The sequence below is a fragment of the Bos indicus genome, chromosome 15 (assembly GCF_029378745.1).
Source record: "Bos indicus isolate NIAB-ARS_2022 breed Sahiwal x Tharparkar chromosome 15, NIAB-ARS_B.indTharparkar_mat_pri_1.0, whole genome shotgun sequence".
Lineage (NCBI taxonomy): Eukaryota > Metazoa > Chordata > Mammalia > Artiodactyla > Bovidae > Bos > Bos indicus.
Window position 1 is genome coordinate 80,066,794 of NC_091774.1, and position 143,994 is coordinate 80,210,787.

Genomic DNA, 143,994 nt, shown 5'->3' on the forward strand with positions numbered 1-143,994 from the left:
GCTACTTCATTGTGATTTCTAAAATCCCACAAAAATGCAATTATCTTCTTTTTTCTTTAATGGAAGGTCTTTGCAGAAGCATCATGAGTTAATGGATTATTACAATGCTTAATATTCCCTTTCAGTGTGATAGCTATTGAAGCTTTTTTTCCTTCATTTCTCCCTTCTGTCTTTCTTTTTGTCCTTTTTCTGTGAACAGATATCATGGTACTCTAGAATCTGTCAGGAGGACCAGGTTCTTGACAGAGTTGTGCTTTACCTATGTGACTTTGAGCACATCAGGTTTCCACTATAGTTGCTAGTTCCTTCATCTGACAAGGAACAGAGCCCATTCACCTCTAAGGTGGTTTTTATATATAACATCTCTGTAAGTAAAAAAAATATGTGCATACGTGTGTCTTGACCCTCAGCAATCGGTAGCTAACTGTTCAGACAAACCATGACAGAAAAACATCCACTTAAGCCATTCTTTCTAGGGTGAGAGTGACAGCTATGCACTGCAACCTGGCATACTCTAGTGTTTTGGAGTCCAATCCCACAGCAGCTTCTCTTGCCATCACCCATAGCATACTGATGGTAGCTCCTGCCGAGCTTTACAAGGGTGCTAATGACTCCCTAAACAATGTGTTTCTTCAGTTCAGTTCAGTTCAGTCGTTCAGACGTGTCTGACTCTGAGACCCCATGGACTGCAGCACGCCAGGCCTCCCTGTCATCCCCAACTCCCGGAGTTTACTCAAATGCATGTCCACTGAGTCGGTGATGCCATCCAACCATCTCATCCTCTGTCATCCCCTTCTCCTCCTGCCTTCAATCTTTCCCAGCATCGGGGTCTTTTCAAATGAGTCAACTCTTTGCATGAGGTGGCCAAAGTATTGGAGTTTCAGCTTCAGCATCAGACCTTCCAATGAATACCTTGGAAAAGTAAATGTTCTCGAAGCCCTTGGAGAAGCCAGGTGAGAGGTGAGGAGGGTGGCCTTTAGGCAGCAGTGGAGTAGATCACATCTAATAGGTTATTTACAATATTTCTGTCATCCATCTTCAATACCATGCCAGGTTGGTCTGACATTCTGATTTCAAATCCAAACCCTTGCTTAGTGTTCCTGTGTCAATACAGTTAGCCATACTAAAGTTGGAGTTCCATTGTCCTTGGCCTCATGTTCTCAGAATCCATTCCTATATATATTCTCTAGATTCTTGTCAACCTTGATAGGTGATGTCCTGAAATTATTAGCAGATCAGATTTGGCATTTCACCATCTGGGCTATGCGGGTTTTGAAGTTTCACACCAAACACAGAGAAAAGGGAGGATGATGGGGCTGAGTGTAAGGGAGACTTGTTTCTGCATGTGTTCAACCCTCCAGGTACAGTCAATAATGAGACAGTACTGTGAAAGTTCTTATTCCCTAGATAAAGGGGGAAATTATTGGTTTTTGAAATGAGACTCAAGGACTTGAGGTGAAAAATTCTCAGATTTTTACTTTTCTGCCCAAATGCCCCTATCCTATGCCTCAGAACGTCACTCCTTTCTGGTCATATTCTTATCTTTCCTTAAATACCAAACAAGTTTATTTAGGGAGGTAACTCTGCACTACTACAATATGGTCATGGCATCAGTCCTCAAATATAGTTTCCCAAGGAGCAGAGGAAGTGAGAGACTTCTTCAAAATATAGTTTAAGCTTGCTGCCACCTGTTTGTTTTTATCAATTGGTTAGTCTAGGGTTTAAACTGCGGCAGAAGCCAACTCCCCTCATGATGTTCATAATCTCCATCCGCATGCTTCTCTGCTACAGGAATCGATCCCTCGGTACTTTGTTTCCACTTATCTTTCACTCCATGATGCCACTGGTGATCACTTAAGTAACTCTGATACTACTGCAGGGGCTTCTCAGGTGGCGCTAGTGGTAAAGAACCCACCTGGGAGTGCAGGAGACATAAGAGACATGGGTTTGATCCCTGGGTCAGGAAGAACCACTGGAGAACGGCATGGTAAACTACTCCAAGATGCTATATGTTACCACTGTGCCATTTCCCACCAGGATAAGTTTAAATGTCTAATCTTCTAATATGTGAACAATTCAATTATATTTGAATGTTTGTCTCCTGAGACTGCTCTAACACCAATATCAGTTATGAACCTGGCAGGTAGCAGAAGGCCACACAAACTGGTTAATTTGGTGAGGGTTAAATAAAGGTATTAATGCAAAGGGATATCTAAGGCTTGCAGAATTTCCAGACTAGTGTGATAAATCTAGAACTAATAACTTCTGAGAGCTGTTAACCTCCTCTGTTCCTGGAGGAATCAATATAAGAAAAGAAAGAGGCTATGAGCACTGAAGGGGAAGCTTTGAAATGGGCCATCCATCAGGATCTATGGTTTAGGTCCAGGGATGAAGGCAGCTATGATAATTTTGCTAGAAAGGAGGCTGGGAAAAAATACTCTGACCCTACTCTCTTCCCTTCTAGTCACAACCACTGGTTAAACACAACTAAGTATGCAGAGAACAAATGAGCCCACTGATGCAGTTAGTACAGCTGAGCATCCTGGAGCAGAGATGAGATTAAAAGGATGGAGCATGGATTTGGGAGAACAGAGGAAAAGTATTCAACATGTAACAAAGGCAGCAATGGAGACAAAGACATGGAGATCAGACTTTTGGATAGAAGGCGTGGAAGGAGACCATGGGACAAATGGAAACAGTAGCACGGGAACATGTACATTATCATATGTAAAACAGATAGCCAGTGGGAATGTGCTGTAAGACTTGGGGAGCCCAAACTGGGGCTCTGTGACAAACCTAGAGATGTGGGACCGGGTGGGAAGTGGAAGGGAGGTTCAGGAGAGAGAGACACATATATATACCTGTGGCTGATTCATGTTGCTGTATGGCAGAAACCAACACAATGCTGGAAAGAAACTCTCCCTCAACTAAAAATAGATAATTTGAAATGTTTAAAAAAATATTAATGAACATATAATTTTAATATGCACATGATTTTAATAACATATGCACATATATATGTATGTTCTGAACATATATATATATATATAATATGCATATGTATACACATAAGTTTAATTTGGCTTCTACATAACTAAAGAAAAATGAGAATGAAAATTCTCACTAGGAAAATTTAGTCTCAGAAAAAATTTTCTCCATCTTCAGTTCGGTCATTCAGTCATGTCCAACTCTTATGACCCCATGGACTGCAGCACACCAGGCTTCTATAGCCATCACCAACTCCTAGACCTTGCTCAAACTCTATGTAAAACTCATCAAGTCAGTGATGCCATCCAACCATCTCATCCTCTGTCATCCCCTTCCCCATCTTACTAATTCCCAATTTCTCAAAACACAGTTTTATTTAATTGCCATTAAATCCTAAGGGTTTGCATGAATCTACAATCCTGGGGGTGAAGAAACTGATTTAAATGATTCTGAGACAGGCATTCCAGTCTTTCTTATTCTATTATTTTCCTCTATTTCTCTGCATTTATCACTGATGAAGGCTTTTTTATCTCTCCTTGCTATTCTTTGGAACGCTGCATTCAAATAGGCATATCTTTCCTTTTCTCCTTTGCCTTTAGCTTCTATTCTTTTCTCAGCTATTTGTGAGGCCTCGTCAGACAACCATTTTGCTTTTTTGCAATTCTTTACAATGGGGATGGTCTTGATCCCTGCCTCCTGTACAATTTCACAAATCTCCATCCATAGTCCTTCAGGCACTATGGCCATCAGATCTAATCCCTTAAAACTATTTTGCACATTCACTGTATAATCATAAGAGGTTTGATTTAGGTCAGACCTGAATGGTCTATTTGTTTTTCTTACTTTCTTCAATTTAAGTCTGAATATGGCAATAAGGAGTTCATGGTCTGAGCCACAGTCAACTGCTGGTCTTGTTTTTTGACTGTATAGAGCTTCTACATATTACCAAATTCAGACTTAAATTGAAAAAAGTACCGAAAACCACTAGACCATTCAGGTATGACCTAAATAAAATCCCTTATGATTATACAGTGGAAGTGAGAAATAGATTTAAGGGCCTAGATCTGATCAATAGAGTGCCTGATGAACTATGGAATGAGGTTCGTAACATTGTACAGGAGACAGGGATCAAGACCATCCCCATGGAAAACAAATGCAAAAAAGCAAAATGGCTGTCTGGGGAGGGCTTACAAACAGCTGTGAAAAGAAGAGAAGTGAAAAGCAAAGGAGAAATGAAAAGATATAAGCATCTGAATGCAGAGTTCCAAAGAATAGCAAGGAGAGATAAGAAAGCCTTCCTCAGCGATCAATGCAAAGAAATAGAGGAAAACAACAGAATGGGAAAGACTAGAGATCTCTTCAAGAAAATCAGAGATACCAATGGAGTATTTCATGCAAAGATGGGCTTGATAAAGGACAGAAATGGTATGGACCTAACAGAAGCAGAAGATATTAAGAAGAGGTGGCAAGAATACACAGAAGAATTGTACAAAAAGATATTCATGTCCCAGATAATCATGATGGTGTGATCACTGACCTAGAGCCAGACATCCTGGAATGTGAAGTCAAGTGGGCCTTAGAAAGCATCACTATGAACAAAGCTAGTGGAAGTGATGGAATTCCAGTTGAGCTATTTCAAATCCTGAAAGATGATGCTGTGAAAGTGCTGCACTCAATATGCCAGCAAATTTGGAAAACTCAGCAGTGGCCACAGGACTGGAAAAGTTTAGTTTTCATTTCAATCCCAAAGAAAGGCAATGCAAAAGAATAATTAAACTAGCAAACAATTGCACTCATCTCACACGCTAGTAAAGTAATGCTCAAAATTCTCCAAGCCAGGCTTCAGCAATACATGAACCATGAACTTCCTGATGTTCAAGCTGGTTTTAGAAAAGGCAGAGGAACCAGAGATCAAATTGCCAAAATCCGCTGGATCATGGAAAAAGCAAGAGTTCCAGAAAAACATCTATTTCTGCTTTATTGACTAGGCCAAAGCCTTTGACTGTGTGGATCACAATAAACTGTGGAAAATTCTGAAACAGATGGGAATACCAGACCACCTGACCTGCCTCTTTAGAAATCTGTATGCAGGTCAGGAATTAACAGTTAGAACTGGACATGGAACAACAGACTGGTTCCAAATAGGAAAAGGAGTATGTCAAGTCTGCATATTTTCACTCTGCTTATTTAACTTATATGCAGAGTACATCATGAGAAATGCTGGGCTGTAAGAAACACAAGCTGGAATCAAGATTGCTGGGAGAAATATCAGTAACCTCAGATATGCAGATGACACCACCCTTATGGCAGAAAGTGAAGAGGAACTCAAAAGCCTCTTGATGAAAGTGAAAGTGGAGAGTGAAAAAGTTGGCTTAAAGCTCAACATTCAGAAAACGAAGATCATAGCATCTGGTACCATCACTTCATGGGAAATAGATGGGGAAACAGTGGAAACAGTGGCAGACTTTATTTTTGGGGGCTCCAAAATCACTGCAGATGGTGACTGCAGCCATGAAATTAAAAGACACTCCTTGGAAGGAAAGTTATGACGAACCTAGATAGCATTTTCAAAAGCAGAGAGATTACTTTGCCAACAAAGGTCTGGCTAGTCAAGGCTATGTTTTTTCCTGTGGTCATGTATGGATGTGAGAGTTGGACTGTGAAGAAGGCTGAGCGCCGAAGAATTGATGCTTTTGAACTGTGGTGTTGGAGAAGACTCTTGAAAGTCCCTTGGACTGCAAGGAGATCCAACCAGTCCATCCTGGAGGAGATCAGTCCTGGGTATTCATTAGAAGGAATGATGCTAAAGCTGAAACTCCAGTACTTTGGCCACCTCATGTGAAGAGTTAACTCATTGGAAAAGACTCTGATGCTGGGAGGGATTGGGGGCAGGAGGAAAGGTTGACGACAGAGGATGAGATGACTGGATGTTATCAGTGACTCGATGGACATGAGTCTGAGTGAACTCTGGGAGTTGGTGATGGACAGGGAGGCCTGTCTTGCTGTGATTCATGGGGTTGCAAAGAGTTGGACACGATTGAGCGACTGAACTGGACTGAACTGATAGAGCTTCTCCCTCTTTGGCTGCAAAGAGTATAATCAATCTGATTTTGGTATTGATCATATGGTGATGTCCATGTGTAGAGTCTTCTCTTGTGTTGTTGAAAGAGGGTGTTTGCTATGATCAGTGCGTTCTCTTGGCAAAACTCTATTAGCTTTTGCCCTGCTTCATTCTGTACTCCAAGGTGAAATTTGCTTGTTACTCTAGGTATTTCTTGACTTCCTACTTTTGCATTCCATTCCCCGACAATGAAAAGGACATCTTTTTGGGGTGTTAGTTCTAGAACATATTCTAGGTCTTCATAGAACCATTCAACTTCAGCTTCTTGAGCATTACTGGTCAGGGCATAGACTTGGATTACTGTGATACTGAATGGTTTGCCCTGGAAACAAACAGAGATCATTCTGTCACTTTTGAAATTGAATCCAAGTACTGCATTTCAGGCTCTTTTGTTGACTATGATGGTTACTCCATTTCTTCTGAGGGATTCTTGCCCACAGTAGTAGATAATGGTCATCTGAGTTAAGTTCACCCATTCCAGTCCATTTTAGTTCGCTGATTCTTAAAATGTCAATGTTCACTTTTGTCATCTCCTGTTTAACCACTTCCAATTTGCCTTGATTCATGGACCTAGCATTTCGTCTACATCAATTTAATACTTTGCCAAATATTTGACCCTATATTAAATTAATGTAGAATACATCAATTTTACAAAGACAAAAATTTACAATGATATTTTCTATGTACCCATTTAGAGCTCTTGAATAAATATGGTGGAGTTACTTCCTAAAAATAAACATGTATAAAATCTTGAGTCAATTTCCAAAAATTCAGCCACTCCAAATATTTTCCCCACAGAATGAAGCTTGTGCACTAAAATTCAAAATCAAACTTTATACAAAAATCCATCAAATTCCTTTATGTCTCTAAGACCTTCCAAAGATAGTCAGGCAGATAAATGTTATGGAAAATATAGTATTGCTAAGAAGCATAGTAAGTTCCCATCGTGGCTCAGTGGTAAAGAATCCACTTGCAGTTTAGGAGATGCGGGTCTGATGCCTGGGTCAGGAAGATCCCCTGCAGAAAGAAATGGCAAACCACTCTAACATTCTTGTCTGGAGAAACCCAAGGACAGAGGGGCCTGGCAGGCTACAGTTCATGGAGTTGCAACACTCCAGCATGACTAAGCAACTAAACAACAACTACAGAATCAAGCATACTACAGTATCTTAAAACATCAAACAAACTAATATCGTATGTTTAAAATAGTTAACAATAAAAGAAGTAATAAAAAACAACATGGTTTAATCAGTGTTTCTTCTTTTAAGTACAACATGCTGCATTTACTTGAAATATGGTAATGTTTACAAACATGTTAATAAGCCAATAGCCTAGAAAATGCAATGAGAACATTCTGCAAAAACAGGTCACCATCATCTCTGAGGTCTTATGGTCTTTGCTGCTTTCCAGAAGGCCTCTTTGACATCTTTGTTTCTCAGGCTATAGATGAGAGGGTTGAGCAGTGGATTGACCACAGTGTAGAACAGGGCAGCCACTTTGTCTCTCTTCAGGGAGTAGGTGGAGCTCGGCCTTGAGTACATGAAAAGCAAGGATCCATAGAAGAGCATGACCGAGACCAGGTGTGAGGCACAGGTGGAGAAAGCTTTGTGCCTTCCTGAAGCCGTACGGATCCGCAGAATAGCGAGAAGGATGTGGAAATAGGAAATGATGATGACAAGAATGCTCGAGAGGACCGTGAAACCCACAAGACCCAGGAGGACCTGCTCATAGACCTTGGTGTCTGTACATGACATCTTCACCAGTGGTGGTGCATCACAGAAAAAGTGATCAATGATATTTTTGCCACAGAAACTCAGGCGAAAAGTGTTGGCAGTATGGGCTATGGCATTCGAGAAGCCTCCTATATAGGAGCCAGCAACAAGTCTGGAACAGACAGAATGAGACATAGAACTTGAATAAAGTAGCGGGTTACAGATTGCCATGTGGCGGTCATATGCCATGGCTGCTAGGAGATAGCACTCAGTGTAGGCTACAACACAAGAAAAGAATAGCTGGGCTCCACATTCAGCCAAGGAAAAGCGCTTGTCTTCTGAGATACAAGTAGCCAGGATTCTGGGAGTGTACACCGAGGTGTACCAGAAATCCAAGAAAGACAGATTGCCAATGAAAAAATACATAGGTGTGTGCAGGTGGGAATCAATATGAATTAAGATAACCAGGGTCATGTTCCCTGACAAGGTTACCAAATAGACAGTCAGAAATACTCCAAATAGTATTAGTTGCCATTGGGGGTCTGTTGAGAGACCCAGTAAGATGAATTCAGTCAGGATGGTGCGATTTCCAACATCCATGTCCACTAGGAGAAAGATTGATAAGATAATGAGAAAAAAATTGCTGATTTTTCTTTTGGAATAAAGAAGTAAAGGTATCAATAAACTCAACAACTGCTAGGAGGCATATTAATCCCTTACAATGTCGGTAAAATACCTCATCTTCAGTCTGTCACTTGGGAAGACCACTAGAATTGGGGAAAATAGCTGATTTTAGAATTAAGGCTTTCACTTGCTATTTGCTTGATGCAGGGTGAGTATCTGAGTCTCATCAAATGAATGAACAAAATGAGGACACTGACAGGTTGGCTGATTGAGTTAAGCAGATACAAAGGAAAATGTCAGCCAAACATCTGGTACATGATGAGTGGTCAAAATTTTGAGTATTCTGCATGTATTATTAAGAATCTATGTGTCTAGCATGATGCTGATAGTTCAACAAATATCAATACACTGTACTGCTCCTGTCACTATTAGCACACATATAAATACACACACACACACACACACACACACACACACATACACACACACATTTCACTTTGTTTGGACAGAGCCCTAAATCCTATACTTAACCCACTTAATACTTTCCACAGTTTTTAAAGATATTATTATAATCTTGATGTAGTTTAAGAGATGTTTCCAAGGACCTAGAACTGATCAACAGCAGAGATAGTAGTTGAACCTAGAATTTTCTGTACCAAAACCTCATGTTCTCAACTGTTAAGCCGTTGACCTCTCTTATAAGTAAATATATTTTTCTCTTCCTCTTCCAGCTAAGGCAATCCTATAATTCTCTGACAACTTGAATTTCTTTGCCTTCAAAGTGAGAAAAGTATTCTGCACTTTTCTCTAGTTCATGGGAGATTTATATACATAGTTGAAGCATATTTGGATTCAGTAATGTTGAATATTACAAAAAGAACCAAATTTTTGGTGTCAAAGCTCCATTGAAAAATTATGACTCCTTCCAGGTTTATATCTTGAACTTCCAGAGCTCTTGGAGATTGAACTTTCATCTCTTATATCTCCTGCATTGACGTTGAATATTACAAAAAGAACCAACTTTTTGGTGTCAAAGCTCCATTGAAAAATTATGACTCCTTCCAGGTTTATATCTTGAACTTCCAGAGCTCTCGGAGATTGAACTTGCATCTCTTACATCTCCTGCATTGACAGGCAGATTCTTCACCACTAGCTCCACCTGCGCAGCCCCCATTAGGCAGTGAGAGAAAGTGAAACAGAGAGAACCGGGGTTTACTTTCATGTGAAAATACTCATCTCTGAGGCAAACCAGAGGCAGTTCTATACCTAGAATGCAAACCCAAATGTTCTCCCTCAAGGTATATTGGTTCCACTTGTTACTTAGTGAAGTAGCTTAACCTTTTAATGACTTGTTTTCCTAACCTTTCCAATGTAGCTGAGGGTTCAGAGAGGATGTGACTTGACTGATGACATGATGGTAAAAGCAACTTTGGAGTCCCGAAGGCCATTCCATTTCTTTTCAGCATATAATGGATTTCTTCTCATTAATACCCAAAGCACAGATGCTTTAGTCATATATCCTAGGTTCTGTAAACTTGTTTTAACTTAAATTTTTATAATCCTCCCTCTTACCACTTCTCTTCATCTATTAGAACTTCAACCAAAGTGTATTAGTTACATGACTGATTCTCATGCATCCTAGGAGCTTCACAGTTATAGTGCCATTGTTATTCAGTTGTACAATACAACTTTCTAAATATACTCAAACTTAATAGAATTATCTTGGGTGGAGTTTTTGGTTATTATATTCAGTTCAGTTGCTCAGTCGTGTCCAACTCTTTGTGACCCCATGGACTGCAGCATGTCAGGCCTCCCTGTCCATCACCAACTCCCAGAGTTTACTGAAACTCATGTCCATAGAGTCAGTGATGCCATCCAACCATCTCATCTTCTGTCATCCCCTTCTCCTCCTGCCTTCAATCTTTTCCAGCATCACAGTCTTTTCAAATGAGTCAGTCCTTCCACATCAGGTGGTCAAAGTACTGGAGTTTCAGCTTCAGCATCAGTCCTTCCAATGGATATTCAGGACTGATTTCCTCTAGGATAGACTACTTGGATTTCCTTGCAGTCCAAGGGACTGTCAAGAGTCTTCTCCAACACAGTTCAAAAGCATCAATTCTTCAGTGCTCAGCTTTCTTTACATTGATAATGTATAAAAGGGTGCATTATAGGTTCTTCCTTTTAGGTCCAGTGGCTAAGACTCCACTCTCCCAATGCAAGAGGCCCAGGTTCAATCCCTGTTCAGGAAACTAGATCCCGTGTGCTGCCACTAAGAGTTGGCATGCTGCAACTAATAGATCCTGCATGCTACAATGAACATCAAAGATGTCTCACAATGAAACTAAGACTTGATGCAGCCAAAAAAATTAATAAGCATAAATGTTAAAAGAAGAAAAAGAAACACAATGCAAAAAACAAATGAATAAGAAGCCTATAGACACCATCTCAATAGTTAATATAAATTTCTCTACTACATTATCACTTAAAGAATAAAAAATATCTGAGACTTATTAAGCCTCATTTTAAAAAAGTTTATATCAGAGTACAGTTCATTTACAATGTTGTGTTAGTTTCAGATATACAGTAAAGAAAATTCATTACATATATCTCCACTTTTTCTTAGATTCCTTTCCCATAGGCCATTGTAGAGTATTGAATAGGGTTTCCTGTGCTATACAACATGTTCTCATTATTTATAGATTTTATAATGTTCATGCATGCTTGCTCAGTCCTGTCCAGTTCTTTGTGATCCTATGATCTATAGCCCACCAGACTCCTCTGTCCATGGGATTTTCCAGCAAGAATATTGGAGTGGTTTGCCATTTCCTCCTTCAGGGGATCTTCCCTACCCAGGGATCAAACCCAAGTCTGTTACATCTTCTGCATTGGCAGGAGGATTCTTTACCCCTAGCACCACCTGGGAAGTGCCTAGATCCATCCATGTGGTTGCAAATGCTATTATTTTTTATTTTTATGATTGAATAATATTCTACATGTACCACCATAAACATAATATTCATTTTTAATAGAATATAATCTGAGGAACAAAACTAAAATTTCTGCACAGACCAATTACTACCCTTCTATGACTGCCCTCTAAAGAGGAATATAACTGGGAAAAAAAAAAAACAAAAAACAAAACAAAACAAAAAATGTTCTGCTATGCCAAAAGTGTTCCCAGAAGAAGAAATATTTATATGACCCTGTAAAATGAATCCAGTTCTGGCCCCTTGTCAAGGGTAATGTGAGAGAGGAGAGGATTTTCACAACCAAAAGAAATATATATATATATATATATATATATATGTGTGTGTGTGTGTGTGTGTGTGTGTGTGTGTGTGATCCTTAACATGAGAGTCTGGTGAACTAAGAAACTAAGAATGGTTAACTTAAGAAAGGGGTGGAGAGAGGAATCAGGAATGAGTCATAAGAGTTATCCATTCACTAAGCTTACTGGAAGCCATATTGGGAATTGGAGTCTTGAAACCAACACAAATGGGAACACTGCCATCATGAGGAAGTAACATGGTCAGAAGTATATTTTCAAGGTTCATTTTGACTGCAAATCAGAGAATGGACTGAAAGAGAGGAAAAGTTCCCTCTAACAGAAATTTCTCTGAAATCCTTTGTTCTTTATTACCTGCTAAGGCTACCCTCTGGAGAAGGCAATGGCACCCCACTCCAGTACTCTTGCCTGGAGAATCCAATGGATGGAGGAACCTGTAGGCTGCAGTCCATGGGTCGCGAAGAGTCGGGCACGACTGAGCAACTTCACTTTCACTTTTCACTTTCATATATTGGAGAAGGCAATGGCAACCCACTCCAGTGTTCTTGCCTGGAGAATCCCAGGGACAGGGGAGCCTGGTGGGCTGCAGTCTATGGAGTCACACATAGTTGGACACGACTGAAGTGACTTAGCAGGAGCAGCAACAAGGCTACCTCTGATAAAGGTAGGAAAGAGGCACTCAGAAGTCTTAGGAAAATTCCTATGGCTTGCAAAAACTGGGAACTTGTGGTAACAAACAAACTCAGCAACTCTCAGTTTCAATTCCTCTTCTAACCAGGAATGTGTATTAATATAGCAATTTAACCTTCAAAGACTAGGAAAGTCTTAAAGACAAGATCTTTTCAAGTTATTAGTTAACAGTGGAAGCATCTTTTCTGTATTTTTACACAAGAAGCTCCAAAATCTTGAAAAGAGTGAATAAATAAATTTGGTGGAACTTTTAGAACATTCTATTAAAAGACCAAATCATGTAGTCATCATTATGAGATCACAGATTAATCATATTATCCGTTGTGCATGTGTGCAGTGTGCTAAGTCACTTCAGTCTGACTCTTTGCAATGCTATGGACTGTAGCCCACGAAATGAACTCTCTAATGGGCTTCCCTGGTGGTTCAGATGGTAAAGAACTCACCGTCAATGCAGGAGACCCAGGGTCAGTCTCTAAATTAGAGAGGTAAATTAACCACAAACCAATGATCTATGTGACTAATATTTTAATGACTTTTTAAAATTGATTTCATGAAATCAAGAGTAGATTCTCTTATTCTACCCTTTGATCTGGGATGACCTTGTGGTTTGCACTGACAAATAGTTTGCCACATTGGCAGCACCATGTAGATGTTAAGCACCGATCTCAAGAAACACTGGGCTTCCCTAGTGGCTCAGACAGTAAAGCATCCATCTGCTACGCAGGAGACCCAGGTTCGATCCCTGGGTCAGGAAGATCCCCTGGAGAAGGGAAGGCTACCCACTCCATCATTCTTGCCTGAAGAGTTCCATGGACAGAGGAGCCTGGCAAGCCACAGTCCATGGGGTCACAAAGAGTCAGGCATGACTGAGTGACACACATACAAGAAACATTACCTGCTTCTGTTCTCACTTTTAAAATTCTGACACCACCATAAAAATAAGCCTCAGCTAGATTGCTGAAAGATGAGACATCTGATTACATTCTCTTTTGGACCTCCTTTCTCACAGCAAGCTAGACCCCAGTCATATGAGCGAGTCCATTCTTCCTCACCTAGCCCTCGCTAACATAACAGCTGAGCAGAGACCATCAGCAAGCCTAGCTGGGAACGGACAGGGCTGGCATAGTCAGCCTTGCATAGCTGCACAGTTGGAATGGCACCTGAGTTCAAATCCTGATTGGGTCACTTGATGGGTCTGTAATCGTGAGCAAGTCTTTTAATAACCTCCAACCCACACTTTTTCATGTTTAAGAAATGAGAAAAATATCAATGATATGTACATAAAAGTGTCACCAGAAAATATCATAAAGTAACAGCTATTTTCATTCCGAGAAAAATGAGTAATGCTTGACCTATCTTTTAAATCTGACCTCAAGAAAAAACAATGTGGCTAAGTTCCCACAAGGAAACCATTTAAGCCAGAATAATGGTGTCCCCCATAATCTTTCTAAAACCCAGAAAAGTAATATATATACATATATTTGCCTACTCACATGCACTCAGTAAATGATTGGCAGGCTTTGAAATGCACATTTTAGTGCCTTGACTTGATAGGGGCAGAGCCTGATGCTAATCACCTATGTGTGTGTGTCTGTGTATATGTTTTGCATTTTTGTTTCTTTTTTATGGAGGTAGATCTGGTTTGCAGTAATGTGTTAGTTTCAGGTGTATAGCACAGTGATTCAGTTCTCTTTCTACCTATATTTCAAAGTTATTACAAGATATAATTTCCTGTTCTGTACAGTGAATCCTTTTGCTTACCTATTAGGACTGTGGGATCAACAGATACAAACATGTGTGCTTTTAAGAATGCCAGTGTCCTCCCTGGAGCACAATTTCACCCCAGTAAAAATTAGTTGATCCTTTTCCAGCATTTAGTTCCTAAGATTCCATTTATTAATATCCCTTATAGAATCTAAAGTTATAAAATAAAATAAATTAATTAAAATAAATTTAAAAAAAAATAAAAAAAAAAAGAATCTATCATAAAGATCAGAGTAGAAAGGTTGTCTACAACATCATGTATAAGAACAGATTAGAGTTAGTCCTCAGTCATGTCCGACTCTTTTGTGACCCCATGGACAGTAGCCCACCAGGTTCCTCTGTTCATGGAATTCTCTAGGCAAGAACACTGGAATGGGTTGCCATTCCCTTCTCCAGAAGAACAGATTAGTAATCCTTAAATATGCATGTAGTTTGGATACATGGGCCATTCTCATCATCTTGATTGAAGAGAGAGACGCGATGCACCACAGAAAAACAGCACTCCTCTTTTCGCTTTAAAATTTTCACATTCTTATTTCCCTAAAAATCAATCGTTGAGGTTGTTTATTCTAATTGCCACTCTCTGGTTCTTTACCTGACTTGGATTAAATTTGTAGACTTGTGGATCTCTTTGAGAACACATTAAAAGGAGTATTATCTTCTTCCCAGCATCCAAAATTTCCTGTGTTTAAATAAACAACAACTGGGAGCTGACTGTGGCTCAGACCATGAAGCCCTTATTGCCAAATTCAGACTTAAACTGAAGAAAGTAGGGAAAACCACTAGACCATTCAGGTATGACCTAAATCAAGTCTCTTACACTTATACAGTGGAAGTGAGAAATAGATTCAGGGGATTAGATCTGATTGACAGAGTACCTGAAGAACTATGGACAAAGGTTTGTGACATTGTACAGGAGGCAGTGATGAAGACCATCCCCAAGAAAAGGAAACACAAAAAGATAAAATGGTTGTCTGAGGAGGTCTTACAAATATATGTGAAAAGAAGAGAAGCAAAAGGCAATGGGGAAAAGAGAAAAAAAAAAATTCCCATTTGAGTGCAAAGTTCCAAAGAATAGCAAAGAGAGATAAGAAAGCCTTCCTCAGTAATCAATTCAAAGAAATAGAGGAAAACAATAGAATGGGAAAGACTAGAGATCTCATCAAGAAAATTAGAGATACAAAGGGAATATTTCATGCAAAGATGGCCACATAAAGGACAGAAATGGCCTGGACCTAACAGAATCAGAAGATATTAAGAAGAGCTGGCAAGAATACACAGAACTGTACAAAAAAGATCTTCATGACCCAGATAATCATGATGGTGTGGTCACTCACCTAGAGCCAGACATCCTGGAATGTGAAGTCAAGTGGGCCTTAGGAAACATCAGTACGAACAAAGCTATTGGAGGTGATGGAATTCCAGTTGAGCTATTTCAAATCCTAAAAGATAATGTGTGAAAGTGCTGCACTCAATATGCCAGGAAATTTGGAAAACTCAGCAGTGGTCACAGGATTGGAAAAGGTCAGTTTTCATTCCAATCCCTAAGAAAGGCAATGTCAAAGAAAGTTCACACTATCGCACAACTGCACTCATCTCACAATGCTATCAAAGTAATGCTCACAATTCTCCAAACCAGACTTCAACAGTACATGGACTGTTAACTTCCAGATGTTCAAGCTGGATTTAGAAAAGGCAGAGGAACCAGAGATCAAAATGCCAACACCCACTGGATCATCAAAAAAGCAAGAGAGTTCCAGAAAAACATCTACTTCTGCTTTATTGACTATGCCAAAGCCTTTGACTGTGTGGATCACAAAAAACTGTGAAAAATTCTTAAAGAGATGGGAATACCAGACCAACTCACTTGCCTCCTAAGAAATCTGTATGCTGGTCAAGAAAGTAACAGTTAGAACTAAAAATGAAGAAAACAGACTGGTTCCAAACTAGGAAAGGAGTATGTCAAGGATGTATATTGTTACTCTGCTTATTCAACTAATATGCAGATTAAATCATGTGAAATGCTGGGATGGATGAAGTGTACGCTGGAATCAAGATCTCTAGGAAAAATATCAGTAGCCTCAGATATGCAGATGACATCACCCTTATGGCAGAAAGAGAAGAACTAAAGAGCCTCTTGATGAAAAGTGAAAGAGGAGAGTAAAAAGTTGGCTTAGAATTCAACCTTCAGAAAACTGAAATAATAGCATCTAATCCCATCCCTTCATGGCAAATAGATGGGGAAACAATGGAATCAATAAGAGATTTTTTTTTTTTTTTTTTTTTTTTTGCGGTGGGGCATGGGGCTCCAAATTCACTGCAGATAGTGACTGCAGCCATGAAATTAAAAGACACTTTCTTCTTTGAAGAAAAGCTATGACCAACTTGGATAGCAAACTAAAAAGCAGGGATATTACTTTGCCAACAAAGGTCCATAGAGTCAAAGCTATGGTTTTTCCAGTAGTCATGTATGGATGTGAGAGTTGGACTATAAAGAAAGCTGAGCACTGAAGAATTGATGCCTTTGTACTGTGGTGTTGGAGAAGACCCTTGAGAGTCCCATGGACAGCAAGGAGACCCAACCAGTCCCTCTTCAAGGAAATCAGTCTTGAATATTCATTGGAAGGACTGATGTTAAAGCTAAAACTCTAATACTTTGGCTACTTAATGTGAAAAACTGACTCATTGGAAAAGACCCTGGTGCTGGGAAAGATTGAATGCAGGAGGAGAAGGGGAAGACAGAGGATGAGATGGTTGGATGGCATCACTGATTTTATGGACACAACTTTGAGCAAGCTTTAGGAGTTGGTGATGGACGGGGAAGCCTAGTGTGCTGCAGTCCATGAGGTCTCAAAGAGTCAGACACAACTGAGAGACTGAATTGAACTGAAACAATCAAATGTTTTGAGAGATGACAAATCCCTAGATATCTATTTGTCAATTCAGTAGTTATGATTCTTAGGTTAAAAACTCAATTCCTAAAAGATTCCTAAGTTCTTTGCAGTGCTAATATTCTGTAATTATGAGATGAGTGATAACTACTTTGAACTTCACATGTTTTCAGCTGAATTCCTAGCCCTTACTCCCCCAAACAGATTGAACTGCTCATTTCTCTTATTATTAGTAAATTCTACTGAAGCCACACATTTGGAATCAACCTACTCTCCTTCTCTCCTGCCTCCTCTTCACAATTCCAAGGAATCCTCATGTCCCTGCCTTCAAAACATTCCCTGAATCTGAGCCCTTCTCACCACCTCCACTGGCAACATCTTGGTCCAACTACTCCCATTTTTGCCAAAAATATTTCAATATCCTTCAAACTGGTCTACACATTTGTTCCTCTATAGTTTATTTTCAATGTATCAGTCAGTATTGTTGTTTACAAAAATAAGGGAATTCATGTAACTCTTGTTCTTAAAAAAAAAAAAAAAAAACTATGAATGTACTAATTTATTTAAAGTTAAAGTCAAAGTCTGTGCAGTGGTCTCAATGTCCTTCACAAGCAGGCCCTTCATTACCTACAGATCCTTACCTTCTACGACACCCTCCTCCTTTATTTCTGTTTCAACCTCATAGACTTTCTCAATGTTTCTTAAGAATAGCAGCCCCGGCCCAGCATCAGATACATTGGATCTATCTGCTCCCCAGTGTGAACACTATTCCCCAGATGTTTACAAGATTCACACTCTCTTATCTTCTATAAGTTTCTATCAAATGGCACTTTCTGGCATTTCTGCCCATCCTCATCAATCTATTTTAAATTTTACATTCCCTTCCCATCAACAATCCCCATCCTTCTTATTCTGCTCAGATCCTGCCCTTTTTCCCCAGACATAAGAGTCTGCGGGAAAGACTGAAAGCAAAAGGAGAAGGGGATGGCAGAGGTTGAAATGGCTAGATAGCATCATTGGCTCAATGGACATGGATTTGAGCAAACTCCGGGAGACAGGAGAGGACCTGGGAGTCTGGAGTGCTGCAGTCCATGGGGTCACTTACAGAGTCAGTCAGTGACTGGACAACTGCAATCCTCTCCTTTTGCTTAAGTTTATTGTCCCTCTTTCTTCACCAGAATGTAACAACACAGGTCAGAAAGACTTTTCTGTTTTGTTTACTGCTGTATTCCAAAGTATAGAACAGTTCTTAGCATGTAATTGGCACTTGATTAATATTTCTGAAATTAATTAATGAGTAAGTACCTTTATAATTTAAATGTGTCTCCTTTCTAACCTTGCTCAAACTCCCCAGGACACATCTTCCCTCAAGTGGTCAGTGTATTATATCACATGAAAAGGAAGAATAAATAAAGAGAAGATTCATAACCACCAAGATGGACTAAAATAATTTCTGAATTTGAGATAATTTGCAATTTAAAAAATGAATAAAATAAGCAACAAAGAAAATGTCATAGCCAGTCCTGTACAGCCTCCCATATAAAAGGACTTCATATGTAGTGTGATCCTTGAAGCATCTCTGTCCCTTTCTCCCTTCACTGGAGCACTTAAAATTCGAGGAAAGAATGCATCCTTCTAGCACCAGAAAATGAGGACCAAGAAGGAAAATATCACACACTAGCTGTTTGAGCAGCACAGCATTCTCAGAACCACTAGAGTCAAAAAGCATGTCTTTTTTTGCCTCTTATTTTCTCTACTGTGTACATGAATATATGATGACCCAGCATAGCTACCAGACTGAATTAGAACTCTAAATGAGGGTTACATATAACACGAATGAAATTCAAGTTAGAAGACTCGTGTGTGTGTGTGTGTGTGTGTGTGTGTGTGTGTTTGCATAAGAATGACCCTTTGAGAGCCAGGCCAGACTCTGTCTGAGGTCACAGAAAGCCAGAGCACTTAGCTGCCCCTGACCCTGGTTGCTTACCCTTGATCAGGAAGGACACTCCTGGAAGTGAGACCCTCTTCCCTCTCCTCTGATGCTTTGGGGAGCTGTGTTAGATCTAATATAAGTGTTTCCTAAATGGTCCATTGGGACCTCTTCCGCAGAGCATCCCAGAAATATGTGCCTCCCTCTCCAAAGACACAATCGGAGCTCATTTGGAGCATGGGGATAGTGTATTAATTAGGATATGGTAAAATGAGGAGCTGCCGGGAGCAGGAGCTCCACCCATGACAAAGGTCATGAGGAAGGAGGCTCAGCATATGCAAAGGCGGGATCGAGCCTCAGGAGTCCCCCTGGAAATTCTCGAGCATCTACCCCCAAAACCAGAGTCTGCCTACTTTCTGCTTTGTGCTCTCACCTACACCTCTGAGTTTATGGGGGGCTGTTCCCCACTACCTCTCTCTGAAAAAAGAGTTAACTTACAGCTCCAGTTAATAAAGTTCCTGGATGTGATAGTGTTTCAACCTACAAACTCCTTTGGAAGTCCTCTAGCCTGCCTGAATAGGTTTTTCCGGCCACATGTGATTGCTCAGAGCCTCCCAACTGTGAGAGGCATGAGATGTTCTAAACTGTCTAAATACAGATTCCTTTGAGCAGTTAAAAGATTGATTAGAAATTGTATTGGTGAAGGGTTTTTCATTTGTTGTGCCAATGTTTGCTGCTAAGTCTCCATATCCCTTACCTGCTGTGTCCCTGGCAGTGTATTGATTAATATAATTGGTCTAAGTAGTAGCTTTAATGTTTGTAACCTTGGACCCTTGAGTTAATTCTTTCTTGTTGTATCCCACCACACCTTTGCCCTGTAGGAATGCAACTTTAATGCTTTTGGAGGGTGGTGCCTGACTAGTCACCTTTAGAGAAAAATAAGTTTTCTGAAGAAAGGGTCTTAAAATGTTAACAGGCCTCCGGGCCAGAAGATGATGCAAATCACCTAAACTTTTGCATATGATAAGTTTGCAGGGAGAAAGCCTGGCTTACTGCATGACTCTACCCCTTCCCTCATTATCCTCTATGCATAACTTAAGGTATAAAAACTACTTTGGGAAATAAAGCGCGAGCCTTGTCCACTGAAACTTGGTCTCCCCATGTCGTTCTTTCTCTCACCTTCTGGCTGAATTATTCCGCCTCTTTTCTCCACTGAATTTCCTCACTGAGCTATCCTCATTCTATTACTCTTTATATCTTTGATGAATATTTAAATAAATAGGTCACCGATGCCATCTCTCCTTCGAATACCCTGGATCAGCCGGGGCTGGACCCTGGTAAGGAGCATTTCATTAAAAGTCCCCTCTCAAAATGAATATGTCAAATGTAATCATACCTGTGTGTGACTGTGTGTGTGGGCTTCCCAGGTGGTGCTAGGGTAAAGAACCTGCCTGCAAATGCAGGAGACCTAGGAGGCGCAGTTTCAGTCCCTGGGTTGGGAAGATTACCTGGAGAGGGGCATGGCAACCCACAGTATTCTTGCCTGGAGCATCACATGGACAGAGGAGCCTGGCAAGCTATGGTCCATAGGGTTGCAGCGTTGGACAGGACTGAATTGACCAGGCACACACAGCATTTGCGTGATTAAAAAAAAAAACTCTCCAAATTGTACTAATTGTATTTTCTAGATATTATCATGTGATTCATAGTGTTTTCCCCTCTCCTATGTTTCACTATCTGTCCAGGCTACACTTCCTTGTCTCATTCATCAGGAAACACTACCTATTCTTGGGGCCATGGTTTGAATCGCAACCCTCTAAAATTCATGTATTGAAGATGTAACCTCCAGTAAATTCAAATGTGACTGAATTTGGAGATAGAGCCTTTATAAAGGAAATTCAGTTAAAATGAGATGGTTAGAATGAACCTTAATGCAATCTGACTGGTACCTTTATAAAAACAAACAAAAATGGAAACAGGAAAAGAGATACCAGGGATGCTTTTGCACTCATGCACACACACACACACACACACACATGCACACAGATCCAAGCCAGGACAAAGTAAGAAAGTGACAAAGTGCCAGCAAATGAAAAAGACGTCAGAACAAACCAACCATGCTGACTCATTGATCTTGGCCTTTCAGCCTCCAGAGTTGTGAGAAATATATTTCAATTGTTTATGACAGTCAGTCTCTGGTATTTTGATATGGCAGCCCTGACAAACTCTAAATCCTCTCTTGGATGTAAAGCTTTTGAAATCTTTTTACCTCTCTAATTATCTATCTTTATCTTCTTCTCCATTTCTGTTTCATGGAGCAGCTCTTCTTTTGCCATTCATTCTTTTATTTCTTTGGGAAAATAGTATTTTATTGGAAGCTTGCCATGACTCTAAATATAGTGTTTCTTTCCTATATATGCTGTCAAGGAAACAAAGATGTGAACATCTTTATTTCACAGTAAGCAAAAATATGAAAATCAGAAAAGAAAAATAAATTTATTTTGAATGGCATTTTACAGTAGATATTGTACTTATGAACTTTCAACTAGCACTAACTCATAACAAATGAATAAGTACCTCTGGAATCAAAAAATCTGTGTTTGTGTTATTTTATCTTACCTATGATTTATCTGATTGGAACCAAGAGATTTCATCTGTCTAGTCATGACAGTGATTGCATAACCAATACTATTATACTTACAATTAATTAATAAGCTGTCAATTGTATAAAAAAAAAAAAAAAAAACTCTCAGAATTCCAGTACTATAGACTCTGTTCTGAGCTAGCATGCCTAGTAGTTTTTCCAATTGCCACAGACTGATTTATTTTAAAAAATATTCAAGAACATCAGTGCTGACTTAAAAAGACAAATACAGGCTAGTATTTCTACATTATTCAGTGATTTTATTTTTGCTTAATTTATTTATTTCTGAGATTTACAGATTGTTATCAATAAAATAGAAACTAATCTGCAAAACACAAGACAAGCAAAAAAAAAAAAAAACACTCTGTTTACCAAGTTCAGTTCAGTTCAGTTGCTCAGTTGTGTCCGACTCTTTGTGACCCCACGAACTGCAGCACTCCAGGCCTCCCTGTCCATCACCAACTCCCAGAGTTCACTCAAACTCATGTCCATTGAGTTGGTGACGCCATCCAGCCATCTCATCCTCTGTTGTCCCCTTCTCCTCCTGCCCCCAATCCCTCCCAGCATCAGAGTCTTTTCCAATGAGTCAACTCTTCCCATCAGGTGGCCAAAGTATTGAGGTTTCAGCTTCAGCATCAGTCCTTCCAATGAACACCCAGGACTGATCTTCTTTAGGATGGACTGGTTGGATCTCCTTGCAGTCCAAGGGACTCTCAAGTATCTTCTCCCATGGCAAACCACTTCAGTATTCTTGCCTTGAGAACCCCATGAACGGTATGAAAAGGCAAAATGATAGGATATTGAAAGAGGAACTCCCCAGGTTGGTAGGTTTCCAATATGCTACTGGAGATCAGTGGAGAAAGAACTCCAGAAAGAATGAAGGGATGGAGCCAAAGCAAAAACAATACCCAGTTGTGGATGTGACTGGTGATAGAAGCAAGGTCTGATGCTATAAAGAGCAATATTGCATAGGAACCTGGAATGTTAGGTCCATGAATCAGGGCAAATTGGAAGTGGTCAAACAGGAGATGGCAAGAGTGAACGTCGACATTCTGGGAATCAGTGAGCTAAAATGGACTGGAATTGGTGAATTTAACTCAGATGACCATTATACCTACTGTTTACCAAAGCCTTTGCTAAAGAAACTTTGCTCTATCTAACATTTTCCTCAAGGCATCTTTAACATCTTTATTTCTTAAGCTATAGATCAAGGGATTCAACAAGGGAATCACCACTGTGTAGAACACAGACACCACTTTTTCCCTCTCCAGGGCATAGCTGGTACTTGGCCAGGAGTAAATGAAGAGAATTGATACATAGTACAAGGTGAGCTGTCAAGTGAAAGCCACAGGTGGAGAAGGCCTTCAAGCAGCCTTGGGTGGAGCGGATCTTCAAGAGGGCAGCAATGATGAAGAAATAGGAGGCAAGGATAAGCACGGCAGGAGTGATGACGTTGGAAGCAAGTATGAAATACAGCACAGCTTGGTAGCTTTCCTTCACATCACAGGCCAACTTGACAAGGGGGGGCAGGTCACAGAAGAAATCATCAATGACGTTGTTCTTGCAGAAGCTCAAGGTAAATGTTTCACTGGTGATGACAGTTGAGTTCACAAAGCCACTAAAGTAGGCAGCCGCAACAAGACTGGTACATAAATTTGGGGACATGGCCTGGGAGTAAAGTAACGGGTTAGAGATGGCCACACAGCGGTCATAAGCCATGGCAGCCAACAGGTAACACTCGCTGTCGGCCAGTCCAGCAGATAAAAAGAACTGAGCTAGGCAGCCAGCAAAAGAGATGCACTTGTCGTCAGAGATGCAGGTCATCAGGATTTGGGGGGCATAGACGGAAGCATACCAGAGATCCAGGAATGAAAGATTCCCATTGAAGAAATACATGGGTGTGTGGAGCCGAGAATCAGCACAGATCAGAGAAATCAGGGTGATGTTCCCTAAAAGACTGCTGATATATATGATGAGGAAGATATAAAAAAGAACTCTCTGTAACCATGGGTCTGTCATAAATCCTAAAAGTATGAACTCCTTCACCACGGTATATTTTTTTTTCATCCATTGAATCTGAGTTTTTTTCATTCCTTTCTGTAAAAAAATGATCAATATGTCATGATTTAAGGTATTGATGTTATCAGCTTCCCCATTATATGTCATTTTAGATTGTTTAAATACTCAAATAATGCATATACCATGTTCACTAAAAAAAAATTGTTTATGCTGAACTAGAAATTATTCCTGTTAGAAAACTGTTAAATTTTTCTATGCTGCCTTGAAAGACCAGATTATGAACATAATATAGTTTGTCACCATACATTTTTTTCTAATCATTCTCCTTTTGAGAGATGGTGATTTGTTTATCTTCTTTTCTGTTTGCAGCTAGAGTGATTGGGGAGCACGTGGAAGACATAAAAAAGGGAGTTTGCATTTGAGCTCTTAATCTTTGTTTTTGCTAATGAATTACCAGAAGAAGCATACTTTTATTAGCCTGGTCACACTTTGGAATAACCTTGAAAGTGCATTTATGCTAATTTCTTTGAAGGCCATACTTATATTTTAATTCTTTATCCACAAAACTAATAAAATAGCTAAAAATAAAGTTTAAAAATGAATAATAAAATGTATAACTTGAATAATACAATAGGTTTACTTAGAGAATAGGAATTTGAAACCATATCTATGTATGTATGACATTCAAATGCATGCTGAAAGGAAGTGAAAATATTAATCAATGGATAATTGTGTTCAAAATGTGGTTTAATTTCCTATAGAAATGAGAATTAAAAACAAAAACTAAACTTATCAAACTGAATGATTTGGGGGAACGTGGTCAGCAGAATATGGCCCATTAAGATGTTCAAGTTCTTTTTCTTAAAGTTGAAGTTTAGATGATTTACATTATTACATTAATTTCAAGTGTACAGCATAATGATTCAGCATTTTTACAGATTATACTCTATTAAAGTTATTACAAGATACTTGCTATGATTCTCTGTGCTATACGTTGTATCTTTGTTGCTTATCTATTTATACATAGTAATTTGTATCTCTTAATCCCATATCCCTAATTTGTCCCTTTACCTTCGTTTCCCCATTGGTAGCCACTAGTTTGTTTCTTGTAGCTGTAAGTCTATTTCTATTTTGCATATATTCATTTGCATTACTTCTCAAATTCTACATATGTGATGTCATACAGTATTTATCTTCATTTTACTTCACTATTTTCTAGATTAATCTACATTGCTGTAAATGGCAGACTTTCATTAATTTTTGTAGCTCGCAATATTCTGCTATGTACATACGTATATTACATCTTTACCCAGTCATCTGTTGATGGGCACTTGCATTGCTTCCATATCTTGTCTTTTGTAGATAGTGCTGCTGGGGACATTGAGATGCACGTATCTTTTCAAATTAGTGTTTTACTAATTGCTGGTACATGGGGATGTACTTTATGGGAAAGGATAATTAAGTTAAAAATTAAGAATTTTGAAATAAGAAAGTAATCAGGGTGGGCCCTAAATCCAACCACAAATATCCTTGTAGAAAGGAGGTAGAGGGAGGTTTGACTACAGACCCAGCGAAGGAACAGTGTGACCAGAGAAGCAGAGTTCAGAGTGATACGACCACAGGGAATGCCAGCAACCTCACAAAGCCTAAGAGACAAGAAAGAGAAGCCCCACTAGAGCCTCTGGGTGGATCATGACCCTGACTTTAATCCATTGCCTTTGAGTTCTGAGCTCCAGAACTATGAGAGAATAAATTTTTGCTGCTTTACGCCACCCAGTTTATGATCATTTAATACATGAAATTATAGAAGTCAACCTCTAATAGTCTTCTTCCTTTGAAAGTAGAAGCATTTCTGCCGCCAGCAATGGGGGAAGGACCATCTCGGCTTGTCTATGGTACAACTTGAAAGAAACATAACACCACTTAGCACAATCAAAAAAGGGCTAAATTAGGATTTTCAGGGTTCTGAACAGGCATGGATATATTTCTGCTATTAGAGCCAAGGCTTTCAAAACCTCTTATACCCAAGAAAAAATAAAATATATATTTTTAGGTGATGAGTGCGTGTGTGTGTGTGCATGAGTGTGCATACTCAGTTGTATTTGACTCTTTGTTATCCCACGTACTGTGTAGTCTGCCAGGCTCCTCTGTCCATGGAATCTCCCAGGCAAGAATATTGGAATGGGTTGCCATTTCCTTCTCTAGGGGATCTTCCTGACCCAGGGATGGAACCTGCATATCTTACATCTCCTGCATTGGCAGGCAGATTCGTTACCACTGCACCACCTGGGAAGATTTAGGTAATGGACTTAAGCTTAAAAATATAAATAATTGCTCTTCTGGAACTGTATCTTTTTGATGAATGAAATCCATAATTTTAATTAAAAATGTTAATGCTACATTTATTATCAAAGTAGAATTTATTCAGAAAAAGCAAACGAGGATTGGAGTAAGTAATGTTTCAGTTCTTTTAGAATTTCAGGAGTGCCAGGAGCCATGATCCTTTTTAACAAAGCATCTTCCTGGAAGCTGCTTAAGATCAAGAATCAAGAAATCTGGATTCTGATCTGAGTTGGTTGTTGCCATTTGAAATAAAATGATAACCTCTAAAGCTTTATTTTCTCACCTACCTTCTCAATTCAGTGAGACTTTAGTGAAAGTGTTAGTCACTCAATCGTGTCCAACTCTTTGTGACCCCACAGACTATAGCCTGCCAGGCTCCTCTGTCCATGGAATTCTCCAGGCAAGAATACTGGTGTGGGTTGTTATGTCCCCCTCCAAGGGATCTTCCCAACCCAAGAATCAAACCTGCATCTCCTGCACTGCAGGCCGATTCTTTACCACTGAGCTACCAGGGAAGCCCTCATAATATATTACACAATAGTCTTATATATATAAAGACACAAAAGAGAGATTTTTGAGATACCCTTACTTGCCATTAATTCTTAGACTTAAATCTGGCTGCATGCCTTGTTAGAAGGAACACTCAGAAACTTTCTTCCCACAAAATATCTCTCCACATCACTCATTATCAGGAGACCGATTTAAGAGGTAGACAGTTTTGGGGCTGGCTATCCAAAAGAAGCTGAGGTCTTTGTGATCTCCCAGTCCTCTTCTGTTTTAATGTGTTTGCAATCTGTGTCATTCAGTTTGATAATTTAATCAGGTACTTCTTGAGTTATAGTTATAATAGCATAATATGATCCCAAAGAAATGCCTAAACATATTCATCTATATCTATATTTTATACATAAATCTTAGATGTCAAAAAAGAAAAGTGAAATATATATAGAACTACAAGTATCGATGGATATATTATATATGGAAATAGGTATAAATATAGACAAAGATATAAATATACATAGAACTAGATTGATAGACATATAAAATTTTGCTCTTTCTCTTAAAGAGCTTCTATCCCATGAACTTCAGAACATATAAAAAGAAACATTTCAAAGTCATGAAAATATTGGCCAATATTAGTATTTCTATACTCTTACCAACATTAAGGATGGATCAGCTTACTACAAGATAAAAGGAGACACTGGGCCACAGAGAGCTGCATGCAGCTACTCAGGGTTTATGAGAAAAAAAAACATCCATAAAGTATACGACTAATTATCTGTTTCACTGAAAAAGAGAAAAAGAATGAAACAAAAGACATTTGAAGGCATTTCAACCTGTCTGCAGTGTGGGAGACCACATTTTGATCCCTGGGTCGAGAAGATGCCCTGGGGAAGGAAATGGCAACCCACTCCAGTATTCTTGCCTGGAAAATCCCATGAATGGAGGAGCCTGGCAGGCTACAGTCTATAAGACTGCAAAGAGTCAGACACAACCGAGCAACTTCACTTCTTTCTTTCAGTTTTCTTCATCCATTATAACTATAGGAAATAAAACCTTACTGTATTTCATGAAATGGAATTATATTATGATTTGATTATATTGTAAAGTGTTTTGTTTTTACCCACATGGTGATTTACTGACCTTTTTTGCCTGGTCAGCTCAACAAGGTAGTTTCTTTGTGGATTATAAATACTTTCCTCACTTGAATTTCAACTAAAGCCCAAATTTTTTTTTATATTACCTTAGAACAAAAAATGCCTTCTATTCACTTCACAGGAATCCTGTTTCCAAAGGTAACAATACTGGGAGAAAATATAAGCCTGAGAATCCCTTTGGGATTTGCTGCTAAAAGCAAAGAACATGCCATGTGCTGTCCTGGTGTCAAGTGACCAATTTTAATGCCAGTTATCTCTCTGGGATGAAGTAGGAAGAGAACTCTCATCATGAATATAATTTACAGTTGATCTGTAAAACCCTTCAGCTTTGTGACTTCCATTCCTGCATTTGTGATAAAGTTTGGCAGAAAGGAATAGCCAAAGAATCATCAGCACACAATCAATGCTCGAGAATTGTTTGTAGCCCATGGCTCAGCCAGTTAAGAAACTGCCTGCAAGGCAGGAGACCTGGGTTCCATTCCCGGGTTGGGAAGATCCCCTGGAGAAGGGCATGGCAACCCGTTCCACTATTCTTGTATGGAGAATCCCATGGACAGGGGAGCCTGGCAGGCTACAGAACATGGAGACTGTTTGTTAGTCTTTGTCTAACAAAGAGTTAGACATGACTGAGCATACACAAGCACACTGTCTGTAGACATTCCAAATTAAAAAAAAAAAATCTTGCTGGAGATTGCTTTCATAATTTCATAACAGCTTATAATAATATATTAAAAATTTATAAATGGAACTGCTTTTACTTCTATTTCCCCAACTGGAGGGGAGGGGCTGTTTTTTGCCAGCTTATACAATATCCTATATGGAAATCCAAGTAGACTATCTACACAAAAACAGCAGGTTTTGTCTGATTTTTCCCCAGAATTTTCTCTTATATCTATTCTTTCTTTCAGTTTTCAGTTCCTACATCTCTTGTTAAACCTACTGCAACTCATTATCTCAAAAACACCCTCCCCATCTGTCTGCCACATGCTTCATGCTTAGACTACTGTGCTGGCACTAAACTTCTGGGTCCTGATTACTCCTGCCTTGAATCCTTCCTCCTCACAGCTGCTCTAATAATTCTCTAGAATCTTGTGTCATATTTTTACTCCAGTGCTTTAAAACATATCACATTGTTTCCTCATTTCCTCCAGAATTGAAACAGGTATGACTATGGGTAAGCTTAGGCTGTGTGCCTATTTTAATTCTTGCTATTTCACGAAGTATAAGGATAACACAAATGTGGGCACATAAATGCAAATTTACACAGAGAACTAGAGAGCATCCTTGGACAACACACAACCTTGGAGGGAAAAAGAGATTAATTGTCCAAATCTGATCCCAGAACATGGGAGCAGACAGGGCTGGTTTGTAGAACATTGTGGATCAAGTTTATTATTATTCAGCCATAAGCGAGAGGGAAACCTTGCTATCGGGATAAACCTGGAGAGCATATTGCAAAATGAAAGATCCAGAGGCAGAAAAAAATACTGCAGAATATCACTTATATGTTAAATCAAAACAGTAGAATCCAACGGTGGTTGCCATGGACTGGGCAGTGCTGCAAGTGGGAAGACTTTGGTCCAAGAGGACAGATTTTCAGTTTAAAGATCCAGAAGCTTTGAGGATCCAATGTACAGTATGATGGCTGTAATAAATAATAGTGCAAGTACACACGTAGCCCATGTTCACTGCAGCACAATTTACAATAGCCAGGACATGGAAGCAACCTTGATGTCCATCAACAGATGAATGGATAAAAAAGCTGTGGTACCTATACACAATGGAATATTATTCGGTCACTAAAAGCAATACATTTGAGTTAGTTCTATGGAGATAAATAAACCTAAAGCCTGCTATACAGAGTGAAGTAAGTCAGAAAGGGAAAACAAGCATTGCATATTAATGCATACGTATTGATTATATTCTTTGCAGCCAAAGATGGAGAAGGTCTATACAGTCAGCAAAAACAAGACCAGGAGCTGAATGTGGCTCAGATCATGAACTCCTTATTGCCAAATTAAGACTTAAATTGAAGAAAGTTTGGAAAACCACTAGACCATTCAGGTATGACCTAAATCAAATCCCTTATGATTATACAGTGGAAGTGAGAAATAGATTTAAGGGACTTGATCTGATAGACAATGCCTGATGAACTATGGATGGAGGTTCATGACATTGTACAGGAGACAGGGATCAAGACCATCCCCGTGGAAAATAAATGCAAAAAAGCAAAATGGCTGTCTGGGGAGGCCTTACAAATAGCTGTGAAAAGAAGAGAAGTGAAAAGCAAAGGAGAAAAGGAAAGATATAAGCATCTTAATGCACAGTTCCAAAGAATAGCAAGGATAGATAAGAAAGTCTTCCTCAGCTATCAGTGCAAAGAAATAGAGGAAAACAACAGAATGGGAAAGACTAGAGATCTCTTCAAGAAAGTAAGAGATACCAATGGAATATTTCATGCAAAGATGGGCTTGATAAAGGACAGAAATGGTATGGACTTAAGAGAAGCAGAAGATATTAAGAAGAGGTGGCAAGAATACACAGAAGAACTGTACAAAAATGATCTTGATGACCCAGATAATCACGATGGTGTGATCACTGACCTAGAGCCAGACATCCTGGAATGTGAAGTCAAGTGGGCCTTAGAAAGCATCACTACAAACAAAGCTAGTGGAGGTGATGGAATTCCAGTTGAGCTCTTTCAAATCCTGAAAGATGATGCTGTGAAAGTGCTGCACTCAATATGCCAGCAAATTTGGAAAACTCAGCAGTGGCCACAGGACTGGAAAAGGTCAGTTTTCATTCCAATCCCAAAGAAAGGCAATATCAAAGAATGCTCAAACTACCACACAATTGCACTCATCTCACATGCTAGTAAAGTAATGCTCAAAATTCTCCAAGCCAGGCTTCAGCAATACATGAACCATGAACTTCCTGATGTTCAAGCTGGTTTTAGAAAAGGCAGAGGAACCAGAGATCAAATTGCCAACCTCCCCTGGATCATCAAAAAGCAACAGAGTTCAGAAAAATATATATTTCTGCTTTATGGACTATGCCAAAGCCTTTGACTGTGTGGATCACAATAAACTTTGGAAAATTCTGAAAAAGATGGGAATACCAGAACACCTGACCTGCCTGTGAGAAATCTATGTGCACATTAGGAAGCAACAGTTAGAACTGGACATGGAACAACAGACTGGTTCCAAATAGAAAAAGGTGTATGTCAAGGCTGTATATTGTCACCCTGCTTATTTAACTTCTATGCTGAGTACATCATGAGAAATGCTGGACTGGAAGAAACACAAGCTGGAATCAAGATTGCTCGGAGAAATATCAATAACCTCAGATATGCAGATGACACCACTCTTATGGCAGAAAGGGAAGAGAAACTAGAAAACCTCTTGATGAAGGTGAAAGAGGAGAATGAAAAAGTTGGCTTAAAGCTCAACATTCAGAAAACGAAGATCATGGCATCTGGTCCCATCACTTCATGTGAAATAGATGGGGAAACTTTGGAAACAGTGACAGACTTTATTTTTTGGGGCTCCAAAATCACTGCAGATGGTGACTTCAGCCATGAAATTAAAAGATGCTTACTCCTTGGAAGGAAAGTTATGACCAACCTAGACAGCATATTCAAAAGCAGAGACATTACTTTGCCAACAAAGGTCCGTCTAGTCAAGGCTATGGTTTTTCCAGTGGTCGTGTATGGATGTGAGAGTTGGACTGCGAATAAAGATGAGCGCCAAAGAGTTGATGCTTTTGAACTGTGGTGTTGGAGAAGAATCTTGAGAGTCCCCTGGACTGCAAGGAGATCCAACCAGTCCATTCTAAAAGAGATCAGCCCTGGGTGTTCTTTGGAAGGACTGATGCTGAAGCTGAAACTCCAATACTTTGGCCACCTCATGCAAAGAGCTGACTCATTGGAAAAGACCCTGATGCTGGGAGAGATTACGGGCAGGAGGAGAAAGGGACGACGGAGGATGAGATGGCTGGATGGCATCACTGACTCGATGGACATGAGTTTGGGTGGACTCTGGGAGTTGGTGATGGACAGGGAGGCCTGGTGTGCTGTGATTCATGCAGTTGCAAAGAGTCAGACACGACTGAACGACTGAACTGATGGGCTCTAGGAAAATGGTACTGATGAACTTATGTGCTCAGACGCTCAGCCATGTCCAGCTTTTTGTGACTCCATGGACTGGATCCCCCCAGGCTCCTCTGTATCTCTGCAGGCAGCAGCAGAGACACAGGCATCAAGAACAGACCGGTGGACACAGTGTTGGCAGGAGGGGGTGGGGCGAATTGAGAGGGGAGCATGGCAGTATATACATTCCTATATGCATTACCATATGCAAAATAGACAGCCAGTGGGAATCTGTTGTATGACATTGGTAGCTCAACCCAGTGCTCTGTGACAAGATAAAGGGGTGTGGGGCTTTGTGACAACCTACAGGGACGGGGTGGGATGGGATGAGGATTCATGATGGGGTGGCCAGGCGGGATGGTGTGGGGAAGGGAGAGGGAGGTGCAAGAGTAGGGCGATGGAGGCATATCTATGACGGCTTCATGTCCATTTATGGCAGAAACAAACAACACTGTAAAGCAATCATCCTCCAGTTAAAACTAATTTTTAAAAAATGCTGTAGAAAACAAGTACATCATATACTTGAAATTTGCTAAGAGAATAAATCTTCAGTGCTCTTATCACTCATAAAAAAATGGTAACTATATGAAGTAATGAATGCGTTAATTAGCTTGTGATAATCATTTTTCTAGTGTATATGTGTATCAAAGCATCATGTCATACATCTTAAATATATAAAACTTTTTGTCAATTTTTAAAAATTGCCTTTTGATGATGTACTCAAGTATTCATATCTGAGTCCTGGAAAGAAAAAGGAGGAAATAGTACTTGGTCAGAAAAGTGCTGTTAGAATCTCTGCAAAACCTATGTGTCACTCCTATGCTGTGACTTGGAGGCTTTCACCACTACAGGTGGGATAGGAGAGCCCTCCTCTATATAAACACCCCCTCAGTGCCATCCACACATGCCTGATCTTGAAGCAAAGGATGAAGGAGAACTAAGGCAAAGGGGCAGAAAACGTCACTGTGCGCCTAGGATCCCTAAGGACCACTCAGAGAATGAGGCTTCCCTGGTGGTTCAGATGATAAAGAATCTGCCTGCCAATGCAGGAGATCCAGGTTCTATCCATGGATTAGGAAGATCCCCTGGAGAAGGAAATGGCAACCAGCTCCAGTATTCGTGCCTGGAGAATTCCATTGACGAGGAGCCTGGTGGGCTACAGTCCGTGTGATCACAGAGTCAGACACAACTAAGCAAGTCACACTAATATACTCAGAGAATGCAAGAGGGCAAAGCTGCTTAAGTGTAACTATGTCAGGCACAGGGGCCATTTTTTGGAAGGAGAGGAAAAAGGAAAAAGGTCATAATAACTGACTGTGTTCTTAAATTTATGAAATACTCTTGCATAATAGAGGAACGTGAAAGTGACTCAGCCGTGTCAGACTTTTTATGACCCCATAGACTAGTCCATGGAATTCTCTAGGCCAGAACACTGGAGTGGATAGCCTGTCCCTTCTCCAGGGGATCCTCCCAATGCAGGGATTGAACCCAGGTCTCCCACATTGCAGGCAGATTCTTTACCAGCTGAGCCACAAGGGAAGCCTGAGAATACTGGAGTGGGTAGCCTGTCCCTTCTCCAGCAGATCTTCCTGACCCAGAAATCGAACCGGGGTGTCCTGAATTGCAGGTGGATTCTTTACCAACTGAGCTGCATAATAGAGGAGATCCCCGAACAAGGCTGGACAAATTAAGGCTGATTGATTTGCACTTCTATAAACAGAACCTCAATCAAAGAAAAATGTTTCTGTTTATGCTGCTGCTGCTGCTAAGTCACTTCAGTTCTGTTTATGATCCTACTGTAAATCACAGTCCCTCTAAGTAACCTCGGACCAGTCTTGGAACTTGACAAGATAAGAGTTCATGTTTCCCTACATGACACAAAAAGGCTCATAAATTACGGCCTTCCTGCCCAGTCACATCTTCTGCTAGTCATCACAATCGTGCTTTCAATGGTGCAGACCCTTAGAGCTCTGTCTTATTACCTGGAAAAGCCTCTCCTTGGATTTGAGCACGCTGTTCCTTGAGCTTGCAATATTTTTGCAAGCTACTCCACCTTGCACGTTTCTAGTAACGCCACACAATTCAAGTCAAAAATTAGCCTAAAACATTTGGCATTCCCCCACCATCTTGCAAAAATAGTATAAATCACTCACTGTTCTTTGTAATGGTGAGTCCCAATGAGGTGCACTTCCGTACAAGGTAATGACAAGGATTTATCTCCAATATATACAAAGAACTCATGCAACTCACTATCTAAAAACAACCAATCAAAAAATTGGCCAAAGGTCTAAATAAAACACAAATGGCCAAGAGACACAGGAAAAGATGCTCAGCATCACTAATTGTTTAGTTCAGTTCAGTCGCTCAGTCATGTCTGACTCTCTGCGAACCCATAGACTGCAGTACGCCAGGCTTCCCTGTCTATCACCAACTCCCAGAGTTTACTTAAACTCATGTCCATTGAGTCAGTGATGCCATCCAACCATTTCATTCTCTGTTGGGAGTCCCCTTCTCCTCCTGCCTTCAACCTTTCCCAGCATCAAGATCTTTTCAAATGAGTTGGTCCTTTGCATGACATTTCCAAAGTATTGGAGTTTCAGCTTCAACATCAGCACTTCCAATGAACACCCAGGACTGATCTTCTTTAGGATGGACTGGGTGAATCTCCTTGCAGTCCAAGGGACTCTCAAGAGTCTTCTCCAGTTCAAAAGCATTAAATCTTCTGAGCTCAACTTTCTTTATAGTCCAACTCTCACATCCATACAGGAGAAAAGCAAATCAAAGCTACAATGAGGTGCCAATCTACACTGATCAGAATGGCCATCATCAAAAAACCTGCAAACAATAAATGCTGGAGAGGGTGTGGAGGGAAGGGAGTTCCCTTGCATTGTTGATGGGAATGTAAATTGATACAGCCACTTGGAGAACAGTATGGAGATTCTTTAAAATTTTTCTAAAAATAGAATCACCAGTACTGAACATATAACTGAGAAAACCATGATTCAGAAAGACACACGTGCAAAGCACCATCAACACCAAGAACTCAGGATTCCCTCCACCTCTGTCCTCCACTCTCAACACTTAATAAAAAGAATGGTTACTATGGCAAGTTCTTGCTGAATTCCAGGCACAGGGTTGATAATTTTATAGATATTATCTCACTCAAACCTCAAACAATTGAAAGAGATAAAAACTTGCCTAGGGCAGTGGGAAACTTTCTTAAACCTCAGATAACTAAAATAAAAAGTGTATAAGATATGCATTTCTCTAAGAAGTAAAATTGTTTTAAAAAACAGCAAATAGCAACGGTATTTAAGCATTCTATGAATAATTTGCAAAATAAGTTAAAACACATAAAGTGTTTAGAACCTTATTTAAAATAGATAGTATATAATTTTAGAATTAATATTAATATTGTTTGATTTCTTTATTTTGAACACTGAGGTGCTTTTCGTATCCTTTAGGGAAGATGGCATAAAATCTCATAAATTGCAGTTTTTCTGGTAATGTGAAACTCCTATCTAATTCCATAAATTTTATCAAGTAGTGCTCTGACAAGAATATTAGAGATGTATGACTGGTAAGACAAATAGGCATTGCTGATTTTAAAAATCAAAAGCAAACAAACGTGTAGTCCCTGCCTTCAAGAAGGATAACTTAATGAATCATGGAAATGTAATTGAAAGAAAATATTATAACACCAGCGTTCCCAAGTGGTTCAGTGGTAAAGAATCTGCCTGCCAATGCAGAAGACACGGGTTCAATCCCTTGGTCAGAAGATCCCCTGGAGGGGGAAATGGCAACTCACCCCAGAATTCTTGCCTGGACGATCCCATAGACAGAGGAGCCTGGTGGGCTCTCTATATGGGGTCACTAAAGAATCAGACACAGCTGAGTGACTATACAACAACATTATAATACTCTTTTGCAGACAAATATAAAAAGAAAAAAAAATTGTTAAAAGGATTTATCTTCTATACTTTCCAATAAATTTTGTCCTGAAACTAAATTTAACCTTAGTTTAAACTTAGTTTATAACTAATTTATAGACTAAAATTAGTCTATAAAAAGGTGAAAGAAAGTGATTTTTCTTTGTTTGTTATGATTTTTAATTTATTTATTTTAATTGGAGGCTAATTACTTTATAGTATTGTAGTGGTTTTTGCCATACATTGACATGAATCAGCCATGTGTGTACATGTGTTCCCCATCCTGAACCCCCCTCCCATCTCCCTCCCCATCCCATCCCTCTGGGTCATCAGTTGAACCTGAAGCAGGTTAAACATAAAGGGGTAGGTTGAATGGAGTTTTCATTGTCCTTCTATATACTTTAAGGATTTTGACTCTTTTTAGTAACAGACATGAATTAATATAGCCTTCTAATAGAAATTTAAAAGAATTATTTCCCTCTATCTATAAACATATTAATATAATTAATGACAGTGTTTATGAATGATTTAATTTTTTTCTATATTATTATTTGTGTCCATATGTGTATAGTCAAAAAACCCAGTCCAACTTCAGCATTACAAGGAAAGACGCTTTTGTTGGGTAAATCTTGCCGCCTTGTGGTGTATAAAAATAATACTGTGCTTAAAGTATTCACACATGTGTTCAACAAGAAGCACTGTCCTTTAGCCAGGCTCTCCTGCCCTAGTTACTTATAGAATCCATACCCTTCCGAGGATCTGTAATCTAGAATCCTAACTTTGTAGTATTTATTATGCTGAATAATTTACGTATATTTGCAGTTGTTTATTTTCCTGCCTCTTCTGTAAACCACAAACCCCAAGAACACTGAGTGATTTTTGCCCTGAGTCAGATATGACTGAGCACACATGCAAGAAGTAAAGCACAGTGTTTTCATACATACATATATATATAGTGCAATGAGTACTATATCCAAGCCAATTAACACATCCACCTTCTCACATCATCATCGTGTGTGTGTGTGTGTGTGTGTGTGCCTGTGTTGAGATCATCTGAGATCTACTCTCTTAGCAAGTTTCCAATATAATATAACCATTAACTATGATCACCATGCAGCACTTTGGGTTTCTCAAACTTATTCAAACCTACATAACTGAAACTTCACACACTTTGACCAACATCTCCCTGTTTCCCACACCTCCCTGTCCCCGGTCTACTCACCATTTCTATGAATTTGACTTTTTGAGATTTCACATGTAAGTGGGGTCCTGCAGTGTTTCTCTTTTTATGCCTGGCTCATTTGCTTCAGATAATGTCCTCTGGGGGCTTACTAGGTGGCACTAGTGATAAAGAATCCACTTCCAATACCAGAGACACAAGAGATACGGGTTCAAGCTCTGGGACGGGAAGATCCCCTGAAGGAGGAAATGTAACCCACTCCAGTATTCTTGCCTGGGAAATCCCATGGACAGAGGAGCCTGGCAGGCTACGGCTGATGGGGTCCCAATGAGTTGGACACAATTGTGCTCGGTGACTGAGCACACTATCCTCCAGATTCATCCATGTTGTTGCAAAACACAGGATTCCCTTCATTCTAAAATTATAGGTATAGATAAAGATATATCACAATTTCTTTATCCATTCATACATCAATGGACATTTAGAATGTCCAATGTACTGATTTCATTTTCTTTGGATACATATTCAGAAATGAAATTACTGAATCATATGGTAGTTCTGTTTTTAGAGAAACCTCCAAACTGTATTCCATTAAGCCTATGACAATTTTCCTTCGCCAAAATGTATGAGGGTCCTTTTTCTCTACATCTTTGACTGCACTTGTTATCTTTTGTCTTTTTGACAATAGTCATTCCAACAAGTATGAGTCCATACCTCATTATGGTTTTAATTTGCACTTTCCTAATGACAAGTGATGTGGAGTATATTTTTATATTTGTCATTTGTATGTCTTCCTCAGAAAAAAATGTCTATTCAAGTCCTTTGGCCATTTTTTAAATCAACGTCTTTGATATTTTTTACTTCTAGGATGTTTGAGATCTTTAAATGTTTTGGACATTAATTGCTTATCAGATCTATATTTGCAAATATTTTTCCAAACACAAGTTGTCTTTTCATTATAATAGTTTTCTTTGCTGTGCAGAAGCATTTTGATATAGTCCACTTGTATATTTTTGCTTTTGATTCTGGGCTTTTGGTGCCACATTCAAAAAATCATTGCCAATGTCAAGGATATTTCCCTCTATGTTTTCTTCTAGTTTTTACAGTATAAAGTATTATATTTAAGTCTCTAATCCATTTTGGGTTGACTATTAGGGGCCCACCCATATTTCTTTTTTGCATAATTACTCATGGCTTTTTACTGCAATCCTCTCACTTTTGTCCATTGTTATGCCTTGTAATACCTATTCAAAATTACTTCATCAATTCAAGACCTCCCCCTAAACTAGTATAATGTTTGTTCTGTCATACATTTCCTCTGAGTGTGTTTATGTGTGTGTATACAGTATACGCCAAAGCCTTTTACTGTGTGGATCACAATAAACTGTGGAAAATTCTGAAACACATGGGAATACCAGACAACCTGACCTGCCTCGTGAGAAATCTGGATGCAACAGTTAGAACTGGACATGGAACAACAGACTGGTTCCAAACAGAGAAGGGAGTACGTCAAGGCTGTATATTGTCACCCTGCTTATTTGACTTATATGCAGAATACATCATGAGAAATGTTGGGCTGGAAAAAGCACAAGCTGGAATCAAGATTGCCAAGAGAAATATCAATAACCTCAGATATGCAGATGACACCACCCTTATGGCAGAAAGTGAAGAGGAACTGAAAAGCCTCTTGATGATTATGAAAAAGAAGAGTGAAAAAGTTGGCTTAAAGCTCAACATTCAGAAAATGAAGATCATGGCATCTGGTCCCATCACTTCATGGCAAATGGATGGGGAAACAGTGGAAGCAGTGTCAGACTTTATCTTTTTGGGCTCCAAAATACGAAGTTTACATGCATTGAAACTATATAAAGTATATTTGCATTTATTTGCTATACCCATTCAGCAGATTATACCAGTCAACTATCTCTCAGAGAAAAGATTCATTTAAAAAAAAAAAAAAGCTGGCCATAAAAGAAAGCAAAGTTGATTTAATTGAGAGCAAGGGTCATTATTTCCCTGAGTTCTCAAGACTATTTCCTTCCCCTTACTGCCTCTGTCAAAAAGTACTAGGAAGCACTGACTTTCTTTTTTTAAAATTCTCCTTTACTTCTCTATCACATATTTCTAAAATTCCACAAGAATATGATTGTCTTTTTTAATAGAATGCCCTTTGGGAATAGTCATGAGTTAATCATAAAATGTTTAATATTCTCTTTCAGTGTGATTAGTTATTTGAGCTTTATTTTCCTCCCTCCTTGCTTCTTTCCTCTGTTTTTTATAATATCATGGGACCCTACAAGGTGTAACCTCCCTAATCATCATGAGGACCAAGTTCTTAATATTTAACTTCTATCTCCATGACCTTAAGCCAATCAATTCTTTATTAGTTCCCTCATCTCACAAACAGAAGGATCATCCCTGATTATTGCTAAGGTAGTTCTCACTTCTAACATTTCTGGGATTCAAAAAAACTTTGAATGAGTTTCAAACCTGAGCAATCAGTAGTTACATCCTCAGAGAAGCTATTACAGCAAAAAACTAACTTAAGTTTTTCATCCCAGTGTGAGACAGACTCCAAGACCAAACATTTTTACTAATCTCTCTAACAAGATGCTTTGGGCATTATTAAGACTGATTGAGTGTTCAGAGATGGGCGATTACTAACCTTGAAAGAAATTATTTGCCTCACTCCTAAACAAGTTTCAGAGGAACTAATTAATAAAGACAGTTTTAAATAAGAAAACTTCCTGGTTGATAATTGGTGTTCAACTCTGAAATGTAGCTCTTGAGGCCTGATACAGTGAGGCAGCAAAGAAGAACTGACCCCGGGGAATCACAATGACTTTGTAAATTAACGTAAGGTGCGGGGTGGTTCTTTCTAGCACTATAAGTTTATTGATTGTTATCTGGTTTCTTTAAAATAGATTGTTTGCCCTACAAAACAAACAAAAGAAAAATTTATTCCCATTTAGCAAAAACTGGCAAAGGTGGAAGATTAAATTCCTTTATAAAAATCAGAAGATATAGGAAAGGCTGTAATTCCAAGTCTTTGCTAGTTGAGGAACGTGGGTCCTAGTCTTCAAAAGCTATGTATTTTGTTATTCCCATTACATGACATTATAGAAAAGGCAGAAATATACAGACAGAAAAAGATCACTGATTGTCAGGGGTTTGGAGGAGGGTAGATACGTAAAGTAGGTGAAGCACAGGAGATGTTACATTAGAAAAATTAAGAAAAAAGTGCATAGGATCTCTCTGTATTATTTCTCATACTTATTTCTCATATTTCTCATTATTTCATCTACAATTATCTCAAAATAAAAACTTAATTAAAAACAAAAACAAAATAGTGTGTGTACCTCAGGAGGACACTTTCAGGTTGGAACACCAGCTCTTGATCTTGAGCAAGTTATTTAAAACCCCTGAGTTTCTGTTTCTTCAAGTGTAGCTGCAAGTTAGTGGTACTCACAGTAAGGAATTACATGGGATAGTGCATATAATGTGCCTAGAAGATAGTAAGTGCTCAATAAATATTACTTCTCATTCTTGCTTAATTATCACTATTATTCTCATCCAGACTATTGCACTAGCTCCTACCTGGTCTTATCACCTCTAGACACTCTGACCATCCTACACAAAGCCACCTTTCCAACAGGGTAGCCCTAATGTGATATAAATTAGCCTCTTTCTAGAGAATAATGTTACAACTCATTAAACCAATTAGATCATAATATGACTCCATCTATTCTTCTATTCATATCCCATACCACTCAACTTTACTGTTTCCATGCTGCTGCTGCTGCTGCTGCTGCTAAGTCACTTCAGTCGTGTCCAACTCTGTGCGACCCCATAGACGGCAGCCCACCAGGCTCCACCGTCCCTGGGATTCTCCAGGCAAGAACACTGGAATGGGTTGCCATTTCCTTCTCCAATGCATGAAAGTGAAAAGTGAAAGGGAAGTCGCTCAGTCGTGTCCGACTCTTCGCGACCCCATGGACTGCAGCCTACCAGGCTCCTCCATCCATGGGGTTTTCCAGGCAAGAGTACTGGAGTGGGGTGACATCGCCTTCTCCCATAATCTCAGCTAAATGTGACCCCCTGTTTGTCATACCTCCAGGCCCCTCCTTGGGTCATTCCCTTAACCTGCTATTCCTCTCATCACAGCTGGACATCCAAATCCTACCTTCAGTGCCCGTCTTAAAGGTCACCTCCTCCACAATGATTATTTACTGCCTAATCTAATGCACAGTGAATATTCCTTCCTTCTGTCCTTCCTTCCTTTGAGTCTTCATCAAACCCTGTGTTTCCTTCTTATGACTATTAACAATTCTGTCATACATTTTAGTCATTATACTTTAGCCGTGCATTATTCGATTGAGACTTTCCTAAGGATAGAGACTATATTTTTCTGGTTATTTTTATTAATAGCAACAATAAAGGCCAAAAAACTATAGTATTTTAACTTTAGTAAATAAGCCCTATTTTGTTGCTCAGAAATAGTTGTAAGTCTATTTTATAAATGTGAAAATGAAGCCCTCCTCAGAGCAAGGTAGCTTCTGGAGGTTAAAGAAAAATTAATGACAAAGTTCAGTCTGATACTCTCCCCTTTGACTTCCTATCCGGTAAGCTTCCCAAACCAATATCTTCTTAATCTTACCTGGACAAGATCACCAGTTCTGTATTTTCAAGATTTTCAACAGTCCATATGCTCTCAGGCTTTCCACATAAACTCTTACACATTTGCCAGAGTATTAGTTTCATCTCAATTTTACAAGTAAAATTATGCAAAGATTATAGTCATTTAACTTCCCCAGTCCTGTCTTCTATTCCTGTTGTTTGTTTCTTTTCCCACCAAAGGGTCCACAAGCCCAGAATCTCCTAAACTTCCTTAGAAGTACTTCATCAAGGGCAAAATCCATGCCACAGAGTTCTCAAGTTTAAAACCAGGTAAATCAAAGTATGAAATGAGAATGGTGAATGTGTGTTTTATACCAAGAAATAGTAAATTAAAAATTGGAAGGCTAATTAAAAAGAATACACGTGAATCAGTTCTAATGAGATGGATGAAACTGGAACCTATTATACAGAGTGAAGTAAGCCAGAAAGAAAAACACCAATACAGTATACTAACTCATATATATGGAATTTAGAAAGATGGTAACAATAACCCTGTGTACGAGACAGCAAAAGAGACACTGATGTATAGATCAGTCTTATGGACTCTGTGGGAGAGGGAGAGGGTGGGGAGATTGGGGAGAATGGCAGTGAAACATGTATAATATCATGTATGAAATGAGTTGCCAGTCCAGGTTGGATGCATGATACTGGATGCTTGGGGCTGGTGCACTGGGACGACCCAGAGGGATGGTATGGGGAGGGAGGAGGGAGGAGGGTTCAGGATGGGGAACACAGGTATACCTGTGGCGGATTCACTTCAATATTTGGCAAAACTAATACAATATTGTAAAGCTTAAAAAAAAAATTAAATTTAAAAAAATTGGAAGGCTATAAACTAGCAAGGAAATGCTTAAAGCATTGTTGTTGACTGATACTGAATAATAAATATATTAAACAGGCTTATTTTCAAATCCAAATTTCAGTTAAAAATAAATAAAAGGAGAGTTACTATCCTTGAAAAGGACAGTAAAGAATTAAGTGGACATTCTTAAGGGTATTCTAGGATCCTTTTTAAGTAGACATTATAGAGACATACTCATTATAAAAAGCTTAAACAACACAGAAATATAATTTTTTTTTCAATGATCTCATCACACAAATATAACTGCTACTAAGTTAGGTGGTTCATTTCTGATCTTCCTTGTTTGAAAATTTTCCCCCTTGTTTAGTGTTTTGAAAACATCTGTATAACATTTTATTTTTTACTACATATTTAGCCAGAGAATAATATCTTCATGGTTTTTAAACACTTGTTTAAGACTGGTAGTAGCTGAAAAATAGTTTTATACATAGGACATAATGTTACAGTTCATTGGGCTTAAATATTCAACAGAGAATTATGATTATTTTAGTAGTTGATCATTCCATCTCTAGCCAGGTGCATCTGAGCCCAAAGCTTGTACTTTTAAGGATTAAATTCATAAAAGCCATTTTAAAATCATTTTGAGGGTCTCATTTTTAATTTTTGATTTTTTTTTTAAGAGAAAAGGTAGAGACCTGGATACTTCTTTAAGGCAGAACATACACACTTATTCTGTACAAATCCTGTCAATCAACTTTTTTAAAAATCATAGTAAAATAACATAAACATATATAAAATTGTCATTTTAACGATTCAATGTATAATTGACATTATACATAGTTGACAATGTATAAGTGACATTAAGTAAATAATACCATCATACAACCATTACTCCCATCCAATTCCAGAATTATTTTTTCATCATTCGAAACTAAAACCTGAACCTAACAAACAATAACTCCATGCTGTCTCCTCCCCTACCTGCTGGTGACCACAGTCTATTTTCCATCTCTGTGAATTTGACTGCTCTTAAATCCCATGGATGGAGGAGCCTGGTGGGCTGCAGTCCATGGGGTTGCGGAGAGTCGGACAAGACTGATCGACTTCACTTTCACTTTTCACGCATTGGAGAAGGAAATGGCAACCCACTCCAGTGTTCTTGCCCGGAGAATCCCAGGGACGGGGGAGCCTGATGGGCTGCCATCTATGGGGTCGCACAGAGTCGGACAGGACTGAGGCGACTTAGCAGCAGCAGCTTCCCAGGTGGCGCTAATGGTAAAGAACTCGCCTGCCAATGCAGGAGATGCGGGTTTGCTTCCTGGATTGGGAAGATCCCCTGGAGAAGGAAATGGCAACCCGCTCCAGTATTCTTGCCTGGAGGGTCCCATATGGACAGAGGGAACCTGACGGGCAACAGTCCATAAGGTTACACAGAGTCAGAAACAACTGAAGCGACTTAGCACAAGTACCTTACCTAAGTGGAGTCATACAATATTTGTCCTTTTGTGTCTGGCTTATTTCACTTAGCTGAATATTTTAAATTTCATTCATGTAGCATGTATCAGAATCCCATTCCTTTATAAGGCTGAATAATATTCCACAATATGAATATCCACCTGCAACGCAGGAGACCCCGGTTCTATTCCTGGGTTGGGAAGATCCTCTGGAGAAGGAATAGGCTACTCACTCCAGTATTTTGAGCTTCCGTTGTTTCTCAGCTAGTAAAGAATCCACCTGCAATGTGGGAGACCTGGGTTCAATCCCTGAGTTGGGAAGATCCCCTGGAGAAGGGAAAAGCTCCCCATCAAGCATTCTGGCCTGGAGAATTCCATGGACTGTATATTCCATGGGGTTGCAAAGAGTCGGACAGGACTGAGTGAATTTCACTTGCACTTTCACTATATGAATACATCACTTTGATTATCCATTTGTCAATGGATATTTGGTGTTTTTTCCCCCCACATTTTTCACTACGATGAATAGTCCAACTATTGTCAGTAACCTTCTTAGCCATGCAAGGACAAAGAAAAGATTTTATACTGAAGTTAGTATGAATATGATAATATAAAGTACTAGCTAGTTTATGAACAAATATTATTTAATAAATATTACTTAGCACCTACTCTGTAGCAGACATTCTGCTAGGGGGACAGTGCTGAATGAAAAGAGATTTTTGATTAATGTACAACGTAGAAGGGTGCCTAGAAATATTGGGACAAAAATGGGAAGCTGGCCACACAGACCTGGCAGCCTCCTCAGGTACAATAAGGAAGGCAGTTTGCATAGAGTGCTCTAACGGCCTGCCCCACAGGACAACAAGGAGACTAACCCCGACATCCTCTGCTTCGTTCTCTGCTTTGCCATCATATGCTAATCTGGTTAATCCAGCAACCTGAACAACTGTCTCCATGGCCCCATTGTGGATAAGGGCCATGGTACAGCAAGATAGGTCTGTGGAGAGGCAGTCAGGCAGGAAGGGGTGAATATTGTGTCTGGTGAAATTTCCTGGCAAATACAGGTCCACCTGGGCTCCCAAATCTATCTTCACATTCATCAGAAACATATGCACCTTTAGCTGACTTGTCGTTTTACTGACATCTAGGCTGCAACATGACTATCTAACTCCACGTGAACTTCCACAGTTTAGAGATTCATCATCTTTTGGAATATGCTATATGTGAACATGAGACTGGATTTGAAATTCATTTGCATTGTAACAAGAAATCTCAACACTGTTTCTCAAAGGGAGAAAATGAAGAATAGCTTTAACATCGTTTTTTTTTTTTTTTTTTTTTCCGCAATTAATTATCAAACTTTAATTGATAGACTAATCTTACAGGATAAACAATAATAAGACAGCTAGTCAAGGTTACACTTTAAAAAAAAAATTTCCAGCAGCGCAAATCTAATAGACTAAATACGTTCATCTCCTCCCAAACAGGCATTTGATTAAAAACAAAAACCAGAACAGAGCGTACACCACAAGGAGAACATGGTACTTACGTACATTGTCAAATAAATCAGCAGAACTCGTTAAGAAAGAAAAAGAGATTCTTAGAAATTCAGAAAGCAGTAGAACCACCCAGCCTGGCAGGTCAACTGACCAGATGTGACACACACTGGAGGGCTCCTGACCACCTGCGACTTCAGAAAGGCCACCAGGCCCCGCGAAGAAGGGAACAGGTGCCAGTCCTAACTGGAGATGACTTGATCACAAAGCCTGAAGACAAAAGGACATCCTTCCCAAGACAACAGGCCAGGAGAGAAAGAAGCGCCCTCAGAGGACAGGGTGGAAAGCAAGCCGCCCTTGGCACACAGGGTCCTGCCTCTGGCAAAGAGGGCGGGCCAAGTGTGAGCGCCCGGGACCGTTCCTCCAGGCACCTGGTGAAAGGGAGAGGAAGAAGCAAGGCAGCCCCTTCCAGCTGAGATCCGGCAACTGAGTGGCGAAGGGCGTCTCCCTGGCCCTCGTCATGGAAAGCAGGAGCCTACAGAGGCCTCACCTGGCCCACCATGTCTGCGATACAGCAAAGTGCACCCTTAGCTCAGCTTGACTTTCTTTTTAAAAAGAGCTGACGCTACTTGCAAAAGGCCCATCATCGATTAAAACAATACCAAATAGTTGAATACTGAATACCAAAGAGTCGGAGCAAGTCTCGAGACCATCTCTCTCAGTTTTCTGAAAAGGCTGACTGAAACAGAGCTGAGAGCAGGGATACCTCGTCACTAGTCTGCCAAGTGGCGGAGGGGAGGGAAGGAAAGGCTTGTTGTCCTGCGAAAGGGCTGCCAGCTCCACGAGAGAAGGCAGCCTCACCCCCCTGTCCACCCCCAGAGCCCCGCGAGAGGTCCTGCCCCGTCCCCAGCGAGGACTCCGCGTGAAGAGAAGCCTGAGGGAGAATGAACACTGTGATGCTACCGAAGGGGAAGGAGTGTCTGAATTTGCTAACACAGATTTAGTCAGTACATCCTGGACCATAAGAAGATGACGACGAGCCCGCTCACGGGCCAAGTGACAGACTAGTGAGCGCTGCTGGGACCCAGGCGCGGCTCCTCTGCTCGCCGGGGCTTCCTGCAAGGGCTCCACACGGATGGGGCGGCCAGAGCCCAAGATCGGGCCAGCACTGTTCGTGGGCTCTGGAAAGCAACGCTCGAACATCGTTTATTTAAATTTAATATCAGGCCCTTTAAGTATATGCATATGTAGAGCTGATTCATTTTGCTATATAGCAGAAACTAGCACAACAGTGTAAAGCAACTATACTCCAGAAAGAAAATTAAATATTTTTTTAATTTAAAAGATTATTCTTCAGAAATTTTTCATAGTTACTTCAACTGAAAAGGCTGAGATAAACTGTTGAAAGCAAACTCAAGTTTTCTATTCAAAAATTTGGGGAAAATATTTGTAATTTTTATACAAATTCAAATAACCTTTATTATTATTTTGAATTGTATTTGTTTCATTAAAATGTGATATTTGAAAATAATATAATATTCCACTTGGATACCCCAGTCGTTTCCCAGTGTCTTCAGTGTGCTGAACAATTAGCATGTTTCTTTATTTTACCATGACATGAAATCTATTCAGCTCTATGATGATTAATTATATGTGTCAATTTGGCTGGGTCACAATGCCCATCTGTGGTCAAACATTATTCTAGATGATTCTGTGCAGGTGTTTGGGGATAAGAATAACATTCAAATCAGTGAATTTTGAATCAGATTGCCCTCCAGCAAGCACCTGGGCCTCATCGCATCAGCTGAAGGCCTGAATATACTAAAACACTTATCTTTCCTGAACAAGAGAGAATCCTGTGGCAGACTCCTTTCAGATTTGAAAGTCAAAAATTGGCTTTTCCTGTGTCTTCAGCCTGATGGTTGGACTTGAAGTATAACATCAATTCTTTCCTGAATCTCCACCCTGCAGAATTTGTACTTGCTAGCCTCCATAATAAGTGAAAGAGGAGAGTGAAAAAGTTGGCTTAAAGCTCAACATTCAGAAAACGAAGATCGTGGCATCCGGTCCCATCACTTCATGGCAAATAGATGGGGAAACAGTGGAAACAGTGGCTGACTTTGTTTTTCTGGGCTCCAAAATTACTGCACATGGTGATTGCAGCCATGAAATTAAAAGACACTTACTCCTTGGAAGGAATGTTATGACCAACCTAGACAGCATATTGAAAAGCAGAGACATTACATTGTCAACAAAAGTCCATCTAGTCAAGGCTATGGTTTTTCCAGTAGTCAGGTATGGATATGAGAGATTGACTATAAAGAAAGCTAAGCACTGAAGAATTGATGCTTTTGAATTGTAGTGTTGGATAAACCTCTTGAGAGTCCCTTGGACTGCAAGGAGATCCAACCAGTCCATCCTAAAGGAGATCAGTCCTGGGTGTTGATTGGTAGGTCTGATGTTGAAGCTGAAACTCCACTATTTTGGCTACCTGATGTGAAGTGCTGACTCATTGGAAAAGACCCTGCTGCTGGGAAAGACTAAGGGCAGGAGGAGAAGGGGATGACAGAGGATGAGATGGTTGGATGGAATCAGTGACTTGATGGACATGGGTTTGGGTGGACTCTGGGAGTTAGTGATGGACAGGGAGGCCTGGCGTGTTGTGATTCAAGGGGTCGCAAAGAGTCAGACACGACTGAGTGACTGAACTGAATTGAGCCTCCATAATATCATGAGTCGAATACTTAAAATAAATGTCCTTCTACTTATACACACACATCCTATTGGTTCTGTTTCTCTGGAAGACACTAATACAAACACAAATGATAATAGAAAACAACTTGTGCTCCTTATGTAACAAGACACTATTCCAATCACTTCACAAAAACTAGCTTTGTAACTATTATTATTATCAATTTTACTCTATATATGTGGTTACAGAAGCTCAGAGGTATTAAGTAACTTGCCCAGGTTCACACAGCTATTAAGTACAAAAGTAAGAATATAAACCCAAGTTCTGTTTTATTTTACATGATCTTAATTAGTATGTACTAATAATATACTTCATTTTGATATTTGGCAAAACTAATACAATTATGTAAAGTTTGAAAATAAAATAAAATTTTAAAAAATAAATAAAATTTAAAAAAATAAAATAAAAAGCAGAGACATTGCTTTGCCAAAAAAAAAAAAAAAAGAATAGCACTTTTAAAATTGCAATTTTAGTTCTGTTACTCAGAGTAAAATCACTGTGGATGGAGACTGCAGCCATCAAATTAAAAGAGGCTTGCTCATTGGAAGAAAAGCTATGACCAACCTAGGTAGTATATTAAAAAAAAAAAAAAAACAGAAACATCACTTTGCCTACAAATGTTCATAGAGTCAAAGCTATGGTTTTTCCAGTAGTCATGTACAGATGTGAGAGTTGGACCATAAAGAAGGCTGAGCACTGAAGAATTGATGCTTTTGAATTGTGATGCTGGAGAACAGTCTTAAGAGTCCCTTGCACTGCAAGGAGATTAAACCAGTCAATCCTAAAGGAAATCAACTCCAAATATTCATTGGAAGGATTGATACTGAAGCTAAAGCTCCAATACTTTGGCCCTTTGATGTCAAGAACTAACTTATTAGAAAATACTCTGATGCTGGGAAAGATTGAGGGCAGAGGGATAAGGAGGTGACAGAAGATGAAATGATTGGATGTCATCCTGACTCAATGGACATGAGTTTGAGCCAACTCCAGGAGATAGTGAAGGACAGGGAAGCCTGGCATGTTGCAGTACATGGAGTTGCAAAGAGTTGGACACGACTTAGTGACTGAAAAACAACAATGGGAATATTAATAAAATCTGTTTGGTAGGACAGAATATAATAGAATTGTTTAAAAGAATAGAATAGAATAAAGCAGTAATAAAGTTTCACAATATGCAGTCAAATCTATCAGGTTTTTTCCTACGTTATTTTAAGCTTAAAAAAAATGCGCCACTATCCCCATGTATCTTTACTGGTATTATGTTATGCTTATATTTACCCATCATGATTTTTAAACAAAATGCCCACAAAATATCCATTAAATATATGTACTACATCTTCTTTATTCATTCATCTATTTATAGACAATTAGGGTGATTCCATAACTAGGCTATGCAAATAACACTTCTTTGAACTTTAGGGTACATATGTCTTTTCAAATAAGTGTTTTTGTTTTCTTAGGATAGATACCCAGGAGTGGAATTGCCAGACTGTATGGTAGTCCCATTTTTAATCTTTTGAGAAACCTCCAATTATTTATCATAGTGGTTGCTTTAATTTGCATCCCATGCACGTGCAGAAAGGGTTCCCTTTTCTTCACATTTCACCAACACTTATTATTTCTTGTCTTTTTTAATTTGCCATTCTAACAGGTGTGAGGTGATACTTCACAGAGGTTTTACACAACCACAAAAAAAAAAAAAAAGATAAAAATTTGCCATTTGTATCAACATGGATGGTGGACCTGTAAAGTACAATGCTTAGTGAGATAAATTAGATAGAAAAAGACAAATATTGTATATCTCCTCACACATACACATGCACACATATATATACACACACACACACACACACACATACATATATAAATATATTGTAAAAAGGCAAACGGCTGTCAGAAGAGGCCTTAAAAATAGCTGAGAAAAGAAGGGAATAAAAAAGCAAAGGAGGAATAGAAAGATATAAGCATCTGAATGCAGAGTTCCAAAGAATAGCAAGGAGAAATAAGAAAGCCTTTCTCAGCAATCAGTGCAAAGAAAGAGAGGAAAACAATAGAATGGGAAAGAGTGACTGAATTTTTTTTTTTTTTTGGGGGGGGGATGCTCCAAAATCACTGCAGATGGTTATTGCAGCCATGAAATTAAAAGACGCTTACTCTTTGGAAGGAAAGTTATGACCAAGCTAGACAGCATTTATAAAGCAGAGACATTACTCTGCCAAAAAAGGTCCCTCCCATCAAGGTTATGATTTTTCCAGTAGTCATGTACAGGTGTGAAAATTAGACTATAAAGAAAGCTGAGTTCTTAAGAATTGATGGTTTTGAACTGTGGTTTCGGAGAAGACTCTTGAGAGTTACCTGTGGGTCCCACTTGACAGTGGTCACCGCGTTCTATGGAACTTTACTACTTATATATGTGCAACCAGAGTCCAGATGCCACTGATAAAGTGGCATCTATATTTTACGCCCTTGTTATCCCCATGTTAAATCCCTGATCCACAGTTTGAGGAACAAAGATGTAAAATATGCCCTATAAAGGATTTGGATGAAATTATGAAATATTTTTTTTCTTAAAGATCACTATCAATGTGATTCCTGTAAATTAGTTTCAGAACTTTATACTTTGCTGCCTGTGCTTTCAGAAGAAAAAGCAAATGTAAATGAGTTGTTCAAATAGTTTAGAGAATGGCTTTTGCGTGTCACTCACACTTCTAAGGGCTATAAATCCATTCATGTAAGCAAAACATAAGAAAAAAATCTTTGCCATTTCTGAGAAAAAGAAATGAAACATAAGCAAAGTAGTTAAATCAATTTTTAGAGTGTAGTAGAATGAATTAGGAGCTGTATATCATGGAATAGTCAAGGAGATTGGCATGCTATGGGGGAGAGAGAGAGAGAGAATAGTAGGTACAAAAGGGAAATTTAAATGGTTCATTGTATTCTCAAACTTTTAGAATAAACACTGAAGTTATCTTTATGTGCTTGTGTACAGGTGCGGGTGTTTGTTTATTAACATTTATTTTGATTTATCATTCATACTCTTTCATAGTCCATGTTAAAAGCAAACTTATTTGTGGTTTCAAGCAAGCTCCTTGGAGTGGGATGACTTAAACTCAACAGTCATACGAATTTGCTCAAACACCCTCCTTCTACATGGGGAACTTAGGGTCCTGTTTTTTTCTCCTCAGTTTTATTATTATCACATATGAGTTCTACAGAACCTATTCACTCAACATCATGGCATTTCAGCAACTCAGATCAGCACAGCATCTATTTTTGTCTTATTCAGTCTTTTTGTCTACACTTGTGAATATATCAATTAAGACAAATTTCTTAGAGACAAAAATTATTTTAAATAATTCTTGTCTAAGTGTCATTTTGCAAACTGACCATATGAGGGTCATATGCAAACTATATTTGCATAAGAGGTCCACTATATGATAAATTATATTTGTTACTTTTCTTTCATGTTTCTTTTTTCCCTCAAATTTGATTGATTGAGTGTGCATTACATGTTGATAAGGATACATTATCTCACTGCATTGATTTGATAGTTCCTCTTCTAAGAAATATAATGTGTCAGTTCCATGACTTGGTTTATGGTGAAAGTATAGCGTGACATGTAACAATTGATGTACGTGTTATGATGCCTGTACTAACTTCCTCCAAACTGCCATTCAGGTTTAGTTCAGTTGCTCAGTCATGTCCAGCTCTTTGTGACCCCATGAACTGTAGCACTCCAGGCTTCCTTGTCCATCACCAACTCCAGGAGTTTACTCAAACTCGTGTCCATGGAGACAGTGATGCCATCCAACCATCTCATCCTCTGTCATTCCCTTCTTCTCCCACCTTCAATCTTTCCCAGTATCAGGGTCTTTTCAAATGAGTCAGCACTTCACATCAGGTGGCCAAAGTATTGGAGTTTTAGCTTCAGCATCAGTTCTTCCATTGAATATTCAGGACTGATTTCCTTTAGGATGGACTGGTTGGATCTCCTTGCAGTCCAGGGGACTCTGAAGAGTCTTCTCCAACAACACAGTTCAAAAGCATCAATTCTTTGGTACTCAGCTTTCTTCATAGTCCAACTCTCACATCCATACAAGACTACTGCTAAAAACATAGCTTTGACTAGATGGACCTTTGTTGGAAAAGTAATGCCTCTGCTTTTTAATATGCTGTCTAGAGAGGTCATAGCTTTTCCTCCAAGGAGCAAGCATCTTTTAATTTCATGGCTGCAATCACCATCTGCAGTGATGTTGGTGCCCCTCCTGTCCAAATACTGTTTCCTCATCTATTTGCCATGAAATGATGGGACTGGATACCATGACCTTAGTTTTCTGAATGTTGAGTTTACCCAACTTTTTTACTGTTCTCTCTCTCTTTCATCAAGAGACTCTTAAATCTCTCCACATTTCTGTTTAATTTTCGTATTTTTTAACATTCATGGTTTTTATTTATTTCATAGAGGGACTAGATTCTTTCCTTCAGCCACTGTCAGGGACTAAAATTTTGCATGTGATCAGTACTTCTCTGATGGTCCAGTGCTTAAGAATTTGCCTGCCATTGCCAGGGACACAGGTTTGATCCCTGGTTGTGGAAGATCCCTCATACTCTGGATAAGATAAGCCCTTGTGCCACAATCATTGAAGCCAGAATACCTAGAGCCTGTGCTTCACAAAAACAGAAGCTCCCACCTGCTGCAACTACAGAAAGTCTGCATGCAGCAATGAATACCAAAAACAGCTAAAAATAAATAAATATTTTTAATAAAAAATTTTTTTAAATTATTAACATTTTTAATGCAGTCAAATAAATTTGAATAAACAAAATTCATTGGGATTAAAATTATGTTATATTATCTTGTAAAAATAAATATTACTAATAAGTTTTTTATAGTTGATTTTTAATTATGAAAACTAATATAACTAAGAAATATTTACTTATAAACATAAACTATCTTCCTAGAACAGTATATTGGACGGTGATACTGTGAAATGTTAATTTTAGTTATTGATGGCTGCTGAGATTATCAGTATGCTTAATTTAATAAATTTGCTTATATGTTCTTCCCAAAATATCTTTAATAAATAATTGAAACTTTTATGATAAAGAAAAGTGTCTAATATCTGGAATTGAAAAAAATCTTGAGTAAGCATAATGCAATATACCTTTTCTAAAATCAGTCCGTGTGCTTTATATGAAAGTCCCCTTAAAATGATGTACAAAAAGGGAAAAATTCAGATTCACATATGTTTCCAACACATTTCATTCATTCTACAAGTTACTCTCTATTTCAATATTATGTGAATCCATACTTTATTTGGGCTTCCCAAATAGCGTTAGTGGTAAAGAACCCACGGGTTAAAGCAGGTAGGTGTAAGAGACAGGTTCAATGCCTGAATCAAGAAGATCCCATGGAGGCAGGCACAACAACCCACTCTAGTATTCTTGCCTGGAAAACGCCATGGACAGAGGAGCCTGGCAGGCTGCAGGCCATAGGTCACACAGAGTCTGACATGATTAAAGAAACTTAGCAAACACACACAAACTTTATTTAAGGAAGTTTTCCAATTTTTAATAGAATATGAATACTTGAAAAAATAGGAGTTGGTAAATGAATGGTTTACCAACATAAATGAATAATTTGATAGAGTATTTTGAATGTCAATTATATTTATTAATTACATAATACAGAAACGATTTTAAAAGATTACTAGAATACTAGAAAAAGACAAATACAAAAGAAACTTGAACAACCCTACTATTGTATTTGAAACAGTAATCTGAGTTTTAAGTCAGAAATATGAGGTGTAATTTAAACATATATATATATAAATATATGTATGAATTCATGTGTGTACACTAAGAAACACTTTACAACAAATTGTAGAATAAGGATTATCTCAGATAGAAATGTATATTAAAAATAACTCCCTCAAATCAGGTTCTTGTGCACTGACTACTTGATATTGAGGAAAAAGAAATAACTGATTTTCTTCTTTTCTTTCACTTCAGTTCAGTTTGCGACCCCGTGAACCACAGCACCCCAGGCCTCCCTGGCCATCACCAACTCCTGGAGTTCACCCAAACCCATGTCTATTGAGTCGGTAATGCCATCCAGCCATCTCATCCTCTGTCATCCCCTTCTCCTCTTGCCCCCAATCCCTCCCTGCATCAGAGTCTTTTCCAATGAGTCAACTCTTCGCATGAGGTGGCCAAAGTATTGGAGTTCCAGCTTTAGCATCATTCCTTCCAAAGAAATCCCAGGGCTGATCTCCTTCAGAATGGACTGGTTGGATCTCCTTGCAGTCCAAGGGACTCTCAAGAGTCTTCTCCAACACCACAGTTCAAAAGCATCAATTCTTCGGTGCTCAGCCTTCTTCACAGTCCAGCTCTCACATCCATACATGACCACAGGAAAAACCATAGCTTTGACTAGATGGACCTTTGTTGATAAAGTAATGTCTCTGCTTTTTAATATGCTTTCTAGGTTGGTCATAACTTTCCTTTCAAGGAGTAAGCGTCTTTTAATTTCATGGCTGCAATCACCATTTGCAGTGATTTTGGAGCCAAACAACAAAAAAATCTATTGCATTTTCCAACTTTTAAATCGATGATTTCCAATAGTATAAAAAACAAGAAAAGATATTAAGAAAAAAATACAAGTCTTAATAGATATTCAAAAATTCTAAACAAAAATTGAACAGATTTAATCTAGCAATATGTATAAATAATAATGCATTAATGATTAGCTAATCCCTGAAAATTATCATAAGTTTAATATTAAAAAAAATAAATTTACATACATACCATTTAATTCACCTCAAGTAAAATGAAACACTTAGGCAAAAACTAAGCAAACCTGGAAATCACCCAAGTGTAGTGAAATACTTTTGTGGAACGAAGAAAAAAATTAAGAAGATCTGTATACTGAAAAGTACAAAATACTGATTAACAAAATCAAAGATGTTTGGAATGAGATGTTAAACATACTCAGTTTACAGTTGAAAGACTAAATGTGGTAAAGATCCTAGTTCTCTCTAAAGTGATCTATAGATTTAATTCAAAGTCCGTGAAGTTTCAGCAGATATTCTATAGACACAGATGAGTTTATACTACAATATGTATGACAGACCAAGGACCGTAAATAACTAAATTTGAAGAGTAACCTTGCGACCTCATGGGCTGTAGCCCACCAGGCTCCTTTGTCCATGGAATTTTCCAGACAAGAATACGGGACTGGGTTGTCATTCCCTTCTCGAGGGGATCTTCCTGACCTAGGGATTGAACCCTGGTCTCCTGCATTGCAGGCAGATTCTTTACCATCTGAACTTCCAGGGAAGCCCAACACATGTTAAAATGTAGAATAATAAAGAATGACCACTCCTCATTGTGCTAAGACTTACTATCTTACTACGTAGCTACAGTAATAAAAACTGCTGGTACTGGTGGAGAGATGGCCATATAAATCAACAGAACAGAATAAAAACTCACAAATAGCCCTTGAAATCTGATTAATTCTTTATGAATGTGCAAAGGTCATTCAATAAAAGAAAGACAGTCTATTTTAAAATGGGGCTAGATGAATTAGACATTCAAAAGGGAAACAACCTGATGTGAAGAGCTGACTCAGTTGAAAAGACCCTGATGCTGGGAAAGACAGAGGGCAGGAGGAGAAGAGGACAACAGAGGACAAGATGGTTGGATGACATCACCAACTCGATGGACATGGGTTTGGGTGGTCTCCAGGAGTTTGTGATGGACAGGGAGGCCTGGAGTGCTGCAGTCTATGGGGTCACAAAGAGTCAGACATGACTGAGTGACTGAACTGAACTAAAGGGAAACAAACAGCAAATAATGTTTATCTAAACCTTTTGCAAATCAAATTAATTAAAAGTAGAAAAATGCAAAATATAAGACAGAAAATCTTTAGAGAACAATATAGGGCAAAATCTCTGTCTGGGACCCAGAATTGTTACTTAGCCTAAGCTTGTACTGCAGAATAGGACAATACATCGAGAGAGGAGTTGCTGGTACAAGGAATAGTGAGTTTATTAGGAAAGCCAGCAAATGGAGAAGATGGTAGACTAATGTTCCAAAGAATCATCTTAACAGAGGTAGACTTCAGGCTTCTTTAATAATAAATGGGAAAGGGTTGTGGCTGGTTGTTGCAAACTTTTCAGTGCAGGAATGCTGTGTTCTTGCAGAAGTCCACACAGATCTGGTCATAATGTTCATGCCAACCTCCAGCAAGACCATTGTTACACTCTTTGTACCTTTAAACATCAGAGTTTTAAAAAGGAGCTATTAGATATATTTCAGACTGTATACAAATTCATTTTCAAAAAGGGGTAGGTCCAACATGACTAAGTACAGGCAACAGAGAATATAATTCAAAGCTAAAGGAATATGTGATATGGAGGCAGGTTTGTTCTCTGTTATAGAACTAGAGAAGAGTTTATAGATCATGATATCAAAATTAGTAGCTATCATAGTAAACTATATAAATTGAACTGCATCAGAGTTCAAAGGGTATATTTAATACCAATTGCTCTTGAGCATTCAGCTGAGGAAATGAAAACTTATTCTTGGGCAATCAACTTTATGAAAATTCAGATAGAGTCGTACACAACTGAAGTGACTGAGCACAGCACAGCAATGAAAAGAGTAATCCCCTATATTAAAAATAAATAAGAAGAAAGAAATATGAAAGAAAACATTTTGCATATGCACAATGTACTATTATTTTTAGTTCGTTTACATGGTTTATGCAACACAATAAGACAGTGATTCAACAGATCCCCTTTGCATCATCCACTTGAGGAGACCATTACAGAATGATAGGAATACTGACAGGCTTGTTGTACAGGTAAATTACATTATTCCAGATCCCTATCTGGTGGGATCAGAGTACACCAGAGAAACAGAATCAACAGGAAGCTAACTAAGAGGAAAAACACACAAATAAATCTTATTCACTTTGCTGCTTCTGCTGCTAAGTCGCTTCAGTCGTGTCTGATTCTGTACGACCCCACAGACAGCAGCCCACCAGGCTCCCCTGTCCCTGGGATTCTCCAGGCAAGAACACTGGAGGGGGTTGCCATTTCCTTCTCCAATGCATGACAGTGAAAATTGAAAGTGAAGTTGCTCAGAAGTGTCCGACCGTTATCAACCCCATGGACTGCAGCCCACCAGGCTCCTCCATGGGAGTTTCCAGGCAAGAGTACTGGAGTAGGGTGCCATTTCCTTCTCCATTACTCACTTTGGGGGAATACAAATCATTGTGGATTAGTAATAAACACACCTGCTCCCTAGGTTCTATTAAGGTTTCCAATGCCTCAGGGACAATCACAAAATTGCTTATCATTTCCTCAGGGAGAGACATAGAGAGTGAAAAAGTTCCCATAAATTGCTCTTGCTATGCATATTCTGAAACACATGGACAGGCCAAGACACACCTTTTGTGACAGGTAAGCAGGTAGTATATTTCATGTGGTACCATATTTTACCAATATACAAGTAGTTTGGCAATTTGCAATACAGCACTTATTCTACAACCAAGCATATCAAAATATCAAGATTTCTGATTGACTTCTGTATGCATCCTGTTATTGATAACAGGTTGTTATCTAATGCACAATCGGAATAGGACGGCTCCCCTTTTTCTTTAGATTAATATACAAATATTTTCACCACTGCTGATGACCACCTTTGAAACATCAGTGCCACAATGCTTATGTAATATTTATGTTCTATATCAAGACTTCAATATGTGAATTTGTTGTTTAGTTGCTAAGTTCTATCCAACTCTTTGCTATCCCATGGACTATAGCCTGCCAGGATTCCCTGTCCTTAACTGTCTCCTGGAGTTTGCTCAAATTCATGTCCATTGAGATGGTGAAGCTATTCAACTATCTCATACTCTGCCACCCTCTTCTTTTTTTGCCTTCAATCTTTCCCAGCATCAGCATCTTTTCCAATGAGTCAGCTCTTTGCATCATGTGTCCAAGGTGTTGAAGTTTCAGATTCAGCGTCAGTCTTTCCATTGACTATTCAGGGTTGGTTTCCTTTAGGATTGATTCCTTTAGGATTGATTGGTTTGATTTCCATGCAGTCCAAGGGACTCTTAAGAGTTTTTTCAGCATGGCAATTCATATAAGAAAGGACAAAACTGAGAGATAAGACAGCCTAAAGAGTAAGGTGCATCATCACTGCAGATGGTGATTACAGCCATGAAATTAAAAGACACTTACTCCTTGGAAGGAAAGTTATGACCAATCTAGATAGCATATTGAAAAGCAGAGACATTACTTTGCCAACAAAGGTCTGTCTAGTCAAGGCTATGGTTTTTCCAGTGGTCATGTATGGAAGTGAGAGTTGGACTGTGAAGAAAGCTGAGCGCTGAAGAATTGATGCTTTTGAACTGTGGTGTTGGAGAAGACTCTTGAGAGTCCCTTGGACTGCAAGGAGATCCAACCAGTCCAACCTAAAGGAGATCAGTCCTGGGTGTTCATTGGAAAGACTGATGCTGAAGCTGAAACTCCAATACTTTGGCCACCTTATGCAAAGAGTTGACTCATTGGAAAAGACTCTGATGCTGGGAGGGATTGAGGGCAGGAGGAGAAGGGGACGACAGAGGATGAGATGACTGGATGGCATCACTGACTCAAAGGACATGGGTTTGGGTGAACTCCGGGAGTTGGTGATGGACACGGAGGCCTGGTGTGCTGTGGTTCATGGGGTTGCAAAGAGTCAGACATGACTGAGTGACTGAACTGAAAGAGTAAGAAATTTTATATATATATAAATTATGGATGAATTATGAAGTGGCAAGTAATCAACTTCCAGGTTATTGTCTTCCCAAATCTTTAGTTATTGATTCTGAGCTTTTCTTAGTTTTCTCTCAAAAATTGTACATTTAATGAACATTTAAATTAATGCACAATTTATTTTCCTGATCTTTTGATGAGAAAAATGGGGATTTCCCCCTTGCATTGAGATGTGAAAAGTAATTTTTGGAGCCTAGGGGACTTTGCCTAATGTTATGGTGATAATATAATGTACAGCATGTCTCCAGTGGAATCAGACAGAAAACACATGTAATTTTCTCAAAGACTATGATTTTAAAATGAATCATCAGATAATCAGCACAGATAGCAAATAGGAAAAAGTAATTTGATGCTTTCCATACAATTCTGATGTTGTTAAGAATAAGCTTTTCAGTCCTTAATTATCTTACAGGAAAATCAGCTCTTGCCAGTGTAATTATTTATTCTTAGCCTTTCAAAAATTGCACCTAAACAAGACTTATATGCCTCCTTTCATTAATTTAAGAAAATTAATTGTAGCTTAGTATTTCTGACATAAGAAATTAATGCAAGGACATAATATCAGAAGCTCACAGCCTTGTACACAAGATTTATTTGAGGTGTGTTTATTTCCTAAACATATTTATAATTTTTTATTTTTTGCCGTTTTGCAAATCTCTTTATTAGGTGTCTTCAGAAATACATGGTTTCTTATATCTACTTCTTTTTTTATTTTATTTTTTAACTTTACAATATTGTATTGGTTTTGCAAACATTTTAAAATATTTTTGTTTTTTAATAAAATATTTTTTGAATTATTCAGAAACTCCTGACACTACTATTTTGTTTGTAATTAGGAAATTACATGACAAAGGATCCTGGTGGGCTACAGTTCATGGGGCAGCAAAGAGTATATATATAAGGGTAGACCCTGGTTGCTTAGATGGTAAAGAATCTACCAACAATGTGGGAGGCCTGGGTTTGATCCCTGGGTCTGGAAGATCCCCTGGAGAAGGGCATGGTAAACCACTCCAGTCTTCTTGCCTTGAGAATCCCATGGACAGAAGAGCCTGGTGGGCTACAGTCCATGGGGTCACAGAGTCAGACATGGCTGAGCAACTAACACATACATGTATTTTATTTTGCTAGTATCCTATTGTATAATATAGTGATTTAAAACATTTTTTATATAAGGTGGACAATGTCTTTATCCAAAAGTAATGTTTATAAAATTTCATTATATAAAACAAATTCCAGTGACATCACTTTCTCTCGATTTGCTCAGTTTCCTTACAATATCTTTGGTTCCTCCTTGACAAAATATATATTACACATTAGAAACAACTTGGAATATGTCAGGTATACTGAAAATACTCTTGGGGGAAGAAATGTGCAAATTTTTAGGTTAATATACATTACATATATGAGGTAAGATAGTCCATAAATTACTCAAAAGAAGTGACAGTCCCCTTGTAGTCACAGAGTTGGGACCTGTTACCTGAACAAGGTATCAACCTATTAATCATCATGATAATCCTGACAAAAAATTAAGTCACAAAAAATGAATTTATATGTACCTGGGTAAGCATAATCTATTTTAGGTAACCTGCTGTCTCTACTAAGAAGTTGAAAACAAACAACAAAAAATTCCTATGTATTTGATTTTGAGGGTGTTTCAGGTACCATGAATATCTTATTTTATATTTTATTTTTGATTATTTTCACAGCAACCCTTCAAGAAACAGTTGATTTTGCTGATGTATATAAATATATTCACAAAATTTACACTTGTCAAATTATTCCTTTATATATACCAAAATATAGGAATAACAGATTATATCAACCTATGTATATTTCTTAAAATTTTCTTATATGAAGACCAATGTCTAATATGTTCTGATAGAATTTCCTTACTTTTACACCTCTGTCCAGTATTAGTCAAGAATATTAATCATTTCATCTTGTACTATATCAGTAGACATAAGGTCTTTCACATAAATATGTTTGAATACAGGGACTACTAAATGTGTCTACACACAATTGCAAATAGGATTTTAAAAATTCATGCAATTAGAACATGATTATGTTATACTATGTTGTAATTATGTAAGTACAATTATAATTACAGTAAGTCCTCTACATAATAACGGGTTTCCTTCAGAGAGAATGTTCGCAAGTTTGATTTGTCTGTAGGATTCCTTGTGTCTCAGATGGTAAAGAACCTGCCTGTAATGCAGGAGACGGGGGTTCGATCCCTGGGTCTGGAAGATCCCCTGGAGAAGGGAATGGCAATTCATTCCAGTATTATTTCCTGGAAAATCCCATGAACAGAGGAGACTGTGGGCCACAGTCTATGGGGTCACAAAGAGTCAGACAAGACTGAGGAGCTAACACTTTCTTTTTTCATCAGCAAAGTTACCCTAGGTCCCCAACTAATGCAATTGACTATACAGTATTGAGCTTTAATAGGTTTATAGCACCCATCACCATTGTTTGTACACTTGCTTCCAGATATCGTGGGATAGAAATAAAGATGCTGTATTATAGTACAAACTACTGTACAGTAAGTACAAAAAAATCACAGCTACATGGATGCAGGTGCATTATAATGTATGCCAGACACCTGAACTAACTTACATAATTGTACACATGAAAACACGCTTGCATCTTAGAGAGCTTACAAATTAAAGATTTATAGTTACAGAATTGATAGCATATAATATACAATTAAAAAGTTGTTACATAATAAAGGTTATGTCAATACTTTCCCTTTCTGCTTCCTTTATCTACTTTTATATCAATCTATATATCTACACATGTGTCAGTGTTTGCCAAAAATTAGCCATTTGGCATTTGAGTGAAGGCAAAGTTGCTCAGTTGTGCCCAACTCTTTGCAACCCCATGGACTGTAGCTTGCCAGGTTCCTCTGTTCATGGAATTCTTCAGGCCAAAATACTGGAATGGGTATCTGTTCCCTTCTCCAAGGAATCTTCCCAACCCAGGGATCAAACCCAGGTCTCCTGAATTGCAAGCAGATTCTTTACCATTTGAGGCACCAGGGAAGCCCAAGAAAAGTGGGGTGATTCACCTATACCTTCTCCAGGGATCTTTCCAATCCAGGAATTGAACAAGGGTCTCCTACATTGCAGGCAGATTGTTTATCATCTGAGCTACCAGGAAAGCCTGTAAAAGTGAAAGTATTTGTGTCCCCATGGACTCTAACCACCAGGCGCCTCCATTTATGGAATTCTCCAGGCAAGAATACTGGAGTGGGTAGCCATTCCCTTCTCCAGGAGATCTTTCCGACTCGGATTGAACCCAGGTCTGCTGCATTGCTGGCAGATTCTTTACCATCTGAGCCACAAGGGAAGCATAATAATTCTTTCTGGTTGGGGGATACCATAATACAGTATCATATTTAGAAGTGTCACTGGGCTATAACCATTTGGAGCCAGCAGCACACTTCCTCCACTGGTGACAATCAAACAGCCTCAAGATATTATTGAATGCTCTTTGGGGAACTAATTTTTCTCACTGGAAAATGACAAACCTAGCCCTCTCTCCAACTGTATTGCTATCTCTGTAACCATTTCTATGTCTTTAAATGTATGCTTTACTTCCAGGAGGCAGTCATTTTAATAGAATCTAAACTTTAAAATTAAATTTATTATATTTATATTAACTTTGAATGCTAAGAAAATCACCAGGATTTAAATCATAACACTATTTACTACTCTGAGGTCTCTATCCAGCCTATGTTTTCTGATAAAATGGAAGAACACAACAGAACAGTGCTGAGTGAATTCATCCTCATGGGAATCACAGACCGCCCTGAACTGCAGGCTCCATTGTTTGGGCTCTTCCTCATCATCTATGTGATCTCAGTGGTGGGCAACTTGGGCATGGTCATCCTCACTAAGGTGGACTCCAGGCTACAGACACCCATGTACTTCTTTCTCAGGCACCTGGCTCTTACTGATCTGGGTTACTCAACAGCTGTGGGCCCCAAAATGTTGGTAAATTTTGTTGTGGGTCAGAATAAAATCTCTTATTATTTGTGTGCTACACAGATGGGTTTTTTCATCATGTTCATTACTAATGAACTTTTTATTCTGGCAACAATGTCTTATGATCGTTATTTGGCCATTTGTAACCCTCTACTCTACACAGTCATCATGTCACAAAGGGTGTGTAAAGTGCTGGTGGCAATCCCCTATGTCTATAGCACATTCGTATCTCTGTTGATCACCATAAAGCTTTTTAATTCATTCTTCTGTGGCTATAATGTTATCAGTCATTTCTACTGTGACTGTCTCCCCTTGATATCTTTGGTCTGTTCAAATACGCAAGAAATTGAGCTGATCATTCTGATCTTCGCAGGTGTTAATGTGATCCTCTCCCTTCCAATAATTCTTATGTCTTATTTGCTCATCCTTGTAGCCATTCTCAGGATGAACTCTGTTGAAGGTAGGCACACGGCTTTTTCTACCTGTGGATCCCACCTAACAGTGGTCACAGTGTTCTTTGGGGCTTTGATATTTATGTATGTGCAACCAGAGTCCAGACATTCCTTTGACACTGATAAAATGGCATCTATATTTTACACCCTTGTTATCCCCATGTTAAATCCCTTGATCTAAAGTTTGAGGAACAAAGATGTAAAATATGCACTACAAAACATGTGGAATAAGCTTTATAACATTTCCTCTTAAAGCCTATGTACAATATGATTCCTATCATTTTTATTCTGGGCTTCAAACATTTCTCTGTGTGTCTTTAAATGTAATAGTGAACACAAATAAGTTCAATATACTTTTTAGAGATTGCCTTTTCTGTGCCAGTAACACATTTATGTGCTGTACCTACACTAGCACACAAAGTAAGGAAAAAATCTGCCTTCTTTGAGTGGGAGAGATTAATCATAAATATAATTAAGTAAATGTCATTATACAAGAGAATTGATTAGGAAACTACAGAGTATTCAAGCAGGTAAGGAGAGTGGATATGCTGTGTGTGAGAAAGGAAGAATCAGTTCAGTCACTCAGTCGTGTCCAACTCTTTGCAACCCCATGAACCACAGCATGCCAGGCCTCTCTGTCCATCACCAACTCCTGGAGTCTACCCAAGTCCATATCCATTGAGTCCATGATGTCATCCAACCATCTCATCCTCTTTCATCTCCTTCTCCTCCTGCCCTCAATCTTTCCCAGCATCAGGGTCTTTTCCAATAAGAAAGGAAGAATAGTAGATAAAAAGTGAGTTTAAATGTTTATTGCTTTTCTCAACTACTAGAATAAACTTCCCCATGACTATGTGTGTGTTTGGGCATGTGCATATGTTTTTTTGTAAGAACATCTATCTGTTTGAGCCTCCATACACTTCTAAGGCATATGAAAAATTAAACTTTCCTGGAAAAGGACATGACAACCCACTCCAGTATTCTTGCCAGAAAATTCTATGGACAGGGGAGCCTGGTGGGCTACACTCCATGGGGTCATAAAGAATTGGACATGACTGAGAACACAACACAAAAGTTAAACATGTTGTGGTTTCAAGGATGCTCAGTGTAGCATAATGATTTGACCTCAGCAATTATCTGAACTTTCACACATGTTTCCGTACCGCATGGAGGAGGTTAGTGTCCTGCTCTGTTCTCATCAGTGAAGTTACTTTCATACATGAGCCTTAGAAAGCCTATTAACTCAGCACACTCTGCAATTCAGTAACCTACAAAATCAGCACAATATTTTATTTCAATCAGTTCATTTTCTGTACCAGTGGACATTCCAATTAAGATCAATTTCCTTGATTATAGTTAGCAATCTTTACTGTATATCTGAAGGTTAAGAGAGCAATATTTAAATGCTTTCATCACAAAAGGAAAGGTAATACGATGGAGGTATTGTTGGTGGTGTTCAGTCGCTAAGTCATGTTTAAGTCTTTGCAACCCCATAAATCACAGCACTCTAGGCTTCTCTATCTGCCACTCTATCCCATCTTTATTGTTTAGTTGGTGAGTCATGTCCGACTATTTGCGACCCCGTGGACTATAGCCAGCCAGGCTCCACTCCATGGGATTTCCCAGGCAAGAATACCAAAGTGGGTTGCCGCTTCCTTCTCCAGGAGATATTCCTGACCCAGGGATCGAACCTGCATCTCCTGCATTGGCAGGAAGATTGTTTACCACTGAGCCACAAGAGAATCCCAGAGTTTGCTCAAATTCATGTCCATTGAGTCAGTGATGCTATCTAATCATCTTATGCTCTGCCACTCCCTCCTCCTTCTACTGATGGAGGTATTACCTCATGCTAAGTTGTAATCATGTTGAAGTGCATAAGAGTATCAAATAACACATTGTACACCACAAACTTACACAATGCTGTAAGTCAAGTATATCTCAGTGATGCAGAAAAAATAAATCTCTTGAGGTCTCCCATGGATACTTTCAATTGTGTATTTATAATTTTTGGAGATTTTGATTCCTAACTGCTTCTTTTTGTTTAATATTGCTGTTCAGTTGATAAGTCATGTCTGACTCTTTGAGACCCAATGGACTGCTGCATGCCAAGCTTCCCTGTCCTTTGTCATCCCCCTGAGTTTGAGCAGACTCATATTTTTTGAGTCATTGATGTTAACTAACCACCTCATTCTCCACCACCCCTTTCTCCTCTTGCCTTCAATCTTTCCCAGCATCAGGATGTTTTCCAATGAGATTACTCTTCCCATTAGGGGGCCAAAGTAATGGAGCTTCAGCTTCAGCATCAGTCCTTCCAATGAATATTCAGGGTTGACTCCCTTTAGGATTGACTGGTTTGATCTCCTTGCTGTCCAAGGGACTCTCAAGAGTCTTCTCCAGCACTACAATATGAAAGCATCAATTCTTCATCGCTCATCCTTCCTATGGTACAACTCCTACATCTGTATGACCACTGGAAAATCTATATCTTTGACTATATGGACCTTTGTTTCATGAGGTTGTTACATTTCCTGACCTCTGTGAAGATCAAGAATATTTCTTGTTTAATATTTGTGCATCTTTACATAAGTGGTCTATTCTATACTGAATTAGGCTTGCTGTCTCTTTCATGGGGTGACTTTCCTCAATATTGGTTCATAAGAGCTTATGATATATTTTTATTAAGGTCAATTTGATAATTCTTCTTATAAGAAGCAACAGAAGGTAATTCCATGATTTGTTCTATAGTATGTTTCTAGTGGAAGTGTAGTAAGATAAGTACCACTATATAAATATTATGTCTTGTGAACTCTCCTAACCCTTCTGAATTTCCACTTTCTTTGGTTATATTTAGTATTTTTAACACTCATGAAAGTTTATTTGCATAATAGTTTAAACACATTTTTTACCATCATGGATTAAATTCTTTATATAGTCAATCCAATTCAAATTAAAATAATTTATTGGAATAAAAAATAATCATAAGTACTCTTTCAAGTGAGGTAAAATGTAAGGAATTTATATAGTTGATTTTTTAAAATTACTAAGAAAAATATGTACTGAATATAAACATTCTAAATATATGCAGAAAAATTTTGGTTTTTGGAAAATGTATGTTGGACAAAGATACAGTAAAATGATGATTACATATTGATAGCTTCTAAAAACATGAAAATGTTTAAATTAATATTTTTGGATATCTTCAGTGAATATGTGTGACTTTTATAACAGAAAACAGTAGAAGAATCTAATATCTGGATTTGAAAACAATAAACTGTGACTATATATAAGTGCATTGGCGGCTGCGACCGGCGCACTAAGCGCGACGGTGGCTGCGACTGGCGCATTAAGCGCGGGCGAGAGGAGCTACCCCACGTCCGAGGTCAGGGGCAGAACCTGGGAGAACCCCATGCCTGAAGGGCTGTAGCCAAGAGGAGTAACCCCACGTCCGAGGTTAGGGTCAGCGGCCGAGAGTGCCAGGCTGCAATGGTACAGGAATGGCAGAGAAAAGCTACCCAGTCCGAGGTCAGGGGCGGCAGCCGGGAGGAGCTATCCCAAGACCCCACGCCTGAGGCCAGGGGTGGCGGCCGGGAGAAGCTATCCCACGCCCGAAGCCAGGGGCAGCGGCCAGGAGGACCAACACCAGGTCCAAGGAGTGGTGGCTGCCTGGGCGCAGGAGGGCCTAGAGGCGCTATCCCACTTTGAAGGTCAATAAGGGCTGCAGTGAGGAGATATCCCTCATCCAAGGTAAGGAGCAGTGGCTGCACTTTGCTGGAGCAGCTGTGAAGAGATACCGCACATCCAAGGTAAGAGAAACCCAAGTAAGATGGTAGGTGTTGCAAGAGGGCATCAGAGGGGAGAAACACTGAAACCATACTCACAGAAAATAGTCAATCTAATCACACTAGGACCACAGCCTTGTCCTACTCAAGGAAACTAAGCCATGCCCGTGGGGTCACCCAATGGGCGGGTCACGGTGGAGAGATCTGACAGAATGTGGTCCACTGGAGAAGGAAATGGCAAACCACTTCAGTATTCTTGCCTTGAGAACCCCATGAACAGTATTAAAAGGCAAAATGATAGGATACTGAAAAAGGAACTCCCCAGGTCAGTAGGTGTCCAATATGCTACTGGAGATCAGTGGAGAAATAACTCCAGAAAGAATGAAGGGATGGAGCCAAAGCAAAAGCAATACCCAGCTGTGGATGTGACTGGTGATAGAAGCAAGGTCCGATGCTGTAAAGAGCAATATTGCATAGGGACCTGGAATGTCAGGTCCATGAATCAAGGCAAATTGGAAGTGGTCAAACAAGAGATGGCAAGAGTGAATGTCAACATTCTAGGAATCAGCGAACTGAAATGGACTGGAATGGGTGAATTTAACTCAGATGACCATTATATCTACTACTGCAGGCAGGAATCCCTCAGGAGAAATGAAGTAGCCATCATGGTCAACAAAAGAGTCTGAAATGCAGTATTGGATGCAATGTCTAAAACGACAGAATGATCTCTGTTCGTTTCCAAGGAAAACCATTCAATATCACAGGAATCCAAGTCTATGCCCCAAACAGTAATGCTGAAGAAGCTGAAGTTGAACGGTTCTATGAAGACCTGCAAGACCTTTTAGAACTAACATCCAAAAAAGATGCCCTTTTTATTATAGGGAACTGGAATGCAAAAGTAGGAAGTCAAGAAACACCTGGAGTAACAGGCAAATTTGGCCTTGGAATACAGAATGAAGCAGGGCAAAGACTAATAGAGTTTGGCCAAGAAAATGCACTGGTCATAGCAAACACTCTCTTTAAACAACACAAGAGAAGACTCTACATATGGACATCACCAGATGGTCAACACCGAAATCAGATGGATTATGTTCTTTGCAGCCAAAGATGGAGAAGCTCTATAGAGTCAGCAAAAACAAGACTGGGAGCTGACTGTGGCTCAGATCATGAAATCCTTATGCCAAATTCAGACTTAAATTGAGGAAAGCAGGGAAAACCACTATACCATTCAGGTATGACCTAAATCAAATCCCTTATGATTATACAGTGGAAGTGAGAAACAGATTTAAGGGCCTAGATCTGATAGATAGAGTGCCTGATGAACTATGGAATGAGGTTCGTGACATTGTACAGGAGACAGGGATCAAGACCATCCCCATGGAAAAGAAATGCAGAAAAGCAAAATGCTATCTGGGCGGGGGTGGGGGGGGCATTACAAATAGCTGTGAAAATAAGAGAAGTGAAAAGCAGAGGAGAAAAGGAAAAATATAAGCATCTGAATGCAGAGTTCCAAAGACTAGCAAGATGAGATAAGAAAGCCTTCCTCAGCGATCAATGCAAAGAAATAGAGGAAAACAACAGAATGGGAAAGAGATCTCTTCAAGAAAATTAGAGATACCAAGGGAACATTTCATGCAAATTTGGGCTCGATAAAAAACAGAAATAGTATGGACCTAACAGAAGCAAAGATATTAAGAAGAGGTGGCAAGAATACACAGAAGAACTGTACAAAAAGATCTTCACGACCCAGATAATCACGATGGTGTGATCACTGACCTAGAGCCAGACATCCTGGAATGTAAAGTCCAGTGGGCCTTAGAAAGCATTACTACAAACAAAGCTAGTGGAGGTGACGGAATTCCAGTTGAGCAATTCCAAATCCTGAAAGATGATGCTCTGAAAGTGCTGCACTCAATATGCCAGGAAATTTGGAAAACTCAGCAGTGGCCACAGGACTGGAAAATGTCAGTTTTCATTCCAATCCCAAGGAAAGGCAATGTCAACGAATGCTTAAACTACCGCATAATTGCACTCATCTCGCACGGTAGTAAAGTAATGCTCAAAATTCTCCAAGCCAGGCTTCAGCAATACATGAACCGTGAACTTCCTGATGTTCAAGCTGGTTTCAGAAAAGGCAGAGGAACCAGAGATCAAATTGCCAACATCCGCTGGATCATGGAAAAAGCAAGAGTTCCAGAAAGACATCTATTTCTGCTTTATTGACTATGCCAAAGCCTTTGACTGTGTGGATCACAATAAACTGTGGAAAATTCTGAAAGAGATGGGAATACCAGATCACCTGATCTGCCTCTTGAGAAATCTGTATGCAGGTCAGGAAGCAATACTTAGAATTGGACATGGAACAACAGACTGGTTCCAAATAGGAAAAGGAGTACATCAAGGCTGTATATTGTCACCCTGCTTATTTAACTTCTATGCCGAGTACATCATGAGAAATGCTGGACTGGAAGAAACACAAGCTGGAATCAAGATTGCCAGGAGGAATATCAATAACCTCAGATATGCAGATGACACCAACCTTACGGCAGAAAGTGAAAAGGAACTAAAAAGTCTCTTGATGAAAGTGAAAGAGGAGAGTGAAAAAGTTGGCTTAAAGCTCAACATTCAGAAAACGAAGATCATGGCATCCAGTCCCATCACGTCATTGGAAATAGATAGGGAAACAGTGGAAACAGTGGCAGACTTTATTTTTGGGGGCTCCAAAATCACTGCAGATGGTGATTGCAGCCATGAAATTAAAAGACGCTTACTCCTTGGAAGGAAAGTTATGACCAACCTAGATAGCATATTCAAAAGCAGAGACATTACTTTGCCAACAAAGGTTCATCTAGTCAAGGCTATGGTTTTTCCTGTGGTCACGTATGGATGTGAGAGTTGGACTGTGAAGAAGGCTGAGCGCTGAAGAATTGATGCTTTTGAACTGTGGTGTTGGAGAAGACTCTTGAGAGTCCCTTGGACTGCAAGGAGATCCAGCCAGTCCATTCTGAAGGAGATCAGCCCTGAGATTTTTTTGGAGGGAATGATGCTGAAGCTGAAACTCCAGTACTTTGGCCACCTCATACGAAGAGCTGACTCATTGTAAAAGACTCTGAGGCTGGGAGGGATTGGGCGCAGGAGGAGAAAGGGATGACAGAGGATGAGATGGCTGGATGGCATCACTGACTCGATGGACATGAGTCTCAGTGAACTCTGGGAGTTGGTGATGGACAGGGAGGCCTGGCGTGCTGCGATTCATGGGGTTGCAAAGAGTCGGACACGACTTAGGGACTGAACTGACATATATCCCAATATCCTATTTCTAAAATAAGTCTTGCTGTACATTGTATAGTCCCTCAAAGATGAACCAGAAAGAGATCAAAGTATGTAGAGATTTACAAAGTTTGCTAATATATATTTTTTCCATTTTAAATGTTGTTCTTCAGTCACTAAGTCATGTCTGACTCTTTGTGACCCATGAACTGAAGCTCATCAAGCTTCCCTGTCCTTCACTATCTCTTGGAATTTGTTCAAGTTCATGTCCATTGAGTCAGTGCTGCCATCCAACCATCTCATCCTCTGTCACCCTCTTCTCCTCCTGTCCTTAATCTTTACCAGCATTAAGATCTTTTCCAGTGAGTCAGCTCTTTGTATCAGGTGGCCAAAATATCGGAGCTTCAACTTCAACATCAGTCCTTTTAATGAATATTCAGAACTAAGTTCCTTTGTCCTTAGTCTTCCCATATATATTTAGTGACTTGCCTACAAGTGCTGCTTTTGGTTCAGCCTGGCATATAAACAGCATCAGAAATTCTATTATTTGGGGGGGCTCCAAAATCACTGCAGATGGTGACTGCAGCCATGAAATTAAAAGATGCTTACTCCTTGGAAGAAAAGTTATGACCAACCTAGATAGCATATAAAAAGCAGAAACATTACTTTGCCAACAAATGTCCGTCTAGTCAAGGCTATGGTGTTTCCAGTAGTCACACATGGATGTGAGAGTTGGACTATAAAGAAAGCTGAGCACTGAAGAATTGATGCTTTTGAACTGTGGTGTTGGAGAAGACTCTTGAGAGTCCCTTGGACTGCAAGGAGATCCAACCAGTCCATTCTGAAGGAGATCAGCCCTGGGATTTCTTTGGAAGGAATGATGCTAAAGCTGAAACTCCAGTACTTTGGCCACCTCATGAGAAGAGTTGACTCATTGGAAAAGACTGTGATGCTGGGAGGGATTGGGGGTAGGAGGAGAAGGGGATGACAGAGGATGAGATGGCTGGATCGCATCACTGACTCAATGGATGTGAGTCTGAGTGAACTCCAGGAGTTGGTGATGGACAGGGAGGCTTGGCGTGCTGAGGTTCATGGGATCGCAAAGAGTCAAACACGGCTGAGTGTCTGAACTGAACTGAGCATATATACATTTGTGTGATCAGTTGCTCAGTTGTTTCTGACTCTTTGTGACCCCATAGACTAGCCTACCAGGATCCTCTATCCATGGATTCTCCAGGAAACAATACTGCAGTGAGTTGCCATTTCCTACTCCATGGGATCTTTCCAACCCAGGAATCCAACCCCTTCTCTTATGTCTGCTGCATTGGCAGGTAGATTCTTTACCACTAAGCCAGCTGCAGAGCCCGTATAAGCAATTAAGCCTACCCATTTCTTGGATCTTAATTGGTCTGGTGATGACTCCCATCTACATGTACAATTACTAAATAGAATATATATGTTTTGGTCCTGTTAATCTTATGTAAATCTAATTATTAATCCAGGTAAGAGCCACTGTGTAAAGAAGACTGTTTTTCTTCCACTTAAGCTATTGATTTATATATTTATTTTTGTGCAGTTATCAAAGCCCAGAAACAGCAGAAATGTCCATCCATTTGAGGTCAAAAGAACATAGAAGAGTACAGGAAAACTTTCATCACCAAAAATGCAATCACTTTTAAGTGAAAGTTCATGGTAGCTGTATTTATCATAGTAGAAAAGTGGAAAGAACTCACAAGTCTTTCAATAAGTGAATATTTAAACAAATTATCATCAATATCATGGAATGTTACTAACAACGTAGGGAACAGATGATCTATACACACAAAAGTGCCAAAGAATCTCAAGAGATTTATGTTGAGAGAAAATTCCAATCCCTATTTTCTATATGAAAAAATGTAGCAGTAGAAAAGTTTAGTGATGACCAAGGGTTGGGAATGGTAGCAGAGGAGGAAAGAGGTGTGGTTATAAAAGGCAGGCACAGGGAGTATGTGATGACACATGTGCTTATTGGAATGGGGTAACAGACTGGAATAACTAAAATGGTAATTTATGCAGTGAAGAAAAAGAAAAAACAGCCATGTGATAGAAACTCGCAATGAAATAAGAAGTGCTGTGGTATGCTTAGTCGCTCAGTCATGTCTAAATCTTTGCAACCCCAAGGACTGTAGATAAGCAGGTTCCTCTGCCCATGGGATTCTCCAGGCAAGAATACTGGAGTGGGTTGCCATTTCCTTCTCCAGAAATAAGAAGTAACAGTAAGTAACTAATTTCTGTCTCTGAGAGATAAGTAAAAACAATCACATGGGCAACAAAGCAAGGCAGCGACACCTCATACCAGCATAACACATTATTTTAATTTCCTAAATATATTAAATACTGTAATAAAACAATGTCAAAAAATTTTCCACAGTCACACATTTGAGGAGAACTTGTAGAAATACTGACTCTTAGTGGACACGCCCTATGAATGCAAGATTTAATCAAGAGTCTTGTGTGCTACAAAAGGAAAGTTAACCAAGAGTTCAGTTCAGTTGCTCAGCCGTGTCCAACTCTTTGCGACCCCATGAATCACAGCATGCCAGGCCTCCCTGTCCATCACCAACTCCCAGAGTTCACTCAGACTCATGTCCATGGAGTCGGTGATACCATCCAGCCATCTCATCCTCTGTTGTCCGCTTCTCCTCCTGGCCCCAATCTCTCCCAGCATCAGTCTTTTCCAATGAGTCAACTCTTCTCATGAGGTGGCCAAAGTACTGGAGTTTCAGTTTCAGCATCATTCCTTCCAAAGAACACCCAGCTGATCTCCTTTAGAATGGACTGGTTGGATCTCCTTGCAGTCAGTCCTAGGGACTCTCAAGAGTCTTCTCCAACACCACAGTTCAAAAGCATTAACAAATATATAAACATATGTATATATATGCAAAGAAAGAAGGGGGTGGGAGGAAGGAAGTCAGGAAGTAAGAAAGAAAAGAAAAATGTCCCAGGCAATTAAAAGACAATCTCTAGACATGTTGTTTTGCTCTCAATACTCTAGAGATAATCAACAAATTGCTTGGCATCTCCTCAGGGAAAATCTCAAAAAATGAAAGAAATCCATAAATTCTTCTCACTTAGCCATGTCAGAAATACAGGTGAAAGTCATGAGAGATGCTTCATTACAGGTAAAATGACAGGATATTGCGTGTGATGCCTCATTTTCAATATCAACAATATTTCAGTGACATATTCAAAGTTTCAGTTTAGCTCAGTGGCAAAGCCCAAGCAAAATGAGACCGCTTTTGATACCATTTTGTTTGTTTTCCACTACTCCATAATTCCTGAGCAGGAATAGGACCTTTCTTCTTGTCTCTTCATATTAATTTGTTGAATGTTACTCCATAGGATGACAGACAAAATGCTGAAAAACACCTTTGAAACATCACCATGAAATTTGTTTTACACAAACAATGGTATCTCTGATGGAGGGCAAAGTAGAGAGCAAATGACACATAACAAAAGCGATGTGAATTTTTAGAAATTGGGAAAATTCAAAAGCTGGGGGTATTGTCTTTCTTTTTTAAATCCTTCCAAATTCTTAGTTATTTAGCACTCCACGTGCTTTTTTGTGACCTCCTTTCCACATCATTTAATATTTAATGATTATTTAAATAAATGTAAAAGACAATTCTTTCCAGATCCCTTGATGAGCAAAATGGAATTCCCACCTCACACTGAGATGTAGAAAACATTATTTGCATATTAAGAGACTTCTAAGTAGCCAGTTTTATGGTATTGGTACAATGATCAACATATTCTTTGATGTCAAGTGAGATCTGACTGAAAATATAAATTATCTCATGAGGTACAGCTTTAAAAAAATAACAACTGATATTCAACAAAGATGTTAAACTCTGAGAAAACTATTTGGTTTTTGTAGAATGCTAAAGCATGAGAGAAAAACAAAAGCACTCTATCTTTTCTTATATTTACAGGAAAATTGAAATTTGCTAAGTTTGTATGTTCTCACTTTCATAGTTGCAAAACGAAGCAAAGAAACAAAAGCAAGTTTCATACTACTTCTTACTAAATATATTGAAGATATTTCTCTAAATTTATTCTCTAGTGATGCACATTTCAATATTTCTGATATAAGAAAAGTATATACATCAAGGCAAGACTGGTGATTAGGAGGTCTTAAAATTATAAGCAATATTTTTAGTGAATTAAATGCAGATTTCATGTAATCATTTTCACATATAATGTTATAAAATTGTGCTTTTATTCCTTTTCTTATAAAGATCCTTTAGCGATTACTGTCACTGTAATTTTTATTGTAATCTGTATCATTTCTATTTCTTTAAAGAAACATTCAGGCTCACAATATTTTAAATTTAATAATTATCTACCTTAATCTGCCATCCACTTCTTACACTGGTATATTCTTGATATGTGAATTATTAGGGGCCTTCAGATATATTTTTATTTCATTATATAAAAATAACTATCTTTTGTATTATAGTTTGAAGGAATTTCTTTGACTTAACATGTAAAATTTAAAATGATATACAAGAATCCATGTGTAGCCATTCTATAGTGTATTTCATCCCATCACTCTAGTGCATTATTACTTAACATAGGAACTTTGAACATTTTTTTTTATCATACTGTGGCCCATTGTGCTCAGTTGCTAAGTTCCAGGTGACTGAGACCCCATAGACTGTAGCCTGCCAGGCTTCTCTGTCCATGGGATTTTCCATGGCAAGAAACTGGAATGTGTTGCCATTTCCTTTCCATGGGCTCTTTCTGACCCAGGGATTGAACTCATGTCTCCTGCATTGGCAGGCAAATTCTTTAATCCTGAGTCACCAGGGAAGTTTCCTTTTAAAGTTTAGCATCCCTTTATTCAAAGCAAGTTATTATGATATTCAAGATATGAAAACAATGCTAATTACTTCTCTTTCTTCCAATTTGCTCAACTTTCCTCATATTGCCTTGGGTTCTTGCATAATAAAATACATTTGAATTCTTACAAGTTAGTAGAAGTCCATTATAGTGAAAATGCCCCTTGGGTCAGATTAATATTTTAAGAAAATATAGATCAAAATAAATTTTTATTCACATTTTGCTAAAATAACTAAGAAACTTAGAAGATTAAAAAAATCCAAGCACTCTGATGGCCCAGTATTATTTCTGCAGAAGGGGCAAGGCTTGGAATAAATTGCATGTATTCCATTGTACATTATATAATCTTCACCTGTTAATCATATTGCCTTGACAAAGAAGGTATGTCACAGTGCAGATGAATTTACATACACAAAGAAGATCTGTTTGAGCTAAACTATTGACTTCATTTTATATATATATATATATATATATATATATAACCTGTAACTGTATTGGCCTTGTGTATGAAAATAAACTTTCAGATAAGTTGAATTGTTTTCCCAAACTAGCCCTTTTTATATACCATAAGGAAATTTAGAGCAGAGATTCTATCATGTACCTATCTTTCTATCTACCTATTATACGTCTTATATGTTTCTTCACAGAAATATAAACGTCTCACTGCAATCTGTTACAGTTTTCTTATTTATACAGCTGTCTAATACGTGTCAAGTGTGTTAACTGTTTCAGCCTATATCAACTGTACATAGAACTATATAGAACTCTGTGTTGGAGTAGCAAGTTCTACACATTTTCTGAATTCTGGTTTTAAAATTTTATTATGGATAGTATATAATAGCATCATAATTTATTATATAATTGGCATATGTATTGTCATATTATTAAATTTAATTTATACATTTCACTATGTAATTGCAATTATATAAATGACTAGATAGAAATTATAGAAAGTTTGCAAGAACAGCACAATAATAGTTTATATATGTAGCCCTCAAATTTATGTCTTAACTTTTTTCTTGTCATATCTATGTCTATATCTATTATATGTCTTGTTTGTATCTATACATCTATGTATGTATATATGTATCTATTTATCTATCATCTCTCTATCTATAACTGGTTTTTCAACCTTAGTAATATTGAGATTTTAGACAGATATGGTGATTTATAGGATGTTTAGAGGCATCTCTGACCTCCAATCATCATATGCCAATAGCTTCCACATTCCAGTTGTAACAATTAACATGTCTTCTCAATTTTGACAAATGTCCTTTGGTTAGTAAAATAATTTCCAGTTCAGAAACAGCAACTATCTCTGTCTCTATCACTATTTATATATTTTATTATATGTAGGAAAATGAAAGTGTTAGTTGCTCAGTCATGTTTGACTCTTTGCAACCCCATAGATTGTAGCCTGCCAGGCTCCTCTATCCTTGGGATTCTCTGGGCCAGAATACTGGAGTGAGTTGCTATTCCCTTCTCCAGGGGATTTTCTTGATTCAGGGATTGAACCCAGATCTCCTGAACTGCAGGCAGATTCTTTATTATCTGAGCCACGAGATGAGTTTATTTTCAAATATCCTAAACTGGAAAGTTTAATCTGTTTATACTAGCTTTGCATAGTGAAACTCTTCCAGATGATGATACATAGAACCTATTGACTATGTTGATATTTCTACCCAGAACAGGTTCTTTAATAAACCTGAATGGAAAGACTCAATGGAACAGGGTCGAGTGAATTCATCCTCATGGGAATTACTGACCGCCCTGAGCTGCAGGCTCCATTGTTTGGGCTCTTCCTCATCATCTACGTGATCTCAGTGGTGGGCAACTTGGGCATGATCATCCTCACCAAGATGGACTCCAAGCTACAGACACCCATGTACTTCTTTCTTAGACACCTTGCTTTTACAGATCTTGGTTATTCTACAACTGTGGGACCCAAAATGTTAGTAAATTTTGTTGAGGATCAAAATATAATCTCCTATTACTCTTGTGCTATGCAGCTAGCTTTCTTTCTTGTGTTTATCATTAGTGAAATTTTTATTCTGTCAGCAATGTCTTATGACCGCTATGTGGCCATCTGTAACCCTCTTCTCTACCCAGTCATCATGTCACAAAGAGTATGCTGGGTGCTGGTAGCGATCCCCTATGTCTACAGCACGTTTGTGTCTCTTCTCGTCACCGTAAAATTATTTAATTTATCTTTCTGTGGCTACAGAGTCATCAGTCATTTCTACTGTGATAGTCTTCCTTTGTTACCTTTGCTCTGCTCAAATACACATGAAGTAGAAATGATTATTCTGATTTTAGCTGGGTTTGATTTGATTTTCTCTCTTCTGATAGTTCTTGTGTCTTACCTTCTCATTCTTGTATCCATTCTCAGGATGAGCTCTGCTGAAGGCAGGCACAAGGCTTTCTCTACCTGTGGATCCCACTTGACTGTGGTCATAGTGTTCTATGGGACTTTACTATTTATGTATGTGCAACCAGAGTCCAGCCATTCCTTTGCCACTGATAAAGTGGCTTCCATATTGTATACTTTCATTATCCCTATGTTGAATCCCTTAATCTACAGCTTGAGGAATAAAGATGTAAAATGTGCACTACATAGGGTGTGGAAAAAATCAGGCAACCTTTTTTATTAATATGCAATGCAATTTCTATAAACTGGTTATGGACTCTAAATTTTGTTCTATGTGCCTCCAAATTAAGTAGTGAGTATAAATATTTTCAACAATTATTTATAGATTATATTATATATACTAGGAAATTCCAACTGTTGCAAATAGATTAATGAACAAAATAGTAAAAAAAAAAAAAAAATTGCCTTAAGCATAAAAGACCAATTTTGTACATAAATTAAGTAAATGTCAGGAGAATGTGTTAGGTGGATATAGACAAAGAAATGACTGTCCAGGTTTCTGAATGTTTTCTCATCTTTTAGAAAAAAGTTACAGCATGTTGTGTGTGTCTGTGAGTTTATTTTCTTTTGTTTTTGCCATCACACTTTCCCCAGTATGTTTCATCTGTGTATTTGAAGTCATCAATCACATTTGTTTTCGCAAATATTCTTATTCTTTACACTGAGACCCCACATTTTCTATCATCAATTCTTCTAATTCCTTATAAGAACCTATTCACCTATTAACTGAAAATATGGCACAAAGTGAAGAAGAACTAAAGAGCCACTTGATGAAAGTGAAAGAGGAGAGTGAAAAAGTTGGCTTAAAGCTTACCATTCAGAAAACTAACATCATGGCATCCAGTCCCATCACTTCATGGAAATAGATGGGGAAACAGTGGAAACAGTGGCAGACTTTTTTTTTCTAGGCTCCAAAATCACTGGGCTCCAATCACAATGGTGATTGCAGCCGTGAAATTAAAAGATGCTTACTCCTTGGAAGGAAAGTTATGACCAACCTAGACAGCATATTAAAAAGCAGAGACATTACTTTGCCAACAAAGGTCCGTCTAGTCAAGGCTATGGTTTTTCCAGTGGTCATGTATGGATATGAGAGTTGGACTATAAAGAAAGCTGAGTGCCGAAGAATTGATGCTTTTGACTGTGGTGTTGGAGAAGAGTCTGGAGAGTTCCTTGGACTGCAAGGAGATCCAACGAGTCCATTCTAAAGGAGCTCAGTCCTGGGTGTTCATTGGAATGACTGATGTTGAAGCTGAAACTTCACTATTTTGGTCACCTGATGCGAAGAGCTGACTCATTGGAAAAGACCCTGATACTGGGATATATTGAGGGCAGGAGGAGAAGGGGACAACAGAGGATAAGATGGTTGGATGGCATCACCGACTCGATGGACATGGGTTTGGGTGAATTCTGGGAGTTGGTGATGGACAGGGAGGCCTGGCGTGCTGTGGTTCATGGGGTCACAAAGAGTTGGACACGACTGAGCGACTAAACTGAACTGAACTGATGTTGCAATTCAGCCATTCGTAAGTCCAACTGAAGCCTTATTTTGTCTCAATTCATGCATTTTGTTGAAATCAGAGGACATTTAAATCAAGATAAACTTTGAGATCCCTCAGTAGCTCCCAGATTGGTACTTCTTGTTCTCTCATGTGGCAATTCTTTCTTCATAACTGGTAGTTTGATTGAAGGGATACTAAAATAATTTTGTCCTTTTGAATAAAAATATTTATCCATGTTTAAAAGTAATGTTTTACTTTTTGCATTCTTGAGTAAGAGAAGCACTGATGAATTAATTGTATTGGTTCTCTTTCCTTGGGTTGATGCTTCCAATTTTTATCAACATTTTTTATGCAGTAAGTTTTAATTGACTTTCAGTATTTAACTGCACAATTCATTATTCTACTTGTGGGAAGCAAAGGGAAACAATCTCATTGTTGGTACTATACCATATTTCAAAGGCCTGATACATGGCAGGGATGCAGTCATCTTGCTTTTTAAATTGACTTCTACATTTTCCCATGTGCTACCTTTTACTGTACTTAATAATTCTCCAACTTTACTGAGGTTATTAGTCTACACTATATGCTTTGTTAAGTATCTTGCAGTAAAATTATTTGTTTATCCCATGAAGCTTTAATAAAAAAATTTCACTGGAATACAATTTTTAAACAACATGACACAAAACAGCCAAGATGTCCTTTAACATATGTGGATTAAAAAAATATGGTATATCCAGAAAATGGATGATAGCTTTTTAAAAACATGTGCTGATATTATTGTGAGTACAGAGGCAAAAATAAACAAATTAACAAATAATGCTGACCCAAAGCTTATAAAAATGCACTCAAAATGAAAAAGAAAATTAAGTATAAAATGTTAAACAATAAAATATTCAGATAAAGCAGTAAGGGAAAATCTATATCCAAGACCAAGGGCTAGTGGAAAGTTTGTATGACATCAAAACATAATCTAGATAATCCAATCAAAAAATGATCAGAAGACATAGTCGTTTCTCAAAATAAGGCATACAGATGGTCAAGAGACAGATGAAAATCAGTGTTTTGGATTATTAGAAAAATGCAAGTCAGTCAAAAATTCAATGAGATATTACCTCACATCAGCCAGAATGGTTATCCTCAAAATATCCACTGCTGGGGTCCAGCCCCAGCAGGATCCCAGCAGGATCCCCAGTAGGGATACCCTCAGGATGAATGGCATTAGCAAGAGAGAAAGTAAAGGAGAGAGAAAGAGGCTGATATTCCTTGGTTTACACAGAAAGCCAATAAAGCCCCTGACACGGGACTTGTTCTGTTCATGGAGGCCTCAGGTGCCCGTTCGATGGAGTGAAAACTCAGAGCACTTTCTCGCTTAGAAGCCCGGGCAGGAAAGTGAACTCAGAGAGCCTCTGTGCTCCAGGGGATCAGCCTGAAAAAGAGAGAGAGAGAGAAAGAAAGAATGACACAGGGAGACCCAGCTTAGGTGGAACGGGTCTGCAAATTTTTTTTTCAAAAGGAGCTTTTATACCCTGAGTTACACATTTCCAGAAATGAAATATGCAGGGTCATTCAGAGTCAGCTCAACATTCCACCAGTTTGACCCTTATCGAAACCAGGCTCCCTTTCGCATACCTTTCCACTTACAAGGGTCTTCTGTTGTGTTCATTATCTTCTAGCCCTGTGGCCTGATAACATTTTATGACTCTTTCCTGACAAAGGTTGCTGCTGCTGCTGCTGCTAAGTCACCTCAGTCATGTCCGACTCTGTGCGACCCCAGAGATGGCAGCCCACCAGGCTCCTCCATCCCTGGGATTCTCCACACAAGAACACTGGAGTAGGTTGCCATTTCCTTTTCCACCTGACAAAGGTTGGTCAACCAGAAAACTTGTTTTCTCCTTTAAAGTGTTTTTCTTTATTTTTCCAATCTGCATCATCCTCATAAAGTACTAAAAAAAGTTACATTTCATAGAGCAAAAGTATAGTGGGTTACAACAAAGAAAGAACTTATTAACTCAAGGTCTTATGTTGCTAATGTCAAGGCTATTACTTATTTTTCTTACATTCCAACTATATTAATTAATGCATTCCCAGGCACACTATGGATAAGGGATGTGGAGACTTGGCAGCAAGCATTGGATCAACAATGAAACCCTTCATCAGTACTACCTAATAATTTTTCATCCCTCAAAGGACTTTATGCTCATTAGGACTTTTAGAATGCTTAGGCTTCCTGTGCCTTTCATGGTTGGGGAGTTGTGAACAATTATGTGTGTTAGTTGCAAGAGTATGGATAAACCTGTCAAGCAAGGTAAAATGCCAACAGATGGGTTTGAATTGAAATACTCTTTTCATGCTCAGGAGAGTTATTAATTAGAGCCCTAAGTTGATCTTTTTCAGAGAAAGGTGGTCGGGGGATAGCCCCCTGTTAATGTCAGAAGAGTTGGTGAAAAGCATAATATAGTAAACAGTAGGGGTCGTGAAGAGTCGGCCAGGACTGAGCGACTTCACTTTCACTTTTCACTTTCGTGCGTTGGAGAAGGAAATGGCAACCCACTCCGGTGTTCTTGCCTGGAGAATCCCAGGGATGGGGGAGCCTGGTGGACTGCCGTCTATGGGGTCGCACAGAGTCGGACACGACTGGAGTGACTTAGCAGCAGCAGCAGACAGACAGAGTTTGGTTTCAGGGTAGATGCTCGAGCAGGTCCAGGGAGTCCCTGAATCATGGCTGTAACCTAATCACATCTCCCTTTAATACTTCCCAGGCTAGGTTTAAGGAATTTGGAGATGTGGGCTTGAGTGGTACAGTTAAGGTATATAAGATTTTCACAAAAATTTGTTGGGGTCCCTGGCTAAAGAGGAAACCCTGTCTCGGACCCACCGGTGTAATAAACTGCACTCCACTATCCATGCTGTCCTTCTGAGTGGGTTTGTTTACTGGAGTATTTGGCTATAACAATAGAACTCTTTCATGTTTCAGTATTTTAATTATCTGCAGAATGTAGGCTAAATCTGAAAAGAATAAAAAGAAAGACACTAATTTAACTTACCAAAGATAGAAACGTTTAGGGTATCAGTTTATGTAGGATACTCATATGTATACTTTCATGGTTTCTTACTGTCTTATTGGACATGAAATCAGTTAACGTTTTTGTTTTTTTTTTTTTCTGAGAGTCAGATTGATCAATACTTTAATGATAGATAACTGAAGATCTTTCCAGATTAAAAAATGCCCAAATAAAACTTAATACAAAGCAAACATATTTTGCTTTGTAAAATATGGAAAAAAGAAACAACGGTTTTATGTATTTAATTCTCTTCTCAAAGAGAACAAATTGGAAAGAAAGGGCAGGTACACGTATATACATATGCAGGTTTTTGTTTTAATGAGGTCAGATTCCTATAGTTGAAATGCTGATTACCCTAAAGCAACAAGAACAACACAATTACACTTTGAATTGCATCCCAGTTTCTCAAGGGATCTTCTCAGGGTACCTCAGTGGAACTGTTTTTGTATGTATGTGTGTGTGTGTGTTTTTGTTGTTTGTTTGTTTTAATATGTGCAATATAAAAAAATGTTACAAAGGGTGGAAATGGACAAAACCAAAGCTTAAAGAAATGAACAAATTCTTAGAAAAGTACAACTTGCCAAAACTCGACCAGGAAGAAATAGAAAATCTTAACAGACCCATCACAAGCACGGAAATTGAAACTGTAATCAAAAATCTTCCAGCAAACAAAAGCCCAGGTCCAGACAGCTTCACAGCTGAATTCTACCAAAAATTTAGAGAAGAGCTAGCACCTACCCTCCTCAAACTCTTCCAGAAAATTGCAGAGGAAGGTAAACTTCCAAACTCATTCTATGAGGCCACCATCACCCTAATACCAAAACCTGACAAAGATCCCACAAAAAAAGAAAACTACAGGCCAATATCACTGATGAACATAGATGCAAAAATCCTTAACAAAATTCTAGCAATCAGAATCCAACAACACATTAAAAAGATCATACACCATGACCAAGTGGGCTTTATCCCAGGGATGCAAGGATTCTTCAATATCCGCAAATCAATCAATGTAATACACCACATTAACAAAAAATAGTAGAATTATTGATTATAAGTAACTTGCATAACATGGAAAGAATTTCATTAAGATATAATATGGACTGAACCTACCCTTTGCAAGGAAAAATTGCATAAGTAAAATTGGCTTCACAAGGCTATTGTGTCTAGAAGTGTCTTAGGAAGTGACATCTTACCACCTATATCTATACAATTCTGTTTAGAGCCCAATTCTGCATTTGATATCACAGGTAGAATGAACATGTGTTACTCCTATCTGGAGTGATGTTTAGCTTCAATAGTCTCATTTATTTCACAAATAGTTCTTGAATGAAAAAGTCAAGCTGGACATTGTGTTAGGCACAAATAGCCAGGGATTATCAAAATCAAACAGGTAAGCAAACATGGTTGGCTATCCATTACTAACAAATGGAAGACAAGTTGTAACTCCATGCTCCTCAAAATTATTTTAAAAGATAACATATTGAAATGCTAAACATAAATGTAAAATATTCTATAACATTTGCAGGTTACAAAAAATGAACGAAATGATCAGGCTCAAAAGGAAGAAAAAGAAGTAAATCAGAAGTAAACATAGGTGCTGACATCATGGCTCTCCTATAGGCTTTACAAAACTTTTTAACTTCATAATTGAGACTAAGTTTAAAAAATGCAAAGCCTTTGAGAATAAGAGCAACATAAGATCCCATTAAAATCTATATATAAATTCATTACCTTTAAAATTGACATTTTCATTATCAGTGTTAATTAAATAAAATTGCCTATCCACAAAAATCATAAGTAACTTTATCTATCATGTTTGGATATCTGGTTAGGAAAAAATCCCCATGTAGAATCAACTGTCACAGCCTTTCCTTACATGGGTTAAGTCTGGATTTTGCTGTCTGCACAAGTGAGGCTCCTTCAAGCTAGAAATTAAAATACAGCAGACTGAGTTGGTAGCACTGAGAGATCCCTAACAGAGTCAGTCTTCCAGGAATATCACAGAGATGTCCTGTTTAATGTATTTTTATCATCCAATTGCAAATAAAAATGAGAAAGAACATCTTCAAATTTCTGAGACACAAACTGAGAGAAAAATAAAGGGGCTGTTATTTCAACCCACTAAACTTTTGGGTACTTTGTTATGTAGCATCTTTATCAGAACAATAAAAATTGATTGATGAAAACCATTGATTAAGTTGACTTGACTGAAGGTAATAAATTTGAACTCTGTTCATCAAAATACAGAAAGAAAATAGATAACAGGGAGAATTTTATTGAAACATGAAACCAATAAAGGACAATATCCAAAATATGCAAAGAACTCCCATTGCTTGCAAAAGCAATACTTTCTAAAGAATTTAATATAATCTATACCAAACTATATCAGCTATAAATTCCATAGGCATGACCAGAACAAAATAATAACCAAGTATTTGAAAATATATCAATCAGTTCAGTTCCAGTTCCGTTCAGTCACTCAGTCATGTCCAAATCTTTGTGACCCCATGGACCGCAGCATGCCAGGCCTCCCTGTCTATTACCAACTCCTGGAGTTTACCCAAACTCATGTCCACTGAGTCGGTGATGCCATTCAACCATCTCATCCTCTGTCGTCCGCTTCTCCTCCTGCTTTCAATCTTTCCCAGCATGAGAGTCTTTTCAAATGAACCAGCTCTTCGCATCAGGTGGCCACAGTAGTGGAGTTTCAGCTTCAGAATCAGTCCTTCCAGTGAATATTCAGGACTGATTTCCTTCAGGATGGACTGGATGGATCTCCTCACAGTCCAAGGGACTCTCAAGGGTCTTCTCCAATACCATAGTTCAAAAGCATCAATTCTTCAGTGCTCAGCGTTCTTTATAGTCCAACTCTCATGTCCATATATGACTACTGGAAAAACCATAGCTTTGACTAGAAGGACCTTTGTTGGCAAAATAATGTCTCTGCTTTTTAATATGCTGTCTAGGTTGGTCATAACTTTCCCTCCAAAGAACAAGCATCTTTTAATTTCACAGCTGCAATCACCATCTGCAGTGATTTTTGAGCCCCCCCAAATAAAGTCAGCCACTGTTTCCCCATCTATTTGCCAATAAAAATACTAGAGTAACTAGAAAAATACATTGAAATTTTATATATGAATATTAACATAAATATGAGCTATATGTTAAGGGAATGTAAAGACAAGACAGGAAATGTCAACAGATAATTGTCTTGGATTGCAAACTAGCCCCCATACATGGAGGGCAAATAGAGGCAGCAGAAAGAGTCTGACCACTCCAGATGGAAGGTGGAAGGTTTAATAAACAAGGGAAATTAACAAATGAGCTTGTCTTGGGAGACTAAATTTTTGTAAATCGCCACCCAACCTGCCAGAATCTTAAAATTTATGGAGAGACCTTAACTGGATTCAGTCATATATTCAGTCCAGATTATCTCAACAGCACCTTCCTCTCTCAGGGCAGTGTCCCTAAACAATGCCTGTTATAGGAATGCTGGGCAAAACATATATTCCCAGGATGAGGGGTGGTGAGGAACATCCACTATCTGGGTCCAGCTCACCATCAACGCCCAATCATATCCTCTGGAATAACTCCTCAAACAAGCTGGAAACTATAAACATCTGTTTAAATGAAATTTCTGCTTCTGTATAGGTAAAGGTAAGTTAGTATCTCTACGGTAGAGAGGTAGAAAACGCTAAATTGCTATGGGGCAATGGTCCAACTAACAAACTTTAATGTTACATAACTTTTAGAATCCTAATTTAAGGCTTTGTGACTGTAAAAATACTTATTTTTATATAAACTCTAATTTCTACTGGAGATGTTTTTCAAAACAAGTGAGAAACTCCAGTCATTCCTCCCCCACACACACACCCCGGGGAGTATTTGCCTAATCCTAAATGTATTACTGGGTCAATTTATCCAGATTGGGAATCTCTGATGGGAAAGTGAAAAACTGTAAAGAATGTGTTGACCAACACTAATATGAAAAATATGAAATTAAAAGAAATTCAAAACTGTGTCAGGTTATTTCCATGAAGCATTTTTGATACTGTAAATGGTTTAGAGACATAGACTAAACCTATGAAAGACAAAGTTAATTATATTTCAGTTATATCTGTGCATTAGAAATAGAATTCCATCAATATGTATTGATTATAAAACTTATATGAAAAGTATAAAGAGTCAGTCAAGAGTAACTAAATCCTTCTGAAAAAGAAGACCAAGGGACATGTTCCAGTTCACACAGATACTAAGACACAGTGGCTAGAGTGTTTGATAAACTGTAATATTGGCACAGGGATAGATCAATAGAATTCCAGAGTAACACTGAATGAGAATTGTTTTCCACATATATATGAATCCCTAAATTAGGAAGAATTGATACAAAACAGAAAATAGCTGCTCTTCTTGATAAATGGTGCTGAATATTTGTATATTTGTATATAAAAGCAAGGGAAAACATAACCTTTTTAGAAGATAATATATCTCATTAGACTCAGGGTAGAAAATACTAACAGTAAAGAAAAAATATATATAAATCTATCCTACACTGAAATTTTACATGTTTTGTTGTCAAAATGGGCTTCCCTCATAGCTCAGTTGGTAAAAAAAAAAAAAATCCTCCTGCAGTGCAAGAGACCCTGGTTCCATTTCTGGGTCAGGAAGATACCCTGGAGAAGGGAAAGGCTACCCACTCCAGTATTCTGGCCTGGAGAACTCCATGGACTGTATAGAACTCCATGGGATTGCAAAGAGTCAGACATGACTGAGCGATTGTGCAACTTTCACTTGTTGTCAGAAGAGGAAATAAAGACAAGACAAACCTTGATGGGAGAGTATATTTCTGATAGATGCAACTAACAAGAAGTTGGGGTCCGATCACATCACTCCATGGCAAATAGATTTGGAAAAAAGTAGAAACAGTGGCAGATTTGTTTTTCTTGGACTCCAAAATCACTGAGGTATGGGACTGCAGCCACCAAATTAAAAGACACTTGACCCTTGAAAGAAAATCTATGGCAAACCTAGACAGCATATGAAAAAGCAGAGACATTACTTTGCCAACAAAGGTTCATATAGTCAAAGTTATAGCTTTTCCAGTAATCATGTAGAGATGTGAGAGTTGGGCCATAAAGAAGGCTGGGTGCTGAATAACTGACCCTTTTGAATTGTGGTGCTGGAGAAGACTCTTGAGAGTTACTTGGATAGCAAGGAGATCAAATCAGTGAATTCTAAAGGAAATCAATCCAGATATGAAGAGCTGACTCATTTTAAAAGACTGATATTGGAAGGATGGCATGCCCCCTGCAAAATGTATGGGCAAAGACAACCACTTTTACAATATTTTGTAATTATTTTTCATAGGAAAGGTAAAAATTGCTTTTTCTGCTTCAAATCCTGTCATCCTTGCTGGCATATTGATTATGTCTTCATTGTCAAGTATGAACTAGTGAATGTAAGCTTGTTTAACTATTTTAAACACTTTCTCATTTGTTTTAAAAATCCCAATCTGTATCTTTCTGATATCAGTAGTTAATAAAGACTCTAAAATTACTGAAACTGTCCATAGTATAACTAATTTTTATTTTCAAAATTTGTTGAAATAATATTCACAGGAACTTTGGTAACATAATCATTTCTAAAATGATGGGGAGTTTTGAAGTTACATAATCAAGTAAACCATCATTGCAGAATAGAAACTGTCATCCAGCAGTAACACCCATCCTGTAATTTAAAGATTGCTAGAGTTTTTTTCTTTTCTTCTTCTTCTTTTTTTTTTAATCTTGAAAGAATATAAAGTAGGTTCTAAAAATCAGAGTTGAATGGGAAGGGTGCTGAAAGGGTGCTGAATTATATCTACTCTCAAATTCCAAATATGTGTCTATCTTTATACTAGGCCTTTTTTAGGAAGAGAACATGCAAATTGAAAATTACAATAGTGTCATTTTCCAACAACCCAACATTTTTGTTGATGTCATGGATGTCCAAGAACAAGAAGAAAAGTAAGAAAATCACTACTAGTTAGAAAATCTCATTTGGAATCATAGTGTCCTTTTTGCTAATATAGGGATTTACCAATATTTAATTTTTTTTAATTTTATTTTATTTTTAAACTTTACATAATTGTATTAGTTTTGCCAAATATCAAAAAGAATCCACCACAGGTATACATGTGTTCCCTATCCTGAACCCTCCTCCCTCCTCCCTCCCCATACCATCCCTCTGGGCCGTCCCAGTGCACTAGCCCCAAGCATCCAGTATCATGCATCGAACCTGGACTGACAACTCGTTTCATACATGATATTTTACATGTTTCAATGCCATTCTCCCAAATCTTCCCACCCTCTCTCTCTCCCACAGAGTCCATAAGACTGTTATATACATCAGTGTCTCTTTTGCTGTCTCGTACACAGGGTTATTGTTACCATCTTTCTAAATTCCATATATATGCATTAGTATACTGTATTGGTATTTTTCTTTCTGGCTTACTTTACTCTGTATAATAGGCTACAGTTTAATCCACCTCATTAGAACTGATTCAAATGTATTCTTTTTAATGGCTGAGTAATACTCCATTGTGTATATGTACCACTGCTTTCTTATCCATTCATCTGCTGATGGACTTCTAGGTTGCTTCCATGTCCCGGCTATTATAAACAGTGCTGTGATGAACATTGGGGTACACGTGTCTCTTTCCCTTCTGGTTTCCTCAGTGTGTATGCCCAGCAGTGGGACTATGGGATCATAAGGCAGTTCTATTTTCAGTTTTTTTAAGGAATCTCCACACTGTTCTCCATAGTGGCTGTACTAGTTTGCATTCCCACCAACAGTGTAAGAGGATTCCCTTTTCTCCACACCCTCTCCAGCATTTATTTGTAGACTTTTTTGGGTTGCAGCCATGCTGACTGGTGTGAGATGGTACCTCATTGTGGTTTTGATTTGCATTTCTCTGATAATGAGTGATGTTGAGCATCTTTTCATGTGTTTCTTAGCCATCTGTATGTCTTCTTTGGAGAAATGTCTATTTAGTTCTTTGGCCCATTTTTTGATTGGGTCATTTATTTTTCTGGAGTTGAGCTGTAGGAGTTGCTTGTATATTTTTTGAGATTAGTTGTTTGTCAGTTGCTTCATTTGCTATTATTTTCTCCCATTCTGAAGGCTGTCTTTTCACCTTGCTGATAGTTTCCTTTGTTGTGCAGAAGCTTTTAAGGTTAATTAGGTCCCATTTGTTTATTTTTGCTTTTATTTCCAATATTCTGGGAGGTGGGTCATAAAGGATCCTGCTGTGATGTATGTCAGAGCGTGTTTTGCCTATGTTCTCCTCTAGGAGTGTTATAGTTTCTGGTCTTACGTTTAGATCTTTAATCCATTTTGAGTTTATTTTTGCGTATGGTGTTAGAAAGTGTTCTAGTTTCATTCTTTTACAAGTGGTTGACCAGATTTCCCAGCACCACTTGTTAAAGATACTATCTTTAATCCATCGTATATTCTTGCCTCCTTTGTCAAAGATAAGGTGTCCATATGTGCGTGGATTTATCTCTGGGCTTTCTATTTTGTTCCATTGATCTATAATTCTGTCTTTGTGCCAGTACCATACTGTCTTGATAACTGTGGCTTTGTAGTACAGCCTGAAGTCAGGTAGGTTGATTCCTCCAGTTCCATTCTTCTTTCTCAAGATTGCTTTGGCTATTCGAGGTTTTTTGTACTTCCATACAAATTGTGAAATTATTTGTTCTAGCTCTGTGAAGAATACCTTTGGTAGCTTGATAGGGATTGCATTGAATCTATAAATTGCTTTGGGTAGTATACTCATTTGCACTATATTGAATCTTCCAATCCATGAACATGGTATATTTCTCCATCTATTAGTGTCCTCTTTGATTTTTTTCACTAGTGTTTTATAGTTTTCTATATATAGGTCTTTAGTTTCTTTATGTAGATATATACCTAAGTATTTTATTCTTTCCGTTGCAATGGTGAATGGAATTGTTTCCTTAATTTCTCTTTCTGTTTTCTCATTATTAGTGTATAGGAATGCATGGGATTTCTGTGTGTTGATTTTATATCCTGCAACTTTTCTATAGTCACTGATTAGTTCTAGTAATTTTTTGGTGGAGTTTTAGGGCTTTCTATGTAGAGGATCATGTCATCTGCAAACAGTGTATGTTTTACTTCTTCTTTTCCAATTTGGATTCCTTTTATTTCTTTTTCTGCCCTGATTGCTGTGGCCAAAACTTCCAAAAATATGTTGACTAGTAGTGGTGAAAGTGGGCACCCTTGTCTTGTTCCTGTCTTTAGAGGAAATGCTTTCAATTTTTCACCATTGAGGATAATGTTTGCTGTGGGTTTGTCATATATACCTTTTATTATGTTGAGGTATGTTCCTTCTATTCCTGCTTTCTGGAGAGTTTTTATCATAAATGGATGATGCATTTTGTCAAAGGCTTTCTCTGCATCTATTGAGATAATCATACGGTTTTTATTTTTCAATTTTTTAATGTGGTGTATTACATTGATTGATTTGTGGATATTGAAGAATCCTTGCATCCCTGGGATAAAGCCCACTTGGTCATGGTGTATGATCTTTTTAATGTGTTGTTGGATTCTGATTGCTAGAATTTTGTTAAGGATTTTTGCATCTATGTTCATCAGTGATATTGGCCTGTAGTTTTCTTTTTTTGTGGGATCTTTGTCAGGTTTTGGTATTAGGGTGATGGTGGCCTCATAGAATGAGTTTGGAAGTTTACCTTCCTCTGCAATTTTCTGGAACAGTTTGAGAAGGATAGGTGTTAGCTCTTCTCTAAATTTTTGGTAGAATTCAGCTGTGAAGCCGTCTGGACCTGGGCTTTTGTTTGCTGGAAGATTTTTGATTACAGTTTCAATTTCCATGCTTGTGATGGGTCTGTTAAGATTTTCTATTTATTCCTGGTCAAGTTTTGACAAGTTGTACTTTTCTAAGAATTTGTCCATTTCTTCCACGTTGTCCATTTTATTGCCATATAATTGTTGATAGTAGTCTCTTATGATCCTTTGCATTTCCGTGTTGTCTGTTGTGATCTCACCATTTTCGTTTCTAATTTTATTGATTTGATTTTTCTCCTTGGTTTCTTGATGAGTCTGGCTAATGGTTGTCAATTTTATTTATCCTTTCAAAGAACCAGCTTTTGGTTTTGTTGATTTTTGCTATGGTCTCTTTTGTTTCTTTTGCATTTATTTCTGCTCTAATTTTTAAGATTTCTTTCCTTCTACTAACCCTGGGGTTCTTCATTTCTTCCTTTTCTAGTTACTTTAGCTGTAGAGTTAGGTTATTTATTTGACTTTTTTCTTGTTTCTTGAGGTGTGCCTGTATTGCTATGAACTTTCCCCTTAGGACTGCTTTTACCGTGTCCCACAGGTTTTGGGTTGTTGCGTTTTCATTTTCATTCGTTTCTATGCAAATTTTGATTTCTTTTTTGATTTCTTCTGTGATTTGTTGGTTATTCAGCAGCGTGTTGTTCAGCCTCCATATGTTGGAATTTTTAATAGTTTTTCTCCTGTAATTGAGGTCTAATCTTATTGCATTGTGGTCAGAAAAGATGCTTGGAATGATTTCTATTTTTTTGAATTTACCAAGGCTAGATTTATGGCCCAGGATTTGATCTATCCTCGAGAAGGTTCCATGTGCGCTTGAGAAAAAGGTGAAATTCATTGTTTTGAGATGAAATGTCCTATAGATGTCAATTAGGTCTAACTGGCCTATTGTATTGTTTAAAGTTTGTGTTTTCTTGTTAATTTTCTGTTTAGTTGATCTATCCATAGGTGTGAGTGGGGTATTAAAGTCTCCCACTATTATTGTGTTGTTGTTAATTTCTCCTTCCATACTTGTTAGCATTTGTCTTACATACTGTGGTGCTCCCGTGTTGGGTGCATATATATTTATAATTGTTATATCTTCTTCTTGGATTGATCCTTTGATCATTATGTAGTGACCTTCTTTGTCTCTTTTCACAGCCTTTGTTTTAAAGTCTATTTTATCTGATATGAGTATTGCTACTCCTGCTTTCTTTTGGTCCCTATTTGCATGGAAAATCTTTTTCCAGCCCTTCACTTTCAGTCTGTATGTGTCCCCTGTTTTGAGGTGGGTCTCTTGTAGACAACATATGCAGGGGTCTTGTTTTTGTATCCATTCAGCCAGTCTTTGTCTTTTGGTTGGGGCATTCAACACATTTACGTTTAGGGTAATTACTGATAAGTATGATCTGGTTGCCATTTACTTTATTGTTTTGGGTTCGAATTTATACCCCGTTTTTGTGTTTCCTGTCGAGAGAATATCCTTTAGTATTTGTTGGAGAGCTGGTTTGGTGGTGCAGAATTCTCTCAGCTTTTGCTTGTCTGAAAAGCTTTTGATTTCTCCTTCATATTTGAATAAGATCCTTGCTGGGTACAATAATCTGGGCTGTAGGTTATTTTCTTTCATCATTTTAAGTATATCTTGCCATTCCCTCCTGGCTTGAAGAGTTTCTATTAAAAGATCAGCTGTTATCCTTATGGGAATTCCCTTGTGTGTTATTTGTTGTTTTTCCCTTGCTGCTTTTAATATTTGTTCTTTGTGTTTGATCTTTGTTAATATGATTAATATGTGTCTTGGGGTGTTTTGCCTTGGGTTTATCCTGTTTGGGACTCTCTGGCTTTCTTGGACTTGGGTGATTATTTCCTTCCTCATTTTAGGGAAGTTTTCAACTATTATCTCCTCAAGTATTTTCTCATGGTCTTTCTGTTTGTTTTCTTCTTCTGGGACCCCTATGATTCGAATGTTGTAGCATTTAATATTGTCCTGGAGGTCTCTGAGATTGTCCTCATTTCTTTAATTCGTTTTTCTTTTATCCTCTCTGATTCATTTATTTCTACCATTCTATCTTCTAATTCACTAATCCTATCCTCTGCTTCTGTTATTCTACTATTTGTTGCCTCCAGAGTGTTTTTAATTTCATTTATTGCATTATTCATTATATATTGACTCTCTTTTATTTCTTCTAGGTCCTTGTTAAACCTTTCTTGCGTCCTCTCAATCCTTGTCTCCAGGCTATTTATCTGTGATTCCATTTTGTTTTCAAGATTTTGGATCAGTTTCACTATCATTATTCGGAATTCTTTATCAGGTAGATTCCCTATCTCTTCCTCTTTTGTTTGGTTTGGTGCGCATTTATCCTATTCCTTTATCTGCTTGGTATTCCTCTGTCTCTTCATCTTGTTTAAATTGCTGAGTTTGGGATGTCCTTTCAGTATTCTGGCAGTTTGTGGAGTTCTCTTTATTGTGGCGTTTCCTCACTGTGTTTGGGTTTGTACAGGTGGCTTATCAAGGTGTCCTGGTTAGGGAAGTTTGTGTCGGTGTTCTGGTGGGTGGAGCTGTATTTCTTCTCTCTGGAGTGCAATGAAATGTCCAGTAATGAGTTATGAGATGTCTATGGTTTTGGGGTGACTTTGGGCAGCCTGTATCTTGAAGCTCAGGGCTGTGTTCCTTTGTTGCTGGAGAATTTGCTTGGTGTGTCTTGCCCTGGAACTTATTGGCCCTTGTGTGGTGTTTGGTTTCAGTGTCGGTATGGAGGCGTTTGATGAGCTCCTGTCAATTAATGTTCCTTGGAGTCAGGAGTTCCCTGGAGTCAGAGTTTGGACTTAAGCCTCCTGCTCCATTTATCGGTCTTATTTTTACAGTAGTTTCAAAACTTCTCCTTCTATACAGCACCATTTATAAAACATCTACATTAAAGATGAAAAGTTTCTCTACCATGAGGGTCACCCAGAGAGGTTTACAGCATTACATGGAGAAGAGAAGGAGGAGGGAATTAGATGTTACCTGAATGAGATGAGGTGGAATCAATAGAGGAGAGAGTGGGCTAGCCAGTAATTACTTCCTTATGTGCACTCCACAACTGGACCACTCAGAGATGTTCATGGAGTTATACAGAGAAGAGAAGAAGGAGGAAGGTGACAGAGGTGGCCAGAAGGATAAAAGGGGGGAATGAAAAGGGGGGAGGCAGATCCAACCAGTAATCAGTTCCCTAAGTGTTCTCCACCGTCTGGAACACACAGAAATTCACAGAGTTGGGTAGAGTAGAGAGGGGTTAGGGAGGAGACACAGGCGACCTGGTGGAGAAAAAGGAGAGTCCAAAAGGAGAGAGAGCAGTCAAGCCAGTAATCTCGCTTCCTAGTGAAAAATGGGTACTGAAGATTGGGTTCTTAAAGGTACCATATTGGTAACAAATACATAAAAGCAAAAATTAAAAATCTAGAGTAGAGTTTGGAATTTCAAAAATATGATGTTAAAGAAAAGAAGAAGGAAAAGAAAGAGAGAAAAAACGAACAAAGGAAAACAAACAAGGTCACGAAAATTATAAAGAAAATACAGGTACAAAATTGATAACTAATACCAAAAAGCAAAAATTAAAAATCTAGAGTAGAGTTTGGAATTTCAAAAATACAATGTTAAAAAAAAGGAAGAAGAAAAATGAAGAGATAAAACAAACAAACAAACAAAAACAAATAATGTCGCAAAAATTATAAAGAAAATACAGGTACAATATTGATATCAAATACCAAAAAGCATAAATTAAAAATCTAGAGTAGAATTTGTAATTTCAGGTATACAATGTTATATAAAATAAGAAGAGAAAGAAACAGAGGAAAGAAAAAAAAAGTCATAGAAGTTATAAAAAAAAACTATAGGTACAAAATTGATAACTTATACCAAAAAGCTAAAATTAAAAATCTGGAGTAGAGTTTGGAATTTCAAAAATACAATGTTAAAGAAAAGAAGAAAACAAACAAACAAACAAACACAGAAAAAACAAAACAAGGTCAAAAAATTATGAAATATATATATATGAAGTTTGCTGAAGAAGAAAAAAATAGTTTTGTTTTTTTTTTTTTGCAAAGTAATAGGTTATAAAAGTGAAAATTGAAGGAACAATAGAGGACTTAACATTAAAAGAAATAAAAAATAATAATGATCGTAAAAATAGTAAAAATATATCTAGGACTTTCTCTGGTTTTGTTGTGAGTATTGTGGGTTCAGTTCATTTTTGGCTATTTCCTTGGTCCGACTTATATTTCTCAAGATCTATAGGCCCCTTCCTATGTAGTCCGTAGTAACCACAGGGTTTTAATCTACTGTCTGTAGCTTCCAAGGCGTTTCCCTCTGTTATAGCTTCTTCTGTTTGCTGGTCTCTTCAGTGTCTGGTTTCCGCCCTGACACAAAGGGGACGGTGGAGGACACTTTTTTTTTTTTCAGGCTCACTTGTTCAGTCCCGCTGTGGGGAGGGAGGGAGGGATGCTGCAAACAATAACACTGGCATGTGCTCGCAGTGCCTCAGCCACACTGGGTCTGCCCCCGCTCACGGCGCGTGTAGCCTCCATGTCCACACTGCTCGGGCTCTACGTTATTCCGCCGGGAACAATCCGAGGCCGGCCCTGGGCTGCATGCGCCTCCCAGGTCCAAGCCGCTCAGGTTCAGCCACTCGGGTAGTCCTCAGAGGAGTAGAATCAGTTGGGCCTGCGTTTTGTGCTCTTCCTAGGTCCGAGCAGCTCAGGTGATGAGGTGTTTGGTGAGCACCAATGCTGCGACTTATCGCCTCCCCACCACTCGGTTATCTGGGTGTACAACCGGCGCACCTTCTCAGGCAGATGTTGACCATCCAGACCCCCAAGAACTTTTAATTAGCAAAGAAGCCTGCTTACAGTTTTATAGATAATGTCTCTCTGGGGCTGCGATTGCCCCCTTCCGGCTCTGGCTGCCTGTCACCAGAGGGGGAAGGTCTGCAGCTGGCTATCTCTGTTCAGTCCTTTGTTCCGTGCGTGGGCCTGGCGGTGTCTTAGGTTAGGGCTGGCTTTTCACGTGGTAGATATCCCGCAGTCTGGTTTGCTAGCCCAAATTATTTCGCTCAGATAGCGCTCAGGGTATTCAGGCCAGATTCTTACTCTAAGCAATGCAGCCCGCGCCACGCCTCCCTGCCCAGCCCCCGCTTGTTAATGGCGTGTGCAGGCCTCTGCGCTGCTTCTCTGCTGGGGGAGTTACCGTAGGGCTCACAATCTGCAAGTTTTAATTGTTTATTTATTTTTTTCTCCCTGTTATGTTGCCCTCTGTGCTTTCAAAGCTCGGCACAGATTCGGCAGTGAGAAGGTTTCCTAGTGTTTGGAAACTTCTCTCTTTTTAAGACTCCCTTCCTGGGATGGAACTCCGTCCCTCCCTCTTTTGTCTCTTTTTTTGTCTTTTATATTTTTTCCTACCTCCTTTCGAAGGGTTGGGTTGCTTTTCTGGGTGCCTGATGTCCTCTGCTGGATTTTGTGGGATTTACTCGATGTTTAAATGCTCTTTTGATGAATTTGTGGGGGAGAAAGTGTTCTCCCCGTCCTACTCCTCTGCCATCTATATTTAAAATTTTAATACAAGCTTTAAGAGGTAAAGAAAATGCCATGTATAAAGTTATTTTCATTTCTGAGTCAATACATTTAAGTATTTTATAAAAATATTTCATTCTTTATATCTCCAATAGTATACACACATTCACAAACTTTGTTTTCCAAATTTCAGAGAAGATGCATGTAATTCTATGAATTGATAAAATAAATTTATTAAAATCATTTTATTAAAAGTGATTAGTACAGATATTATTAACCTGAGTTTTTAGTTTGGCTTTTTAAAAATTGACTTATGCATAAAATCACTTCTGATTTCTAGTCTCAGTTTCTCATGTGAAAAGGACTACACAGAATGAAATAATTTGTCCTATACTTAGAAGCTCTAGAATTCATTGAATTCATGTGGATGTTGATAAGGGAAGAATTGACTGATTGACTGCTATAGGGCTAAATAATGTGAAATTAGCATGACCAATGTTTTATTTCTATGGCCCTTCTCACAGCAGCCTTTACCTCTTTGTTTCTCAGACTGTAAATCAGTGGGTTTAACATGGGAATCACTAGTGTATAGAACACTGAAACCACCTTCTCTTGTTCTACAGAATACTGGGAACTTGGCTGAATGTAATTAAAACTCAAGGTGCTGTAGAATATGGTCACAGTGGTCAGGTGAGAGGCACAGGTGGAGAAGGCTTTCTGTCTGCCTGCTGCTGAGCGGATCCTCAGGATAGCAACAGCAATGAAGGTGTAGGAAATGATCACAATCAAGAAGGTGGCCATGGCAATGACTCCAGAGGAGGTTAGGAGCAACAGCTCGTTCATGGAGGTATCAGAACATGACAACTTCAGCAGTGGGGGGACATCACAGAAGAAGTGACTGATGACATTGGACCTGCAGAAAGACAATCTCCCAAAGCTGATGGTGTGGGTCAGTGAGTTAATCATTCCACCAATGAGTGATCCAATGACCAGTCCTACAGACTTCCTCTTAGACATGGCTGCAGCATAAAGCAAAGGGTTGACAATGGCTACATAATAGTCATAAGCCATCATGGACAGCAAGAAGCCTTCTATGGTGATGAACACCCCAAAAAACAAATGCTGCACTATGCAGGCAGAGAAGGAGATGGTTTGCCTCACAACTAGGAAGCTGATCAGCAATTTTGGTGCAATAACAGATGAATAACAGGCATCCACAGATGAAAGGCAGCTGAGGAAAAAGTACATGAGTGTGCGGAGCTTGGGGGTGACTTGGATTAAGAAGATCATCATGCCCAGATTCCCCACCAAAGTAATAGCATAAATCACCAGGAACAACACAAATAAAACAACTTTCAGTTCAGTATTGTCTGTCAGTCCCAAAATAATAAATTCAGTAACAACCGTAAAATTCTTTGCAGCCATTTAATTCCTTAATCTTGAAATCTGTAAGTAAAACAGATGTGGGGATTAGAATGTATACAGGAGAATCTGGTGTTTAATATTAAAGACTTCGAGAGATATGTATAGGCTTCTGTCCTTGGAAAAATAAATTATTTTGCCGAACCAAAATATTTATTTATTTATTTTTATTTTTTTCATTTAGTGCTAGTTATAATTCTACTCCATAAGCAAATATATGAAAATTCATTTTGGCTCTCAAAAATCTAATTCTGTCTCCAAGTGTCTGCCTCTATGAGAAAGTGATACTGGCTTGAAGGACACTGATCGAAAATATAAGGAATTCACAAAATTAAACTTTATCCTTCTTTAAAAGCCTTCATTTTTAAAGGAGTAAATTACAAGAAGATCTTTAGTCAGCTGTACTATTATCTCCATTGTTAATCTATAAAAGCACTATGATATAGCCAGATAAAAGCAAAGCTGTGAGATGGAGTCCTGACCTCCAAAGATGCCATGATGCTCTTTAAGGTGCATAAATCTCTGGCCTCTTATGACACTTCGTTATAAGCATCACAGAGAGAGACCCTCAGTGAAATCACACAAGGGTGAGACTCAGAACATAGAAAACGAGATCTTGCCTAAACAGAGCAGTTAAAAGCTGTTATATATTACATGGGGCTTTTTAGCTACATCTGTTGTTATATAAATTTTTATACATAATATTTAACTATTTATTATAAACATTCACATATAAACATATATATATATATATATATATATACACATATACATAGAAAAGATAAAATGTAAAATGTGGAATAACACAATCATTTATTGTTCTGGAATGTTTTTTGTAGCCTTTATATAATTCTATGTATAAAATTTAAATGTGGCTCAGTTGTGTCTGACTCTTTGCGACCCCATGGACTGTAGTCTACCATGTTCTTCTGTCCATGGGATTTTTCTAGGCAAGAGTACTGGAGTGGGTTGGCATTTTCTTCTTCAGAGGATCTTCCTGACTCAGGGATCGAACCCAGGTCTCCCACATTGTAGGCAGATGTATATATTTATATTTATATATGTGTATGCTGTGCTGTGCTTAGTCTTTCAGTTTTACCCAACTCTTTGTGAGCTCAGGAACCATTGCCCACCAGTCTCCTCTGTCGTTGGCATTCTCCAAGCAAGAATACTGGAGTTGGTAGCCATTCTCTTCTCAACCCAGGGATTGAATTCGGGTCGCTCTCTCTCTCTCTAATGTATATATATATATATATATATATATATATATATATTATATATATATATATATTTTATATATATATATGTGTGTGTGTGTGTGTGTGTGTGTGTGTGTGTTAGTAAAACAGCACTATGAAATGAAAGTCACTCAGTCAAGCCTGACTCTTTGTGAGCCCAGGGAGTGTATCCTGTCAGTCTCCTCTGTCCTTGGAATTCTCCAGGCAAGAATACTGGAGGGGGTATCCCATTTTCTTCTTGACCAGGGACTGAATCCAGGTCTCTTGCATTGCAGGCAGATTCTTCACAGTTTGAGCCACCACGGAACACTATGGTTTTCTAAATCCAGTTTCTATTCCTTAGGTAGCTTGGTTACTTAGGCTTTTTTAGTCCATTGTACCAGGCTTCTATGCTATGTGAGTGCTCTGTCATTTCTGACACTTTTCAACCCCACCAGGCTCCTCTGTCCATGGGATTTTCCAGACAAAAGTACTGAAGGGAGTTGTCATTTCCTCCTCCAAGGACTCTTATGGATTCAGGGATGGAACTTGTGTTTCTTTTGCCTTCTACATTGACAGGCAGATTCTTTACCACCGTACTGCCTAGGAAGCCCCACTATGCTTATATAAGAATCAATACATCCATAAGAGGATAGGGCTCTCCATATATTTTTAGATATAAAGAAATAAACACAATGATAACATTTGGTTTATCTATGTCAATTCTATTAATTTATTTTAATAAATAATTCAACTGCCACAAAAGTGAAGTAGTTGGCATCAGCTCAATCTACAATTAAAATATATTGCTGTCATTTATTGATTTATTGACTTTGGGAAGGTCGTTTATCTTCTTTCATACTAGTACAATCACACCTACATCACATGATTACTGAAAATAGATACTATGGGAAAATGCTAGGTTTTGCTTTGAGTTAATAATAAGTGCACAAATTATAAGATAGATAAATAGGAAGGTGGGGAGATAAGTAAGTGGATAAGCAATATATTGACAGAGAATTGCAATGTGAACAAATTTATTAGGCATGCAGATGAGTGTAAATCATGAAAAAAGGTACAACAGTAAATCTATTAACATTTTCCAAATTTGAAAACTTTAGTTCATTCTGTTTTAAAATACAATGAAATAGAATCGGATGTTTTAATATTTTCTTTCATAAATTTGTAGCCTAGAAGTTTGCTAATACATTACTCAGAAACTATCAAAACATTTGCCAAATGCATGAGTTCTTTAAACTGTAATGTTGAATCTAGACATTTCAAAACAAAATATAACATTAGTTCATCACATCTGAGCTATCTAATTCAGTAATTAGTAACTTTATGTGAATGTTTAAATAGAAATTAAACATAATAAAAATAGGTGAAATTCTACAGTCTGATTTACTCTCAAGTGCTCAATAGTCATACATGACTATATAGCCACTATATTGAACAGTGCTAATTGCAGGACATTTCAATCACTGCAGAAAGACTTGTATTGATTAGAGCTCTCATCTAACTCTCTAACTCATCTTTGTATAGTATCAATTAAATAGCATTGTCTCAAGGAAAGATACTTTACAGTATCTTACAGATAGTTTTCATTGTAAGCATAATTAAAAAGGATTTCCAAATGGAATTTAGAAATTAAATTATATTACTTATCAGGCACACCTATCCCTGTAAAACATAAGACAATATTGTGAATAAAACTAGATGATACAGGTGGAGTGGATAGAGTGAAGGTGGTTTAAATGACCTCTAATATTCTTAACACTCATGATTCTATCAGATGTAAAACAATCTTTCTAAGTGATGTATTAAAATATGGGAAAAAATTTAAAAACAAAAGAAGTCAATTATTGTAAAATAAATTCAACTTACCAAAAGAAAATATTTTACAATTTCAGCTTTAGAAACTTCATGTTGTTTTCCATGTTTTCTTTTTTTTTAAACTTTATTAAAAACAATAATTAAAAGTTTATGATGAAGATGATATCTCCAAGTAAAACAACTGAAGGCAAATCATCATTAATACACAATAAATAGAGTAACAAAGTAACAAATTTTTAACATTTTTTATTTTTGCTCTAAAAGAACAAATTTGAATAGAAGGTACAACTATATATATATATATATACACATACAGGCACTTTTTACATCAGCTTCTAATGAGTTCTACTACAGCTTAAATGTTACAAAGTTAACAAAGGAAACCTTGGGAAACGCAGTTCTTAAGGGACTTTACATTTTCCCCTGATTCATAAAAGTCCCTAAAGTGTGTAATTAACTAAAACACTATAAAGAATTTTTAAAACCATCAAGTTTTGAGGATTCTTGAATTCAGTAAAATTTAAAAAGAAAAATAATGAATTTGCTCCACAGAACAGAGGTTTACCTAATAATAAATGGTCAGGTGTCACTAGGATGGTTATGCAGATATGCAAGATAAGGAAACTGAAAACAGTTAATTTTAAAGATTCTTTAAAAGCATCATACACAGAGAATAAAAAAGTGAATTTCTGGTGGTTAGATTGCCGATTTCTATTTTCAGTTTAACTTGGAAACTGAGTTCAAAAGAATCCTTCTAGAACTCTGGTGAAAATTCAAGGCTTACATTCATCAAACTAATATTTACTGAAGAACAAGATATTCTAGGCATCATTTACAAACAGAGATAAACGGGTTATCAAAAATGCTTCAATCTTCATTTTTAAAAAGATTGGAGAATAAATATACTCCCAAAGACACTTAGATTATGTGCTACTAAGTCGCTTCAGGAGATCCAACCAGTCCATTCTGAAGGAGATTAGCCCTGGGACGTCTTTGGAAGGAATGATGCTAAAGCTGAAACCCCAGTACTTTGGCCACCTCATGCGAAGAGTTGACTCATTGGAAAAGACTCTGATGCTGGGAGGGATTGGGGGCAAGAGGAGAAGGGGATGACAGAGGATGAGATGGCTGGATGGCATCACTGACTGGATGGACGTGAGTCTGAGTGAACTCTGGGAGTTGGTGATGGACAGGGAGGCCTGGCGTGCTGCAATTCATGGGGTCGCAAAGAGTTGGACACGACTGAGCGACTGATCTGATCTGATCTGAAGTCGCATCAGTCGTGTCCGACTCTGTGCGACCCCATAGATGGCAGCCCACCAGGCTCCCCCGTCCCTGGGATTCTCCAGGCAAGAACACTGGAGTGGGTTGCCATTTCCTTCTCCAATGCATGAAAGTGAAAAGTGAAAGTGAAGTCGCTCAGTCGTGTCTGACTCTTAGCGACCCCATGGACTGCAGCCTACCGGGCTCCTCCATCCATGGGATTTTCCAGGCAAGAGTACTGGAGTGGGGTGCCATTGCCTTCTCTGTTAGATTATATAGAAATCTATAATTAAAATAGAATGTTGAGTTTAAAATCGATAATTTAAATTAAAAAAATGGGTAGTCACCATGGGGAGAAATGAGAGAATGCTCAAATTAGACAAGTAGGAAAATTGGTAGCATGCATTTCCCAAGGGCTTTTATCAATCTCTGTAACAAGAATATTGGATTTTAATCACTCTGTTGCTAAAAATAACTGGAAAATTAGAGACAGACATGTAACACAAGTTTTCAGATATTTGACAACTGGTGGTCCATGACAGAAAGATCATGATTACTGGCCCCTGACAGGGAATGATGGTGGGGCACATGAAGAACATGATAGTCATGTAGAGAGGAAGACACTGAGTCAGGTCAGGAAGGGCTACAGTGCCTAGACTATGCAGGGCTGAGAACTGGAGTGGAAACACCTGAGCAAAATGATTTCATATTAGCATGAAGTTGGCTTGAGTCATTTCCGATGGTTTCTAAATTGCAGCTATTGAGATTGTATAAAGCCAAGCCAAGAATGGGCTTCCCTCATAGCGCAGTTGGTAAAGAATTGGCCTACAATGCAGGAGACCCGGGTTTGATTCCTGGGTCTGGAAGATCCCCTGAAGAAGGAAACAGCAACCCGCTCCAGTATTCTTGCCTGGAGAATCCCATGGGCACAGGATCCTGGTGGACTACAGTCCATGGGGGTCACAAGAGTCAGACACGATTTAGCAGCTAAAGAGAAAGTCAAGAACAGCTACTAGGAAAAAAAGGAACTGCAAGGAATTTGTACCTTGAAAACTACCAGTTCTCATAGGCTTGGGATACATTCAAATTTGTCAGATCTTATTGAAGAATGTCATTGAACATGTAGGGCTTTCAATAAAGACAGCTGAAGAGAGAACTTGCCCCAAAGGAAATAATCCACTATACTCCATCTAACAGAACTCAACATCAACTCTCAAAAGGATTAAGCAGGTGAGCCAGCAAATAAACTGACTGGCAATACAAATCCCAACACTTTGAAGACAGAGAAAAACAAAAAACTATGGACTCAATTAAAAAATGTTCTCAATGTCCAGCATCCAAAGAAATATCTGCAAGTTGAAGAGAAAATGTTATCCATAACCATGAGAAATACGTCATCATTTCTAGATCCAGGAAAAACAGAGATGAGGGAATAAGTGGTGAAAGGGTTAGTCCCTCAGTCGTGCCCAACTCTTTGCAACCCCATAGGCTGTAGCCCGCCAGGCTCCTCTCTCCATGGAATTTTCCAGGCAGGAATACTGGAGTGGGCAGCCATTTCCTTCTTCAGGAGACCTTCCCAACCCAGGGATCATGTGTCTCCTGCATTGCAGGGACATTCATTACCATCCGAGCCACCAGGGAAGCCCCAGAATAAACAAGGACTTTAAAAACAGTAGCAAATATTTTAAGAATTCAAAGGTAAATATAAACATGAAAATTAGAACTAAGAGTTATAATAGAAAACCAAACTGAGCCACTAGGATTCAGTAGAGTATCAAGAATGAACATTTTACTCTGTATTTGTTAAAAGCTGATTAGATATTGAAGAAATAACTTAGTGAAAAAGATGCAAAAGAATAGAACTCTCTACATTTAAGTACCAAGAGATAAATAGAAATCACTAAAAAGTTTGATACTTGACAGGCCTAAGAAAAACACATCATATATTGAAAAAAAAGAAGAAGAAACACTGACTTTGTGAAAAATAATGCTCACTAAAAGAAAATGAACAAATGTTTAACAACACTGGGAAAATAGCAAACAATAATTTTATATGAGACAAAAACACAACCTAGAAATTTAAAGAAATACACATTTTCCTTATCTGCTTCTGGCAATCACCAGGTAAATTTTGATAAGATATCACATCACAGTTAAAAACTTTGAGAAAAAAAGAAATAGCCAACCTTGAAAGTACTCCAGACAGAAAATTAAGCAAATTATGAAAGGCATTAGACATTCATTAATGGAACAATGATGTTCTCATTTTACAAATTCTATTTTCAGAAGGGCTTAATCTTGCAACAAATGAATACCCTGTAAATAGCCCACAGTCTTTCTGAGCTGAACAACAAAAGAGACAGAATTGGGACAAACATAGTCAAAGGGAAAAAATTAAAGAGGGGTGAATTCTAGGAAGGAGAAAGCCAGGGAAGGGGAGATTAATATCCTGTGTAAAAACATTGTCCAGTTCACTGATCCTGAACCATGAAAGTGTGGTGCAGACTCCACATGCTAGACAGAGCTAAAAATATGAAGTAATATTAGTATTACAACCCATGAGACAGAGTTTGAGTCAAAGCATGTCAGTTTTCTGCTAAAAGAAAAAAGAACAAATAAAATCAACTCCCTTAAGATAAGGACACCAATATTCAGACATAGAAGGATATTACAGTATCCAAGATACAATAAAAAATTTCTTAACACACAAATGTGCAAGAAAATTAGGACAAGCCTTGAAAGGGCAGCAGAAATTGGTTCTTTGTTCTTTTTCTCCCTTCTCAGTCTTTAGATAGTTCTGTATAGTTTGAGTGGTGGCTTTAACTTTTCAGTCTCCCCTTCCCACTTCATTCCCAAATCTCTTTGATATTTGAGTGGCTTCCCTGGTAGCTCAGTGGTAAAGAATCTCACCTGCAAGGCAGAAGACACAGGAAATTCAGGGGTTTGGGAAGATCCCCTGGAGGAGGGAATGGCAATCCCCTCCAGTATTCTTGCCTGGAGAATCCCATGGACAGAGGAGCCTGGCCACTACAGTCCATGGGATCGCAGAGAGTCTGATAGGGCTGAAGCCACTGAGCACACAGGAGCAAAGGTGGGAGAGGGTTTCCTGCCCTCCCTAGTGGTAGCACAATTCTTCTTTGTATCACTGCAGGACCCTGGGCCAAATAACTAATAAAACAGTAAAACGTATAGAGGAATTCTGAATAAGTAGTTTTATCTAGCACAGATATAAAAGTTCAAAAAAATATATTGATCAGAAAGAGAAACAACAAAATTAAAATGAACCAAAGGGTAGATGCTTCAGAAGGAAGTGTATGGAAGAATCATATTTTATACAGAAAAGTGTTTATTATTATTAGTCTTCAAGCAAAAAAAAATCACAATGAAATAATTTTCACTAATTTCTATTTCAAAATTTTAAAAATTCTACATGAAATATTGGCACAGATACTCAGAAAATGGGACTCTCATGGATATTTGTTGGTAATGTAAAAAGCTACAATAAGCTTGGAAGGCTTCAAATTTCTTATAAGCTTAAACATTCATTTATCCTGTGATCCAGTAATTTCACCCTTAGATCTAACTGCGAGAAATTAACTCATCCTTCCGCAAACATATTTAAATGGAAATGTTTATACTAAGCTTTTTATAATAACCCACAACACTAATATTCATCAATGACTAAAGAATGGTGTCACATGCATGTATTGGAATGTAGCTATAAAAATCACAGCATAGATAAATTTCAAAATCACTATATGAAGTGAAAGATACCATATTAACAGTATGTATTGCATTACTCTACTTACATGAAACTCAGGAACGGGGAAAACAAGTTTATGGAAACAAACCAGAGCAGCAGTTGCTGGAGTTGGAAGGATTTTGTTTGAGGTGGGAGGATTTTGTTTGAGGTGTAAAGGGGAGAGGAACATTTCTACAATGGAAATGGTCTAGATAAAGGATATAAAGCATCAGAAAATTTTCTGTGGGACTGAAAGTGTTCTATGTATTGATTTAGGTATTAGGAACAAATAAAACAGTTTTCAGAACTTATCCATTTGTACAATTTAGATCCATCTTTAACTGTATATGAATTCCCCTCAATTATTGTATGTACAGAAGTCATAGAGGAAGAGGGCACAGGTAAAATATTATGAGAGGGAATATAATATTTTATATTAGATTTTATTCTTGATGAGGTTGTACTGAACATTATCCAAGCATGGTTGAATCTCAGTTCAGGCAACACTGTGGTTGAGGCAATCATCACAGTAAAATACTGCATCCCAGTGATTGTTATAGTTGGTCATATGGAAGGACAAGACAAGAATATATTATCCATTTAAAGATGAGGGTTTAATTTCAAATCGTCTAGTTATCAATTATATGGCTTTGGTCAAATTATCTGGTTCTCCAAAACTTGATGTCCTCTGAATATGGAAATAAAACCTATCTCACATACATTAAATGACATATTTTTAACCCAGTGTTCACTACATATTTTTACTTGAGTAACACATTTAAAGAAAAAAAAAGTATGTGATAAGGATAATGCCATTTAAAAATAAAGTATGTGATAATGATAATGCCACTTAAAATTTATCATGGGTTTTGTAATTGTTCCAGTTTTACTGGAATAAAGCTGATTGAAGAATTTTTCATTGCTACTTCAATCATTGACTCTGTGTGAGAGGATACGTATTTTTACACAGCTCTCCGTGAACTGCACAGATCATTTGCGCTGTTTGGTTTCTTTCCTTGAATTATCCCTTACACTTTTTTTTTCTTTCAATTGGGAATATGCAGAACATTCTGAATAATTAGCAGTCACCACAGGCAGTTTTTTAAAAATGTTCAGATGATTTAGGTGTAATCATATGAATAAATTATACTACTTCCTCTGGGATCATCACAGAGGAAGACAAAAGGTATATATTCTCCTTACCCAAACAAAAAGTAATTTTGGAGAAGAAAATCCAATTCTTCATTAAAGGTGAGTGGATAGAAGTTGTCGATTTTGATTATCACCTGGGTGTTTGTCATTTCCTAAGTTTTCTGGCCTCTGACCATGGACTCTATGACTCTTAATGGTCACTGAGCACTAATTCTTTACATGACAAAAACATTATTATCTCCCTTTTTATCTGGAGTAGTATGAAATTTTTAGAGTATTAGATCCTATGAATTGACTAGAAGCAATATATCCACTTGATTTCTGAAATGTGAGAGTGCATTTGGATATTTCATGGGATGAAAAAGTTAGGACTATCTGAAAAAACCATCACTGATCTCATCTATTAGAATCTATTAAGATTAACATTCATCTAGATAAGATATAGGATGCCCAGTTACCTCTGAATTTTAGATAAAAGAATTTTTAGTAGATGTATTTTGTACTATTTGATCATTATTATTCATATAAACATATACAATGCAATATTTAAAAAGAATACATTAAATTATGTATTATATATTATAATATATATTTTTAAAATTTGCAATATTTTAAGTGAAAACAATTTTAATATAATGATATAAGTCTTTACGGCACTTTCCTGGTGGCTCATATGCTAAAGAATCTGCCTACAATGCAGGAGGGTTTGATCTCAGAGCTGGGAAGATCTTCTGGAGAAGGAAATGGCTACCCACTCCCGTATTCTTTCCTGGAGAATTCCACAGACAAAGGAGCCTGGCAGCCTATAGTCCTTGGGCTCGCAAAAAGTTGGACACAACTAAGTGACTAATCAAGTCCTTATATATGAACTTTTACATTTTTTAGTTGTCTGCTTTTTTCCCCTACTGGTTGCTTACTACTTGATTTGTGTTTTTTGTTTGCTTGTTTGTTTTCAGGAAAGGCTTTGCAAACTGAAAAAAAATAGACTGGCAAATAAATAGAATGATTTAAGAGTTACTGAGAAAGCCCTGACCCTCAGATAACTCCTAACTGCTATCATTATGTCTGAAGACTGAAAAGTCAGTCATTCTTTTGCATAATTTTTGCATTTTTTAATGCCTTAATTCCCTAAATGGAAGTGCATAAAATGCTGCATCAAAATGACTGGAGATATTCTTTCCTGAAATAGAAGAATGGACAGGATATCAATACATCTTTAAGATTCTAGCAGCTGCTATTTCTATAAATAGTAGAAGTGAGGTTGTTGGATCATATGGGGAACTTTTAATCAACAGGTATAAAATTACAATTTTGCAAGACGAATAGGATAAAAATATGCTATACGCCATTGTGTACACAGTTAATAATACTGTATTGTGCATTTCAAAGTATTTTAATGGGGTAAATTCTCATACTAGAATGAGCAGGGTAAAAGAATCAAGACATCTTCAGAGGGAGGTAATCACTAACACTGAAAATGGAGATCAACTCAGTAAACACTAAAATAATTCTTGGCAAACACTGAAGACTTGAAAGGGTACTGGAATTTTGGATTGTCTTAACTCAGTTATGACCAACCTAGACAGCATATTAAAAATCAGAAATATTACTTTGCCAACAAAGGTCCATCTAGTCAAGGCTATCGTTTTTCCAGTAGTCATGTATGGATGTGAGAGTTGGACTACAAAGAAAACTGAGCACCAAAGAATTGATGCTTTTGAAGTGTGGTGTTGGAGAAGACTCTTGAGAGTCCCTTGGACTGCAAGGAGATCCAACCAGTCCATTCTGAAGGAGATCAGTCCTAAGTGTTCATTGGAAGGACTGATGTTGAAGCTGAAACTCCAAGACTTTGGCCACCTGATGTGAAGAGCTGACTCATTTGAAAAGACCCTGATGCTGGGAAAGATTGAGGGCAGGAGGAGAAGGGGTTGACAGAGGATGAGATGGTTGGATGGCATCACCGCCTCAATGGACATGAGTTTGAGTAAACTCCGGGAGTTGGAATGGACAGGGAGGCCTGGTGAGCTGCAGTCCATGGGATCACAGAGTCGGACAGGACTGAGTGACTGAACTGAACTGAACTCAGTGTGTCTTCCATTCTGCAGGAAAACCTTGAGAGTAGAGTCTGAAACACTGGGTTCTTATCTGTAAAATGAGAAGGGGCCTGAAAGCAGAATGGGATTCAATGGGGACTCTGCAGATGACATCATCTAGGAGAAAGGGGTAGAAATAGCTCAGCAATCTCCAGTATTACATCCCTAGTCTTTGAATCAAACTGGCTAAATCAGTACTAAAATCTACAAAGTGCCACTGAGTGGCCTCAGACTCCAGCTAACCTTCTGACTGGCTTTGTAAGGTAGCAATATTTGACCCCCCAGCCCCCCAAAATGTCTCTTTGGCATGTGGATTATTTCCAGCTGAAAACAATCAAGATCCAAAAGACTCCAGAATTTTTGATCTTCCCCCTGATTGTCTAAAAAATACTAGATAAAGGGCTGTTGACATCTGCAGAGAAAGTCGGCTAGGTGTAGTCAGGCAAATGCAGGCAAAGCCTAGAGATCCAAGTCCACTCTGTACCACACTCTCTACCAGACCCAGCAGATATCAGTTTATGAAGCATTTGTTTTTCCATCTCCATGCGAATTCCCTCCTGCTCCTTTGAAGTCCCAAACCACTACCCTCAACATCCTCTTTTGTCTCTAGCTGAAGACAGTATTTAAGGTAAAGACTTTGGCCATTTTGATGAGCTACTCAGTTTTCCTGAGTTGCTTCCATGTATACATGTCCTACAACTTTTATTTGATTTCTTCCTGCAAATCTATCTGATGGCAATTTAATTCTCAGACCCACCAACCAGCTAAGAGAACTTAGGAAGATGGTAGAGGAGAATTCTTTCCTCTCTGACAGCTCTGATGAAATAAAAATGCACGTTCTAAGGCAAGTCAGAGAAATGTGTACATAATTTTTGTTTCTCTTCCTTTGACATCCTCTCTCCCCTCTACTGTGCACTGTGTCTTCCCATCAGCAGAAATGTCTACTGAAAAACAAAGAGACACGTTCTCCTAGCATCAGCAAGATAAATCCTTAGGAAATACCCTTCCTTCTTGTAAGGGGCTCACCATGATGACCCCTGACCCATCACTAATTGTACATGTAGATCTGGTTTGTTTACACTGTCAAAAATACATCATTCAATGAACAGCTCTTCGTCTCAGAAAATTACTTGACTGTGCTTTGACCTTTAAAAGATAGAACAATTCCAGAACTTTCTGAGAGGCTGTTTCTGGGTTATAATCCTTAGTTTGGTTCAAATAAGATCTTCTACTTAATTCTTAGATCAACTGATAAATTTTTTCATCGGCAGATTCCACAAGTTTCACCAGATACGAGTTTCTGCCTTGGCCCATTTGGATTTCTCAGGCAAAAGTTGAGCATTTTATTACTTTTAATAATTCTATCCTATATTTTCTCTGATTGAGATTTTTGAACTCGAATTACTCCTCCAATTGAAAGTCATGCTTACAGAGTTCCAGATTTTGTTGAAGGAGAAACTGAAAAAAAGGGAATCCAGATGGATTAAGCTAAGAGAAGTTCTAATTGTTTTTACTGACTGGTGATTTAGTCGCTAAGTATTTGACTTTTTGTGACCCCATGGACTGTAGCCTACCAGGCTCCTCTGTCCATGGGATTTTCCAGGCTAGAATGCTGGAGTGGGTTGCCATTTTCTCCTCCAGAGCATCTTCTCCACCCAGGGATAGAACCTGGGTCTTCTGCATTGCAGGCAGATTCTTTGCCAATTGAGCCACCAGGGAAGCCTATGTAAATTTTATGAAATGCAGAAGGCAGCACTTAACCGTGAAACATTTTAAAAATTATGGTACTATGCTTTGTATTGTACAATTGTACAATATATACTATATTGTGCAATTTGAGAAGTCCAAAAGAATTCTCAGATGAAAGTGGAAGTGTATTAAAGAAAAATGTGATATCCTTGTATAGATGAAATAAAGTCTATATTTCTGTGTTAATACCTATATGGTAATTTAAATCAACGGATATTTTCCAAACATCACTGACTCTATTTAATCTGTAGTAACAGTGCATGTGATTTCCTAGGATTTCCACTTTTTGGAATGTAGAAGATTCTGTCCTTTATTTTAGTTTCAAAATAAGATATGGAAATTACTTTTCTATCCCTTGTCATGAAGTAAAATATCTATTCTCTCTAAAAATATTATACTTAATTAAATGACATCATGGGAAAACTAACCTATTTCTTTCCAGAAAAGCTAACTGGACTAAATGGACCAACAGAATCGATCATCACTGACTGAATTCATTCTGATGGGGGTCACAAAGCAGCCTGAGCTTCAGACTCCCCTTTTCGGAGCCTTCCTCATCATCTACACAATCACAGTGGTGGGAAATCTGGGCATGATCATCTTAACTCAAGTGGATTCCCGGCTGCACACACCTATGTACTTTTTTATCAAACACCTGGCTTTCATTGATCTTGGTAATTCTACTGTCATTTGCCCCAAGATGCTGGTGAATTTTGTTGTGGATCAAAATACCATTTCCTATTATGCATGTGCCACACAGTTGGCTTTCTTCCTTATGTTCATTATCAGTGAATTTTTTATCTTGTCAGCCATGGCCTATGACCGCTACTTGGCTATCTGCAACCCTCTGCTATACCATGTTATCATGTCCCAGAGACTTTGTCATATGCTGGTAGGCATTCCATACCTCTACAGTACCTTTCAGGCACTCCTGTTTACTATTAAGATTTTTACATTGACTTTTTGTGGCTCTAATGTCATCAGTCATTTCTACTGTGATGATGTTCCCTTGTTACTTATGCTCTGCTCAAACGCACAAGAAATAGAATTGTTGATCATACTGTTTTCAGCATTTAATTTGATCTCTTCCCTCCTGGTCATCCTAATGTCCTACATACTGATCCTGACAGTAATATTTCAAATGCGTTCTTCAGAGAGCAGGAAAAAAGCTTTCTCCACATGTGGTTCTCACCTGATGGTGGTGGTAGTGTTCTATGGGTCTCTACTATTTATGTATATGCAGCCCAACTCCACTCACTCCTTTGATACAGATAAAATGGCCTCTGTGTTTTATACTTTAGTGATTCCCATGCTTAACCCCTTCATCTACAGCTTAAGGAACAAAGAAGTAAACAGTGCCTTCCAAATGGTCTTAAAGAATAAGTGCAAACTTTGTATCTAACATCCAATAATGAAATAAGAAATAGTATTTCCACCAGCAGATGAATCGATAAGAAAGCTGTGGTACATATACACAATGGAGTATTACTCAGCAATTAAAAAGAATACATTTGAATCAGTTCTAATGAGGTAGATAAACTGGAGCCTATTATACAGAGTGAAGTAAGCCAGAAAGAAAAACACCAATACAGTATATTAACGCATATATATGGAATTTAGAAAGATGGCAATGACAACCCTGTATGCAAGACAGCAAAAGAGACACAGATGTATAGAACAATCTTTTGGACTCTGTGGGAGAGGGAGGGTGGAATGATATGGGAGAATGACATTAAAACATGTACAATATCATATAAGAAACGAATCGCCAGTCCAGGTTTGAGGCAGGATACAGGAAGCTTGGGGCTGGTGCACTGGGATGACCCAGAGGGATGGTATGGGGAGGGAGGTGGGAGGGGTGTTCAGGATGGGGAACATGTGTACACCCGTGGTGGATGCATGTTGATGTATGTCATAACCAATACAATATTGTAAAATAAAAAATAATAATAATAATAAATAAATAAATAAAAGAAATAGTATTTTAATAAACTATGATTAAGGCATATGTCAGTTGATGTTTCTAAAAAATATATATTGAGGGGAGGAGCCAAGATGGCAGAGGAGTAGAATGGGGAGAACACTTTCTCCCCCACAAATTCATCAAAAGAACATTCAAACGCCGAGTAAATTCCACAGAACAACTTCTGAATGCCAGCAGAGGACATCAGGCACCCAGAAAAGCAACCCAAGTCTTCAAAAGGAGGCAGGAAAAAATATAAAAGACAAAAAAAGAGACAAAAGAGGGAGGGATGGAGTTCCGTCCTGGGAAGGGAGTCCCGTCCCGGGAAGGGAGTCTTAAAAAGAGAGAAGTTTCCAAACACCAGGAAACCTTCTCACTGCCAAATCTGTGCCAAGCTTTGAAAGCACAGAGGGCAATATAACAGGGAGGAAAAATAAATAAACAATTAAAACCCGCAGATTGCGAGCCCTACGGTAACTCCCCCAGCAGAGAAGCAGTGCAGACGCCTGCACACGCCATTAGCAAGCGGGGGCTGGGCAGGGAGGTGTGGCGCAGGCTGCATCGCTTAGAGTAAGGATCTGGCCTGAATACCCTGAACGCTATCTGAGCAAAATAATTTGGGCTAGCAAACCAGACTGTGGGATATCTACCATGCGAAAAGCCAGCCCTAACCTAAGACACCGCCAGGCCCGCGCATGGAACAGAGGACTGAACAGAGATAGCCGGCTGCAGACCTTCCCCCTCTGGTGACAGGCAGCCAGAACCAGAAGGGGCCAATCGCAGCCACAGAGAGACATTATCTATAAAACTGTAAGCAGGCTTCTTTGCTAACTAAAAGTTCTTGGGGGTCTGGATGGTCAACATCTGCCTGAGAAGGTGCGCCGGTTGTACACCTAGATAACCGAGCAGCAGAAAGGCGATAAGTCGCAACAATCGTGCTCACCAAACACCTCATCACCTGAGCTGCTCGGACCTGGGAAGGGCACAAAACGTAGGCCCAACCGAGTCTGTGCCTCTGAGGACTACCCGAGTGCCTGAACCTGAGTGGCTTGGACCTGGGAGTTGCAGGCAGCCCAGGGCCGGCCACGGATGGTTCCCGGCGGAGCAACCTAGAGCCTGAGCAGTGTGGGCAGGGAGGCTACACGCACTGTGAGTCGGGGCAGACCCAGCGTGGCTGAGGCACTGTGAGCACACGCCAGTGTTATTTGTTTGCAGCATCCCTCCCTCCCTCCCCACAGAGGGACTGAACAAGTGAGCCTAAAAAAAAAAATAAGTGTCCTCCACCATCCCCTTTGTGTCAGGGCGGAAACCAGACACTGAAGAGACCAGCAAACAGAAGAAGCTTTAACAGAGGGAACCACCTTGGAAGCTACAGGCAATAGATTAAAACCCTGTGGTTACTACTGACTACATAGGAAGGGGCCTATAGATCTTGAGAAATATAATTTGGACCAAGGAAATAGCCAGAAATGAACTGAACCCACAATACTCACAACAAAACCAGACAAAGTCCTAGATATATTTTTACTTTTTTTACGATCATTCTTTCTTTTTTTTTTAATTTTTTTTAAAAATTTTAAGTCCTCTATTATTCCTTTTTCACTTTTATAACTTATTACTTTGCAAAAAAAAGACCCTTTTTTTTTTACAGCAAACTTCATATATATATATATTTTTTATAATATTTTGATCTTGTTTTTTTTCTTCTTCTTCTTTTCTTTAACATCATATTTTTGAAATTCCAAACTCTACTTTAGATTTTTAATTTTACCTTTTTGGTATATGTTATCAAATTTGTACCTATAGTTTGTTTGTTTTTTTAATAATTTCTGTGACTTTTTTTTTTCTGTTTCTTTCTCTTCTTCTTTTATATAACATTGTATATCTGAAATTCAAAACTCTACTCTAGATTTTTAATTTATGCTTTTTGGTATTTGATATCAATTTTGTACCTGTATTTTCTTTATAATTTTTGTGACTTTGTTTTTGTTTGTTTTTCATTCTTTCTTTTTCTTCTTCTTTTTTTTAACATTGTATTTTTGAAATTCCAAACTCTACTCTAGATTTTTAACTTTTGCTTTTTGGTATTAGTTATCAATTTTGTACCTGTATTTTCTTTATAATTTTCGTGACCTTGTTTGTTTTTGTTTGTTCGTTTTTTTCTCTCTTTCTTTCCTTCTTCTTTTTGTTAACATCGTATTTTTGAAATTTCAAACTCTACTCTAGATTTTTAATTTTTGCTTTTATGTATTTGTTACCAATATGGTACCTTTAAGAACCCAATCTTCAGTACCCATTTTTCACTAGGGAGCGAGATTACTGGCTTGACTGCTCTCTCTCCCTTTGGACTCTCCTTTTTCTCCACCAGGTCGCCTGTGTCTCCTCCTTAACCCCTCTCTACTCTACCCAACTCTGTGAATTTCTGTGTGTTCCAGATGGTGGAGAACACTTAGGGAACTGATTACTGGTTGGATCTGTCTCCCCCCTTTTCATTCCCCCCTTTTATCCTTCTGGCCACCTCTGTCTCCTTCCTCCTTCATCTCTTCTCTGTATAACTCCGTGAACATCTCTGACCAGTCCAGTTGTGGAGTGCACATAAGGAAGTGATTACTGGCTAGCCCACTCTCTCCTCTATTGATTGGACCTCATCTCATTCAGGTCACCTCTAACTCCCTCCTCCGTCTTCTCTTCTCCATGTAACGCTATGAACCTCTCTGGGAGAACTCACGGTAGAGAAACTTTTCATCTTTAATGTAGATGTTTTATCAATGGTGCTGTATAGAAGAAGTTTTGAAACTACTGTAAAAATAAGACCAATAACTGGAAGCAGGAGGTTTAAGTCCAAACCCTGACTCCAGGGAACTCCTGACTCCAAGGAACATTAATTGACAGGAGCTCATCAAATGCCTCCATACCTACACTGAAACCAAACACCACACAAGGGCCAACAAGATCCAGGGCAAGACATACCAAGCAAATTCTCCAGCAACAAAGAAACACAGCCCTGAGGTCCAAGATACAGGCTGCCAAAACTCACCCCAAAACCATAGACATCTCATAACTCATTACTGGACACTTCATTGCACTCCAGAGAGAAGGAATACAGCTCCACCCACCAGAACACTGACACAAGCTTCCCTAACCAGGACACCTTGACAAGCCAGCTGTACAAACCCACACACAGTGAGGAAATGCCACAATAAAGAGAACTCCACAAACTGCCAGAATACAGAAAGGACACCCCAAAATCAGCAATTTAAACAAGATGAAGAGACAGAGGAATACCCAGCAGATAAAGGAACAGGATAAATGTGCACCAAACCAAACAAAAGAGGAAGAGTAGGAAATCTACCTGATAAAGAATTCTGAATAATGATAGTGACATTGATCCAAAATCTTGAAATCAAAATGGAATCACAGATAAATAGCCTGGAGACAAAGATTGAGAAGATGCAAGAAAGGTTTAACAAGGACCTAGAAGAAATAAAAGAAAGTCAATATATAATGAATAATGCAATAAATGAAATTAAAGACACTCTGGAGGCAACAAATAGTAGAATAACAGAGGCAGAAGATAGGATTAGTGAATTAGAAGATAGAATGGTAGAAATAAATGAATCAGAGAGGAAAAAAGAAAAACGAATTAAAAGAAATGAGGACAATCTCAGAGACCTCCAGGACAATATTAAACGCTACAACATTCGAATCATAGGGGTCCCAGAAGACGACGACAAAAAGAACATGAGAAAATACTTGAGGAGATAATAGTTGAAAACTCCCCTAAAATGGGGAAGGAAATAATCACCCAAGTCCAAGAAAGCCAGAGAGTCCCAAACAGGATAAACCCAAGGCGAAACACCCCAAGACACATATTAATCATATTAACAAAGATCAAACACAAAGAACAAATATTAAAAGCAGCAAGGGAAACACAACAAATAACACACAAGAGGATTCCCATAAGGATAACAGCCGATCTTTCAATAGAAATGCTTCAAGCCAGGAGGCAATGGCAAGACATACTTAAAATGATGAAAGAAAATAACCTGCAGCCCAGATTATTGTACCCAGCAAGGACCTGATTCAAGTATGAAGGAGAAATCAAAAGCTTTTCAGACAAGCAAAAGCTGAGAGAATTCTGCACCACCAAACCAGCTCTCCAACAAATACTAAAGGATATTCTCTAGACAGGAAACACAAAAACGGTGTATAAATTCAAACCCAAGACAATAAAGTAAATGGCAACAGGATCATACTTATCAGTAATTACCTTAAACGTAAATGGGTTGAATGCCCCAACCAAAAGACAAAGACTGGCTGAATGGATACAAAAACAAGACCCCTACATATGTTGTCTACAAGAGACCCACCTCAAAACAGGGGACACATACAGACTGAAAGTGAAGGGCTGGAAAAAGATTTTCCATGCAAATAGGGACCAAAAGAAAGCAGGAGTAGCAATACTCATATCAGACAAAATAGATTTTAAAACAAAGGCTGTGAAAAGAGACAAAGAAGGTCACTACATAATGATCAAAGGATCAATCCAAGAACAAGATATAACAATTATAAATATATATGCACCCAACACGGGAGCACCGCAGTATGTAAGACAAATGCTAACAAGTATGAAAGGAGAAATTAACAATAACACAATAATAATGGGAGACTTTAATACCCCATTCACACCTATGGATAGATCAACTAAACAGAAAATTAACAAGGAAACACAAACTTTAAATGATACAATAGAGCAGTTAGACCTAATTGATATCTATAGGACATTTCATCTCAAAACAATGAATTTCACCTTTTTCTCAAGCACACTTGGAACCTTCTCCAGGATAGATCACATCCAGGGCCATAAATCTAGCCTTGGTAAATTCACAAAAATAGAAATCATTCCAAGCATCTTTTCTGACCACAATGCAATAAGATTAGACCTCAATTACAGGAGAAAAACTATTAAAAATTCCAACATATGGAGGCTGAACAACACGCTGCTGAATAACCAACAAATCACAGAAGAAATCAAAAAAGAAATCAAAATTTGCATAGAAACGAATGAAAATGAAAACACAACAACCCAAAACCTGTGGGACACAGTAAAAGCAGTCCTAAGGGGAAGGTTCATAGCAATACAGGCATACCTCAAGAAGCAAGAAAAAAGAAATAAATAACCTAACTCTGCACCTAAAGCAACTAGAAAAGGAAGAAATGAAGAACCCCAGGGTTAGTAGAAGGAAAGAAATCTTAAAAATTAGAGCAGAAATAAATGCAAAAGAAACAAAAGAGACCGTAGCAAAAATCAACAAAGCCAAAAGCTGGTTCTTTGAAAGGATAAATAAAATTGACAAACCATTAGCCAGACTCATCAAGAAACCAAGGAGAAAAATCAAATCAATAGAATTAGAAATGAAAATGGAGAGATCACAACAGACAACACAGAAATACAAAGGATCATAAGAGACTACTATCAACAATTATATGCCAATACAATGGACAACGTGGAAGAAATGGACAAATTCTTAGAAAAGTACAACTTTCCAAAACTGGACCAGGAAGAGATAGAAAATCTTAACAGACCCATCACAAGCATGGAAATTGAAACTGTAATCAAAAATCTTCCAACAAGCAGAAGCCCAGGTCCAGACGGCTTCACAGCTGAATTCTACCAAAAATTTAGAGAAGAGCTAACACCTATCCTACTCAAACTCTTCCAGAACATTGCAGAGGAAGGTAAACTTCCAAACTCATTCTATGAGGCCACCATCACCCTAATACCAAAACCTGACAAAGATCCCACAAAAAAAAGAAAACTACAGGCCAATATCACTGATGAACATAGATGCAAAAATCCTTAACAAAATTCTAGCAATCAGAATCCAACAACACATTAAAAAGATCATACACCATGACCAAGTGGGCTTTATCCCAGGGATGCAAGGATTCTTCAATATCTGCAAATCAATCAATGTAATACACCACATTAACAAATTGAAAAATAAAAACCATATGATTATCTCAATAGATGCAGAGAAAGCCTTTGACAAAATGCATCATCTATTTATGATAAAAACTCTCCAGAAAGCAGGAATAGAAGGAACATACCTCAACATAATAAAAGCTATATATGACAAACTCACAGCAAACATTATCCTCAATGGTGAAAACTTGAAAGCCTTTCCTCTAAAGTCAGGAACAAAACAAGGGAGCCCACTTTCACCATTACTATTCAACATAGTTTTGGAAGTTTTGGCGACAGCAATCAGAGCAGAAAAAGAAATAAAAGGAATCCAAATTGGAAAAGAAGAAGTAAAACTCTCACTGTTTGCAGATGACATGATCCTCTACATAGAAAGCCCTAAAGACTCCACCAGAAAATTACCAGAACTAATCAATGATTATAGTAAACTTGCAGGTTATAAAATCAACACACAGAAATCCCTTGCATTCCTATACACTAATAATGAGAAAACAGAAAGAGAAATTAAGGAAACAATTTCATTCACCATTGCAACGACAAGAATAAAATACTTAGGAATATATCTACCTAAAGAAACTAAAGACCTATATATAGAAAACTATAAAACACTGGTGAAAGAAAATCAAAGAGGACACTAATAGATGGAGAAATATACCATGTTCATGGATTGGAAGAATCAATATAGTGAAAATGAGTATACTACCCAAAGCAATCTATAGATTCAATGCAATCCCTATCGAGCTACCAAAGGTATTCTTCACAGAGCTAGAACAAATAATTTCACAATTTGTATGGAAATACAAAAAACCTCGAATAGCCAAAGCAATCTTGAGAAAGAAGAATGGAACTGGAGGGATCAACCTACCTGACTTCAGGCTCTACTACAAAGCCACAGTCATCAAGACAGTATGGTACTGGCACAAAGACAGAAATATAGATCAATGGAACAAAATAGAAAGCCCAGAGATAAATCCACGCACATATGGACACCTTATCTTTGACAAAGGAGGCAAGAATATACAATGGATTAAAGACAATCTCTTTAACAAGTGGTGCTGGGAAATCTGGTCAACCACTTGTAAAAGAATGAAACTAGAACACTTTCTAACACCATACACAAAAATAAACTCAAAATGGATTAAAGATCTAAATGTAAGACCAGAAACTATAAAACTCCTAGAGGAGAACATAGGCAAAACACTCTCTGACATACATCACAGCAGGATCCTCTATGACCCACCTCCCAGAATATTGGAAATAAAAGCAAAAATAAACATATGGGACCTAATTAACCTTAAAAGCTTCTGCACAACAAAGGAAACTATTAGCAAGGTGAAAAGGCAGTCTTCAGAATGGGAGAAAATAATAGCAAATGAAGCAACTGACAAACAACTAATCTCAAAAATATACAAGCAACTCCTACAGCTCAACTCCAGAAAAACAAATAACCCAATCAAAAAATGGGCCAAAGAACTAAATAGGCATTTCTCCAAAGAAGACATACAGATGGCTAACAAACATATGAAAAGATGCTCAACATCACTCATTATCAGAGAAATGCAAATCAAAATCACAATGAGGTACCATTTCACGCCAGTCAAAATGGCTGCGATCCAAAAGTCTACAAACAATAAATGCTGGAGAGGGTGTGGAGAAAAGTTGGTGGGAATGCAAACTAGTACAGCTACTATGGAGAACAGTGTGCAGATTCCTTAAAAAACTGGAAATAGAACTGCCTTATGATCCAACAATCCCACTGCTGGGCATACACACTGAGGAAATCAGAAGGGAAAGAGACATGTGTACCCCAATGTTCATCGCAGCACTGTTTATAATAGCCAGGACATGGAAGCAACCTAGATGTCCATCAGCAGATTAATGGATAAGAAAGCTTTGGTACATATACACAATGGAGTATTACTCAGCCATTAAAAAGACTACATTTGAATCAGTTCTAATGAGGTGGATTAAACTGGAGCCTATTATACAGAGTGAAGTAAGCCAGAAAGAAAAACACCAATACAGTATACTAACGCATATATATGGAATTTAGAAAGATGGTAATAACCCTGTGTACGAGACAGCAAAAGAGACACTGATGTATAGAACAGTCTTATGGACTCTGTGGGAGAGGGAGAGGGTGGGAAGATTTGGGAGAATGGCATTGAAACATGTATAATATCTTGTATGAAACGAGTTGCCAGTCCATGTTCAATGCACGATACTGGATGCTTGGGCCTGGTGCACTGGGACGACCCAGAGGGATAGTATGGGGAGGGAGAAGGGTTCAGGATGGGGAACACATGTATACCTGTGGTGGATTCATTTCGATATTTGGCAAAACTAATACAATATTGTAAAGTTTAAAAATAAAATTATAAAAAAAATAAAAAATATATATCATTCTTCTTGGCTCCAAAGCAAAAGCTCATTAAAATACACAGAGAAATAGTTTCCTTTGTATTCAGTCCAGTTAATTTTCATACTTTAAATCTCAATGAAATCTCACTCACTTCCCCACATTCCTTGCTGTTGATTCAATGTTTCCTTTAATGATTTCACAGAACCCTGAATCTATCCCAAAGGAAGCTCTTATTAAACTCTACCTAGTAAACTCTGTGGCTGTTTCTGTGAAGCTTTTTGCTTGTTTTCTAGGAAGGTGTCCTTTCAGCCATTTTGCATTGTATTTCCTGAACGTAAACGACTGTGTGCAGATCGAGTGAGTCTCTTACATACAGCAGACATTTGCATCGTGATTTAAAAAATCACTCTACTCATCTCAACCTTTGGGAAATTTAATCCATTTTCATTTGAGGTAATTACATTACAAGATTTCCTGGATTGTGAGCTAAACAATCCGAGATCACACAAAACAGGAAGACATCAGTGTTCCAAAAAGCCAGAGAGTGGAATCCTCGTTCCACACCTGAGCATCCAGTAGAGATCTCAGAGGTATAATAAAAGCTACTTTAGACTCACGTAGTTTGAAAACAAGTCTCGAAAGGAGCTAGTTGATCCTTGTTTAAAACATTCTTTTAGGAAGACAACAGGAAATTGCAGCACTTATTATTCTGTATTTCTTCACAGTATTTAGCATCTAGTCACAAATACTAGACGAATGTGAAAGCAGGAACATGTGACCCCCACCTAGGACATAATTAAAACAGATCCTGAAATGTCACAGAAGATATAATTAACAGGCAAGGACTTTAAAACGTATTATAAATATGTTCCATATACCAAATCATTTACTAAAAACACTAAACTTAGGAACAAAATATTTATTGAATGAGCATAACAGCATATTGTGTACTGAAAAAGAAATGATGGCTACACTTAAACACATCACAATAATGGTACTCAAAGAGAAAAGCTAAAACACTGAATAAACACCATGAAAATAGTTTCAGTGATCTATAGAACAACAGCAACCTAAGTACTGTATATTTAAGTGTAGGAAAGTGGAAAGAAGAGATTACATATGATTGAAAAATCAAAGAGAGAAATGTTGGCCAAATTTTTTTCCAAACATTAAAAAAGATAATCCTAAAATATAAAGAGCTCAAATAATTCTAAGCAGGATAAACAGAAAGGAAATTACACCAAAGTATGTCATGTTAAGTTTCTGAAAACTGAAGATAAAAGCATTAATAACATAGAAATGAAAGATACAGATGAAGATGAACAGATAAATAAAAGAGTTATCACTGATCTTTTTGCAGAAACAATATGTCATAAAACATTGTTTTGTGTCAACCTACAATTTTATATTCTTCAAAAACATTCTTGGTTAACGAATGCTATGTTATCAAATATTGCATAATCTTTTTCTACAAAGTCATTTTTCACTTACTCATACACCGTGTGCATGTGTAACATATCTAATATGTGCATTAAATTGTGTAACTGAGATGCTGACAAAAGTATATTTATGTTTTCCAATGTTTAGTGATATTGCATAGTTTGTTCAATTATACCAGGGAATGAAATACTTTTGACTTTTCCTAATGAGACATTTGGAGAATAACTAACAGATATCCAAGGCACTCTCCCTAAGGTAATTATGTTCAATGTTTTTTATTTTTTTAATCTTTGAATCAGATCAAAATTTTAACAAAATGAGTCTCAAAGGGATAGAAAAACACTTAAAACCATTCTGCAATAGACAAGGAGGATTGAAACAGTAGGAAGTTGATGCAAATTCTCCAGTAAGGTAAGTAGAAAACACTGGTCTGCAAGTTTCTCAGGTCATACAGCTCAAACCCAATCATTACCAAAGATTGTGAAGGCATTGTGCTCTGCAAAACTGTTTCTTCCCTTTCAGTATACTTTTCTGATCAACAAGATTAACGTGTGGGACAGACCTTTTGTATGGACTCTGATGCAGTGCATTTAGACTATCTTAGCTTTCCAAATGAACTTAAAGCTCTCCCATCTATTTTAACAAGGATGCCTCCCTTTCTCCATTTTCATTGCCTGTGTACTCAGAATGACCATGATAGAACAGAAGAATGCCATGTTTGTGAGAATATATTATGAAGAAAGTTAATTTTATTTGAATCCTAACTCTGCCAGTTATTGTCTGGGCAATCTTGATTAAGCTATTTTATTCTTGACATGTAAATGGATTATGGTCATATAATTGACCCTTGAACAACACGTTTTGGACTATATGGGTCCACTTATATGCAATTTTTTTTTTCCCTCAGCAACTACACCACTATGTTTACCAGTGATGGTTGGCCAAATATACAGATAGAGTATCCCCAGTGGATAAGGAAGGTGGACTATGAGACTTTAGCATCTGCAGATTTTGTTATCTTCAGTGGATGCTGGAACCAATTCCCCACAAGTACCAGGGACAACTGTGCTATTTATTTTCTAGAGTTATTGTGTGGGTCATGTGAATTAATACATGCAAAGTCCCTGGCAAATTATAAGTTCCATATCAGTGCTTGGTATTCATTTGCATTCTTCTTTCCAGTGGATCTATTTACATGGATCTCCATAAATAACCAGATTCATAAATAATCAGAATGATCAACCCTTTATTTTTCAGAAGAGGGATGTGTGATTGGAAGACCATTAGAAGTGATTCAGTTGTCAGAAACAATCAATATGGCAAATGAAGATTAAGATATTAATAGCAAATTTTGAAAATTAAGACATTATAACACTGGATTTTGTATTGGATAAACAAGCTGAGCTTATAATAAATGAGAAACATTGAAATTTATGTTTAATTATCAGATTTTCTACTCACCACATCATTCATCAGTCTACCAACAGAGAATCTTTTTATTATTCCTTGCAACTTTGAACAGATAAGATGATTGTCAATAATATAAGCTTTATTGTCTGAGTGTAGATGTTTGTTTTAAAAATTATCTGAACATTTTTATAAAGTTCAAATATAATAGACAGATCTTTTGATATATTTTAAAAGACCATGTGAAAACAAGTAGGCCATAGAAGCTGTATCAAAGCAATCATTTCAAAATGTCTTGTCCCTTTAAAGCAAAATTTCCCAAAGTTTCAATGAATGTGCTTTGTGTTGGTCTCAGCCTGTTGATAGAGATTCTATCAGCGAGGACTTCCTGTGGGCACTCAAGTGGTCCCTATTATTTGTGGTGAGCTGCACAGACATTTCCCTGATCAAAGCCAGTGCTGTGGCTGGAAGATCACTTGTGATTCTTTTATTATTGCAAGATGCATCTCAGCAACAAGTATCAGGTAACTTTGAAAAACAAGCCTTGTTACATTCTGGAGGGTACGTGGCACACCCAAGGCCACAGAGAGAGGTTAAGGAGAGAAAGAGAGAAAGAATGAGAGTAAGAGAGGACAGCATGGTTCGCCTTTGTTGTGATCAAGGATGGGGTGCCTACATTAAATTTTTGTTGGTTAATTTAAAACATAAGAGCAGGAGTTATAAAATTCAGAAAGGGAAATGTAGGGTCAATCAAGCTGGCAGTTAGTTATATCATTCAGAGCTTTCTAAAAGGGAAATTTCATGGATAGGACAGCCCAGCTATTTATCTAAGTGTTTAGCTAGAAATATGTTTATTTGAGATTATATCTTTGAAATCTATTGCCTCAGCAATGAAAAGGTTAATATCAGAACTTACATAACAATTTAAAAAGCTGATCGTTATGCACTTACATTGCAATGTGAATATAGGTAGGTGTAGTCTTGACCTGATGAGAAGATGAATCTGTATTTATAATTTTAGACAAAGAAAATGACTCACATATAATGTATTAAATTCTCCTAGATGATAGCACTGCAAGTACAAAGTATTGATTTTATACCCAGGTAACCAGGATGGACCCCATGGAGAAACACAATCATACTGCCATGCACAAGGTGACTGAGTTTGTTCTTACGGGGATCACAGACAGTCCTGAGCTGCAGGCGCCTCTCTTTGGAATCTTCCTGGTCATCTACTTGGTCACAGTGACAGGAAATCTGGGTATGGTTATCCTGACCCATTTGGACCCCAAGCTACATACTCCCATGTACTTTTTCCTTAGACATTTGTCAATTACTGATCTTGGTTACTCCACTGTCATTGGCCCAAAAATGATGGTCAACTTTGTGGTGCACAAAAATACAATTTCCTACAATTGGTGTGCCACCCAACTGGCATTCTTTGAGACTTTCATTATCACTGAACTCTTCATTCTATCAGCAATGGCCTATGACCGCTATGTAGCCATCTGCAAACCTCTTCTCTACGTGGTCATCATGGCACAGAAAGTGTGTTGGGCGCTGGTACTTACTCCCTACCTCTACAGCACGTTTGTGTCACTATTTCTCACCCTTAAGTTATTTAAATTGTCCTTCTGTGGCTCTAATGTCATCAGTTATTTTTACTGTGACTCTGTCCTTCTGATATCTCTGCTCTGTTCTGACACACATGAGTTAGAATTGATCATCTTGATCTTTTCAGGCTGCAATTTGCTCTGTTCCCTCTTGATTGTTCTTGTATCCTATATGTTCATTCTTGTGGCCATTCTCAGAATGAACTCAAGCAAGGGGAGGTACAAAGCCTTCTCCACCTGTAGTTCACATCTGACAGCAGTGGTCGTGTTCTATGGGACATTACTGTTTATGTACCTGCAACCCAAGTCCAGCCATACTTTTGCTGTTGATAAAATGGCCTCTGTGTTTTACACTCTGGTGATCCCTATGCTCAATCCATTGATCTATGGCCTAAGGAACAAAGAAGTAAAAGATGCTCTGAGGAGAACTTTAACCAACTGATGCAAAATTCTCAACTAATATCTTAATACAAGTGGCAAATGTGGGTCCAAAATCCTTGTAGAAAGCTCTATCAGTCCAATGAAAGCATCAAAAATAAAAATGTTTTACCACATTGTTTCATCTTTTTCAGGATAAAATGCTTCCTTTCATATCTCCCAGGACTCTTCTCCACCTCACCTGAATAAACATGGTGTCAGATGATTAAGTCTCAAGTGATTTTCAAGATCATATTGGAACCTATGTTATTTAGAAAGAAGGCAAGTCATGCCAAATTTTTGGTCAAATTCAGACTTGCAGAGGTTAAAAAAGTATTTATCAGCCAAAATAGAGTACAATGGACCAAAAATTAGTGATATATATGTTAAAGCAGGCACTGTACTAAAGGTAAAGAATATTAAACCATGAATAATGTGTAGACTAGACAAGAGGCAAGGAAGTGAATAAGCTTATGATTATAACTGAACAAGATATTTCAAGAACATATGCAATACAGAAAATAAAGTATACCTCTCAGAATTAAATTTTCAGTCAGATTGAGTTAATATTTTCTATCTCTGGGATACAGTGAAGATTTTGGAAGATATTTAAATTAAGAAACATGAGAAGCCTACTGGCTAACTCTGAGTCTCCCTTGACAGAGTCACATGCTATAGTTAGCTTTGGTTTATGCTAGCTTCCTGATAAACATGTTTATTTAGGATAGCAGATTCAAAAAAAAAATGAGTTATCCGGTCATTTTCTTGTTGTTGTTGTTGGTTTTCAGTCACTAAGTTGTGTCTGACTCTTTGACACTCCATGGGCTGCAACACACCATACCTCCCTATCCCTCACTGTCTCCCAGAGTTTGCCCAAGTTCATGTCCATTGAGTCAGGAATGCTATCCTACCATCTCATCCTCTGCCACCCTCTTCTCTTTTTGCCCTCAATCTTTCCCAGCATCAGGGTCTTTTCCATTGAGTCTGTTCTTCACATTAGGAGGGCAAAGTATTGGAGCTTCAGCCTCAGCATCAGTCCTTCCACTGAATATTCAGGGTTGGTTTCCTTTAGGATTGACTGGTTTGATCTCCTTGCAGACCAAGGGACACTCAAAAGTCTTCTCCAGCACCACAATCTGAAAGAATCAATTTTTTGGTGCTCAGCCTTCTTTATGGTCCAACTCTAACATCCATACATGACTACTGGAAAAACCACAGCTTTGCCTATACAGCCTTTTGTCAGTAAAGTGACATCTTTGATTTTTAATACACTATCTAGGTTTGTCATAGTTTTTCTTGCAAGGAGCAAACATCTTTTAATTTCATGGCTGAAGTCACTGTCTGCAGTGATTCTGGAGCCCAACAAGAGACAATCTGTCACTGTTTCTACTTTTTCTTCTAGTTGCCATGAAGTGATGGTACTGGATGCCATGATATTTGTTTTTTGAATATTGAGTTTTAAACCAGCTTTTTTACTCTCGTCTTTCACCCTCATCAAGAGGCTCTTTAATTCTTCTTTCTGCCATTAGAGTGGTATCTTCTGCTTATCTTATCTGAGGTTGTTGATATTTCTCTCAACAATCTTGATTCCAGCTTGTAACATCCAGCTTGACATTTCACATGATGTGCTTTGCATAGAAGTTAAAAAAGAGGATGATAATATGCAGCCTTGTCATACTTCTTCCCCAAAATTGATCCAGTCAGTTGTTCCACATAAGGTTCTAACTGTTGCTTGTTAAATCTTATACAGGTTTCTAAGGAGACTAGTCAGGTGGTCTGGCATTATCATCTCTTTAAAAATTGTCCACAGTTTGTTGCAATCCACACAGTCAAAGGCTTTCAGTTAATCAGTGAAGCAGAAAGAGATGTTTTTTCCTGGAATTTCCCTTGGCAATTTGATCTTTTGTTTCTCTGCCTTTTCTAAACCCAGCTGTAACCTGAACGTTCTTGATCCAAGTACTGCTGAAGCCTAGCTTGAAGGATTGTGTGTATACAGTCATTTACTAAAGTGACATAAATATTTTGCAAATCCATAGCAATGATAACCTAGGTTAGAGACAATTGGTACATTCTAGGGTTAACTGACCTTTCATCGTGTATTTTGCTTTCTTCCTCAGCTTGTATACACAGATCCAGTATTTTGCATGAACTCTGTGCTAACAAAATGCTTCATCCTTTGTACTTACTCAGGGCTTCCCTGGTAGCTCATGGTAGAGAATCTGCCTGCAATGCGGGAGAACTGGGTTCAATCTCTGGGTGAGGAAAATCCCCTGGAGAAGGGAATGGCTATCCATTCTAGTATTCCTGCCTGGAGAGTTCCATGGACAGAGGAGCCTGGCAGGCTACAGTCCATAGCATGCAAAAAAGTCAGACATGACTGAGCGACTAACACACAGCAAATGAACTGATTCCTTATACATTAGTTGTTTGAATAGACAATTTTTAGATTTTTAAAAGGTTATAAACACTACCCCAGTCATTTTGATTCAGTCTAACATTCAAAGTGAAAATTTTGGGTAATTAAATCAAAATATGAACCAGAGTCTCTTTATCTTCAGTTCAGTTCAATCACTCAGTCATGTCCAACTCTGCGACCCCATGAATCACAGCATGCCAGGCCTCCCGGTCCATCACCAACTCCTGGAGTTCACTCAAACTCATGTCCATTGAGTCGGTGATGCCATCCAGCCATCTCATCCTCTGTCGTCCCCTTCTCCTCCTGCCCCCAATCCCTCCCACCATCAGGGTCTTTTCCAGTGAGTCAACTCTTCACATGAGGTGACCAAAATATTGAAGTTTCAGTTTCAGCATCAGTCCTTCCAGTGAACACCCAGGACTGGTCTCCTTTAGGATGGACTGGTTGGACCTCCTTGCAGTCCAAGGGACTCTCAAGAGTCTTCTCCAACACCACAATTTAAAAGCACTAATTCTTTGGTGGTCAGCTTTCTTCACAGTCCAACTCTTACATCCATACCTGACCACTGGAAAAACCATAGCCTTGACTAGATGGACCTTTGTTGGCAAAGTAATATCTTTGCTCTTTATCTTAGATGCATGTATTTTATTTATTTTCCCCTTCTTTAATGTACTGCCATTTACTTTATTGTTACCACAAAAGGAAAAAAAAAAAAAAACTATCCCTGTGAGATGGTGGATATGTTAATTAGGTGATTATGATAATATTTCACCTTTATACATGTATATCAGAATATCATATTTGCACACTGGAAATATATACAAATTTTATTTATTAATTTTATCATTATAAAGATAAAATTTTAACTTTTTAAAATGAATCAATGAAATAAAATATAACAAATTAAATTAAAAAGCACACAATTGCATTCTCCAAGAACATCAATTTTACTTGCTACAGTACCTATGGATCCTGTCTGTAAGTATATTTTTTGTCATGAATAAATTTTATTTTTTAGAGAAACACTTTATATTGTACTGTAGAGATTTTTGGTCACATATTTTCCCCCAGTTATATCATTTCCTTTATTTTTCACAATCCATAAGTGAAGTTAAATAATATTGAAAGCAACTTTAGTTTCATCCACATAGGAAAGCATTAAAGAAACCATGGTACATCATATTCCCTACAATTTACTTTCCTAATTTGAGAAAGCATCACATTATTCTTAGTTAATAAAAGTTCCTTTTTAAATTTTTTATTGAAAATTAATAAAGTGATACATGGCAATGAATAAAGTGATACATGATGCAATACTATTATAATGATATTAAATTAATGCCTTGAATTGACTTCAGCAGGGCAGACTTCAAGAAGCAAGATTTCTACAGCAATACCCGCAGAATAATTATGTTTGTCAGATTATGACACTTTATCACAGCATACAACTGTGGAGTACACATTGATCTCTTTTTATTTGGATATTCTTTGACTGATAGACGTAGTTGTTAGCAGATTTTAATTTCTTTGCCACTATAAAAAGTGCTGTAACAAATAGCTTTGTACTTATAACATGATACACTATTGCTTTTTGTTTATAAAATAGATGCATAAGGATTCTTCCACATTCTAACTGTGTTGTTGGTAAATTATTTACCTATTTGCATAATAATTTAAAATAAAAAATAAAATGCTAATAAAAAGTACTACGCTTTGTGGTAGAGTGTGGAGCAATTCACTGTAAAGAGACATTGAGGAACATTTCAGGATAGTGGAAATTCTCTCTTATTGGGAGCAATAGTAGCATGTCATCATTTTTCAAGGTCAGCATACATACTTCACATTTTTTAATATTCTATTGTGCCTAAAATATACATTATTAATGTCTTTAAAATGGAATATGACTTTTTCAATACTATTTTTGCTTTTTTTAGACACTTTTCTAGAATTTTTATATAATCCATATAGACAAAGATTTAAAGGATATATAAAAGTATATTAAATATATATCTATAACTCATTGCACAAACTTCTGAACTATATACATAGCTTGCAATATTTCTCTATACTGATAATACTGTCATGACAATATTAACTTAATACCTTGAACTGACTTCATCAGAACAGTCTTCAAGAAGCAAGGTTTCTACAGCAAGACCCTCAAAATAATTATGTTTTTCAGATTGTGATGCTTTGTCATTATTGGGCCAGGCAGAACCTCTTCTCCTGTTTATTTATTCTTTCTTCCAAGTTGTTGTGGGCAGAAATGTGTCCCACCAAAATTGATATGTTGAAGGCTCAATCCACAGTATCTCAGAACCTAGTGTATTCAGAGATAAGGCTTTTTAAAGAAGTAATTAGTTAAAACAAGTTATTAAAGTGAGCCGTAATCCAATATCATAAGTGTCCTCATAAGAAGAGGCTAAAACACATAGAGAGACACCAGACACTTCGATGTACCCAAACCGAGTGACAGTCACGTGAAGATACAGCAAGAAGGGGGCCATCTATGCAAGGAAAGAAGCCAAGGAGAGAGGCCCCAGAAGAAATCAAATCTGTTAATCTCTTACTCATAGACTTTATTTATTTGTTTAAGATTTTTTTGATATGCGTGCTTATTTGCTTAGTTGTGTCTGCCTCTTTGTGACCCTTCGGACGGTAGCCCTCCAGGCTTCTCTGTCCGTGGGATATTTTAGGCAAGAATTCTGCAGTGGGTTGCCATTTTCCTCCTCCAAGAATCTTCTGACCCAGAGATTGAACTCGTACTGGCAAGAGATTCCTTGCCTGCTGAGCCATCGCGGAAGCCCTCTTTGATATGAACTGTTGTAAAGTCCTCACTGGACTCGTCACAGCGTTGCTTCTGTCTCATGTTTTGCTTTTTTTGGACCATAGGCGTGTGGGATCTCAGCTCCCTGACCGTGGATCAAACCACACCCTCTGTGTGAAGCCTTAACCAGTGGACCATTGGGGAAGTCCCTTGATCATGGGCTTTTAGACTCCAGAACTGAGAACACATATTTCTTTTATTTAAACAAACCTGTTTTTGGTATTTGTTATAGCTGCTCAAGCAAATGAATACGTTTTTCATCTTTATTCATTTACCCCACGATGTGGGCTTCCCAGTGGCTCACTTATAAAGAATCCGCCTGTAATACAGGAGACACAAGTTTGATCCCTAGGTTGGGAAGATCCCCTGGAGAAGGAAATGGCAACCCAACCCACTCCAGTGTTCTTTCTTGGGAAACCCCATGGACAGAGGAGCCTGGCAGGTTCCATGAGGTCGCAAGAGTTGGACATGACTTAGTAACTAAACAACAACAAAACCTTACTAGATAACCATCCCAAAGTATTTAATGTGAACCTACTCCAACTTCCAGCTTTAAATTCAAGGCCTAAAGGGGAAAATAATATGACACACACATACACACAAAATGTTGTTGCAAAGAGAACTTAAGCCCCAAAGCTGATAATTTCTCCAGGGCATTTTTCTTTCTACATGATTCTCTTAGTCTTTAAATGCATGAAAATATATGTCTAAAATATTTAGTGTTTAAAAAAAACTGTGTGAAAGGAAATTTATAGACATTAAATAAAAGTTGTAATTTCAAATATTATATTTGATCCTTGCCTAGAATTTATCTTCTACATTTTTTCACCTGAAATACATTTATAAAGAGAGGATTAAAATAATATTTTTAATATAGAATATTTTTTGGAGGACATAGCTTCACCTTTAATATCCAGTTTATCCTATTCTTGAAATAATTACTGTGCTAAATTGTATTCTTTGAAGTAAAAGTAGGAAACAAAGAGAAATAGTGTCATATAAAAACAAAGTGTGTAAATGGAATTTGTTTTTATTTCATTGTTAGTCCATTTGTTTCTAGCTCTTTGGTTTGCATTTTTGCCATAATGAGTCACTGAATGCAACAAAGTTACTTTGATAGATACACTTTAATCAGATGTCATGGAGTTGAACTCATTTCAATAATATATGTCATACTGTCACCAAAAAAAGAAGACTGAAGAGACGTCTGGTTGAACTCCTAGGGGGAGATCTTATCAAACAGCAAATCCCAGATGGCATCTTCCCAAAGGATGCAAAAGACAATTTGTGGATATTAAAATCACCTGGGTTTTAGTTAGGTTCTCAAAGGTTTATAGAGCCCCACCAACTCTCACTGACACAGCCAAGTAGAAATTCTAAGAGGCTGAAACAGATGTGCCTTAGAGGTGGGTAGAAAATATTTATCTTATTTTGGTATAATGGCCTTCCCATGGCAGATGCATGTTGATGTATGGCAAAACCAATACAATATTGTAAAGTAAATAATAATAATAATTTTAAAAATTTTAAAAATAAATAAATAAAATGGACTTCAAAAGATGAAATCTACACCTCAAAGTGCACCACATCACTTTCATTTTGGAAGGCATCAGACATTATGTATGATCAAATAGTACAATACTTAAGTAAAGGTTGGAGAAAACAAGTTATTAAAAACTATCTAGCTGTTTATATTTCAAACTTACAACTGGTATCATTAGATATTATATACTAAAAAAAAAAAACATATTATATACTTATACCACTATTTAAACAATGGATTTTTGCTCACTGAGATTATTTTTATCATACTCTTGTTTCTGCAATACTAACTAGAATGAAAAATTCATCTTTCACACACATACGCAAAAAAACTTGTGGAGGAAAACAGTACAGAATGACCCAAACTTTAAATGATGATTCTTTTTGAGAATACAATGATATACCATCAATTTTCTGAAGAAAATTTCCATTAGCTCTGGTAATATATTCAATACAATAGAGGTGAATATATATATATATATATATATATATATATACACACACATAATATATAACCAATGCTATAATAATGTATATTTAGATAAATCATCTATGTACAATAAAATGAATCTGACATTTTACTCAAGAAGTTTTCAGAAAGAAGACTTCAGTTTGAAGAGACAGTGCATAAACAGCATCAAGACATTAAGAACTGCAGACCCCTAAATTTCTGGTTTGATAAGACAAGGCTTTCTGTAACATTCTCAAGGAGAAAATGAAACCCAGGAAGAAAGAGAATGCTCATTTACTGGGATGCTTTTAGTTCAAGTAACCCAAAAAAAAAAATATCTGAAATAAATTTACTTAAAAAAATACTGGCCTTATAATTTTATAATAAAATAAATTTCTAAGTACGTGGAGAAAATTATTATATATATATATATATATATATAATTATTATTATTACTCCTCTTTAGTCATAAGCATTGTTGCTAATTTAAAGATAATTCCCCTCTCTTTTAGCCTTCCTGTTACTCATTAGTGCTCATAAGAAGATTGAAAATGCCGAGAGTATGATCAGGAATGATATTTTTCAATACCACAAGTTCAAGTTTTGTAACCTCATTTGAGGTTACATTCATTTGCAGTTTCTGGTAGCATGGGGCAACTGCTGCAAATGATGTGCAATCTTTTTTCAGATAATAAGGTACCTCTCACCAATCTATGTATTTGAAAAATCAATATGAATATGGACACAAAATGCCAGAGATCCTAATACAATCCAAATTCCCTACTTTGACACATTATCTTCTGCCAGAAATGCTGTAACCCTGCTTAACTTATTCTTAAAATTTTACTCCTCCCTTCCAATTTCTACCCCTTCCAATCATACAACTTCTATACTTTCCAATCATATAATTAATTATCTTTATAACAGCAAGAATAATCTTTTTTTTAAATTTAAACCTGACCTTATTATTCACCTACATTAAAACCTATCAGTTTTACAATTTACTAGAAAAAATTCAAATATTTATTGTGACCTAAATTATCTGATTTTACTGATTTTATTTTCAGATTTTCAATGTATCCTGGTATAAGCTAGTAAGACAAGACAAATAATGTGAACCTGACTGTGAAATGTATTGAAAATGAAGCTAAAGATACTTCAATTATTCTAAAAACCAAAGCTTAGATTGCATGAATTAATAAATCAAAAATTTGGAATCATGACACAGCGACCACTAAGGATAACAGTCAATCACTGTGGTAATGACCCAGGGAAGCCTAGACCTAAGAAAGGAAAAGAGGGGGTGCTTAGGATGGCAAAGTATTACATAAATTGCCAAATACTTCAATGTGGAACCTTGAATAAGAAAACTAGAGGATGAATAGAATGCTTGTGATCTAAAATAGTTGTTTTTTTGAAATGTAATTTTACAATTTAAGATCAAGCATATAACCAGTGAGGCATTAGACTTCAGCAGAAATACAGGAGCTGGTATAACTTGGAAAATTTGTTTGGGCTGATAGTTGATATGTTTGCCAAGGGAGACAATGGAGACACTGACAATTGTAGACAAAACATTAAACATTGTAAACATGGAGAAGACAAAAAAAAAAAAGAGGCATGGTGGGGACAGGGGAAACACAGAAGCAATATTCTGTAGCTCAGTGTCTGAGGGAAAAAAAAGCTAGAATCTCAAAATAGAGGATTGTCCACAGTGTATAAGGATGGAGGTTGATTGAGGAACATATTAGGAATTTTTCTTACAGCCTTTAACAAATAATTTTGAAATAAATGAAAAAAATATAGTGTACCTATCAAGGTAGACATTTTCTTAAGTACCTGTAAGAATAAACACAAGAAATGTGTCCCAGACTTAAATATTAACTTGCCTGAATGTTTTATAAATGTCTCATAAGAACCTAAACTTAATATGTTCAAAGTATCACTTTGATCACTTCATTGTAAATCATATCTTTTAATATTTGAAAAATGTCATGGCCAATGGCCTAACTGTGAGAAGATCACAAAAGTCTTTCCTATTCCTTCAGTTCAGTCATTCAGTTGTGTCTGACTCTTTCTGATCCCATGGACTGCAGCATGCCAGGCCTCCCTGTCCATCACCAACTCCTGGAGTTTACCAAAACTCATGTGCACTGAGTGATGCCATCCAACGATCTCATCCTCTGTCGTCCCCTACTCCTCCTGCCTTGAATCTTTCCCAGCATCAGGGTCTTTTCCAATGAGTCAATTCTTCCCATCTGGTGGCTGAAGTATTGGAGCTTCAGTTTCAGCACCAGTCCTTCCAATGAATATTCAGGACTGATTTCCTTTAGGATGGACTGGTTGGATCTCCTTGCAGTACAAGGAACACTCAAGCATCTTCAACAACACAGTTCAAAAGCATCAATTCATCAGCACTCAGCTTTTTTTATACTCCAACTCTCATATCCATGCATGACTACTGGAAAAACTGTAACCTTGACTAGATGGACTTTTGTTGGCAAAATAATGTCTCTGCTTTTTAATATGCTGTCTAGGTTGGTCATAACTTTCTTTCCAAGGAGTAAGAGTCTTTTAATTTCATGGCTGCTATCACCATCTGCAGTGACTTTGAGGCTCAAAAAAAAAAAAAAAAAAAAATAGTCAGTCACTAATTCTACTGTTTCCCCATCTATTTGCCACTGGAATGCAAAAGTAGAAAGTCAAGAAACACCTAGGATAACAGGAAAATTTGGCCTTGGAATACGGAATGAAGCAGGGAAAATGCTAATTGAGTTTTGACAAGAGAACGCACTGGTCATAGCAAACACCCTCTTCCAACAATGCAAGAGATGACTTTACACATGGACATCACCAGATGGTCAACACCGAAATCAGATTGATTATATTCTTTGCAGCCAAAAATGGAGAAGCTCTATACAGTCAGCAAAAACAAGACCAGGAGCTGACTGGGGCTTAGATCATGAACTCCTCATTGCCAAACTCAGACTTAAATTGTAGAAAGTAGGGAAAACACTAGACCATTCAGGTATGGCCTAAATCAAATTCCCTGTGATTTTACAGTGGAAAGTGAGAAATAGATTTAAGGGACTAGATCTGATTGATAGAGTGACTGATGAACTATGGACAGAGGTTTGTGACATTTTACAGGAGACAGAGAACAAGACCATAGCCATGGAAAAGAAATGCAAAAAAAGCAAAATGGCTGTCTGGGGAGGCCTTACAAATAGCTGTGAAAGAAGAGAAGCAAAAAACAAAGGAGAAAAGGAAAGATATAAGCATCTGAATGCAGAGTTCCAAAGAATAACAAGGAGAGAAAAGAAAGTCTTCCTCAGAGATCAATGCAAAGAAATAGAGGAAAACAACAGAATGGGAAAGACTAGAGATCTCTTCAAGAAAATCAGAGATTCCAAGGGAACATTTCATGCAAAGATGGGCTCGGTAAAGGACAGAAATGGTATGGACCTAAAAAAAGCAGAAGATATTAAGAAAAAGTAGCAAGAATACACAGAAGAATTGTACAAAAAAGATCTTCACAACCCAGATGATCACGATGGTGTGACCACACTCACCTAGAGCCAGACATTCTGGAATATGAAGTCAAGTGGGCCTTAGAAAGCATCACTACGAACAAAGCTAGTGGAAGTGATGGAATTCCAGTTGAGCTATTTCAAATCCTGAAAGATGATGCTGTGAAAGTGTTACATTCAATATGCCAGCAAATTTGGAAAACTCAGCAGTGGCCACAGGACTGGAAAAGGTCAGTTTTCATTCCAATCCCAAAGAAAGGCAATACCAAAGAATGCTCAAACTACCGCACAACTTCACTCATCTCACACACTAGTAAAGTAATGCTCAAAATTCTCCAAGCCAAGCTTCAGCAATATGTGAACCGTGAACTTCCTGATGTTCAAGCTGGTTTTAGGAAAGGCAGAGGAACCAGAGATCAAATTGCCAACTTCTGCTGGATCATGGAAAAAGCAAGAGAGTTCCAGAAAAACATCTGTTTCTGCTTTCTTGACTATGCTAAAGCCTTTGACTGTGTAGATCACAATAAACTGTGGAAAATTCTGAAACAGATGGGACTACCAGACCACCTGACCTGCCTCTTGAGAAACCTATATGCAGGTCAGGAAACAACAGTTAGAACTGGATATGGAACAACAGACTGGTTCCAAATAGGAAAAGGAGTACGTCAAGGCTGCATATTGTCACCCTGCTTATTTAACTTATATGCAGAGTACATCATGAGAAATGCTGGTCTGGAGGAAGCACAAGCTGGAATCAAGATTGCTGGGAGAAATATCAGTAACCTTAGATATGCAGATGACACCACCCTCATGTCAGAAAGTGAAGAGGAACTAAAAAGCCTCTTGATGAAAGTGAAAGAGGAAAGTGAAAAAGTTGGCTTAAAGCTCAACATTCAGAAAACTACGATCATGGCATCTGGTCCCATCACTTCATGGGAAATAGATGGAGAAACAGTGGAAACAGTGTCAGACTTTATTTTTAGGGGCTCCAAAATCACTGCAGATGGTGATTGCAACCATAAAATTAAAAGACACTTACTCCTTGGAAGGAAAGTTATGACCAACCCAGATAGCATATTCAAAAGCAGAGACATTATGTTGCCAATCAAGGCTCATCTAGTCAAGGCTATGGTTTTTACTGTGGTCATGTATGGATGTGAAAGTTGGAGTGTGAAGAAAGCTGAGCACTGAAGAATTGATGCTTTTGAACTGTGGTGTTGGAGAAACTCTTGAGAGTCCCTTGGACTGCAAGGAGACCCAACTAGTCCATTCTAAAGGAGATCAGTCCTAGGTGTTCATTGGAAGGACTGATGCTAAAGCTGAAACTCCAATACTTTGGCCACCTCATGTGAAGAGTTGACTCTTTGGGAATGACTCTGATGCTGTGAGTGATGGGGGCAGGAGGAGAAGGGGATGACAGAGGATGAGATGGTTGGATGGCATCACTGATTCGATGGACATGAGTTTAAGTGAACTCCGGGAGTTGGTGATGGACAGGGAGGCCTGGCTTGCTGTGATTCATGGGGTCACAGAGTCAGGCACAACTGAGAGAATGAACTGAACTGAACCGAACTGATGGGACCATATGCCATGATCTTATTTTTCTGAATGTTGAGCTTTAAGCCAACTTTTTCATTCTCCTCTTTCACTTTATCAAGAGGCTCTTTAGTTCTTCTTCACTTTCTGCCATTACGGTGGTGTCATCTGTATGTCTGAGGTTGTTGATATTTCTCCTGGCAATCGTAGTTCCAGTTTCATCCAGCCCAGCCTTTATCATGATGTACCCCTCATCTAAGTTAAATAAGCAGAGTGACAATATACAACCTTGATGTACTCCTTTTCCTATGTGAAACCAGTCTATTGTTCCATGTACAGTTTAACTGTTCCTTTCTGACCTGCATACAGATTTCTCAAGAGGCAGGTAAGATGGTCTGGTATTTTAATTTCTTGAAGTATTTCATACTTCAAGTATACAGATTTCTCAAGAGGAAGGTCAGATGGTCTGGTATTTGAATTTTCCACAGTTTGTTGTGTTCCACACAGTAAAAGGCTTTGGCATAGGCAATAAAGCAGAAGTAAATATTTTTTCTGGAACTCTCTTACTTTTTTGATGATCCAGGGGATGTTGGCAATTTGATCTCTGGTTTCTGTCTTTACTAAAACCAACTTGAACATCTGGAAGTATACGGTTCAGGTACTGTTGAACTTTCTAGCTGCAGCACTGGAATGGCAGCTGCATGGCATGGAGCAGCCGTGAGGACATACCCCACATCCAAGGTCAGAGAAACTCCAGAAAGATGGGAGGAGGTGCAAATTCAGGTTTAGAATCAAACTCCATTTCCTCCAGAGATGCTCAGAGGGCTCAAACAAACCTTGTGTGCACCAGGACCCAAAGACCCCACAGAGACTGAGACAGAACTGTGTTTAAGTGTCTCCTGTGGAGGTAAGGGTCAGCAGTGGATTGCCACAGGGACAGGGGCTCTGGGTGCAGCAGATTAAGGTATGGCATAAGCCCTCTTGGAGGAGGTCGCCAGTAACCCTATCAGAGAGCTGCCAGAACTTACACAGGACTGGGAAAAAGACTCATGGTGGGCACAAACAGAACCTTGTCCACCAGGACCCAGGAGAAAGGAGCAGTGATCCCACAAGAGACTGACCCAGACTTACCTGTGAGTGTCCAGGAGTCTCCAGCAGAGGTGTGGGTTGGTGGTGGCCAGCTGCAGGATGGGGGGCACTGAGTGTAGCAGTGTCTGCATGGGATCTTTTGAAGGAGGTCACCATTATCTTCATTACCTGCAGCACAGTTTGGCCCCAGGTAAATAGCAGGCAGGGAACACAGCTCTACCCATAAATAGAAAATTGGATTAAAGATTTACTGAGCCTGGCCCCACCCATCAGAACAAGACTCAGTTTTCCCCTCAGTCATTCTTTCCCATCAGGAAGCCTCCATAAACCTCTTATCCTTCTCCATCAGAGGGCAGACAGGCTGAAAACCACAATCACAGAAAACTAACCAATCTAATCACATGGACCACAGCCTTGTCTAACTCAATGAAACTATAAGCTATGCCCTATAAGGCCACCCAAGACAAACGGGTCATGGTGGAGAGTTCTGACAAAATGTGGTCCACTGGAGAAGGGAATGGCAAACCGCTTCAGTATTCTTGCCTTGAGAACCACATGAACAGTATGAAAAGGCAAAAAGATAGGACACTGAAAGATGAATGTCCCAAGTCAGTAGATGCCCAATATGCTACTGGAGATCAGTGGAGAAGTAACTCCAGAAAGAATGAAGGGATGGAGCCAAAGCAAAAACAATATCCAGTTGTGGATGTGACAGGTGATAGAAGCAAAGCCTGATGCTGTAAAGAGCAATAATTGCATAGGAATCTGGAATGTTAGGTCCATGAATCAAGGCAAATTGGAAGTGGTCAAGCAGGAGATGGCAAGAGTGAACATCGACATTTTAGCAATGAGTGAAGTGAAATGGACTAGAATGGGTGAATTTAACTCAGATGACCATTATATCCACTACTGTGGGCAAGAATCCCTTAGAAGAAGTGGAGTAGCCATCATAGTCAACAAAAGAGTTCAAAATGCAGTACCTGGATGCAATCTCAAAAATTACAGAATGATCTCTGTTCATTTCTAAGGCAAACCATTCAATATCAAGGTAATCCAAGTCTATGCCCCAACCAGTAATGCTGAAGAAGCTGAATTTGAATGGTTCTATGAAGACCTACAAAACCTTTTATAACTAACACCCAAAAAAAGATGTGCTTTTTATTATAGGGGACTGGAATGAAAAAGTAGGAAGTCAAGAAACATCTGGAGTAACAGGCAAATTTGGCCTTTGAGTACAGAATGAAGAAGAGCAAAGGCTAAGAGAATGCACTGCTTATTGCAAACACCCTCTTCCAACAACACACAAGAAGACTCTACACGTGGACATCACCAGATGGCTAACACTGAAATCAGATTGATTATATTCTTTGCAGCCAAAGATGGAGAAGCTCTATACAGTCAGCACAAAGAAGACCTGGAGCTGACTGTGGCTCAGATCATGAGCTCCTTATTGCCAAATTTGGACTTAAGTTGAAGAAAGTAGAGAATACCACTAGGCCATTCAGGTATGGCCTAAATCAAATCCCTTTCCTGTTCCTAATGTAACACAAATTATATCACAGATATTATCTTTTTTCTTCTTCCAATTGTTAAATTTACCTCTTCTCTCTATTGCCAAGTTTTCTACTTTGGCTTATTATCTTCTGCCAGAAATCCTGTAATACTGCTTAGCTCATTACTAAAATTGTATTCTCCTCTTCAATTTTCTACTCCCTTCCCACATATATTTTCTACCCCCTTCCAACCTATAATTTCTACCCCTTTCCAATCATATAATTCATTATCTTTGTAACTGCAAGATTAATCTTTTTTTTAATATAAATGTAAAGATGACCTTGTTACCCACCTGCCCAAAAACCTATCAGTGTTTTACAATTTACTTAGAAAAAAATCCAAATATTTATTGTGACCTACATTATCTGATTTTACTAATACTCACTATTATTCAGTGACTCTGGCCTTAAAGGAAACACTAGCCTCTATTAAGTTCCCATGACACAAACAAACAAAATCAAAAAAGACTTTTTTTGTTTTTGGACAAAGGACAGCATCTTTAGGAAATACACTATTCTTATAATTGTGAATGTATCTCTTAAAGATGCCTGGAATCCTGGGATATTCTTCCTGTGATTTATTCAGTACTTGATTACTTCTCATTCTTTAGGTTTTAGTTGAAATTTCACCCACAGAAAGGAATTCTCTTAACAACATCTAATAAGTAATTCTCCCAGGTTATCTTGATAAATCACTTTTGTTTAATTTACTTATGGTATGTAGAACAATCTACAGTTATCTTGTTTATGTGTTTTATTCTAGCCCTGTGTTTCTTTCTCATTACTGGAATAGTAGGTCCAGAGGCTCACAGGACTTCAGACTGGGACTGAATTATACCACTGGCTTTCCTGGCTTTATACCTTGTAGGCAGGAGATTGTGGAATTTCTCAGCCTCCATAAATAGGGAACTAAACTCCTCAAGATAAACCTCCTTTACATATATATATATATAGGCTCCCCTCATAGTTCAGTTGGTAAAGAATCTGCCTGCAATGCAGGAGACCCAGGTTTGATTCCTGGGTCAGGAAAATCCCCTGGAGATGGAAATGGCAACCCAGTCCAGTATTCTTGCCTGGAGAATCCCATGGGCAAAGGAGCCTGGCAGGCTAAAGTCCATGGGGTCACAAGAATCGGACACGACGTAGTGACTAAACCAACCAACCAACCAACCAGGTCCAGAGGTAAGGGGCAAATAAAGTAACTGAAACTTTAATATCTCTTGGCACAAGTAGGAAACAAATAAGATTATATTGTTGTTGTCCAGCTCTTTGTGACCCCATGAACTGCAGCATGCCAGGCTTCCCTCTCCTTCATTATCTCCCAGAATTTGCTTAAACTCATGTCCATTGAGTCAGTGATGCCATCCAACCATCTCATCCTCTGTCACCCCCTTTCCCCTTCCCTCAATCTTTCCCAGCATCAGGTTCTTTATCAATGAGTCAACTCTTTGCATCAGATGGCCAAAGTATTGGAGCTTCAGCAACAGCCCTTTCAACGAATATTCAGAATTGATTTCTTTTAAGATTGACTGGTTTGATCTCCTTGCTGTCCAAGGGACTCTTACAAGTCTTCTGCAGCACCACAGTTCGAAAGCATCAATTCTTGGACACTCAGCCTTCTAGTATGACTCAAAGTGCTAAGAGAAAGAATGATTTGGAGTCAGAAACGACTAATATCAAATACTCAAAACTGTTTGGCGTTATTACCACCTTATTTCTTCATTTGTTTTATATCACTGCTTCACTTTTTATTTCATTGCAGAATTTTTTTTTAATCGTCTTTAGGAGAAGAGATATCAAATCTCTTCTTTAGAAGAAGAGATATCAATAACTTTTATTGGTCAGGCAATTATGATACATATCTTAAAAATCACTTTACTGAGTTATGTTTGACATAAAAGAGCTGTATGTGGTTAATGCATACAATTTGATGAATTTGAAGATAAGTATATATTAGTGATAGAGTTACCAAAAATCTATGCTGTAAACATATCCACCATTCCCAAAAGTATCATCTTGCCCATTTTATTATGATTATTTTATACATATATATAATTAAATTTTTGTTAAAGGGTAGATCTTATGTTAAATGATGAAATAGTGTTGATTCTTTGGATCTAAATTTTACCTTTTTGTATAAGAGACTGTGATAGAATATTTAAGACCACAGACCATTACTGAGATCAATTAAAAGTGAGAAGGGACTATAATTGGCTTATTTAGTAACAGGAAGCTATCTTTCAAACAGATATTTCTAGGAAAATATTATATCATAATTCCATGCTGATTCTTTGGCAACTATATACGATGTAATTTTCAGAGAAGCCTTATGAAAATAAAATGTTTAGCATTATTACAGCAATAAAAATTATCAAAAGTGTAAAAATGACAGAATTTGCAATTTTAGTCTACATTGACTAAATGTTAGTACAAGGATGGAATAAAGAAAAGAGGGCAGAATGGTGATTGGATCAGTGGTACAGTGGTGAAGAATCCAACTGCCAAAGCAAGAGATGTTGGTTTGATCCGTGGATCAGGAAGATCCTCTGGAGGAAGAAATAGCAACCCACACTAGTATTCTTGCCTGGAAAATCACAGGGACAGAGGAGCCTGACAATCTACAGTCCATGGGGTCACAAAAAAAGAGTTGGACATGATTTAGCAACTAAATAATATTTTAAAATGACTAGATCATGCATTATTCAGAAGAAGCAAATAT

The 143,994-nt window shown here is 38.1% G+C and overlaps 7 protein-coding genes across 7 annotated transcripts; 4 read left to right on the forward strand and 3 right to left on the reverse strand.

The window, feature by feature from the left end:
- Positions 1 to 7,482: 7,482 nt before the first annotated feature.
- Positions 7,483 to 8,421, reverse strand: LOC109569124 (olfactory receptor 9G4). The gene has a single exon (XM_019974434.2). The coding sequence runs from the start codon at positions 8,419 to 8,421 to the stop codon at positions 7,483 to 7,485; it is 939 nt and encodes a 312-aa protein (XP_019829993.2).
- A 14,365-nt stretch (positions 8,422 to 22,786) lies between these two features.
- LOC139187260 (olfactory receptor 9G19-like) lies at positions 22,787 to 44,839 on the reverse strand. The gene is given in 4 exon segments (XM_070803267.1): positions 22,787 to 22,979; positions 22,981 to 23,747; positions 33,800 to 33,881; positions 44,649 to 44,839. Coding segments are annotated over 4 exon segments (1,233 nt in total).
- Positions 44,840 to 62,682: 17,843 nt separating this feature from the next.
- Positions 62,683 to 63,552, forward strand: LOC109569378 (olfactory receptor 8K3-like). Its single transcript, XM_019974725.2, has one exon. The coding sequence runs from the start codon at positions 62,683 to 62,685 to the stop codon at positions 63,550 to 63,552; it is 870 nt and encodes a 289-aa protein (XP_019830284.2).
- Positions 63,553 to 77,010: 13,458 nt separating this feature from the next.
- LOC109569102 (olfactory receptor 8K3-like) lies at positions 77,011 to 77,952 on the forward strand. Its single transcript, XM_019974417.2, has one exon. The coding sequence runs from the start codon at positions 77,011 to 77,013 to the stop codon at positions 77,950 to 77,952; it is 942 nt and encodes a 313-aa protein (XP_019829976.2).
- A 19,200-nt stretch (positions 77,953 to 97,152) lies between these two features.
- OR5J2 (olfactory receptor family 5 subfamily J member 2) lies at positions 97,153 to 98,094 on the reverse strand. Its single transcript, XM_019974993.2, has one exon. The coding sequence runs from the start codon at positions 98,092 to 98,094 to the stop codon at positions 97,153 to 97,155; it is 942 nt and encodes a 313-aa protein (XP_019830552.2).
- Positions 98,095 to 111,603: 13,509 nt separating this feature from the next.
- Positions 111,604 to 112,545, forward strand: OR8K5 (olfactory receptor family 8 subfamily K member 5). The gene has a single exon (XM_070803203.1). It carries the CDS (start codon positions 111,604 to 111,606, stop codon positions 112,543 to 112,545), a length of 942 nt encoding a protein of 313 aa, XP_070659304.1.
- Positions 112,546 to 125,414: 12,869 nt separating this feature from the next.
- On the forward strand, positions 125,415 to 126,356 carry LOC109569105 (olfactory receptor 8K1). Its single transcript, XM_019974421.2, has one exon. The coding sequence runs from the start codon at positions 125,415 to 125,417 to the stop codon at positions 126,354 to 126,356; it is 942 nt and encodes a 313-aa protein (XP_019829980.2).
- Positions 126,357 to 143,994: the final 17,638 nt, after the last annotated feature.

Coding starts and splice junctions, on each gene's coding strand:
- LOC109569124 (XM_019974434.2), bottom strand. CDS start 8,421: ATGGATGTTGGAAATCGCACCATCCTGACTGAATTCATCTTACTGGGT.
- LOC109569378 (XM_019974725.2), top strand. CDS start 62,683: ATGGAAGAACACAACAGAACAGTGCTGAGTGAATTCATCCTCATGGGA.
- LOC109569102 (XM_019974417.2), top strand. CDS start 77,011: ATGGAAAGACTCAATGGAACAGGGTCGAGTGAATTCATCCTCATGGGA.
- OR5J2 (XM_019974993.2), bottom strand. CDS start 98,094: ATGGCTGCAAAGAATTTTACGGTTGTTACTGAATTTATTATTTTGGGA.
- OR8K5 (XM_070803203.1), top strand. CDS start 111,604: ATGGACCAACAGAATCGATCATCACTGACTGAATTCATTCTGATGGGG.
- LOC109569105 (XM_019974421.2), top strand. CDS start 125,415: ATGGACCCCATGGAGAAACACAATCATACTGCCATGCACAAGGTGACT.